Here is a 109,671-nt window from a genome sequence, read left to right as displayed (position 1 = left end):
TTGTTTGCTAAGATTTGACTTCATTAATTACCGGATTGGATAGGAGATTGCAAATGTACGTATAAGCACGTAATAATAATAATGGAAACTCATTAAACATTTTGGGGAGACATGCATTTATCTGATGCAAAAATGATACTCATACAACAATTCAAACACAATAATTTACATAATCTCTCACATACATGTGGGCTCCACACGTAGTAGTGTGTGTGGGCCCCACATGTATGTAAGGGATTGTGTAAATTATTGTGTTTGAATCGTTGTGTGAACAACATTCTTGTTATCTAATGTCTACTCCCAACCAAAAATAGAAAGAAAAGGAATCTCTAACGCAAAGCAAATGAAATGAGACGGAAGAAGTATTTTCTTAAGAAGAGTTGACTTGGAAAGAATAACAATTTTTTTTGATCGGCCAAGAATTTGAGAATCAGAGACCCAAATCCGATATTATCAAGAAGCTAACTAAGAAAACACTCTATCAAGAAGCTAACTAAAAAAACACTCATTGGGACAAACCCACACCTAAAGTGCTAAGTCCAGAACACCTATTTGGCCAAGCCCAGAACTTAAAAGAAAAAAAGAACTCTTAGAGCATCCGCAATGAGAATAATCAAATTCAATAACCAAAATGTGTCACGTCAGCATTTGATTATCCATTTAGTTCATAATTAAACTTAACAGATTTTACCTCCACATTGGTTATTTTTGCATCCCAATAAAAAAAAAATCCCACAATATCTAATGCACCTATGTCCGATTGCAAACGAGTTTTAATCACGCACCCGATTATACCAAATTATCGAGACGATTCTCATGTAGGGTGTTTTTTAGTTTTTTAGTTTTGAGTTTGATTATTGGGTTTGGTTATTGAGTTTTGGTTATTGGTAAAAGTTGTTAAGTTTGATTATGGAATTTGATTATTTGCTAAAAGACTTGTAACTTTGCTTATTACAATGTGAAGTGTTTTTTTAGCATTGTTGTTAAGTTTGCTTATCCATACCAATTTGGTTATTACAATGTGGATGCTCTTAGGTTATAGGTATGTTGTGAGAACCCATCCCAAGCCAAAGTCCACATCGGGAAATAGTTGAGAAATGAAATGGTTTATAAGGAAACACTCACCAGCTACTGTATAACTTGAAGTTACCTTTTGAGCCATGTGATTAGGCGAAGAGCTATAAGGGCCCGTTCCGAAACCGAAATAAGAACTTATTTTTTGTCTAATAAGAAGCCTTGTTCCGAAAAATAAGAAGGTTGGTACTTATTTTGGAAGAATTTATATAGATACCGACCAACCGAGGAGGGAAATCGTACCGACGGCCGCGCCGGGCCGTCTCCGGCCACCGAACGGCCGATCCGAGCCGTCCAAAAATTCTAAAAAAAAAATTCGGGGGGCTCTTAGCGGGAATCAAGGGCATCCGAGGTGTGTAGGGTGTTTGATCCGAGCACCCCTTTTTTGTGTGAAATCGTATACACGAAAAAGGGGTGCTCGGATCAAGCACCCTACACTCCTCGGATGCCGTTAATCTAGCGTTAACCCCCTCGGTTTTTTATTTTAGAATTTTGGACGGCTCGGATCGGCCGTCCGGTAGCCGGAGACGGCCTAGCGCGGCCGTCGGTATGATTTCCTTCCGCCGGCGCCAATTCTCATAGCAACAGTCTTATTTTTTGTATAAGGCAACTTCAAGCTCAAAAATCATGTGTTTACACAAATAATTTTCTTATCACTATGGATCTTGTTTGATAGATCTCATTGAGATATTTAATACGATGCAAAAAAATTTGAATTTTTTTTTTTCGATTTACATTATTTTTGAGTTTGAAAATGTAAAAGAAACTTTTTATTTGGGTTTTGTGGAATAGTCCTTCTTATTTTTGAATGAGAAGTTTCAAAATAAATACTTATTTTTTAAAAAAGTTTTTGGAACGGAGCCTAAAGAGGTCAGCTGAAACGGATCGTTACATACGTTGATGTGTTGGGTTTGGCGGTTCGTTCTGATTGGGACCCTCACTTCGTTCACTATGATGGAATCTGATTTAACTGATCCATTTGAAAGGATCTGCAAGGCAATGCTCCAAAACCTGAACATAGGAGTACTATCACAATTATTAGTGATGTAAAACCTTAGAATATAAAATATATCATACATACGCAGCTGATGTAGGTATTCGCATGTACTCCATTACAGACAGTTGTACAAAGGGCCAACCAAGTAGTAATTTGTTACATTATTTCATTATTCACCCACATGTTGATCAACTACGAACAAGAGCATGTAGATACCTTATTCTGGACTGTCCAGATTAGTTTACTTACGGTCTTTGATTCTCCAATGATGATCACGGTCAAGAACATTCCGAGGTTATTGGTGTGTTTGAGTTTTGAGCGTCCTAAACCTCATTCAAACATTTGTCGAGCCTTGTCCAAACCCTTCGAGCCAGAACCAAATGGCCCCAGCAAAACCCTACTTGCTTACGCCAGTATTGTGCTAGCGTCCGCTGGTAAACTGTCACGTGTCAGTTATCGACCGTTGACTCAGTTACCACCGGCGCACTCAAGTATAATGTTGGCGTACGCCAGTCAAAGTCAATCAAATGTTACTATTCAACCACGTGCTCGAGATTTTTGTGGCCACCCTAACGTAATCTACAGTCCACTGATGATTACAATTGTGCAGCCGGCTCCCCCTCTCTCCTACATCACATTTCAACCCAAGTCTCATGCATTTAATGCATGGAGACCTCTCTTCTTAACCCAACCAGCCATTAACCAGCTGGTTACTGCCCCTCTCTTAGTTATTCTTTGGCTATAAATACCCACTTGCATTTATATGTAAGGGGTTCACAAGGTTAAAACTCATAAAAGCACTCAAGCTCTCTTTTTCTCCTTGTTTTTGCTTTCCTACTTCTCCCATCAGTTGGAAGGGGAAACAAACACTTCTCCATACACTCACCACACCCCCCACACTCATCATCCATCCCTTAAGCTTCAAGTTCAAGCTCAAACTTTCCATCAAACTCCATCATAAAAGGTATACGACCTTTTATTCTGCAACCTGTTCTGACCCCTGAGGGGTGTTAGCAGGGTCAAGGCTGGTAATCAATACCAGTCCTGACCCTAAATCTGGCAGCATTTTAAGGATCGAGTATGATCATCAATGGCGCACGCCAGTAATAATAAACCGTACGCCAGTCATGGTGATACATGCAGTACTAGTATGGGGATCATTGATCATCCATCTTTTTGTCTTTTTTTCACTTTATCACCTTTCAGCATGATAAGAACCAGTTTACTACTTTTTGTATTTTAAAGCTGTGTAGTTATCATTTGTTATTGCTATTTTAGAAGGCCTCTGGGATCCTTATGATCGTGTATCAGAGCCCAGATCATGCAAAGCCAAGCACTGACCAAATAGTGTAACTGGCGTACGGGGTCTTTGGACTAGCGTACGATAGTTGCAATGGGTCCAGTGGCTGGCCCTTGCATGTCAGTTAATCCTGGCCTCTGTTTACTTCCCCACACTGTTTATGGGGTGTTTTATCTATTTTTGTTTCCTTAGGTTCAATTATGCTGTCTGTAGCAATACATATGCTGCTATACTAACTGTGTGGTCTATCCTGGGTGTGCACTGATCCTTCCAGAACCCAGAAAGTTGAGAAACAAGAGTTATGAGTTTAGATTTACCGGCTCACGCCGGTGGTCCTGTGACGTACGCAAGTCGTCTCTGTATGAAGTGGCTTGACCAGTATATACAGCTTCCTCTTGCGTGCCTCCTTCTGAATTGGTGTGTCCCCAGTTTGTCTAAAACGTTCACAGGTGCTTGTTCTCATTCTATATGCATTGCTTTAATCAATCATCCATCATACTCTGCCATAAATGCAACTTGTTACTATTTTAATCCTCTTTAACTGTTCCCCCTCCCTAACTGGCTAAAAAAAAAAAGGTTGGTGAGAGAAAAATGCAAACGTTTTATAAAAATGCCCGAGTAGAGACCGATCTCCGGATTGGGCGAGAGGGGTGCCATAAAACCCTTCCCCTCTCGTAACCTGGCTCCCGAACCTCAGATATCGAAGGTGACGACGGACCAGTCTATGCCTTTTCAAAATCAAACAACGCAGCGAACGTTTCAAGTTCGGTTCCCTGGGTACATACCGCAAAATCCGAGTGGCGACTCTGAATTGTAAGCATTTCACAGCGCTTTTCAAAAGGGCGCACCCGATTTGATGCACAAAAATGAAATTTTTGGAACGCGTGCCCACAGAGCAATGGAAAATTGATCTGTTAAATATCTAGTATAGAAATATGTTATTCAAACACATAAATATTTGTTCCACGAGTACAGTAGCTTCTTTTTTTTTTTAAAGTAGGGCACAGAAGCCATTGAAAGTAAGGAAATATTTGTCATAGCTAGTAATCCATGAATGTCAAAACTGAAGGGCGACGCAGCGAGAAGGTGATGCATGTGATGATCATATGGTGGCCGGTGGTGCTGAAAATTAGTAGTAAATAGTCAACCCGATGGAATATGATAATTAAACAAACAAACCCATTTGCAACATGCAGTACTAGTAAAGTAACTAAACTTCTATATATGCAATTTTCAAGAACCACACATGCACGCACTCTGCTGCTAGCTAGCTGCATGCATTAATCAAAGAAATTAATTGAAGAGACGTACGTCAGAATTAATTAATGGATCGATCGACTAGTTTAATTACTCCCGATCGAAGAAATTAGTAGTAGTAATGTTCTAGGGGAGAGAGACATATATATATATATATATATATATATATATATATATATATATATATATATATATATATATATATATAGTACTCCTACTAGTATATTATACGGTAGATATATGCTTAATTACTAATTTAGAAGAGTTGACTTGCAATAGAGAAACATTTCACTTCGTTTTCCTCTATGCCGATCGATATTTTAACCATTTCCAATTGCAGTCATAGAGGGTAGAAATTCTTGGTCATATTTTATTGAGGGCCGATTACGTACCACTCGTTTTCACACATTAAATGTGATCGATGCAAAAAAGAATGTGATCGATGCATAGGTTAATATTATGAGTAGCATATCACTCGTTTTCGTTCAATACTACAAGAGTTGACAACTGGTGATCAATTTGTACGTGACACGCATTTTCGGTCACATGTGTGATGCCCATAGCATTGTATATATTATTCTCGTCATGTAATAGACGATGGTAGTAACATGTTACAGTAGTTAAAACTCCTATTGATATCACACAAGTTAAAATGACTCCACCTTTACAACCCAGTACTCAATTAAAAGTAGAACCTAGCTAGCTAATAATCTCTTACTATAAAACCGTAAGGTAACAATTCAACCAGCTGATATCCAATTAGGGTGGGGAGGCGTGGCGTGGGGGGCGCCTAGCTTTTTTTTCCCAAGATTTAAGCAGCGTCCGTCAACCCCATCCAAGAGAGAGAGAGAGAGAGAGAGAGAGAGAGAGAGGAGCCTCATCATTCTACCAAAAAAATAAGAGGAGCCTCATCAATGTCTAAGCCAAGGTCTGTCTGAATCCATCTAATCTTTCTTTCTCATTCCTTTAATTAGGACCTGCCCGCACATCCATCATGCATCCCCATTAATTCTCCTTTACTATTTTGTTTCTTAGTAATTCATTCAATCTCAATTAATACTTCAGTTTTTTTCTTTTTCCAAAACACCAGCTGCAAGTTATTTTCGTTAATTTGCTCTCCATATGTATGTATGTATGAATAGATTGCTAAACATGATCGCTGTATGCCTGTAAATTTTGCCCTGCGTGTTTAGGTTGGAGGGTAAGGTGGCGCTTATCACTGGTGCAGCAAGCGGCATTGGCGAGGAGGCTGCTAGATTATTCGTCGAAAATGGAGCTTCTGTTGTCATCGCCGACATCCAAGACGAATCGGGCAGTCAAGTGGTTGCATCGATGGGTTCGGACAAAGTTTCTTATTACCACTGTGATATAAGAGACGAGAAGCAAGTTGAGGAAACAGTGAAACACACAATTGACAAGTACGGAGCTCTGGATATTTTATTCAGCAATGCTGGAGTGATGGGCCCATTAACTGGCATTCTAGACCTTGACATCCAAGGGCTTGACAACACCATGGCCACCAACGTCCGAGGAGTCGCTGCAACAGTCAAGCACTCGGCTCGTGCAATGGTGGATAAGAAGATCCGGGGATCGATCATCTGCACCACCAGTGTGGCAGCGTGCCTTGGAGGAGCCGGTCCACACGCCTACACAGCATCCAAACACGCCATTGTGGGGCTTGTTCGATCCGCATGCAGTGAGCTTGGGGCTTATGGAATTAGAGTCAATTGTCTATCTCCATTTGGTGTTGCCACTCCTCTTTCTTGTAAAGCCTACAATTTGGAACCAAGTGAAGTCGAGGCAAATAGTTGTGCCTTGGCGAATCTGAAGGGCATTGTATTGAAGGCTAGGCATATAGCCGAGGCTGCGCTTTTTCTTGCTTCGGATGAGGCGGCTTATATAAGTGGTCACAATTTGGTTGTTGATGGCGGTTTCACGGTGGTTAACCAGAGCAATTTCTCGGCCTTGTAAAAGGATGTATTACGGTCTTTATTAGCTCGGGCGCCAAGTATTATTATTTTTATTGGCGTACGTTGCTATTTAGGAGGGTTTTTTTTTTTGTTTTTTTGTTTTTTTTCTGCCTGTGTGCTGTAAAATTCTGCTGAATTAATTTGAAGTCAAACCCTGTTACCCAGCACATCCCATGTGCCTTTTCCTTGTTATCTGGAGTTAATGTTATGCTTTTCTACCTTACCCCACTGCGTAATGCCATTAATCTTGTCTGCCAATGTCTCAAAGCCTATCTATATTTCCACATATGTAACTGTTAATTAATTCCATTCCAGGTTACTACTGCAACTGTGTGAATGACTTAATTTGCATGCGTAAAACTATATAGCAGAGCAATTATTTTTAATCATTTGTATTGGAGTAGAATTTTGCACGGTCATCCATTTTTGATCGGCGAATTTTTTTTGTTAATCTCCGCAAGATTACAAAGATTAAAAGGACAAGGGCTAATGAAAATTAAAGTTACTTAATCTCAGCAACCCGAGACCCAAACGTTGGTCCGAGACCAAACTGCACCCAAAAAACTAAAACCCCCATGCCTAAAACACTACCTTGCAGGGAAGAAACATCCGAACCACCGCCGGAACCCAGGAACCAGCCCCTGTTGCTGCCCAACATGACACCGATGCTCCTCCTTGATGACCGCCAAGATGCTACCACTGGAACCCGGAGAACAAGCCCCTATTGCTGCCCTATATCAGCACCAGCTCCATCCGCTCCCGTCGTGCTGCAATCAGAACCATATTGCCACCCTAAACCGCCGCTGAATTAACCGAAACCCCTCCTCCATGAGAACACCCCTGCCTCCGAAATAGCTTGCCAGCAAAACCACAGAACCCCTCCTCCATGAAAACACCCCTGCCTCCAAAATAGCTGCCACCAAAACCACAAAACCTTTGCTCCAATCAACTCCATCATCCACTAATTAGAACCATTGCACGGTCATCCATTGAAGTTGTTTTGGCATCCTGAATTTTTAAGGGACCTTTTTTATTTTTTTGTGTGTAAGTAAAATGAAAATAAGGGACTTGTCCGTATATAAGAAAATAATAGGAAGATCAAAGATTCCTAGATAAAAAGGATGAAGCCTCTTCGGTCGTTTTCCTCCTTGTTTTTCTTCGCCTTTTTTTTTTTAATTTTTCCGTCCAGAAACCATTGACCGAACACAACCTCAGGTACGTTACAGAACTACATCATCGGCCCATTTTCCAATCTCCTGTTTCTTGCTTGCAGGTTGCAAAATACTTGTTGGGCATTAATGATCATGTGTTTCTATGGGGTGGTTTAATTGTGATCTTGAACGTGTTCATTATTTTGTCCCTTCCATTTTGCTTGCCTAGCTCTGGATCTACGTACTTAATATGAATTGGTGTAAATTCATTGGGCCTTGACGGAGTAGATATGTTGTATTCCATTAACTGTAAAAAGAAAGGCCCATCCTTTTGATCCATGATGATAGCAGAGCATGCGAATGATATATGATATATGTATGATAAATAAAAATACTCATTTTGCATTGCATTAATTACTTCCTTTCACCTCTAGCTCAGGGGTGTCTGAATAAAACTTTTACTCATTGTATTTTTAAGACACCTAAAATTCGTGTTGCAGTTCCATGAATTTTACATTTTTTTGTCGGATTGATTTTCCTGGTAAATATGGGATATCAGTATTTGGGGAACATGTTGATTTCATGATAAATTTGGAACAAATTGATTCATTAGTCTCTCTCTCTCTCTCTCTCTCTCTCTCTCTCTCTCTCTCTCTCTCTCACACACACACACACACACATATGGACAATTAATCCAGTTTGATAAGTCGTCTTAGACTGGGACTTCATTTAATTGAAGTATGCCCGCCCACTTCAATTACTCCTATTAGTATCTTTTTCAACTATAGTTTCACACTTTCACCCTTTTCAATCGCCTCTCCAAAGTCCAAATGATTTTGATATCCAAGAGCCCCTATAGTGCTATATTTTCTTACACCTCACTTGGGATCATGTTCAGGTAGGTCCGAAGGTGGGTAGTTTTTGTAACTGAGGGGTATATTATGGTATGAGAAAGAAAACCAAACAAAACAGAGAAGCATTAATAGCTAAAGCAGTTTTAGCTAAAAAATCAACAAAAAGAAGAGGAAGAAGGAGACCTGGAAGGGCTTGATCTGAGTAGTTTTTAACTTAGATTTAATGAACGGTTCAATTAAAAACTACTCAAAACAAGTATTTTCCGGTCATATTTTTTGCTAATTTTTCGCAAGTATTCTTAAAATCATATTCTGCACACAATAAATGGTTCGGATCATAAAATTTTGATCGGAAACCATGAGATTGAGATTTATGGTGTTTTTTTAGATGTTTAATTGGTTGTCCGCAGAATCAATTTTATATGTATATATATATATATATATATATTGATCGGCAAAAATAACAATTTATTAGAACAAGGGAGAAGGAGTCCAATCAAAAGTTAGAACCGTACAGTCATAGGGACTAAGCCCATTACAACTTGAGGGCCTAAAGTGACCAAATAACATATTGAAAATCAAATACAATCCAAAAGGCCTAACAAGCTCAGATACAACAATAAAATCCGACCAAAGAAACCCAAAACCTACTCAAACAAAGCGGTGAACATATTAGTAGCAAATTCAAAAACTATATATTTATCATAACGATAAATTTATTGGTGAACAAAAATTTTGCCAAGATATTGGGAAATGTTCTATCTTATGATAAGTTTGACATCAGATATGGCAATGCAAAAATACTCTCATCATTTATCAATAATTCTGCGGGAAAATAAAGCGAATGAATGTTGAGATTAACCTAAAAGTGAACCTCGATAATAAAGTAAAATTATCGCGATATTGGTGAAAATAGAAGCATGGAACAAGTAAAGAAATGGCAGCCTCGCGTTAATAACAATCATGAGTATGTATCCCCCCAAAACATGAAAATGTAGCACTAAGTTAAAAGAAAAACCAACAATGCTATAACCACACAAAAACATTTAAAGGTAGATCCCCACTCACATTGCACACCTACGGTGTGTGGAGGGTCCATACCTATTATGAGTATATGTGTAAATGTTTATGTATTTGCGTATGGTCTTAAACATTATTGAAGAAAGTAATACTTCCTCCGTCCATTTTTAAGTGTCCTGCTTCGTAACTCCAACTTATTAAAAAGACATCATCATTACACCTTTCACATCAACTTTTTCCTCCATTTTCCCTACTTACCCATCATCATTACACTTTTACTCACCAACTTTTCAAAATAAAATCTACTTTTAGGGACAAAATAGACAATACACCAACTTTTACCCTCCTAACTTTACAAAATGGACACTTATTAAGGGACAGCCCAAAATGGAATACTGAACACAAAAAAAGGGACGGAGGGAGTAGTTAGGAACAAAATAAGATGAGCGTTTAAGAGCTTACTTTTTGGCTTTTCATTTTCAGTTTTTTGCCATTTTGAATTATGGTCAAAATGTATTTTGAGTATGATAAGAGTGTTTGGGAGATATATAGTAGTACTGTTTGGTAGATGAATAATCAAAATGAATTACGGTTTTGTTTTTACCGGATTGCCCTTAGTTCTCTGTCTTTCCTCTAGCACTGCCGAACCCCTCCTCTCTCTGTCTTTCTCTCTCATCATTTTCCATCTCAAATGCTAGCCTTCCTATTTGAGATCATTGGTAAAAATCTTGTACATCTAAAATCCAAAAGCCACCCCATAAGAAAATTCAGTTTAAGAAAAATCAATTTGTTCAAAATCAGAAACCCCCAATTCATAAAACTGGGTCATTAGAGAATCCTAGTGAGAGGTTACAACAAAAGTTGAGTCATCATCAACATGCAATTGATAATTTTGGTCACTAGAATTTGGGTGGATCCTGATTTTCGATGGCAAGATTTGGGGTGGTTGATTGCCGATTGGTGGAGGCAATGCTAGGTGGAACGGTGGTCGTGGTGTATATCTGCTTCTCCTCTTCTCTCTCTGGTGTCGGTAGAGGCAGATCGGTGTGAGGAGAGAGTTAAGATGTGTGGTTAAAACTGGTAAATACAGGAGTAGTGTTAAGGTATTTTGGTAATTGACCATAAAATGGAAAAATGGCATAATGCAAAAAGGAACTCTTGGCCTCTTTTTGACTTCTGTCCTCCGAATCAGAAATTGGAGAATGTGTTCTCTGTTAGAGCCCGATTCAGAAGCCTTCTTAAAAAATAAGCAGTTTATTTCACATTTTCAAATTTAAAAATAATATAAATAAAAAATAATTTTTTAATTTTTTTGCATCGTATAAAAGATCTCGATGAGATCTTTCAAACAAAATCCATATTGCATATTTTTAAATTTTAATAAATTCATAATTTTTAGCTTGAAATTACCTTTTTAAAAAATAATGGCTTTTTTTTCATTCTGAAACGGGCCCTAATGAGTTATAAAAGGAAAGGAAGCCAGCTAAAACTCAAAAAAGAAAAGTTGAAAATGCAATAAATAAGCGCCCAAACAGGCACTAAAATTAGGACAAGTAAACTCTGAGCTGAACTTGTCAACCACCTCAAAGGAAAAGAAAGAAAGAAAGAAATTAAAGTATACTCCAAAACAGAACAGCAGTCTCTCTCTCTCTCTCTCTCGAGCTGTGTGGGTGAGTCAATTGGAATCTAAGTGAACCACCCCAAACTAACCCCCCCACCCCCTCCAACGACCAATCCATCTGCTAATAACAAAGACCAGGGCGGCCTGCCTCCGTGGGGTGTGGGGGACACACGGGAAGAAGACGAAGAAATGGAGGAGATGATGAATCAGAATCCACATCCACATCCACTGGAGGGGCCTGGGCCTGGGGGGAGTAGCAGTACTGATAGTAGTATTGGGTTAGAGTATTGGGTTCAGTGGCAAGTCCTAGTGTGCGCGCTCATCCTCATCCTTCCATCAGTTGTTGCTGTCAGAATCCTCAAAAGAGAGCTACACCGACACCCTCCTCTCATCACTTCCACTTCCAGTTCTGATCTGTGGCTTCCTTGCTGGACTAACCTCCATCCCCTTTGGCTTCTCTTCTTCAGAGCCTTTGCCTTCGCTTCCATGTCTTTCATTCTCTGTCGCGTCGTCATCGTCCTTGGGGGACCTTTCGCTTTCTACTTCTACACCCAGTAATATTACTAACCTAATAATCATACTCTTATATATGCTTATACTCGTTGATTATACTACTGCTGTCTGCTCTCCTCCCTTCAAATTAGTACTGAAAGTTACCCCCTTTCTCTTCTTTCATCAAATTCGATCGAGCATAAACTTGGTTAATTGCTTGTTTTGCCATTTTTTCATCAAAACTTTTGAATTTCATCAACTATTTCGATGAATGATGGATTGATTGGAGATGCCTCCTCACATGCTTTTATTTGGTGTTGTCATCTGAGTGCCTACTCTTGAAACCTGACCTATTTATATTTGGCTTGTGACTGATCATGTTGCAGGTGGACTTTTGCATTGGTCACGCTTTACTTTGCCGTATGTCAAATTAACTCCTTTTTCGAAGACATATATATACTACTATATAAATGCTCATTCATTTATAAATCAGATGCTCTTGTAATTATGTGACTCATATGCTTTATTACTTGGTAGCTTGCGACCGTTGTATCTGCTCGTGGATGCTGGAGGTACTCAAAGAACTCTTTTCTTGGAGATAAAGGAGAAAGCACCAAAGGTGCAACTAAGTTTCAAAGCCGTTACACCCAACAAGAAGTGACCGAGTGGAAAGCAGATTTCTTGGAGCAGCTCTTACAAGCTGTTTATCAGGTTAATTGCACGGTTTCTGCTTTCCAAATTTCCCTCTTTCCAAATCGTAAGAGGTACAATAACAAAATGAGAAATGACCGGCAGCAATCATAAAACATACTAATCGGAGCAAAATTCCATTTCCTGTGCTTTACAAAGTCCCTCTCTAATTATCTGCCCGAAGGTAATGAATCAGTAGTTTCCTGCACAGTGAACAAGATAAAAGGATCCGAGACCTTCAATTACGGTGTTTAGGTTTGCTTCTTTAACAATAGCAGAAAATAATTCGTACTTTTTTAAACAGACTTGTGCAGGTGCCTCTATGCTAGCGGATGTTGTTTTCTGGTGTCTTCTATTGCCATTTCTCCTAGGTGATAAATTTCAGCTCACCCTTGTGAGTCCTCTTTTGGAAACAATTTTAGTCTCTTAGCACTGTTACTTGCTTTCAATGGTTTCATCTGCTCTTATGTTCCTTCCCTAATTGCTATGAGTTTCTATTCTGCATTTTAGTTGTTGATATTCTGTCAATGATGTTTGGCAGTTGATTGGAAGCATACACAGTGTGAACGCTATTTTTCTCATGCTTGATTCTGCTCTCAATAGCCAAGTAAGTTTACAATATCGCCAAACAATATACCAGCATGTCATCAATGGAAGATTGTAACCTCATCATTCTAGCTGGTCAATGGATGGTTCCTTTGCTTGAACAAGTATCTTGACTATCTTTCAACCAATGTTTCAGCCATTTTCTTGGTATGGACTTGCATATTTTGTGCTGTGGAGCGTTTCCTATGTTGTCTTTCAATGGATTCTTCATGCCTGTGGTTTTACATGGTAATTACTCCTCAATTTCCTGATCTACCTATAGCCTATAGGTTATAAGCACAGTTTCTTTCTTCTTCTTCTTCTCCCCTAGGGCTAGTTAATTGATTTCCCAACTCTTGTAGGTGGCCATATCCTTTCCTTGAGCTTTCAACTCCATCGGCACCTCTATGGTAATTTCCTTGCTTCTTATGCAGCTCTCAAGTAGTATATGCCTACTTATGGTTATTTAACATGCATTGTTGTACACTTTTTTGACTTTCTAAACGGAGAGATTTACCCAGCGGAGGCTTTCTTCCTGTAGGTATTTAGCCTTGGGTTTGGTTCACCTCCCTTGTTATGGAATTTATGTGCTGCTTGTTAAAGCAAAAGGCTCAATCTTCTCCGGGATCTTTCCCTATGCATTTGCAAGGTCATGTTAGTTCTCCTTGCCTCAAAACTGCAGGGGTCAACCCCTCCTCCATTGACATTCTAACAGTGATCTCATATGGCAGGACTATAGATGGCACTAGGAAGAATTCATCGGAGAAGAAGCAAATCTAAAACCTATATATGTTAAAGTTGCCGTTGTGCTGATTGATTATGTATCCCATATCATGTCATGAACAATAAAAATTAAAGGTAGTAATCAATGTTGTTAAGATGTTAGTAGTGTAATTTCTTCATGGTTTACTGATTGAATAAACATTAAACTTTTGATAATCAATGTGTCTTTCTTCACACGCATTCTCTGGAGCTTTGACGTCCCTTCCCAACACCAGATGACGTCGGACCCTGGTCATCTTCCCTTCGGATGCAATAAGCATGTCAAACCACAAAAAAAATACAACACATCAGTATAGACTACAGTATTCATCACTCCAATTATTTCCACAAGTAAAATGAATAAAATCAAACAAGAGCCCCCACATGTGACTATTAAACAAAAACAAAAAGAATGGAGCTTTGAAAACACAAATTAGACCCTTGTTAAGTTTCATCGTTCCACTCATGGGCTCAATATTTTTATGCAAATCATGCCCGCCTTGTTCCTTTGAACGCAATGTGTACTCATGGTGCTTATGGGTTGGCAAGGTAGTCTTAATTAGGACGAGAGTTACTACTAAAGATTACATGAGCTTGCTTTCTGGACGTCAATATCTCACAATACAAATCGTGGGCAGGGTTCTGAAGGGGGATTGTTGGACGAAGGCCAGGCAAGCCAAGTCCAACGTATATACTTATTACTTACCATCTATACTACCTACAATGCATAGTATGTATGATGCTTATCAGACATTTATGACAAATGATTTAAGAGTTTTGATGATACTCAATAGTATATGACATCTTGAATAATGGCCATCGGCCACCCCGTATAAACTTATACTACGTAGGTTTGAGCTTGATTACTAAGTATGAGAGAAATAATGAGGAAAATGCTTTCTTTTCCTTCGTTTGGTTTTGTAAAAAAGAAACGAAAATCGAACTGAATGTGAAAGGAAAAAGAAAGAATAAGAAAGTTGGTTTTCAACTGTTTTCCTTTTCCAGTCTTCCTTAGTAGTAGGTAGTATTTTCCTTCATCTTTCTATGCTCAAAATAAAACAAGTGGGAAGAAATTTTTTTTTCTTTTCCTCTCTTCCCTCTTCTAAGTTACACACAAACTATAAGACTTCGGATGAAATTTGTGAGAAGAAATACTAGTAAGAAAGGGAAAATCTGAAAAAAAAATTACGTCCCTCCAATTTCTAGTGAAAGAGAAAAGAAATCTAAGAAACAATTGCAAATTTTCTTATAGTAATTTCTATCTAAAGTTTCCTCCAATTTCTTGGAATTATCTTTCCTTTTTTCCTTCGTTTCCTCAAATTCCAAATCCAAACCCAAATGGAGAGAGTTTAAGGTCTTAAAATTCCAAATCCAAATCCCGTCGGTACCAATATCATTTCTGAAAAATAGTCTTGCAAGGGTAAGTTGTCCTCCAAGTGTGCGAGGGAGGTGTTTTGAGTTTGGCACCACTGCGGCGACGAAGAAAGCGGCTTACAGGGCAGGGCAGGCATAGACAGAGAAAGAGAGAAGCCCCCGAAAGTAGAAAGAATGGAAAGCCGGTGCGAGTTCTGGCTCCCCAAGAAGAACAGATTCTGTGCAAACACCCCTCTCAACGGCAACTCTAAGTAACACCTCTCTCTCTCTCTCTCTCTCTCTCTCTCTCCTTTTGTTGGACATCTGACGATCATCTGCTTCCAAACTGACGGCATAGGTTCTGCGGGAACCACACCACAAGATCTGATGGCCAGTGGATTGCATGCCCAATCGACCCTTCTCAGTATTCTCTTCACCCTCTATATAGTCCTCTCTTTTTTCTTTAAATAAGACCTTGTATTTTCCCCCCCTTTTATTTCTTCCTTTTAACCTGAATGAATTATCGCCTTAATTACCAGCACTGTTCTTGAGGAAAATCTGGAGGGGCATCTTAGAAGATGCCCGTTACTCAAACATATTCAGTCCTTGTCGCTCCAACCTTTCTACCAAAAGGGCATCAATGCTGGCACAAATGAAGAAGAAGAAGAAGAAAATACAGTCTCCTTGAATAACCCCTCTTCTGGGCCATTGGGTAGCAATAGCATCACCTCCGAAATGAAGAGGAATGCTGTTTACAGTATGACTTCAACTCAACTATCCAAATTAATCAGTAAAATTCAGTCAGTTCATGCATCAATATGCAAAGATATTCAAGACTCATTCAAGATACCAGAGGCTTGTGGTGTGTGGATTAATAGGGAAGTAGATGGGTAAGCAAAGTCACCAAAATCCCCAATAAATATTGCTAACTGGTTGTATTGGGATTGTTGTTTTAACAGAAAAAAGGAGTTATTTGCGTGCAGAAAATTACCATATCAGGAGAAACATGTCCTGCAACAGGCGTCAATTCTTGGAAACTTGGAAGAATTTGGGGTGTTAAAGAATACCGATGGGCACATGTCAAGGGGAGATTTCCCATCTGATGGGCCAACTGTTGATGATGCTTGTGTCCCTGCAGTGGTTGAGTTTGGAGCTGGGAGGGGTTACTTAACACAAATGCTTGCAGACTGTTACGGAATCAAAAAGGTCTTTCTGGTCGAGAGAAAGTCATACAAGCTTAAGGTCAGTTGATTTCAAATTAAGATAATTATTTCTCCATCTATTTTCTGGACTCAATTGAACTTCCATTTGCTTTTAGTATGCTAGTACATTAGGCAGAGTGTTGGAGCACCTCATTGAGCGAATTCTTAGCCTCGCTAGCTATCTGAGGTTGGATTGATTGATACTTTATTTGTTTTTACTGGCATGAAAATTCTACTCCAAGGCTGATCGAAGCTTGCGACAGAAAGACAGCTTGATATTAGAACGCTTGAGAATTGACAGTAAGGCTCTTCAGAATCCTGCTGTTTGGAACATTGTTTTGCGCTTCTAAGTTGATCTCTTTCCTGCCTTTTTAGTTGTTTCAATAAGTACGAGTTGGGCTGGTTGATCAAGTAAAATGCATATTTTAATCCTCCAATATAGACTTATGTTGATAAGGTACTATACACCTGAGATACAGTGTGACATCCAAAGCATATGAATCTTTTGGTTTAAATGCTTCCCTGGCACGGAAACATATGTATGTTGCTCTATCTACTGTACTTGAGGATAGTAACTTTATGAAGGGAGGAGATGCATTGCTTCCTGATGCACGACTAGCTAAGGCACATTGCCTGTGTCTTGATTACCTTGTACTGCACACAAGTGTGCGTATTGAAAATTTGAAGTTAGTCGCTCACATCTAGCAATAACCCTGTGACTTTGATTGGGTAAGCGCTGGAGTGGGTCTGGTCTGTCTTTGCCATCTGCTTATATCCTAGTTAATGTGCTGAGGAGTTCGCTTCAAGGATGAAAATTAAGGCTGGTAGATGAACCAAATGCTTGTTCTAGTTCACTAACAACCTTAATTAGAACTTGAGATGTGAAACATAGAGAATAAGGAACTGATGTCATTGATGATAAAAGAAGCCCGCGACAATTATTCGACAATACTGTAGCAAGACAAGGCCTTTACTTTAATTCTAGAAATACCTATATAGAAATGAAAAATTCACTGATGGAAACTTATGCAAGCAATGAATATAGTTAAAACTTTCATTCATCTCAAAACTAATGGCGGCCACACAGCTCTTTCATCTCTAACTTTCATATCTGAGTGTGAAAGAAGGAAACAGTAGGCAAAGAGGGGAAAGCTTGGTAACTACCTCAAAACTCCTGAGGAAATCGCATTTGTCATCAGGGGCGACGCCAACGTGTAACCACTGGTGTCAGCTGCACCCGGTGGAACGAAATTTGGTAAAAACTACCGAGTATAATTTTTGTCTGAAAATGATTCAATACACAGGTGACACCACTGCAAAACCCCATTGAACCCATGTACTCATTTGGTTCCGCTAAACAACAAGCAATTTGACTGCCTATCTTTTTCCTTTCACATCAAGACAGCTATGGACATACCTATTGCATGACAATGGACAAGACTAAAAAACGCTCACCCTCTATGTTAATCTCGATGTTAATGTTAAAGTAGTACATTCTTGTGCAACAGTGGAATGATTTTTTAATAAATATCTTCAAAAGAACAGTTTTCACAATTTGTTTTTATTTCAAAAATGGCATATTACATGATAAAGGATTGGTTGGATACTCGTATTGAAACAAACATGATTTTTCATGAGGACAATTATAAAGTTCATGCTTTGATTACAATTTATTGGAACAATGGCATTGATATATGAAAATAGCTTCATTTTTTATGACTTAGCAAGTGTAAATTTATGTGTCCATTATAGTAGAAATATGCGACGAATATTATACTTATTGGTGGTGGCCAAGTCGCATCAGGACTGTCCACCTCACTTGTCTATGTTGAGGTTAGCTCTGTACTTTCATCTCTGCTTGGCCTTTCCTCCTCGTTTCTTTGTCTCCATAGGTTGTGATCATCTTAGCGCCTAAATATATATCTTCAGGAAGAAGCTTGGGCCCTTATCATAGATTATAGTAGTCCCTTCCAATGTGGTAAACTTATTTACCTTTCTAGATGCACCTCGCCCAACCGCCTTTTTTGTGTTTAAGTCTGTTTTTTATAGCAGCGGCTATACAAGGTAGCGGCTTGCATCCGGATTTTCAGCCATTTTTTGTGGCGGCCATACTTGGTTTTGAGGCGGTGGAGGCGGCATGGCGGTTGGGGGAAGCTGGTTTTCCTCTTTTGTGGATTTAGGGTGTACAGGTAATAACTTGGGGAAGAGGAGGGTATATTTGTGCTTTGAAGGGTGCAGGAGATGCACTCAACTCCCTCTTTTATAGCAGGTAGAAAATCGCCTTAGGGTAGTTTTGGTACCATCTCTTAGGGCAAACTAAGTTTTATGGACTCTGAAGCATAGAAGAAAGGCCAGCGACTTAGAAATTTAGCTTCCTAAACTGGTAGTGAATTTGGAGGCTAAACAAATCTAGGGCCTCAAGAAATACCGAGCATCCATGTTTGTATGTCACATAGTATAATCTGTGCTCAATTCAAATTGTGGTTCATCAATATTCTTGCTTGATGAAATGATCTTTTCCCAGGCATATGAAGCAAGTATGCTTCCAATTGTTCATACTTTCCTCTACTCCTTTACAGTATTAATGCTCAACTTTTGCAGTCGAGGATTTGAACTTGAATGCGGTAGAGTCTTTGCAAGGAATTCCTTATTTGGCAACTGGTAAACACCTCTGTGGGCCTGCAACAGGTACTTCAAAAGTTTGGTTCATTTAACTGCTTTCAAACCTAACTGTTTTTTTTTTTTTTGTGTGTGTGTGTGTGTGTGTGTGTGTTCTGAAAAAAGGGAAACACCTTTAAATTTTAAATTGAATTATCCTTGTTGATCTAAATTGACTGTCAGTTCTTTATGATTTTATGATTCATCAGTCACCTATGAAAGTTGCACCTTTGTTGCAGACATGACTCTAAGATGTTGCCTGGCGAAGAAATGTACGCAATGCAATGTTGCAGGGCACAGAGCAGGTTGTAACCTGAGAGGCCTAGCCATAGCAACATGCTGCCATCATCTTTGCCAGTGGAAGCATTACATAAGTAATCTTTCATTTAGTTTCCTTGTTTCTTAATTCTTACTTTTGTTTTATTATTTTCAAGTTCCATCTGGCTTCCTTGTTAGTAGCAAATACATAATAATGAAAGGTTCGTATTGACTTTGGTAATAGTTTCTGACTTGGCTGTTTCACTTTGTCTGTTCTGCAGATAAGAGATATTTATCAAATCTGGGAATAACTAGGCAAGATTTCCATGCGATTACATGGTTTACTAGCTGGGCTGTAGATGCAGATCATAGTTCAGGTCTTCCTGGCAGTGTTGATGTAGTGTCAGATCTCCAAATCATGTACTAATCGTTCGCTAATATTTTGCTGATGCCATCATCCTGTATTTCATATGATACTGCGCATCATTTTTCTGTATTAGCGTGTTCAAACATTGGATTTCCTGCTCAGAAAGGAAATGTTTGCAGACATTTTCGTTTTGTGTTTATTGAGCTTTTACGTTTAGAATTTTTTATTTTCTTTGACAGTGGGATGGAAGAGGGTGGCAAGGTTGGGCTCGCGGTTGAAGACGTTTTAAGGGAAATAAAGGCTGTGGAGAGGGCTGTGCTTGGCTTCATGTGCAAAGATGTTATTGATATGGGGAGGTTGATGTGGATCAAGGAACATGGCTTAGAAGCTCAACTTGTCAAGTATGTACCGTATAGCATCTCCCCCGAAAACCATTTGCTAATTGCCAAAGGGTGATGGTAACTTTTGGTGTTGTAGCTCGTTCTTATGTTTGTTGGGAATATATATACACATTGGTTTATGATGGATGTTAGTTCCGAGAATTTTATTTTGTCTTCGTTATGCAAAGTTTTTGGGATTAGGGGCAGACACATTCTCACGTCCGTTCTGGCAATCCCTCAAAAGAGGCAAGAGGTAAGACCTCTGGTTGAGAAAGTTGGCTCCAATTATAATACAGGGAGAAAATACCCAGAATTTAAGTACGGCTGATGCTGTACCAAGTTCATACTATTACTAAACATAATTCATTTTCTTGGTATAAAATTCTAGGCGAAGATTGGGATGCCTGAAGAAGTTGTATTTCTTTTTACTGTACATTCGTGTTTTTGCTGGTTGGGCTTCGTTACTGGAGAGCTTGACACCGTTTGGGCGTAGTTCTATGAAATTGGTTCGGTACAGGCAGGGGGATCTCTCTCGTTCGCCTCCATTGTCTTATCCAAAGCCTTTATCAATGATTGATCAATTTTTACTAATATTTATTTTCTGTATACCTAACGGAGCTAGTGGATTAAGAACCAAAAAGTAATTTTGTAGATTAGATCTCATACCTCCCCCTATGATCAAATTGGAGTGGTAAAAGTTAGGTGTCGTTTATGATAATTACGTAATGTGAGAGGTGTCCTATAAAACCAATACTCAAACAATTCGTGAGACGAGATTATAAAACCAACTCGTTGAGACTATCAAGTACGCCAAAAATAATACTCATTTGATGTTAATTAAACACACTTAATTTTGCAATAATGGGTCTTAATTTAATGTACCAAACTTTATTATTTTCATTTTATGCAAAATAGATGTAGTTCGTAAACATATCAATCGTTATTGAATGTATCAAACAATTCTAATAATTAGAGTAACGCATAGTGAGGAAGCATATTGGCACCATATGATGCTCCAAGAGCACTTTATAATTTTTGCAATTCAGATATGTTTGCCAAATAGTCTCTATTTATCTTTTGGTTGGTTGAGACCTAAATTACATAATGCAAGTGTGCATAAGTGAAAGCATGAGTGCTTAGCCTAAAAAAAAAAAGTGAATGCATGAGCATAAGCATAAAAAAGCGTCTTTCAATAAAATTCTAAACACCACCGAGGTGGTAGCCCAATTGGTGGGAGTCACCACCTCTCTTTAACAACTACGTAGATTCAAGTCCCAGGAGGTGCATGTGTGCATATACCCGGTGGTACCATTAATAGGCTTTGATTCGAACCCGTAGTTGGATTGAAAAGGGGATTTCTTGCCGCTGTGCACCAGGTGATGCCGTGGTGACGGCCCGTCCTCCTGGACGGTAGCTATGGCTCGAACCGAACATTTCACGGCGGGTCGGAAGCCCCTATGGTCACGTCCTCTCAGACGGTAGCTATGGCTCGAACCGAATATTTCATGGCAGGTCGGGGAGCCCCTATGATCCCGCCCAAGATGGAGTTGCTACGCTGGTCGCCTCCTCCTACCATTTTGATTGTCAAAAAAAAAAAAATTCTAAAGATAACTATGACTACGTAATGTCAAAAAGATTAATCTCATATCATACATTATACTAGTTGTTTCGATTTCGTTATAAAGTACATTGACTTTCAAAGTTTTGCCGATGTAGGACTGTTTCATGCCCTTATGGGCTTTCACAATAAGCTGCAAATTTCATCGGTTCGTTTTGATAATTAATGGGCTGAATTTTAAACAAATTTTTTTTGGTGAACTAGTATTTTTCTAGAAAAAGTTTTTTTTAGTAAAAAATGTTTCCTCCGGATAGATATGATCTTCAAATGAGTAGATGCCGAGTGGTGGAGGATATACGACCCAAGTGGAGTAGCTTTTTTTCCAGAATGCATCGTCACTCTTGATTCTCTCGTTCTCAAATCTCAATCTCAATCTCACACAGTAGTCACCGCCCTTATCATGGACCCGAAAGGAACAATCGTCTTCACCTCCGTCGGCAGACAACACTACGGTTTCGACGTCTTCTCCCTCAAAATCCCCTCTAATCCCATCGACATCACCCACTCCTCCGAACACCCCCTCACCGACGGAATTTCCATCAATTTCAACGGCCAATTCCTGGACGAAGACCAAACCCTCGTCTACGTCTCTGAGAGAACCGGATCTTCTCGCCTCTATCTGGCTCGCCCTGGATCCCCCAAACCGGAGCTACTCCCATCCCCTCCTCGTAGTCTGTTCCACGACCGCCCAGTCATTAAGGACGGACGCCTATACTTCATCTCAGCTCACGAACCCAACGACAAACCCTTCAAGAGCTGGTCTGCTCTCTATTCCACCGGACTCCACCACGACGGGGGCAAAATCGTCCGGCTAACGCCGTCTGGGTCCGTTGATTACAGCCCTGCTATCTCTCGCTCTGGGAAATTCATCGCCGTCGCATCTTACGGGGCCCGGCCTTGGGCTGGCGACTTCCACGATCTCCAGACGGATATTGTCGTGTTCAGAGAATCCGACCCGACTCAACGCACCGCTGTCTGTGAACACGGTGGTTGGCCCACTTGGTCCGGCGATTCCACTGTTTTCTTCCACCGTCAAGCCGATGATGGTTGGTGGAGCATTTTCAGAGTCGATTTGCCCCCCAACCATGATGATTTTGAAACATCTACCAACACTTGCATCAGAGTCACCCCACCGGGAGTCCATTCCTTCACTCCGGCGGCTCTCCAAGACGGCAAACGAATCGCCGTCGCCACTCGCCGGCGTGGAAATAATTACCGTCACATCGAGATTTTTGACTTGCTTTCACAAGAATTTTACCCTGTGACGGCGCTGCTAAGCCCAAACTTCCACCACTACAATCCGTTTGTCTCGCCGGATTCTGGTTTTCTGGGTTATCACAGATTCCGAGGCGAGTCAGCAGCAATAGGTGGTGACTCTGTAATTCCGCACTTGGATGTGGTGGCGTCTCCGGTAAATGGTATCCAAATGTTCAGGCTCAACGGTTCGTTCCCGTCTTTCTCTCCAGATGGTGATTTGATAGCATTTAATCACGATTTTGATTCGAATTCTGGTCTTAAGATCGTCAAATCAGACGGTTCAAAGAGATGGACCCTGTTGAAAGACCGAACAGTGTTTTACAATTCCTGGTGTCCCGCGGAGAAGAACGTGATTTTCTCATCGCTGGGACCCATCTTCGCATCCGTCAAAGCAACGGTCCAGATCGCTCGAATCTCATTCGATCTCGCAAACCTTGACGACCAAAGCGAAGAAGATATCGCAGTCCCGGTCGAGATTAAGCTCCTCACGAGAGAGGATACGGGTAATAACGCGTTCCCGTCGTGCTCGCCGGACGGGAAGTTTGTGGTCTTCAGATCTGGCCGTTCAGGGCATAAGAACCTGTACATAGTCGACGCCGTTAACGGGGAAGCAGACGGAGGCGTCCGTCAATTGACAGAAGGGCCGTGGATTGATACGATGCCGAGCTGGTCACCGGACGGGAAACTCATCGCGTTTTCGTCGAACATGCACAACCCAGACAACGTGGATGCATTCAGCATATACGTGGTACATCCAGACGGCAGTGGTCTAAGGAGGATTTACTTGGCGGGGGCGGAGGGATCGAGTGAGGTGGACAGAGAGAGGATTAACCACGTGTGTTTCAGTGCAGACGGGGAGTGGTTGTTGTTCACGGCGAACTTGGGTGGAATTACGGCGGAGCCGGTGTCGGTGCCAAACCAGTTCCAGCCGTATGGGGACTTGCACGTGGCGAGGTTAGACGGAAGTGGAGTGCGGAGGCTGACATGGAACGGGTACGAGAATGGCACCCCAACGTGGTACCAGGGGGCTGAGCCGGAAATGGAGCGTCTGGGCGTGGGGTGCTGCCAGTTTGGAGATAAGCTCAAGGGTCAATTTGACGAACCTCTTTGGATCCAATGCGACTTTTAATTTAGTACTAGTAATTAACTACTGCTACTGCTACTGCTGTGCTACTCCTCTAAAATGAAATGAGCAATGTATATCATCATATCAAATTATCAATCATGATGTGGTTTGTGAACCAACTGATAAAAAAAATTACTTACGATGGGGTTTTCAATAGGAATGGTACTCTAAATGCTTTGTGCTGTGCATGCAGAGACTTCGATTGACTACTACTACTACTCCTATTAACTACTCCAGTAGAGGCATCAGGGATATGTAATTTTGGGCTTGGATCAAGTTTCCCACGGGCTAAAATCTTCGGGTATGGATGTAATTTTTTTTCTTAAATATCAGTAAGAATGGGGATGAGTGGCTACCGTAGTAGGATGAGATTATGTTTCTGCGAAAGTATCTACTTGTTACGGAATCTTAGGTATCAAAATGTGAATTTCATATAATCAAAAAAGAAAGAAAGGGAAATGTGGTTTGAGATTATTTGTTCTCTCTTCTTTCCCGTTGCTCAAGGACTTTAGATGTTTACGAAATACTGTTTTGAGGAGTTAACATAACATCGTAGTGAACGAAGTTGAGTACCGTAACCGCGTAGTGATCTATCAGGTATTCTATAAGCTTGATCTAAGCCTTTTGTTTAGTTAGTGCTCATGGGCAAGTACACATCGGCGGGATCTTGATTCCTATTAAAGCCAAGGACGTGGACTAGGAAACTCATCCTAAATGGCTATAATAGGACTGCTGCAATCAGCCTTAGGCTCAAATTTGTGACGAATGGACTTCGAGATGTGGACGCAGCATAAACATCCAAAGGCGGGGTTCCCTACGGGACTAGTTCCGTCCGAAAAAGAAAGAAAAATAGGGCTATAAGTAGGCCGTTTGCTATTGCTATAAGAGATATAGGGATTGAGGATGCAGATCGGAATGCATTTTTTCTGTTTGTGGATCAATTGGGTCAGCTAGTCAACAAGGAGAAGGAAGAGATCAAGTACCGGACCATAAGGCTGAGATGGCAAATGGGGATTACTTGCAAGCTGTGTATATGGTTGGAAAAATTGTGGTGCCTAAACAAAGGAATGATTCTAGTTGGTCACCTCCCCCTCCTGGGGTTTTAAAAGTCAACGTAGATGGAGCTTTTTCTTCCTCTCAGCGGCATTGCCGCCTTTGGTGTAATTGCCAGAGATAGTAGTGGAACTGCTCAATTTTGGCGGTGTGGGAAAGTGAAGGTGTCTTCAGCTTGTGCAATAGAGGCCTGGGCGCTTCGGATAGCTTGCAATTCAGTAATTGAAGCAAATTATTCTCAAGTGATTTTCGAGTCTGATAGTTAAGTGGTGATTCAGAGCGTTCAAGGAAGAATTAATTGTCCATGGGAAATCTATTCTGTGGTGGAAGACATCAAAACTTGGGCTAAAGAAAGAAATTGGTCCTTCACCTGGGCTGGTAGAATGAAGAACAAGGCTGCTCATTGGTTGGCTTCTTATAGTATTAACAGTTGTTCTTCTATTCAGTTGGGTTGTATTCCGCCCGATTTTGATTCTATTTTGCGTAAAGATTGTATCTCGTGATCTGGTTGTCTTTTTTTTATCAATGTGACATGTTCAAAAAAAAAAAAAAAAAAGTACCGGATTGCCTGATCATCTTTTTTCTACATAATCATCAATCACTCTAAAATATAACTTGAAGTTGGTCCATATTCAATTTGTCATGGGAAAAGCTATGTTCAAATTATGACAATTTGTGATTTTCATTATGTCAATTTTTGATTTTCTAATGTATATTTATGATGTTAGTTACGACTTTGAATTTATCTATATTCAATTTCAATTTTTGGTTTTCTAATTTATATTTATGATAATAGTTACGACTTTGAATTTATTCTACTTTAAAATTAACTTATTTAACAGATCATTAGCAGATTATCCATAATTAATAAAAATAAGCCCAAAAGAAACAAGAAAATCACTTGAAGTGATCAATTATTGCATATACAGTTCTATTGACTATTCTTGTTACATTAGAATTGATCAAAACTTCTCTTTTCGACCATGCCACAATAACAATTGAATGAGTTACCTATGTTATTTAGGAGATTGCGGGAAGGATTGATTATGTAAGCGTTATAAACTACTTTTGTTGCTAAAAATACAAGAATAGTGATGTTTTAGTGATGGAGTACTTGTAATTTCTTGTTATTATCACTATTTTCGGGAATTTAATCTACTTTATTATAAGTAGTTTTTTTCAAACCTATCGATTGATTTTCTATTTATTCTTTTGTTCTACATAAGGGGTCCGATATTGAAATTAGCCTCAGGCCCCAAATTTTGGAGGGATGGTCCTGTTATAAAGCTATGGCTTGAAATTGTAATGTTAGAATAATTATTAAAAAAAACTCCGTAATGTTGGAGTAAGATTTGTGTACAAGTATGTCTTTATTATATAAAACCTTAAATTAAATTACTCATTTTTGGATGAAACATTTAAATTGAATTTTGAAAACGTAGGTTGATTTTCTCAAATCAACAAAGAATTTTCCTGATTTTCAATACTTCATCCGTTCCGATTTATTTGTCCGTTTTCACTATTTGGGACCTTTTACAAAAATGTCTATATGTTTTAATTTATAATATTTTTTATATGTAATATAGATCTTGTTTGATAGGTCTCAATTAGATCTAAAATATGAAGTTTTCAAAATTATGTAAAACATTATAGATTGTGAGATATAGTCAATTTTTTAAAATCCACGTATGTCGAAATTGGACAAACAAATTGAGACAGGGTGTATTTTTATCGTTACTGTTGAAAAGGGGAACTGGGTTCTTTTGCTTTTGCTTTTGCTTTTGTTTGGTTTGGTAGGGTAAGGTAGGGGTTGGGAAATTGTACTGTACTAATTTTGTTATGAAAAGACTAAAGTGCCCCCCAGAAATCTGTGGTTTCCGTGCTGACCACCCTTTCCAGGAGCTCCGGCCGCGATACGATCGTCATGTACGACCAGCGTTGAGTTTTTTGTCGATTTATGCCTTTTCACGTAATTATTTGTCAAAATATACGTTTTTTTAAATTATTTTTAAAAATAGTTCGAAACGCACATTCAATGTGCATCATGCACATTGGATGTGCATTATCCGCGCTGGCATATGTCAGCCGGCCAGCTGGATATTCAGCGTGTATCACGCATATTCAATGTGCATTATGCATATTCCATATGCGTGATGCATATCCAATATGCGTCATGCATATTGAATGTGAGTGATGCATTATATGTATGAATGGATCAACCGTCATTGAAGTATTGAAATGGATTGACGATTTCATTCAGAAAAAATAAAATAAAATGGAAAGAGTTTTCGTAGAGGTGTCAATGTTGATGAATGGGACATGCGTTTTTTTTGCTCCCAAAGAGGGGAGAGTTCTCACAGCAAACGGAGTTATTGAACGACCGATGGAATATAACAGGGATACGTTGCACTTGCACCCCCCTTAGTTGATGATATGGTTATTCGAGAATGCATATACAAAAGGCGTTAACCATGTAATTGTTTTTTTTTAGATTAATGTGACAACATGGCCAAGTGGCAGGTGTTAATTACAAATAATAACTATTTTGCATATGCCCGTTATGTATTTTTTGGAACAATTAGTATTATTTTTAATAAGCATTGAAAACAAATAATTGTTGGCAACAATGAGACAAGTAAACTGTAATGTGACCACAATCATAAATTACAAACATATTCGAAAGTTACAAACTACAAATTACGAATTTAAAAACAAAGATTTGAAATTTAAACAAGTACAAAGACAACATAGCTCCATACATATGTAAATATTTTACTACTACCGATTACAAATTTGTTCCTGAACTTGACGCTTCTGCCCTGCTTCCGGAACACTTTCTTCGATTATGTCCTTCTTGTCCACACAATGTGCATGACTGTCTCTTTGATGGTTGGTGCTCAATCCAATCCATCTCGTTCCTGAACCGTGTGATTTGGGGTCGCCCTCTCCCCCGGATACGTTCTCGATCTGGAATGATGGTTGGCCCAATGATTTCAAGCCAATACGCCTTGTCACGCGGGGGCCTAAATGGTTGAGAGGCATACATTTGTATAATTGATTTGAGTGACCAAACATCGCCGAAGTATTCGAAAGGGGAAGTTTTCATGAACATGCACGTCGTAAGCACATGCGAGCACTGCATCTTCCATTGTTGAAACTTGTTGCAACTGCACGTACGATTGATCACGCATATGGAATATGCATCATGCACATTGGATATGCGTGATACACGCTGGATATCCAGCTGGCCGGCTGGCATATGCCAGCGCGGATAGTGCACATTGAATGTGCATGATGCACATTGAATATGCGTTTTGAACTATTTTTAAAAATACTTTAAAAAAATGTATATTTTGACAAATAGTTATTTGGAAACGAATAAATCGATAAAAAACTCACCAGCGTTTTGACAGCCTCACCTTCACCGCCCTTTCCTATCCTATATATTCCACCGTATAAAAAGGACGGCGAATTGGGAGAGTAGTAGATTCCAATCCCCCACGATTATCTATCTGTTGATCCGATCCTCTGTTTCCCTCCCTCCCTCTCTCTCTATTACACCCAAAGCAAAAACCCTAGGCCGTCTCTCCCTCTTCCTTCAAGCTTCGGCTGGATCTTTCCATATTTATTACTCAGAACTAGATCTTAGAGAGAGCGAGAGGGGCGATGGACGATAGCTGTGCGGTGTGCGCGGAGACCCTAGAATGGGTAGCATACGGACCCTGTGGTCACCGGGAGGTGTGCTCCACCTGTGTCGCTCGCCTCCGCTTCATCTGCGACGATCGTCGTTGCTGTATTTGCAAGAGCGAGTCCGACTCCGTCTTCGTAACCAAGGTTTTCTATATTTCGCTATACTCTTTTCTTTCCGTAGGGTACTTTTTTTCTTCTCAACATCTTTTGTCTAGATGTTTAATTCCACGGCAGGATGACACTGAATTGTTCTATGTTTCCTCTTATTTGCTCTTGGAGCTTACTTCAATTTATCGACTGCATTGCTTTATCATGCTTGATTTAACCTGTTATTTCTACAGCTAAAAAGAAATACTAAATCCATGTGTAGGTAGCCTTAGCATTGGTACATACGTGTTGTAAAGATCAATTACAACTGCTTTTACCGTGATTGAGAGGAGCATGTCTTGAATTACTACTGGTTTTGCAGGCTTTAGGAGATTATACAACGATCATCAGCAATTTTTCAGTGTTACCTTCTGATTCAAAGGAAGGTCGAGTGGGATCGTATTGGTACCATGAGGACACACAGTCTTTCTTTGATGATTTGGACCACTACAAGATGATCAAAGCAATGTGCAGGCTTTCATGCAGTGTGTGCGACCAGATGGAAGAGGATGGGTCCAAGAGACGGGCAAGGTTTAGGAACATTGAGCAACTCAAGGGCCATTTGTTTCACCAACATAGGTTGCTTATGTGCAGCCTGTGTCTGGAAGGAAGGAAGGTGATCTCTCTATGTTTGGGGGAGCTTCTTCGACCCTCTTATTTCTCTTTTCTCTTATTTTTTTTTTTCCTGAAATTTTGTCTGAATAGTTATCTATGGAAGTATTACTCTTGTAAATTTAGAGCACTAACTTTTTTTCCAGGAAAATTCGGCTCTGAGTTTGCCACTTCGAACTTGCATGAAAAGAACATAATATTACATTGCTTTAGCGCCTGTTTCTCCTTCTGTCTCATACATGCACCTAATGGCCCAAGCCTTCTACATATGTTTTGGTATATGCATATATGAAGGTCAAGAATCAATTTTCACAGTATTAACTTGAAATAAGAATGGAAAAAAGGAATTACAAAATGCGATGATGCATTTATTTGGCCTAGGGTTAAATTGACGACGAGATTACATTAGCAATCAAGGGGTAGGATTAGAAAAGATAATGAGGCTTAGACACAGTTGTGAATTCAAAAGGAAGTTATGCGAGGTGGTTTGACCACATTTCAGAAAGGATGATTATGAGAGATATTGGTGCAATAAGGTGGAAATGTGAAGGCTAATGCTGACACCTCCAAAGGCAGAGTAAACTATTGGATACACTGAATGGAATTGGTTATCCTGTTGTAAATTTAAATGCTTTGGAGGCGTCTATGTTCGATTGATTTCATCTGAGAGAGTGTGCATAAATATTGTGGTAGCTGTTAGGCCGGGTCCAGGCTATGATAATCATGAAGCACAACTTGTCGAGTACTTTGTCATTCCACTGGTGATTGCTGTAGGGCTTATCCTACGTATTCACTATGGCAAGAGTACCTCAAATGTTGTTACTAGTGCTAGGGTACAAGAATTGTCCTTAAATCTACTTCATCGCTACAGTTTGTGTGAGTTACTCTACTTTCACGATGCCAAGTGCACTAAGACGAGGGGAATGCAATGGAGGGCAAAACATGCTGTGGTGAAACTAGTAACATACTTTTGGTCGAGTTAGGTTGTCATCCGATGTTATTAATGTTATTCGTTTGGCACAAAGTATTTGTTTGTTCTTGATGTGATAGGGCCTTGATAAACTTGGTCCCTATCTTGTGAACTTGCTTGCTGCTTGGATAAGTAATTGAGTTATAAGGTCGAAGGTTTACAAATGGTCTTAGTGGCTTTAAAATTTTTGGACTTGGAAATCTGTTTACTGATACTGTGGGGTGGATCGTAGTCGGAACTTAACAGACTAGTGTTCTTTGTTATTGTTTACAAATGGTTCTTGTTGGTTTTACTTGACACTTGACAGGGTTATCTTACTAGCTTCATTCCAAATGGGTCAGGTATTTATCTGTGAACAAAAGCTATACACTAGAGGACAATTGAATCGGCATATTAACACTGGTGACTCGGAGGTGGATGGAACCGAGAGTGAAAGAGGTGGCTTCACAGGTCATCCTTTATGTGAATTCTGCAGAACCCCATTTTATGGGGACAATGAACTGTACTCACATATGTCAACTGAACACTATACATGCCATATATGCCAAAGGTGAGATAACATCTTTTGAAAACTACATCACCTTTTCTCTTATTGAAAATAGGTGATAGGTGAGCTCACATCACCCTTCCACTGTTATTCGCAGACAGCATCCTGGACAGTACGAGTACTATAAGAACTATGATGATTTAGAGGTATGATCATTTGTAAATTTCCTGGATGAATTGACATTCAAGTTTGCCTCTCTGACTGAATTCCTTACTCGTAACAGATCCACTTCCGTCGAGAGCATTTCTTGTGTGAGGATGAGGCATGCCTTGCTAAAAAATTTGTTGTTTTTCTATCTGAAGCCGAAATGAAGGTAACTTCTGAGAACCTGGTAGTCAGTAGTGTCACTAGTGGGCATCAAATATGTTCTCGTATAAGTTAACTATTTTTGTCCTTTAAATTTCAGAGACATAATGCCATGGAACATGGAGGGAATATGTCACGTTCTAAGCGAAGTGCTGCCCTTCAGGTTTGTTTTTCATCTTGACTCTAATTGTCTAGCCTTTAACATAAAGAATTTTCATGCTGCCTTCTCTTTTGCCTCAAGCTCGCCTAGAGTTTAATTTTGGAGTGCAGTGGTCATTAATTTCCGTCCATGCAATTTTCTTTCTGGCTTGCATTTTTCCCTGACCGTTTTCTCTTCCATGATCAGATACCAACCAGCTTCAGATATCGACAAAGCAATGAACAAGATACCCGTCGTGGAAGGGGTCGAACATTTCGTCGCGAGTATTCTGATGATCAACTCTCTCTGGCCATCCAAGCCAGTTATGAGACATCTAATGGAGATGGACCCTTACATGGTCCATCATCGTCCAGCAGAGAAATCATTTCTGGTCATGGAATGACAAATGATATTGATCCAATTATTCAACCATTTGAATCGTTAGCTACTACAGATTCTGAGACGCCATCAAGATACCGTCAAGCCTTGTCACAGAAATCAAGTAGTGCACCACTCGAAGAGTCTTCCTTCCCACCCCTCCCAGTGGCACCTAATAGTAGCAGTCAGCAGAAATCCAAACACGAGACTTCACAAGCCTTGTCACGGAAATCAAGGGATGCCCAACTGGAAGAGTCTTCCTTTCCTCCCCTCCCAATGGCACCTAGTAGCAGTAAACAGAAATCCAAACACGAGCCTGAAAGTTTACCTAGGAATACAATGGCATCACATCTTCGTCACCAAAAGAACATAAATGATCTTCGCCACCAAAACCAAAGAAATGTGACTCCCCCAAATTCAGATCAGGCGTGGCCAGCTGCGAGCCGGACACCTGTTCTACCAGCAACTGGTTCAATCTTTACCAAGCCTGCAACAAATGGTACACCTGGATTATCGTATAGCTCTGGTCTGAACACGTCAGCAATGGACAATGGACCTGCATCTTCTAGTTATTCAAGTTTAGCTCGGATTCAACCTGCATCGGTTCATGAACCTTCACATGCTGGTTCTTCTAGTTCTCTAAGGAAAATGGGCAGCGCCAGTAGGATAAGCCACTCCACATCTGCCCCAAACCTTGCCCACAGTGCATCTTTTGAACCTTCAACTTCTGATTTCCCTCCAGTTTCAGCAACTCAGATCCGCAAGTTGCCCTCAAATGGCCAGGTTAGGCTGAAGGAGGAAGATGTTCGGACTGCGAACAAGTCTTTGGTAGAGCGAATGCAATCTGCTCTAGAATTCGATGAAGGGAAATTCACTGCATTTAAGGAGATATCTGGAGAATATCGGCAGGGCTTTATTGACGCTGGAACTTATCTTGCTTATGTGGAGCAGTTTGGCTTGTCACATCTTGTTATTGAGTTGGCTAGACTCTGTCCGGATCCTGGCAAGCAGATAGCGCTTGTTGAGGCCTATAATGCTACTTTGATCAACAGTGGCCCACGAGAAAATGGATCGAGTCAGGAAAGGGTTCATATGAATAACGGTAATGGTTCCAACAAAGGTAAAGGGAAATTTTTAGATTCTGGAGGCCATGGTTCAGAGGAGAACTTGGCAGATAGCATTTTAAATACTGTACGGAAATTGCAATCAAGCTACAAACCTTCAGAGGAAGAGGTGGAGGTATTGTCCAGGGATGGGTACCGATCTTCGAAGGGCAAAGTGAAGGTAATGGTCAATGAGCCACAAGCGGAAATGAGTTCACTTGGTCAACCTCCTGTAAAGATGAAGGGAGGAAATGATTCCCTGTCAGCTGGTGGTGGATCTGGTCAAAATTTGGAAGAGTCAGGTGGAAAAGGTAAGCAGCGGAAGAAAACCTCAAAGTTTCATAGGGTTCGCCTGGGGGATGGCTCAGTGGCAGCGTTTTTGGATCGCAAAAATGCTGATCCTGATCAAGATCCAGATGTAAAGGAGGCAACATCGGATGCAAACAAGAATCCCGTTGACGGGTTGCCTGTGCGTGGTGTTTGGCGACATGGCGGAGGACAAAAACTTTTGGCGAGGACTGCTGGAGATCCCAAAAAGTAATGCATTCTCAAATTGCACAAAGGTGTCTAGAATTTTTGGCAAAGCTGGTGTTGACATGGTAATTATATCTTCCACTCCAGAGATTTTGGCATATTACAAGTGGAGTTCGCTTATCCAATTTGAGTCCTTAGGCAGTGGTTTTATTATTTCAGGACACTGTTGCCTTCAATGGGCTTAGGGAAAATGATGAATTTTGGCTTTTTAGTAGGGAGAAGGGTGCAATTTTTTTAAGTCCAGGGTTTGATGGCTATCTTCCTGTTTCAGTTTATACATAGCACCAAGCATGGTGTCTACCCCATTAGATATATATAGTTTTGTTTGTGTTGCGACAGCACTGTGAATAGTGTCGTCGCTCATTGGTGAAATCTATTTTCCAATATGGACGCAGAATTTGGTTTCTATGAATATCATCATTTTCCATATGATTAAGCAATGCTCAATCCTATTTATGCACTGGGTACACTTCAATATTTAGCCCGAATGTCTTAATACAGTCTTACAATTTCTCTTGTTTGGTTAGATTGGTTTTTATTTGTGTTCTTTTTGGGCAGAGGGGAGTTTGATGATGATTTCCAACTTGCTTGTGGACCTAGACTGTTGGAAGTCTTAGAAATTTTATTTTGTGGGTAGATTGGAATTAATCTCTTTTGTTGTAATGGGCATGCTTAGAGTGCCATAGACAATCACTCAAAGGTTCATAGCCCATCGCAGGATTTAGAAAAGTTTAATCCCTGTGCAAGGAAATATAGTTAGTCAGTTACAGTAGTTTTCGACTCTGTGGATTGCAGCTTCGGCTGTTCCAACGCAGGTTCCTTGAAAACCTGTAAGCTTGCTTGATAAGGGCTAGTTGGCTACTTCAAGGTTAGTATTGGTCAAGCTCGAAGGTTAATACTCCAATAGTATTAGCTCTGTTTTTAAGGAACTGCTGCCATACCACAACTTTTATTCTGCGAGGAATAAGCCACATAAATGGCAGCATCCTTCGCTCTCTCTCTCTCTCATTTTTATTTCAATGACAAAAAGTCAAAATCTAACATCCTGATAAAATGGAAACAAGAGGTCATGAAGCTTTTCGTTGGAGGATTTGCATATGTCAACTAAGTTATACACAGCATTATAAGTTAAGAGAGTAAGGAGGTTGATGTGTATGCATGTACATCAAGAATTCAAGATCATTTCAAATCCCTGAAGAGTTTACAGAATAGATGACAATGTACGGCAGTTGATTCACACGCAGATACTGCATGATATTCTAAACAACAGGAATTCAAACTGGAAGCTGATTGTCAGAGTATTACGAAACGCGTCAACAGATCCTGAAATTACAGCCACCAAAGGTTTTTTCACTGCTGTAGCACATGTATAAGAACCCATCCTCATCCTTGAAAGATTCATAGACGGATTCCATTAGACTTGCTGCAGAGGACAATCAAAAGCAAAAAGAGAAAACAAACAATGGAAGGGGATATTAATATATGGTTTTATTGTTAAAAAAGAGGTCTCCTATTAGAAGACAATGGTGAATTTACATGTTTGAGGTAGAGTATTGTTCACAAACACAAAGAGAGCTTTCCCAGGATCCAGACGAAGCCTGACACTCAGGATGTGAATAAACTGCCCAATAGACATGTCTCCGGGTACCAGGTACCTGTTGTCAACAGATAATCAGAAACAAACAAACTCAAGGATTTAACACAAGCTTCTTAAAAAATGAGAAACAAGTATAATAGAAAGATGACTTTGAGCTCGAATAGGTTAATAACCATAGGTAATTCTTCTTTCTAGTTTCTCCAATGCCACCATAAAAAAATTAAAAAAATTAAAAAAAACCGCAGGAGCTCCACGAAGCCCAATGTGAGTTCAATTACAGGAAGAATCCAGAACTCCAAGAAGATGATAAATGTATTACAGCAAGTCAGCAACCTTCTATGCTAACCTGAATTCGTGGGCCATACCAAACCTAGATAGTTATGTATGGTCGATTATAGACCTATCAGTATTAAACATAGCTTAGCCATCAATGGATACACCTCCAGAGATGGATCATAGGGAAGATGTAAACGTAGACCATATGGTCGATTATAGACCTATCAGTATTAAACGTAGCTTAGCCATCAATGGATACACCTCCAGAGATGGATCATAGGGAAGATGTAAATGTAGACCATAGGATTCACCTTACCTAGTAGCCTGACATCCAATAATCCTCTATAACTGTGCTGATATTGCATATGGCATGGAGGACGTTAAATTCTGATAGGAATTTTCAAATCAAATGAATATTGCCTCTTCATCTGGTCGAAAGAGGAGAGCGCCTCTCTGCACTTGCTCCTTGGCTGCGCTGCATATATTGCCTCTTCATCTAGTCAAGCACAATTGAAAGAGGAGAGCGCCTCTCTGCGCTTGCTCTCTGGATGCGCTTCATTAAAGTCACCTCACCTTAAGCGCTTTAGGTGCGCCTTAGTGCAACTTTTACAACAAGTGCCATCAAATAGGCATTATAAACATAGTTACTAGTACCCAACCAAAGAGCAAACCTGTTAGCGGTTTGGTTATTGGTTCACCGATTCAACTAGTTTGAGTAATGCAAATACAAATAACCAACAGGTTCAAAGAATATTAGAACATGTGCAGATTATTTACTCAACCATCACAAGAATAACGATAAAAATCTATTTTCATCATTTAATTCACATGCAGAATGAACTTTATAGGGTTCTTCCACCGAAAATTGTATATAAAGCTAATTGGGACATCTTATTTGATTCTAGAGTGGATTTAGTTCCAGACAAACCTCTTTCAGCGGATTTGCTACCGGGCATACATTGATTCATCTAGTTTAGCCAACAGAGTTCAAATTTGACGTTACCAGTTTTTTTCCAAAAACCAAAAATATGTAAGAACCAAAACTTCTAAAGGAACTCTCATCTGATCTAACATCAGTAGAGTTATCAGTCAGGATAAGCATGTTTTTTGTCAAGAAAATTAGAGAAAGCAGGGCTTACTTTTTCTTTTCCATCACAGGGAGGTCAGTCTTTGAATACCTTTCAACCACCACCTGAACAGTAATAACATTGTTAAGCCGCTCCATATGACATAGCGATAACAAAATCAAACAAGATGTTTTATTTTTTTTTTTTAAGCCTTTATAATTCTCCTAAGAGAATCAAGTACAAGACCTCAAATGAATTTTCTGACATTTTCACCACAACTCTTATTTCTCCAAACCAATAAGCCAAACTCAATAATTTCTGTCACAAATAATCCTACCTAATCAAACAGAGAAAAAGACACAAATGTCCTACGCTATTGATTGAAAACAAAACAAAACAAAACAAAAAAAAAAATTCTGGTAAGAACTCAAATGTCACGATTGAAAACTACGAGTACATCCAATATAAAAGATATTGAATCGAAGATTTATACGAATGGGGTCCCAAACTACCCAATGTAATAAAGATAGGATGAAATGGATAATCGAGAAGGGATTAACGTCAATCAGGAAAAAGAAAATGTTGGGTTTGGGGGAACTTACGGGGAGTCGATCGGGATACTTGGCGAGCATATCTCGCGATTCCTGGAATCGTTCCACTGGTGTAGATAGATTTCAATATCAGAAAAGCAAGGAAAGAGAGTAAGTTATAATTGGAGAAACAAAACGAGAAGCAACGGATTATATTTGAGGCACGTACGACAGATAAAGAAGGAATAATTAACAAACAAACCGACCTTTTGAGAACTCTTGTTTGAAAGATCTCATTTTCCCCATCCTTGCGTCTCTCTGTAACAAACCCCTTTCGAATACCCAAATCCCCCAACTCAGAGCCGACAGGACTGAGAAGGGAGAGAGAGAGAGAGAGAGAGAGAGAGAGAGAGAGAGAGAGAAGAAGAAGAAGAAGAAGAAGAAGATTGTTGGGGCTGGGGAGGAAAGACGTGGAACAAGGGGGAAAAAGACGACCGTATAATATGGAAAGTTAAAAATTTGAGGGAAGCGAAAACGTACCAGAAGGATAAATAATAAAAAGAAAAAAAATAAAGAAAACGTACTAGACTGGGCCACGTCTCCTAATTGGTAGCCCAATTAAATAAATCAACTTTTACTACCGTTCCATTTTATATCGAGAGTCTACCGGAAAAAGTCGTGTTATTTTTTTTTTAAATTAATTATTTTCTTGTATAATTTTTTGAATTTTTTCGCACCAAATTAAAGTATTAATCGAGATTTTTAATACGGTGCGACAAAAATTAAAAAATTATATATAAAAGTAGTTGATTTTTTTATTTAAAAAATGACAAAAAATAGATAGTATGTGAGTCTCAGTATAAAACGGATGAAGTACTTCATATGTACTCCATTCATTAATGTGATTATACTATTGTTTTCATATTAATTTTAATGACATGTGTCACTGCAATAATAACATAAAAGTTTTAAATAAATTGAGCGTTCTTACAAATTTAGCTCTTGTGACAATGCATGAAAGTCAGTTAAAAAAAAAACGTAGGTAAGAGACCGAAGTAATTTGATCTCATTCCACATAAACCGACGAGGTTAGTGAAATCTCCAACTTATGCGTCTTCTTAATTTGTTGGGCTGTTGGCTATGTGTATTGAGTATTTGCTAGCCTTCATTAAGATATATATATATATATATATATATATATATATATATATATATAGGTTACAAAATTAAACAAAAATGGTAGGACGTAGGAGTATGATACAAGTACATAAGTCTTAAACAAAACAAATCCATAAGTCTTAAACAAAACAAATCTCAGTCTTCTATTCGTGCAATTAAAGGTTGAGATTCGTTTTCAATTATGATCAGTTACAATTAATTCTTTCCCAAAAAAGTTTCATTAATACCTTGACCGTTCAAAAGTGCATTCAAAACACTTTTGAACGGTCATAATTGAGTATTGTAAAAATTGAGTATTGTAAATACTTGTTTATAGCAACTTGTAAAGAAGATTTTCTCTTGTGTTGGTGCCACATCAAAGATTCGAAGCTTGAAAGCCCAAGATCAAGTGGACTTCTTTGTAAAGGTCCAAATCCAGGCAGCATCCAGCCCGTAATAAGCAGGAGTATACATATACTTATATATAGGGAAACAAAAGGCTTATTTGTACAGATAGTCTTCAAAGTATTTTTGAAATGTCAATTTGGTCCTCAATATACAAATCGTGTCTATTGCATCCCAACATTTGCAATGTGCATTTAAATAGTCCTCGGAGCTAACTTTGTCCAAATTAGCCGTTTAAAACAGGGGTATTTGTGGAACTTCCTCTTTAAACAACCATCACTCCCACAAAATTTCATCTTCATCCTCAAAACCCTAGGCCCTATCTCTTTCTCAGTTTCTCTACTGCGACTTTGTGAGCAGTGTTGGCTTTCTTAGGGTTGACGCCTAATTCCTTGTTATTCACCACCATAATGCGGCTATGGGAGATTAATTTAACAACACACCACTGTTTTTCCATCCAACTATTCTATCTTATTTTGTCTTTTCCTACAACCAGTTTCATTTTACCTTTCACAATTTTTATTTTATTTTGCTATTTGGTAATTACATTAAGCTGAACTTTTATTCTACTAGAAAGAAGAGGATGACTTCTATTTTTGTTTACACTTGCACGATTTGAATACCTTGATTGATACAGTAGGGATATACCAGTGGAGGAAATTCAAGTTCTTCGAGGAGAAATTTGCCGGAAAATACTCGATCCCCGACAACGTCACTTGCTGCTTTAGTGGCAAGGGGAAGATCGTCATCGACTGCGAAAACAACGCCGTAAGCTTGCTTGATTGAGGGTTGAAGTTCAACTACTGGTTCCAAGCCCACTCTTCCTCTAATAGCTCAAGGTCTGATCTTTGCTTATTCAGTCGATTCATTCGCTTTTGATTTGACGCCGTACGATGGTGGGGTTGATGGTTGTGGCCATGGGTTACTTGTGAGAGCAAACAGAGAGAATGATTTTGGATGCTTCTTCTCCGAGTTGAATCAGTGATTGGAGATGGGTTATAAATGTGGGTTTGGTCATTGGTGATTTGGGGGATATGGAGATGGGTTCGGAGTGAGGGTGGTGAGCTGGAGAGAGGAGGGGTGTGAATAGAATTGCTCATTTGTTTGCAGATAAAAAAATTGAAAATATTTTAGTGAAGTTCCTCAAATACCCTTATCTTTAACGGCTAATTTGGATGGAGTTAGTTCTAGGGATCATTTAAACACACATTGGAAACGTTGAGGATGTAATAGACACGATTTGTATATTGAGGACCAAATTGACATTTTGAAAATACTTTAGGGACCATCCGTACAAATAAGCCGGAAAGAAAACCCCAGGGCAGGCCCCAGGAGGGGTTTATGCAGACAACACAGTAGTAGTTGCAGTTCAGGGCGGCCGGGCGGGGAGACTTCTGCTTTTCAACAGCAGCAGCAGCAGCAGCTTGGCTAATGTCGGAACCAAGCGACTGTCGACTACGCAGCGGGCCCTACCTCGGCGAAATCTCTGCCCTCTGTTTTCTCCACCTCCCCCCTCCTCTCTCTTCTCTTCCTTACCTCCTCGCCGGTAACTTATTCTCTCTCTCCCTCACTATTTGCTGCTTTAACTGTGGACTAATAAAACATGGTTAACACTGAATCTTAGTTGCCACGATCCTTACCATATTACAAAATCCATCTTCATTCCACAGGGACCGGTTCGCAGCTTCTACTCTATGACTTGGAAACTGGGAAATTGCTTAAATCATTTCACGTCTTTCAAGGTATTCGAGTTCACGGAATTACTTGTACCTCTATTACCGCCAAAGACTTTGAGTTCAACATCGCTGTTTTTGGAGAAAGGCGGGTTAAACTATTTAAATTGTGCATCAATGTCGAGGTTCGATTCCAGGATCATCCTCAACAATCCATTCCTTTGATTTTACTGCACTCCTTACCCAAGTTTAGTCATTGGGTTTTGGATGTCTGCTTTTTGAAGGTGATTACACTATCTTGACTTTCCATACATTCTAGCTCTGTACGTTTTTGGCATCTAAACGCGTCCGATGATTCCAAGTTAAACCATCCAATGCTCTTTTATTTTCCCTGTGTATTGGTAGTAGGACTTTTCCAGTTCTACAAGCGACGGGAATCATTGTCTTGCTATTGGTTGTAGTGACAACTCTGTTGCTTTCTGGGATTTTTCGAAATCCAGTTTGTTGACTGAAGTCAGATTTCCAGGTAAGCCTTCAATAACTACCATTCAATTCAAGGATTCACTAATTATGGGTTGCAAATTGATCTACCACCCCTTTTTTGATTCTGGATTGGAAATTTCTTATATATGAAACTTAAAGATATTTCACCATCTCAAAATCAGGAATTCTATTTTGGATCCATTATCACTAGTACCTGACTTCAATGGTCATAGGCAACTTTGGTGTTCAATTATTGAGTTGTGTAGAATAGGCAAGTAGCCTAACATTTTCAAACTTACTCATCCTTTTAACTTCCATCTCTTTGATTTTGTAGATAGGTGTCTTCTGTATTCCATGCGGATTTGGGGTAACAGAGTTGAAGCTCTTCGCATCGCATCCGGTACTATTTACAATGAGGTGGCTAGTCTTTCTCTTGTCCATATTTTCTCAAACTAAATCACATGCCGTAACCGTCTTTAGACTTGTTTCCTTATTGTGCTTTCAATGTCATGGTTATTGGTCTGCTTAACAATTTTGTTTTTCTTCTTTACTGTTTTATGTACACGTCTGAGTTTATTGTGTCTCAAGTGATCTTACACAAGGATGGTCATGACATGTTAATTGGAACCCCCACCTTGTTCTGCCCCTATCACGACATGTCTTTTTCTGGCCCATATATTCTCCAAATGATTTCATGCCATCACCTTCTTTAGAATGGTTTCTTTATTGTGCTTTAGTGTCATGTTTATTGGTCTGCTTAAGAAGTTTGATTATTTTCCTTTGCTGTTTTTTGTACGGATTTGAGTTTCTGATGTCTCAAGTTATGCTGCAACAGGCTGGTCATGGCAGGTGAATTGAAATTACTTTGTTCTGCCCCTATTATCCTTGACAAGTATGACATTTCAATCATCCATGATGGATAGTCCACTTATTAATGACCTAGCGGGCTTCCCGCTTTAACTGAAAGAACATAAGTTTGGCAATAAGGGATATAGCAAAGGAAGTGTTGGATTTCTGGGAGGCATTGTGTTTTGTTGCTAGCAAAAGGTTATTAGGGGGCTGATTTGGATAAACAAGGTTTTATTTTGTCCATTGGCACACTTTTTTTAGTAAAACAAAATCACAACCACGTACTGACTTATCTTGCTCTGCCCAAGGTTTTTAAAGGGTTCCTCTGTCCTTAAAGCAGCCATCTTCTTCCTTTACAAGCAGAATGGCAATTCAACACTGTTCCACAGCCGGGGTAGTTTCAGACTTTTCTCTAAACGATTCTTGCCTACCTGACTCAAGGGGAGCCCACTCTCATGTATTATCTTCGGTTCTTACCATGAATCTGCCTTGCCATGTTTCCATTTTTATTCTTGGTCTGAGGGGATATTTTCCTCTGCTTTGTGTGGCTTTGGTCCCTCGCTCCTCAGGAACCTAAACCATTGTAATTCGAAATGGGAATTGCCTCTCCTTTTGCTCTAAAGATGTTTGGTTGCAGCTTGAGAGCATGCATTCTATGGTCACTCTTAGTGTCAAGAAATGGGATTATTAACTGGTCTAAATTACTCTTGGCCTTTGTAGTGTGTACTTGTTCAAGATCGTGCGCATAGTGATTTACGTGGTTCTGCAGTATAATCTTACCTTAGGCAGATTTTTTTTTGTCATCTGTTTCAACTCTTTCATTTTCTGTCTGTGGCCTGGCCATGACTTTATGCCGTTAATAGGATCGCAATGTGTCGTCACCAAACTTCTCTAACATTTTTCCGTGCATAGTTGTGTTGTTACTAGTTTTTACTTTTGCGAGCATTTTCATTTTGACCTACTTGTGACCTTTGCCCCGCTGTTTAAAAGTTGGAATCATTTGTTCAATGTATCTTTCAATCTCTTGAATTTTGAAACTAGTCGGTTTTGCAGATTATTGTTTGGAAAGTGGTTCCTCAAAACCATGCTTCATTAGAAAGTCCGGTGGAAGGCAAAGTTATTCTGATCAGTTCCTTGGAAGAAAAATTTCATCTTCCTGGGCAGCAGTACGAAGCTGTTTGTCTGTGTAGACTTGATGGACATGAAGGTTCAATATTTCGTATTGCGTGGTACTCAGATGGATCCAAATTGATATCTGTCTCCGATGATCGTAGGTGTGTAAGTTTCATGACTTGTAATATTCTAGTTGTTGTTTCATGGACTCAAAGACTTTAATGAAGAGGTTGATGAGTGATGATTCTAGTGTCTTTGTTAGCGCAGTGCTCGTATCTGGGCAATTCATGAAAGGAAAGAATTTGACGGTTCCCTGGAGATTGCTTGCTCTCACTCGGTTGGCCCCGTATTATTTGGACACAATGCTCGGGTTTGGGACTGCTGCATATTTGACGATGTGAGTTATAAAACAATTCATCTATTATTTACACATTTACTTTCTCGTAACATGATTATTAATTTGTTATGAAGAAAATTCCGGACACTTCTCTAACTCGGAATATGTTCTCATTATTAGTTGTCTTGCTCCTTCCTTCTGAAAGGGCACCATTTACCTATGGATATATAACATAATTTCCGGTGTTTACTTGGATAGTTTTCAATAGTTAGTTTTCTCCTCAAAGAAAAAGTATTCAAAGTTCTATGTATGTTTTATTAAGAATTACAAGGCCCAATGGACCTGTAATTATTAGATTTATAGCTTAAGTCCGCTTTCTTCTTCTTCCTGGAAAAGTAAAAAAATCATCTGTACTTGCATCTCAAGTTGAATAGTTCTCAAATTGCTCATATTGAAATCCTTAGGCCTTTCAGTTAGTGAGTAGTAGGAGGGACCTTGAACGAAGAAATAGACCCTAGAAGCTAAAAAAGGGTATCCTGAGCAAGTTCATCTGTCGGGTTCATTGATCTTCCTGCTAGGGTAACAATGTCACACATGCAATCCTACTCAATTCAATGGATTGCTTGATCTAAAAGGAAGGCATTTCAGTTAGTGAGTAGTAGGAGGGACCTTGAACTAAGAAATAGACCCTAGAAGCTAAAAAAGGGTATCCTGAGCAAGTTCATCTGTCGGGTTCATTGATCTTCCTGCTAGGGTAACAATGTCACACATGCAATCCTACTCAATTCAATGGATTGCTTGATCTAAAAGGAGATCTTCTATAGTTTTACATGCTATGAATTATTTCCTGTTTGTGCTGCTTTCTTGATGGACTTGCATAAATATCTTGCTAATAATATACTTTGATGATTTGCATGGTTGGTGCTTTTCGATGGCTAATGGTTGGGTCTGGTTTCTACCAAATATTGTTGAAATATTGACAATAATGGTATGTGACTGTCAGAAATGGGGAAGACGTTGGTTTGCAATACCGAGCTAGGCTTACCCCAACTGAAAATTTCCTCTGATTCTGTTAAAAGCTGAGTAATTTGTACCCATTCCTCATGGCTGATATTCTGATCTATCACTGGGTTATATGGTTCAAGAAATAACTTTGAGAAGTAATTATTGCCCGACATTCTGCCAGTCACTTTCAGCATTTTGGTGTGTATACTTTTGATGGTTATTGTTGTTTAACTTATGGAGTTCTCATATTTCTTGTGATTTTCCAATCGTGAAGCTGTTAATCATCTCATAATGTGGATGAAATTTGTGTATTTACTCCTTAAATTTAGGTGCATAGTTTTCAGTAGTTTAGGAACTAACTTTTTTCTTAATGGGACTTCACTCAGTTAATAGTCACCGCTGGCGAGGATTGTACCTGTCGTGTTTGGAGCTTGGATGGCAACCAGCTTGTGATGATAAGAGAGCACATGTAAGTTGTAGGCATGCAGTTGTGGATAAGTATCTTGGCGATCCATAACTTAAAACTGCTAGACCTCAAAGTTGAAAGTTGTTTACAGTAAGAAATATTGCAATTGAACTGCTAATACCATGGATCATGACCTTCGTAGCAGAAATGCTCCCACAGCTCAGTTAGACCATTTGTTGGTGGGCTGTAGTTCTATCATACTTTAACTTGTAGTGAGCCTGTGGTGTGCTCTAGATTTTTTATGTTTAACTTTCTTTTAGGGTAGTGATAATGCCAAAACCGTTTTTGTTGGTGCCAAAACTCCAGTGCATAAAAGTCTTGTACATTGCAAATGGTACAAGCCTTTTGTGCACTAGAGTTTTGGCACCAACAAATACGGTTTTGGCATTATCATTTCCCTTAATAGGTTTTACAAAGAAAGTTTTGCTAATGAAAAAAGTTAGGAGGGAGCTACCAGCACATGGCAACCTTGCATAGCCGTGACCAAAGGAGCCCACACGCATTGCGAAACCAGAAAAGGTCTAAATGGGCTGAAACCCCCAAAAATGGATTGTTGTCATTTGTGTTGCTACCTTAACTCAGAAAACTTTTTTTTTATAAGTAAATAATTATATTAAAAGAAGGCATTAAGGGAATGCCACCCGTATACAAATTGGCCACGAGTCAAAAAGGCCCTATACACTTCCAAGAGAAACGAAAAGCTCAAACCAATCTAAAAATTGGTCAAGAGAAGGATCACATTCTATGTTGTCCCAACTAAACAAACTATTCACCAGAAAACTTTTGATTCTAAATGAAGGCTTTTTGACCCCTTCAAAGCATCTCAAATTTCTTTCCTACCAAATGATCCGCATTAAACAAAGAGGGATCAAAAGCCAAACTTGCTTCTGCCTCTTACCAACTTTTGCACCTCTCCAAACGATTAAGAGTTCCATCACACTCCTCGACATGACCCATCGCATAGTAAACCAAGAAAGTACCATAGTCCAAAGCTCCAAGGCCACCGGACTATGAATGAGGAGATGATCAACCGACTCCGCATCCATTTTGCACATACAACACCAATTGACAATGATTCTCCACCTTCGGATCAAATTATCAATGGTAAGAATCTTGCCCTGAGCCGCACACCAAACAAAAAAACTCACCTTTAAAGGCGCCTGAGCCCACTTATGTGATTCCAACATAGTGCTGAACCAATTTAGGTTGGTATCTATTCACTCTTCTCATCATGGATACTTTCAAGTTTCAAGTCAGTTTGCACTCCCAAGAAGTCGAGCACTGTCAATTTAAAGTTAAAATTTCATGGTACAATCTCTTTACATTTTATTATATGGACTTTGGAGCATGAAGGATGAAATTTGATCTGCAGTTTTACTCTGCTGGAAGCTTCTATTCAGTTTAAGCATCACCTCTCTGAAATGTCTTTCTATTATATAGGGCCATGTTTGAATATTGCATCCTCCCCTTTAGAGTTATCGATTTGAGAAAGTGTTTTTGGTTCATGATCTGAGTATCTCTGATCAGTGATCAGCACTCATTTGAAATAATTCTTGTATTTTCTTCATTATGCTTTTATCTGGGTTTTGCTACATTAAGACTTTTCTATCAACTTCACGTACTATTAGGAAACAGTCGTCTACTTTGGTGTATATCCATCCCCTTAAGATATGTACCTTTTTCATGCGAAAGCGGGTCGGCAGACTGTGGAACGATCTGGGCTGACGTTGCACCCCTCCAATTTGCTGCCAAAATCGAAATGACAGAAACCACTGGCTGACAAAGAACGTGTCCCATTCAATTTCCTAGGTTCTGGCTACCCGCTCTCTGATGCTCAAAATGAGATTTTGGGACACAAGCAATAGGAGTATACGCAGAGTGTGCGAGTATTAGTTACTTCCAGAATGATTTTCTGTGTCCTTCCCAAGCCAACTACATCTTTTTCCATGTGCCCACAACTCCACAGAACTATTTTCCCAGCCTGTAAGCTGGAGCTTTGCACTTATCTTACACTAATTTCTCATTTAGATGATTAGCTTGCAAAGCCATGAAAACATCTATACTCTAGCCATGTGTCTCAATAGTGCTTGCCTTATCTAGTGATTCTGTTACAGCAACAGTCTTCCTTTCTTTGGACATCAATCAACAGTATTTGCAATGCCATTGCAAGTGTTAGAACCTTGTCCAGCAACTTTTTCTCCCCACAGATATTCCTTTACAGTACAGTACAGTACACTATCCTAGCTTTTCCAATGCATATTTTTATTGCAGATTTGTGTGCCTTGGCTTCTCATCCACTAATGCCAAAGTAACCCCTATTTTAGTGGTATGGGATCTGCTTTTTGCTAGAATATTTAGTTGCTAAGTTTATTGTCTAATTATCGTAACCATGCAGTGGGAGGGGAATATGGCGGTGCTTGTATGATCCAAACTCTTCAATTCTTGTCACTGCTGGGTTTGACTCTGCAATAAAAGCACAGCAGCTGCATGCTTCTATGTTCGGGTGCTCAAAGAGGTATGCTGAGGAAGTAGAACAGCTCACAGACAGAACAAAGATCTTCACTGTTCGTATCCCACGTTCATCAGAGCATATTGGTCTCATGGACAGGTATTTGTTCTTCCATCTGTAATTGTGGTCGCTTTCGTTAGTAACCCAAGTTGCACAAGTTACAAACAACATTCACAGATTAGTATTTACCCCCAAAAAAAAACATTCACAGATTAGCATGAGTGTATCTTGGTCATAGTCGAGAAAATAATATTGGTAGGTTAGGCACTAAACGTAATTGGCTTGATATTGTTCTGTTGAGAGGTTGCCCAATAACATTCCGGTGTATATATAAGTTATTGACCCTCCCCAAATTCGAGTCCAATAGTTTGTAGTCTATGGTCCCTCATATTGCATGCAACTTATACAAGGCTTAGTATTTCTTCAGGTTAGCTCGTCTTCTCCCTTTTTTCTGCATTGCTGTCATATAATTGAAGTCTTTATTGACTGGTATTTCTGGCCCCTTTGGCCGTCTTGCAGCAAAAGTGAGTATGTGAGGTGCTTGCATTTCGCACGTGAAGATACCATTTATGTCGCCACAAACAATGGATACCTCTACCATGCTAAACTATCCGACATTGGCGATGTGAAATGGACCGAACTTGTCAGGGTCAGTGAAGCTGTGCCAATTGTTTGTATGGACTTGTTGTCCAAAAGCTCGTCAAACCTTCCAAACCATAATGAAGATTGGGTTTCTATTGGAGATGGTAAAGGTCATGTGATGGTTGTCAGTGTTATTTGTGATGATGATCATACTCCTAATGTCGGTGTCACTTTTAGTTGGTCTGCTGGACTACAGAGACAGCTCTTGGGAACTTATTGGTGCAAGTCACTGGGTAGTAGGTAAACGTCCTTTCTTCGCCTTTAAGTGGTAATTGTGCTTAAGCAAATAATAAGCACGTCATTGTTGCTTGTAGGATGATGGGATATATCCTGATAATCCCCCTCGATTGCTGGTAAATAACTTAGGTTTACTTATTAACTGATCGAAGCATCAATTATTAAATAGTTCTGTGTGCTTGTTGTGATAAACACCCTATATTTCATTGGAAGTGAGGTTTTTTCATCATCAAACTGGTCTTCTTGGCCGAGGAGATGATGATGTCATTTAAATGGGAGCTCCGCTCGGGTGCATTTCTGATGTTGTACATTGTACTAGTGGTTGGTTAATGTTTGCTTATAAATACGAGCTCTCTGACTTTGGTGTTGATCTGTCAATGGTTGAAAGAGCTGAGAGTTTCTGATGTTCTTATGATCAGGTTCATCTTTACTTCTGACCCTAGAGGTTCATTGAGGTTTTGGAGGTTAGGTGATGCTCTACAATCGGTTTCACTCGAATCCATGAAAAGTTGTGACGTGTCTCTAGTAGCAGAGTTCGTATCATGCTTTGGAACACGAATAATGTGTTTAGATGCATCAATTGAGGAAGAGGTATTTCTTTCTTCCTTTTTCTCATGTCATTTTAGTGAAGATTGCTTGCTCTGTGTGTTTAAGATGCTTATTTAATTTAGGCTATTTAGCATAGTGGACCCCTTATGATGAGTTCGCAGACTGCAGTCACATTAAATCACAATATTAGCCTTAAATTAGTATTCCAATCTCATTGAGACTAGCCAGTCTTCGGTGGACATTTCTGCTATTCATTTACTACTTTTTTCAGTTAGTCTGATCATGCTATGTTCTGTCTACCTTTTGTTTCCTTGTTCTTCTCAGCCTATTGTGACTGCAAATTTGGTTATACGTCCAGTTTTAAGAGCAATTAGCAGGATTTCCCCCAAATTAGGAGAACAAGCGTACTTGCTGAAATCGATGTTCGAAGATCGAAAAAAGAGAGAGAAAGACTGATGCACATCGAAAGGGCTGGTATTCTGCTCCATAACACCAGGGAATTTACAAAGCAAAAGAACTTCAATTTGCTGAATAGCTTGCTAAAGTCTAAGGATAGAAATGATTAAAACATTTTATACGCTATGAACACTATAAACCTGAAATCCTACCACATCCTGGCCATCAAAACGATATCATGCAACTAGACATATTGTCTGAAATAAAAGTACAGAAAAGACAACAAACTCTCAATATTAGCAGTTTCACTTGCACAAACACTATTGTTGCCATAACAAGGATGGCCGACCCCAAGTGATTGGGACATAAGGCTCGGTTTGGTTTGGTTTGGTTAGCAAGGATAGTGGCAAGAAGGAGAGAAACAATATTTTATGAGGTTCTGAGGGATGAGGGCTTGCCTTTCCCGGAAAAAAAGGGGATGACAGTCTTTCGAATGAATTTTTGAGTTTGATGAGATTATTTTAAGCTTAAGCTCAAGAGTGGGACCTGAATACCTATCCAAAATCTATCTATTGCTTACTAAATCTCATAGTTATCTTACCAGGTGCTGGTTTGTGGAGATCTCCGAGGAAATTTGGTGTTATTCCCTTTGTTAAAGGACCTGTTGTTGGTTACATCTGTTGCATCAGACATGAAAATATCTACCTTAAATTATTTCAAAGGGGCACATGGGATATCAAGCGTGTGCAGCATTTCTGCAGCTAGCTGCAGTTCAAGGCGGGTTGAAATACACTCGGTATGGCCCAAGCCCAACATTTTCTCCAAATGAAGAGTCACAAATATTATTTTTCCGTGTTTCCCCTTTATTCTTCTTCATTTGTTGTCAGGGAGCAATTGGAAAAAGGCATTTTATACTCCCTCTGTACCATTTTCATCGTCCAATCTCGGAATACTACAAATTTAAGGGAACATCATGATTATCTTTTCAAAATTCCACATTTTCAATAATACCCTTGAGTAATTGTTTGGAGGTGATGGAAACAAATTCTGGCACCAGTATGGGAGTAAATTCTGACCTCAATTTGAATTTCCCACTCATGCACTTAAAATTGGAGTCAGAAACTTTGGGGGTATCAATCCTGAAAATTGTGGCAGCTACTACCAAGTCTGGGCAATTCTAGAAAGGCATACAGAACAAAATTTAAAATTCAAGACTTCCCTCTTCCAAATTTGAGAGAAGGGTAAAATGGGAAAACTAAAGAATTTTGTCCCTTTGTCTTTTCAAATGGACAATCTTTCTGGGACACAAAAAAGGGAAATTTTGGACAAAGAAATGGGACGGAGGGAGTAATTGATTGCTTAAACTCATTCACGCATTGCCTTCTTCTTGAAAAGCAACAGATAAGGCATTGCTAGTGATGAAGTGCTTGGACATATAAGATACTTTACAGATTAGATGGTGCCATCATGTGTTGTTGTGAGGACTTTATGCGGTGGTTCTGTTTTTCATTTTTCTTCAGACTGGAGGAGATGGGTGCATATGCTATTTGGAATATGACGGAGATCGACAAAATTTGGAATTTTTAGGGATGAAACAAGTGAAAGAATTGAGTTTGGTACGATGTGTCTCTGCTTCTACGTCTTCCATTGATTTGGCCAGTGGCAACTATGCCATTGGGTTTTCATCAACCAACTTCCTGATATGGAACTTGAGTACTGAGGCCAAGGTACTCTATTTCTGTCTCTATCAGTTTCTTCCAAGTTATTGACATCAATGACATGCTTGCATGATTGATTTCAAATTAAAACAGGTTGTTCAAGTTGCATGTGGTGGGTGGCGGCGTCCTTATTCTTATTATCTTGGTGATGTGCCAGAGATGAAGAACTGCTTTGCATTTGTTAAGGTTTTCTCTTCCACCATTCCATGTTTGCCCTGAGGATTTAGATATCAACCATATATTGGATTACTATGTTCAGTCCACTAAGCTTGACATATCATGCACGAACAGAGTCTGGGGCAGTTAGAAATGGTTATACTCAACTTGATAGCCTTCACGGAAATAACTTGTTAAAAATCTTCTTATAGTACTTGTAATTGGTTCGCTCCATTTCTCTGTAAGATCCATGATGTAGGCAGGAGATATTTTTATTTATTTATCTTGAAGTTTTACATATCTCAAAGAAAAAGAAAAGACTAGAGCTACATTTTGAACTATGTTACATATTTGTCAAAGAAGGCTTTCTCAGTACCAGTATGTTAAAACTCTAGCCACAGTGTCGTATTCTTTTAGCTACATGTCTCCTTAAGATGACTGACGCGCATCCATCAAATTTGTCAGGGAGATTTTTGGGGCTACTGATCACTTCCTTGCATTTTTCGTCGATCATGGATTCCATTATAAAGTACATCCTGGAAGATTCATTTCCCTTTTGTGTTGATGATGGCTTCTTTCTTTTTAGGATGATATTATCTATGTTCATAGCTGCTGGATTGTAGACAGTGAGAGGAAGAGATATCCGCAGAATCTGCATCTTCAATCCCATGGGAGAGAGATGCATTCGATATGCTTTATTTCTGATGATTTACCGTCTAATTCAAAGCAAGTTCTCTTTTCTAAATCCTGTTCGATTGCAACAGGGTGTGAGGATGGAACTGTAAGGTTGACTGGGTATGTATTTTGTAGTAATCAGACCCAAGAGATGGATGGACAATTTTGCTTCTTTTTTTTAGTTGATGTTCTATTTATCAATGAATTTTTTTAGCTGTCCAAAAATGGGAACTTAGACTATTTGCCCACTGCATGGGCATTTACTGCTATGCTTGACGAGTAACCTGAAACCTCCTTATTATAGCATTTCCCTTGTGCTCGGTTGTGAAAGTATACAACTAACAGAAACAGACTATGATTCTTTCTTTTACAACTTGATTGGGTGGAATATCGATCTCAATCAAGGCTAAATCAACTAATATGCTTTGTTGTCTCCCTTCGGATTTGAACTTAAAAGATTTGGCACGTAGAAAAAATAACTGTCTATATCTACTGTCACAATAAATACTACAACATAAGTTGAACCAGATAAAGAATAAGACCTCAAAACCGGAAAAAGTAGCACCATTCTTAAAACTCTTTATGGTTAATATTGGTGTTATATCTTCAATATAAATGACAGTAACAACGGCAGTGTCTAATAGAGTGACAATGATGCAGGTATGATCCAAGTATTGAGGAGTGGTCTGCATCAAAACTGCTTGGGGAACATGTTGGAGGATCAGCAGTGAGATCTTTATGTTTTGTGTCGAAGATTCATAGAATTGCAGCAGATGTGATAACCATTTCTAGTGGGACAAACAGACAAAATGATGCCTTGGAGGATGGAGAGAATCCTCGCTTACTAATTTCAGTGGGAGCTAAGCGAGTTCTAACTTGTTGGAAACAAAAGAAGAGAATCACAAAACTCAGTTATGAAGTTGCTAACACTGGCCCAGATAATGGAACTGGAAGTGACTTTAAGCTTTCATCGGGAAAGTTTTCGTCGTTATCATTCCAGTGGCTTTCCACTGACATGCCAATCAAGTTTTGTAGCACCCGTGAAAGAAGCGGCAACACTGAGAAAGATGTAGGAGCTACTGAAAGTGCTCTGGATTCTGATGTAAAAGCAGCTGAAAATGGTGTGGGTTCTGATGCAATATATTTATCACCTTTCCCACAAACTCAGAAGATTGAATCGAAAAGCTGCCTTGGGGATGAGTTTGAAAATGACTGGAGATATCTGGCCGTTACGGCTTTTCTTGTCAAGGTTGCTTATTCCAGGTCAGTTGTCCATCATGGTTGCTTAAAATTATATTCTGAAAATCCGAGTCCAACTTTGATGACATCATCTCACAATTGTTAACTTACAGGTTAACGGTTTGTTTCGTCGTTGTTGCTTGTTCAGATGCCACACTTACATTGCGAGCTCTCTTATTACCTCATAGGCTTTGGTATGCCTAGAGCCAAACTTCTATTTGGTTTTTTATTTGGTTTCTCTTCAACTATATGCAAGCGTTTGTAACATTTGCCCTTACCTGGTAAATTTTTAACGTTGCAACTCTTTTTGCCTTGTTGCAGGTTTGATGTTGCATCATTGGTTCCCCTATCATCTCCCATTTTGGCACTACAACATGTCATTGCTCCTATGGATTTGCCTTCTAATGGTTAGGTCTCTTCACTGGATCAACAACTTTGTCCAAGTATTGCACAAATCTGAAGTCATAAGTTCCTTTTGAATTTTCGGCTAGTTTGGATGTGATTATTGATTAATAGTTTGACAAACTCACCTCCCCCTACCAAAAGAACCTTAGCATGGAGTGGCAGGATGCATGTTTGAGGATTTTAATTTGACAATGACATTTGATTTGTAAGTGATAGCTATTTCATCTTCTAATTCTCGTCATATGCTAAGGCAGAACTAACTTTTCAGTCACAAACCAAGCCTTATGTCCTAGTCAATTGGGGTCGGCTACATGAATTCTGTTATTCCAATGAGCTCTGTCTAGGGCTACCTCTTCACTTAGATTTAGTAAGCCGAAGTCCTTCCTAACTTTTCAGTTACCATACATGCAATTTCCAGCTATATGGCAATGGCTGAAGATGCATTTTTTAAACTGCTGTTGTATTGCTTTTCTTTCTTGGGGTGAAGATGCATTTTTTTTTCCCTCTTTGGACATCATGTTTTCAACCCATGAGCACATGGTTTGCACTTCCTTGGAGAATTGGACTTGTTTTCTTTTGCCTGTTCAGTAGAAAATTTCCAACATACTAATTTGAGGAAATCCATATTGTTATCCTGATGTCATGTATCTTCTTGTTTTTCTCTTGCCTATTGATCACAGTTGCTCAAAAACATTTTTTTCAGATAATGTTCAGACTGGAAGCGTCTTTCTTGTAATTAGTGGATCTACTGATGGGAGCATTTCCTTTTGGGATCTAACAGAGAGTGTTGAAAATTTTATCCGGTCAGTGCCAGCTATGGAGTTAAAAAAGTTCATTGATTGCCAGAAAAGACCGCGCACTGGAAGAGGAAGCCAAGGTGGACGATGGTGGAAGGCAACAAGCAGTGGCGTCACAATTAAAAATCCAGCCGATAATTCAACAATAGCAAGAAAGACGGAGGGAACTGGCGAAGGTATGCTAAATACTGTTGCATGTGGAACCCCATCAAAGTCAACTGGTTCTTTGAGTGGTGCGCCTTGCACTCAGCCTTTATACGCTGCTTCCCTCAAAGAAGTCAAGTCAGCTGATTCCTCATTGGATTTGTGTAGAATATTGCCTGTACAAGTTTTGAACAATGTTCACCAATCTGGCGTCAATTGTCTCCACGTCTCGATTATCCAGGGTAGCAGAGATTCTTTTGGCTCTCTGTGCTATGTTTTGAGCGGAGGTGATGATCAAGCACTTCATTGTATTGGGTTTGATATCCAAATGCTATCTTTAAGCCAGTACTCTGAGAACAAGGACCAAGGCGTTCTACACAGCATCAGTGGATCTGAGAGTACGAATAGCTTCATGCACTGCATTGAGAACCGAAACTACAGTATCAGATTTTTGTGCCATGACAAAGTCCCCTCAGCTCATAGCTCTGCTGTAAAAGGTACAATATTGAATGCTTTACGACGTAATCACTACACTCTTGTTGTCTGGATCCATCAATCGTTTCGGAAAAATTAGGTCAACTGACGACATGAGTTGTGAATGCCATTTATGCCCTAGTTCTTGTTTTCCTGTATGTTTTTCATACAATGCGAAGCTTCAGTGTTATGCTCTTTACCAAGAGCCTTTCTTCTCTTCCATGTTTGGATTTTGTAAGATCATTGCAATGAAGATTTTCTAAATCTTTCACGAGGATCCAAAAAGGTTGAAATACAGTTATGTTCATAGAATATGCACAGGAATGATGAAATGAAAACTGGAATCGTTTTTTTTGAAGGAATTTGGACAGACGGGTGTTGTGTGTTCTCTACTGGTCTTGATCAGCGCGTAAGGTGTTGGCTCCTTGATGAGAATGGCAAATTGAGAGAGCGTGCTTGTTTAGTTATTAGTGTGCCAGAGCCAGAAGCATTGGATGCTAGAGCCTGTGGCAAGTAAGAAAAATCATTCATTGGTCTACTTGCAGTCCCTGGCATTCCTCCTCCCCTAGTTTTGCACGATGATCATTCTAAATTAAATTGTTTTTCTTCTTCTGGTGTTGTTCCGTTTTTTCAGAGACTGCTATCAGATTGTTGTAGCAGGAAGAGGGATGCAAATGGTGGAGTTCTCCACCTCCTGAGACTGAACCGGCTTGTGGTCATCCAAGTAGCTAGTCCTCTGACAAAAGGGGTTCGATCTGGGAAGATACCATCCTTGTTCTCCGTAAGCGGGGATAGATGCATGAGCTGGAATTTGTGATACTAGGTTTTTCCTACTACAGAACAGCAGTTGCCATGACTGTTCATTGTGGCCTATTTTATCGAAATGTCATTGTTGTGTCCTCTTTCCAAAATAATCTTCATACTGTGGTGAAGGTTGTTTCTCTGCATAATAAAGGTTTATATTGAATGTGGTGTGGAAAAATCAAATGAAGAGGAATAGTAAAACCCAGCAAAATGAGAGTAGTTGGTCAAATCAGGGCATCCTTGTTCTCCGCTTTCTTTTGCGGTATACTTGGGAGATTCACCAACCTTGATAACACACACACGTTGGATTTTGATTTAGACTTGGACTCTCTCTCTCTCTCTCTCTCTCTCTCTCTCTCACACACACACACACACACACGCGCGCACACACACCAACCCATTGGGAAACGATTACACCAACCCTTGGGAAAACGAGACACCTACGACTACGAGGGTACCACTTGTTTCTTTTTTCAATTTTTTAAATTACCACTTCTTTTTTTTTAGAATTACATCTTGTTAACTGATATGCTTTCCACTTGTTAACCGATACTACTTATATGCTTCAATATTGCACTTCTTGGAAACGAACCTAGTTTTTCTTTATAACCGGATGTCTAGGCTAGCTTGCGCGTACCTTGATTAATTCCAGAGCCTTGAAGGCAACGACCGGGTATAACTTTGGTGGCCCAAAAGTTTGGAATGTTTAGCCTCCGTGGCAATGAAATGCACCTAGTTTGGGCCCTCTCAATAGGGGGAAAAATCGGAAAAGAAAAACTCCCCTGATAGTGTTCTTTGTTGTTGTCGCATCGTTTTAGGGGGCTAAAATATATGCTTAGGCTCTGTTTCGGTTTCTTAAAAAATGAACTTTTAGAAAATGAAGATAATTTCAAGCTTAAAAATTATGTATTTACGTAAATAATTTTTCTATTAATATGGATCTTATTTGATAGATCTCATTGAAATATTTTAAACGGTGTAAAAGAAATTAAAGATTTTATTATTATTATTATATTTGATCTTGAAATTACCTTTTTTTTTTAAAAAGAAAGTTTAAAAAGAAAGCGGAACTACACCTCAGCTTGCTACTTGTTGGCTCGTGAACCTCGAGCCTGCTGCTAATGTCGGATTTTTCTGGGCTGAAGTTGGTGAGGAGTGGAGTTAGGTTTTGAATTTGGAGGGTCTCCAAGTTAATGGGGAGTAAAATTTCAACTACTACTGCTAATTTTTTGTATTCTTCAATCCAAATAAAATGAATTGATCATTATTAATAATTTAATACTACAGTACTTCTTTGTATTCGTTACTAGGAAAGCAAAGCATGCACACATTTTATTTAACTCTGTTTCGTTAAGAGAAAGAGGTATCTGGCAATCAGTCATCTTGCAAAATAGTAGTATTCATTATTCATGATGCAGTGATGTTGCATATAGTACATGACGCCAATCATTAAGTTACCACTCCACTTGCAAAGAGTCCACTTTTGCAAAAGTTTGCTCTTTAAGGACGGATTCGAATTCTTTTTGATGATCTAATCCTTCCATATTGTAAAGCTTCTCTAATGGGAATGTACATGCAATATATTTGAGTGATCAGAAAACCAAAGCTATTTGATCAAGAACATTTTTGTTTTCTAAAAAGTTGGTTAAATTGTCTTTTCTAAACAAAATTGTTTTGATGGAGGGATTAATGCTTTGTTTTTGTTTTACAACTCAAAAAGAATTTTTCAAAAAATTCTTCCTAGATCTCCCTACTTCCAACATTTCTCTCTTTATCTCTCTCCACTTATTATCCCTACTATTTTTCAAAAAAAATTTCAAAAACCAATCCAAATAAGGCATAAATTTGTCCAATAATTTGAATAGATTTGAGTGAAATTTGCAGCGAATACTAGTACTACTAGTAGAAAACAAACAAACAAAATACTCCTATACTAATATACTATACTACTGTACTGTATGTATGTATGTATGTATGTACGGAGGATTTTTCAGATCTGGCGCTGCCCGTCTTTCTGTGCCACCAACCCCAACCAATCCCTGCCTGCCTGTAATACTAACAATCCAACGGCTATAGCAAAATTCATCCATCAGATTTATTTATTTTATGTTTGAAATAAGTTCAGCCATCAGATTACTCTCTCTCTCTCTCTCTCTCTCTCTCTCTCCGTAGTAGGAGCAGTATATAAATCGGAACCGGATCCTGGTTTTGAGTCGTTGAGCTCTCGTCGGGGTCTCCTTCTCCCTCCCTTGCAATTTCGGATCTATCTCTTGCTCAAACAAAAGCATTTCCTTCTGCTACTGTATAAAGTAAGTTTTTTTTTTTGCACCTTTCTTTACCTAATCCATCTCTTTGCCAGCACTAGTATTTTCATGGTCCTTCTTTGTTCATACATTTGATGATATGATATGATATGATGTTGCCCATATCCATGTGTGATGTATTCTCTTAACTAATGTTAGTAACAAGATCTGGTTCTCTTCCAAGCTTTTCGGCCTTCGCTCTTACTACTTATTTGAAGATTCTTCTTCGAATTAATGTCACGCAAATGTATACCCATCTGATATTTATCGCTTTTCTTTCTGGCCTTTACTGGTGTTATTATTGTTGTTAGTATTAGGATAAGTATAACCATGGTTTCTGGGCAATCTGGTCTGTTCTTTTCAACCAAAAAAAAAAAAAAAAATTGCAAGAATCAATGCTTCTTTTCTTGTCTGTTGACTGTGTTTCTATTGGCTCATTGTCCTTCCTTCCTGCCACAAATTGCTAGATCTGTTGTATTATTCTCTATGTTTTTCATACTACTATCATTTTCGATGGAGTGTTTTCTTCTTCTTTTTAACATCAAAATGCAAAATCACACCCGCTCTACCGATTTGTACCCTGTTTATGTTCTTTCATGGTCTTTGATCTGTTCGTTATACTGATCTTCCCCAACTGGATTGCTTCCTAGGCAAATATTTTGGTTATTGAAACAGTTCTGTTTGTTGAGGCTATTTGACTGCATTAGAACTGAAATTGAAAATTGTATTTGAGGTCAATTTCCCCCTTAAAAAAAATTCAGTCTCCTACTATTTTGTTGGTAGAACCTTATGGGTTTTCTGTAGAATATTTTTAATATGGATTCTTCTGGATTGCATCCTGTCTGAATAAATGAAAAGGCACGTCAATGCATACTAATACTATAAGTATATATTCACCAATTTGTCAAGATGTCTGACTGTTGTGTTCTCGTGGCTTAGATATAATATATGGAGACCTTCCTATTTACCTCTGAGTCAGTGAACGAGGGTCACCCGGACAAGCTATGCGACCAGATCTCCGATGCCGTGCTTGATGCATGCCTTGCTCAGGACCCTGACAGCAAGGTTGCCTGCGAGACTTGCACCAAGACCAACATGGTCATGGTCTTTGGAGAAATTACGACCAAGGCCAATGTTGACTACGAAAAGATTGTCCGGGACACATGCCGTACCATCGGATTTGTATCTGATGATGTTGGTCTTGATGCTGATAACTGCAAGGTCCTGGTCAACATTGAGCAACAGAGCCCTGATATTGCCCAAGGTGTCCATGGCCACCTTACAAAGCGCCCAGAAGAGATTGGGGCTGGTGACCAGGGTCATATGTTTGGTTATGCCACTGATGAGACCCCTGAACTTATGCCTTTGAGCCATGTCCTTGCCACCAAGCTTGGAGCTCGTCTCACCGACGTTCGCAAGAACGGCACATGCCCGTGGCTACGGCCTGATGGTAAGACCCAAGTAACTGTCGAGTATTATAATGAAAATGGTGCCATGGTTCCTATTCGCGTTCACACTGTCCTCATCTCCACCCAGCACGATGAGACTGTCACCAATGACGAGATTGCTGCAGACCTCAAGGAGCATGTCATTAAGCCTGTCATCCCAGAGAAGTACCTTGATGAGAAGACCATCTTCCACCTTAACCCTTCTGGCCGCTTTGTCATTGGTGGTCCCCATGGCGATGCTGGTCTTACTGGACGTAAGATCATTATTGATACCTATGGAGGCTGGGGAGCACATGGTGGAGGAGCTTTCTCTGGTAAGGATCCTACCAAGGTGGACAGGAGCGGTGCCTATATTGTCAGGCAGGCCGCCAAGAGTATCGTGGCAAATGGGCTTGCTAGGAGGTGCATTGTGCAGGTCTCTTATGCCATTGGTGTTCCTGAGCCCTTGTCTGTTTTTGTGGACACTTATAAAACTGGAAAGATTCCTGACAAGGAGATCCTCCAGATTGTCAAGGAGACGTTTGATTTCAGGCCTGGTATGATCGCCATCAACCTGGATCTCAAGAGGGGTGGCAATGGCAGGTTCTTGAAGACTGCTGCCTACGGACACTTTGGTAGGGATGACCCAGACTTCACCTGGGAGGTTGTGAAGCCCCTCAAGTGGGAGAAGGCCTAGAGCTTAAATGAAGCTCAAAATTTATTAATTCTGGTTTTTCAATGCTTGTTCTATTGTGTATTTTATTGCTGGTGCTCCATAGTATTAAGAAATCACAATGTTTAAATCCTCTATGGTGGTGTTTTGATAGTATGTTTCTCTCTTTCTTCCAGCTTAATGTTACTTAATGAGTTGTATACGTGCTGCGGAAAATAATAGTAGGAATTTGCTTGTGATGGCGCACACAACTGTCCTGAAATAATATGTACTACTAATATGTTTCAGCATAAAATAATAAGTAATTTCGTTTTTAGTTTATCTCCATAATATTTATTTCTAACGAATGTCCTTCACTTGCGTTTGTGTGCCCCCCTTTGAATGAGCAATGTGATTGTGCAGAAAGTGGCTGGCCAATGGCCATACCCAAACTTGTTCAAAGGGATATACCAGTAATGTTACTTAATGAGTTGTATATTGTATGCTTGATGGTGAATAAAATTGGAAGAAGGTCCGGGAGAGAGTCCATGCCTCTGGCGGAGTAGAAGATTTGTGACCCAAGGCTAGGGGGATGGATGGGTCTGCAATTACTCCATTTAAGTTGTTACTTGTCCTCCGCATTGTTCTGTCCGTCCCAGAAATGCACCCATCATCATCACATCATGTTCCCCTTATAATTCAAGAGAGAAAAAGCCAAACCTTTTTATCGAAACTCCTTGTACTCCCTTGAATTATGAGAAGTGATATATTAATTCCAGGACTGTCACAACCGCGTTAGTTCTCTGGATAAAAAAACAGAAGAAGAAGAAGCAGTAGCTACCGAAGTTTGGTAAAAATTTGGCCTCTCCAGTTGGCACTAAACGGCATGCACTGTGATTCCAGCTATATAATCAGCCAAGTTGTTTTGAAGCTTCTATCACTCGACGAAGGCTTAAAGATACACCGACTTGACTAATGCTATCGTGATTTAAAAAAAAAACTGTTAGTGACGAAAAGAAGCCATGTGACACCTAATCAAAGGGCAAATCGATGGAAAGAACAGATTGATACTTGACTTCAAGTGTGACGGGTTGACCAAGACAAACGTGATTCAAAAATTTTAAAAAATACCATCAAAAAAGTTGAACGTATTTGTTTGGCCAAAAAAAAAAAAAAAGAGGTCAAAATGAGAGCAGGTGATAGTCCAAAGGGATTAAAATAGGCCACTTCATTAACAAAGAGGGCATATTTCCTGTGCCAATGCAAGAACATCACGATGGATGAAAGGAGTACACACAACATAAACAGGTAGATAACATTAGCTGAACGTGAAACCTCCCCAAGGCACTACTAGTACTACAGGATAGCTCAACTTCAAGGTTTAAAACTCACAACAATCAAACACCTTATCAGAATAGCAAGTTAAAAAGACTCAGCTAGATCCAAAGTCTACTAATTCCCACCTGAAGGGGTGGAACAGACAGTCAACTATAGGTGAGGTTTTTAAGATAAGAGCCACACAAACACATACAGCAGCAATGGCCACCATTGAAAGCATTGCAGGCCTGTACACATGATAACTTTTAGCATTTCCATAAGCTAGCTTCTTATCACAAAGTCTGCACGGCCGCTGAATGGATCTTATTCCAGAACCTCCAATCTCAAAGCTGGCAACCTCCTGCTTATTTTTCTTCTGGTTGACATTGCATTCCAACAGCGAACCAGGAAAATCAATCACCACATGTCCAATTACTGCTCCACGGTTGTTGATTTTTCTTTGGACTAAGTGGATGTAAGAGTAGTGTCCCCGCAATCGAGCATAATCTTCAGGTGTGAAACCCGAGCTGTCGCGAGCACTTGTCCATGCTTCAACTCCCACCTACATCAAACCATAATCAGCAAGTTTAGAGCGTAATGAATTTATGCAGTTAACCAAGCTTTCACTAAAAATTTTAAACTAGGTAAGAGAGGCATGTCAGTTCACAATATTAGAACCTCACTAGTGTGAGATGATACTTTTTGCGCAAGATTTGAACCATGTACAGTTTACAGCTTCTTAGCTGACCCATTGGCAGTTTCTGTACAGCTTAAATTTCCTGAAGGCAGGTTTCTATAAGACCCTTTAAAGGAGTACCATGATGCAACAAAAACATGCGTCCTGGATGATGTTTGTCAGAACAGAAAGTGATGGTCCAAACTAGAGAAATGGTGGTTAGTATTGAAGGGAAAGAACTACCTTTCCAGGATCATCAGTCAACGCATCCAGAATATCCTCAGAACCATCTGTACCAGCTGCAACATGGAGGGGAGTTAAACCAGCAGGGCCTACCACATCTGGCCGGAATAAAATGTATTCATCACCCACGGCCAGAGAACTGAATTCAGATCTTAATTCATCTGAAACATTATCAGGTACATATCTCAAAAGGCACTCGACCAGAGGCCTAGAATTTCTCCGTACAGCTCTGTGAAGCAGACCCATCTCACATAGTGCAGACTTCAGGAATGGGTGCTCTCCTGCACCCACAGTTCCATCCAGAAGAATGTCCAATAGATTCTTGACTACAGCACACCAATTATGGTCCATGGAAAATTCTATAAGCCACCTGAATCGTGTTAAAGTAAAGTGTCCTGAAGCAGGATCCAACTGACCCAATCTGGACTTCAAGTGACTTTTGTGGAGGAGCCAGCCCATTTCATGCACAAAATCCATGGCTTGATTTCTCACTTCCAGTTTTGCATTTTTCACTTGAATATCATCAGTCTCAGTCAAATCAATTGCACTCTCAAGTGTACAAATCTCAGAGCAAACATCCTTCTCTGCAACTATGAAAGGAAAGAAGCTGCTGCTGAGACCATGATCTTCAACCTGGATGATTTCACGATAACTTAGATAACTGAAAGGAAATATTTCAGTAAAAATACCGGCTCGGATAATAATCAAAAGGACATAAATATCAGTCAGATATCCCAGATGGACAAAAAAAATGCTCGACTCAAATAACAATTAAGTGAAGCAGGATTAGGAACGACGGATTTCTTTATGATATATGCATAATGGATCCATTATTTCTATTTGCAAGTAAGCTATATGGTTAGTTCCTTCAAAGGAATGGACTAACGCTTCTACAAGACCTGGAGGCTGGACTCTCATAGAAGATGCAAGTGTCTTGTGAAGCAGATGGATAACTAGAAACTTCCTAAATGTTGGCTAGTGGCTACAGATGGCAAGTCCACTGAACTTTGTTTTTTTAAGTTTTTTAGTTTTCGAACGGCAACAAAGAGAACTACTGTTTGCAAAATGCATGTTTTACTAGGATAGGAAAGGGAAATATGATAGGTAGTCTCCACAAAGGATCAGATTAATGACGCATCAGTACTTGGGTCCTGGACTCTCAATCTAGATGCGACTTGCGAGTGGCCTGTGAAGTAGATGAATAACTAGAAGCTTCCTTAACGTTGGCTAGTCGCTACTGATGGAAAGCTCACTGAAGGTTGTTTTTAAAATATTCTAGTTTTGGAACAACAACAAAGACAAGAACGTATTTGACGAAGGCATGTTTTACTAGGAGAGGAAAGGAAAATAATAGAAGTATAACAGACCAGTACCTCAAAAAATCCCCGTCCAGTAACTGCAGGAATAGAGCAAGAAAAGTTGATGCAGTGGAGCTCATCATTGCCTATGAGGCTAACAACACTCTCTACCAACTCATCAGTATCATCTTCAACTAGATAATTCCCGTCAAGTGCGCAGAGTAACCTGGGAAAGGGTAAAATTAATTATAAACATTTACTTTTTATTACTCGAAAGAACCGTTTTTCTATTAGAAAGGACATATTTATTACTTTTGGATCAAAAAATTGAGAATTGAGAGCTTTTTTATTATTTATTCTACTTTTAAATAGGGTGAATTTGTCAACTAAGACACTTTTGGCTAATTCTATCACGTGTTTGGTCGAATAGTTGTTGGTTGGGTCAGTGATTTAAATACACGAGGCGACAAAGCCCTCAGTGAAGCGAGGCGAGGCGAGCGTTTAAAAAAAAAAGTAACATAAACTACATAAATGACCAATATTCACTCCTACCATCAAAACAAGAATAAACATCACCATATTGCATAATAACCAACAATCCAACATACGAAATACTAGTAAAATACGCTCATAGGATCGGTTCTATTCGACATCTACAATATATACAAAAACAAAGGAGATAAAATATGATCAACAACACTAGTATTAATATATACAAACAACAAACTGATTAATCATAAAAATTTTGATTCATTACTGTTACTAGTTACTACTGTATACACTGTATAATATTAAATTATTAATCATTAACACTAAATTATTAATCAGTATATACTGTATAATATATATGGTATATACTGTATAATATATATGTACTGTGTGTATCAGTGTATGCGTGAAAAAAAAAAAATTACCCAGCAGGGCCAGCACTAGCAGCAGCTGCAGAGTGCAGCCGACTGACCCAGATTGGTCAAGAGAGGGTGCGCGCGCGCGAGAGAGAGAGAGAGAGAGAAGAAGAAGGGTGTGTGTGTGTGTGACTGCGTGTGTCGATCAGAGAGAAGAAGAAGGGTGCGTGTGTGTCGATCACAGAGAGAGAGAGAGATCGACATACCTGTTACGCCCAGAGGAGAGACGAGAGAGCCCAGAGGAGAGACGATAGATTTCTGATTGAGGAGAGGCAGATTTGTGTTTTAATTGAGCTGTTTTGCCCTAAAAACGCCTAGGCGCCACTTTCTCACTTTTTCATGCCTCATGCCTAGGCGACTCGAAGCGAGACTAGCCGCCCACCTCGCCCAACCTCGCCTCGCCTCACACCTGTAAGACGTCACAGGCTCGCCTCACACCTGTGAGACGTCACAGGCTCGCGTCACGCCTCATCTCGCCTAGGCGAGTGCCTAGGCGCGCTTTTTCAATCGCTAGTTGGGTGTCGGTGAAATAAACATTGAAACCACAGGGGGTTTATAGCCATTTCGCATATGTGAGGAGGTATTTGTCTTTAAGACAAACCTCAAGGGGTGTCAGCGAAATTTACCAAATTAGAAAATAAACTCGTGCAATCTTATGCCCACTTTTAGGTTAATAAAATTAAAAGACAAGAAGTAGCGTAAAGTAGAATAATAAGTACCTCATGGAGGACCGTTTCAAGTTAAAACCTTGGACCATGAATTGAGCTCTCTTTGATGAAGGTACTGCAATTGGTTTGATACTTAGAATGGAACTGTAAGCATCATTCTTTGAGGGCAAGGAAGTCTCCGCAACAACCTGACCTGTAACGCAAGAACATGACACAAGATATCAATCTTCAATTTCTGAAGAACCCAAGAAACTTTTGAAAAACTAAAGATGTTACTAAAACTCGTGCTGGCAAAAATAAATGGAAAGAGTATCAACACCATTGTACAGAAAGCCTATTTGATGCTGCATTCTTATGTATAACCATCCAATTCTCCAGAATATGTCGTTGTCAGAGGCATCCAGAAGCCTACTCAAACTGGAAGTCAGATCACACTGAAGCTGAATGAAGCAATTAAGACTTGGCAAATTAGTAACTCTGCTTAACCAAAAAGAAAAAAACAGTTTTCCACATGTACATGTCATAGAACAATACCTCCTCCCATGCAGAATCAGACAGGCGAAGATAAAGTGTCAAAACAACACAACCCGGCCTGATGTAGCTCTCAATGTCAGAAGGACTATGAGATAACCAATCCAGAATCTAGCAATACAAAACGTTTCACATGATTGTAACTTTTTCTGTATGTAATGCTATTATAAAAGGAGCAAACAAAAAACCAACAATTTGGAAAGTACCTGTGCACGTAGGACATAAGGAAAATCACTTGGTTCTTTCCCAAATAGTTTGAGAACAATTCGGTCCGTGCGGCTCTGTCGTTGGAAAAGAAATTAAGGAACACATTAAACTTCTATGTAAAACAAAACACAAATAAATGGAAAGTAATTTATTTGTCTGTCAAAGTGTTAAAGACATATGGCTCAAAGAGCTATCCTTGGACCGCAAATAAAACTATGAAACTAGCATGAGAGATATAATGTGGCAGATATGCACAGAACCTAGATCAGGCAATCTTATACCAATTGAATTGCTCGCACTCTAGTGAGCAGATAGGGTGGTGCACCGACTCAGACAATTTTTTTTCTGAACATCAACTATTTTACTCAATTATTTCACGTGACAAGTTTGGGACCTTTATGGCTACGCCTTCAATATCACGAACCTACCTTACTCTGCAGGGATCTTATCTTTGACACAAAAATTGGTGAATATGTGTTCACGAACATTATAATCTGCACAGATCTTACACCTTCATATATCACTAACCTATTGTAACTCTACAGGATCTTAACTTTGTGTTCACAAACATAGTTATTGAAATAAATGAATCTCTAAGTCTTCAAAATAAAATTAGAAAGTCCTCAAAATAAAATTAGAATCTCCTCCAGGGAGGGACTGGATGTTGATTTTGTTGTTATATATGACAGAAAATTGTATCATACGCAGTATTTGATAAATGACTACCCAAAATTGATAACAAAAAAATATTGTATAAGCTGTCTTACATCCCTTTTTTTTCAAATGGATTGAAAACTTTTCTTCAAGAAATTGTAAACTATCAACAACACAACATTTCTCTGAAATTCATCCATGGCAAGGGAAATTGAAATTGGGGATGAGCACATAATGTTCAACTATTTATAAAACTACATAATTACTTAACTCTTGCAACAACCAGTGTACACAATTCCCTAACTTTTTCAGCTCTGCACATATAATAGGTCGGAATGCAATGAAAAATTGCAACCTGCAGTCCAAATGTACCTTGACACCATATGTTTAAACGGACTAAATATACCAGGGTCAATCTACCTGAGTTTCTCCACTGGAACTAGAAGGCGAGTGAGTAGATGCTGAATCCGAATTCCCACTTGTCTGAGGTGGACTTGACTGATGAGAGCCTTGCACCCATGAAGGGCATTCAAGAGAATCAGTACCCACACCCAGCGGCACAGGTGTCCTCTCCAGACCTTCTGTACCGTCATCTGAATCAACATAAGCTTCATTCAAATCGAAATTATTCAACCTATGTCTCCCTGGAGAACTGTCTCTGGCTTCAGAAAAGGCTGGAGATTGAAGAGTTGTAGATTTTATATCTTGAATCCTTGCATCCTCAGCACACAATCCTCTTCGCGGCACCTCAGGCGCAGTTACTGGGTGAATTTGCTGAACAGGTGTTGAAGGACCTTGAGGACTATTAGAAAGCACAGCCGAAACCATTTCTATAGTTCCTCTAGAAGTTCCTCTATTCATCAAATTCTGAGATTCTTGCAGGAGCCCAGAGATGTTATTATTTTCAAGGCTACCACCGTGGCTTGCAAGGCTTCTTAAAAGATGAGATAATAGATCCTGATCACTGGTTTGGTTTGATCTATTGGCTGAAATACAAATCAAGAATCAGTAGAGAGAAGTACTAATATCAATCACACAAGGTTTAAAGATAGAGAGCAAATGATAAGATGACCTTAACCCAATAACACAGTCACAGACTCACAGAATAAAGCTACCCTTTCAATTTTTCACTCTCTGGAATTAGTCATGTGTGTGTGCGTGCGTGCGTGCGTGTGTGCGTGTGTGAGAGAGAGATTTTCAGCACAATAACTACCATAACCCTCAAGGACAAAGTTTTCAGTTGCGTCAGTAGAACTGCAAGGACACCCATTTCCCGTGGTACCATCTGACATATATTCTATCTTCTCATTCTTTTTTTGATGATTATTCTTTCGCATATTTTACATAGAAACCAAGTTGAATAACCTGGAGAGCGATACATGAACAAACAAAATAAAATGGCACAGCACGGAGTATACTACTAAGCAATTCGCCATAAATTCGTAAGAAACACCATAGCACAACACTATCCGCATAAAACATGACGCTGTTTCAAATACGAAGGATAATTTTGCAGAACAATTGCCAAATAAATCCAGGCTCATGGTTTTGAAGAGAAAATAGTTGTGTCACTCACAATGCATGTCGGAAAGTATTCTTAGTAGACTCATCAACAGATAACCACTAGCCTGGTCATCATTCAAAGAACTGTTATTAACACCAGCATCAGGTTGTGTCTTCCTCCTCCTCTTATTATGACCTGCTAAACGTCTCCGACAACTTCGCTTCCCTTCATCAAACTCTTCAAGTACATGAAACCTGCAGAAAATGTAAGAAAATTGCATTGAACTCTCTTTTCATTTATTTTATTGGCAAACTGTCAATTTACCGAAGGAGTCATCAGTGCTTGACGTATAATCCAAAGATTGAGGCAATTTCGGGAAAGCTGCAAGAACAACAAAAGAGTGAAGCATGTATAGGGATCCAGGTTACATGGACTCGCTGGTACAAGATGTCAGGTGCTTGTACATGTCTAAGTATCAGATTCATCTAATTTTTATTTCAGGGATAGGGGGACAGCCCGGAATCTTTAAAATCCTTTATATGTAGTACATATGTTCTATCTTAAATGGTGTTTACAAGTTGTCTTATACCTTTTCATTGATATTATAGCAGTTCTAGGCATAGCTCGTGAGAAATTTTAGTTAAATAATATGCTTGTTAGGTTATTGTTCAAGTAAACATGTCCAACACGGATCCCATAGGAGCGTCGAATGTCCGACAGAGGAACAATATATATCTTGAAGGATCCGAGTAACATCTATATAGGGGTAATTGATGCAACTCCCAGGGTGTTGCATAGTATGAGTCTATGACATGATAAATAAGATGATAGTAACAGAATTTGAAACCTTTGCAACTAAAACAAGTAATCAATCAATACTGACCTACTGCACTGCTGGCAGAAGCGCTGGAGAACATTCCCAACTAGCACCTTACTAGCCTTGGAATGAATTTCACAAACCTTGTGTCGTCTGTGATAATCCTTGGCATTCCTCAGGTCAGCCCCACAATCCTCTACCTGACAAACCGCACGGTTTGAAGTCGTCCCGAGAAACTTGGTCTTCTTTCCATTTGTCCCGTCCCAGTCAGCAACCTCCCTTCCAGTAATTGGATGGCCATCTCTGCCAAGGTTTAAAGACAGGTTCCCGGTTTCATCATTTAAACTTTCATTTTCGACAACAAATACCCTCCTCCGTTTCTCCAACTCCATTTTCCCTTTGTCATTGCCAGTATTCACATCATCAGAGCACGATGACGAACTGTTGGATGAACCACCAGTCACGGGAATTCCAGCCCCAAGTTGGGATAATTGTCTGTTCTGGTAATTTAATTGATTGGAATTCCGTGGAGTAGCAATGAAAAGATCCCCATCCCATCTCCAGTCATTAGGATCCCACTCCAGACTCCTCTTCCCAACTGCCCTCAAATTTGCGGAACCCGTACCATAAAAAAGAGGAGCCTCACCTCCAACACTCATCTCCATTGGATTGTCCAAAGTTCCAAATCCACACCTGGAAAACCCCCAAAAAAGGGCAAAGGGGCAGTACCGAGTTGACAAGTAGCAGATCTCAAATTTCCGAGAGTGAAAAACCCCTTCTTAGGAATTTAGTTAGAGCTAATCAGCCTCGCTTCTTCCCCAAAAGTCGAGAAACAGTACACCCACGCAACCATGATTCCAATTGAGAGCAACCCACATAACCACTGTAGGTAAGCTGGTGGAGTCTAGCTATCCTAAAATATTCCCAAATTCAAATAAGTATCCCAAGACCATCAATTGTCACATAACTATCCCAAAATCTCTCCAATTTAGGAGTTTGTTTGTTTTTTCTAAAAAAAATAAACTGCCTTAAAAAAAATCTAATAGAACGTCAGGTGGAGACGTAAAAGCACAAAAGAAAAGAAAAATTCAAACAGTGGTACCTGAGCGAGAGTAAGTGGATGGGAGGCGGCGGCGGCGAGAAATATACGTGCCGGGAAGAGATAAAAATCAAATAGGAGTGGACAAGTTGGGTTGGGTGGATGGAAGAAAAGGTGGATGGGGAAATGTTCTTTAGGATGGATGTGAATGTCAGAGAGAGAAAGAGAGAGAGAGGAAGAAGAAGTGGGTAAATTTTTTTTTTGTTCTCCGGTTGTCGTATTGGTCACAGTTGCGCCAAAAAAATGAATATAATCTCAATAATCTGGTAGTAGTAGGAGTAGTACATTATTACCGGTGGGTCCACCCATCACACCCCGTGTCTCTCTCTCTCTCTCTCTCTCTCTGAAAAGAAAGAGAGAGAAGAGATGCTCCTTCCTATCCTTCCTTGGCTTCAACTTTATGGCATTCATGTGTAGTGTATAGCCATGTGTACAATGTACCCGTCCACCTCTAGTCTTCTTCTACTTCGCGCTCCTTGCTTCCGCAATAGATATTCATGACCCGCCAATCCTAACTCCTCACCACTGACGCCCGCCGGCCCGCCCAATCAAATAGAACCTAAGTTGTCGGAGACGTTTTAGCAGCAGGTCGTAATTAAAGGAGGAAGACATAAATACATAATAGTAGTACTAATAAGTAGGGCCGTAAATGAACCGAGCCATTCGCAAACTGTTCGAGACTCGGTTAGGTAAAAGCTCGTTCGAGTTCGATTCGTTTGCTAAACGAACTGAACCTGAACCTCAATTCTAGGCTCGTTCCGTAAATGAGCCGAACTTGAGCCTAACGGTATTCGGCTCGGTTAGGTTCATGAACCTATACTTAAATTTAATTAATAATTCAATAGGGGTCTATTTGTAAATGTAAAAAATTTTAAGGTTGTATATATAATTCAATACTTATTTTTCTCCCGAATTCTATATGATCAATGAGAGAGTTTGGGTTCGCTTGAGTTTAATGAGCTAAGCCGAATCAAATCTGAGTCTTGACGAGCTCAATTCGAGCTTAGATTCGGCTCAGCTCGATTCATTTGAGTTTAACAAGCCAAACTCGAGCCAAGATGTTCAAGGTCGAATCGAACTCGAGCCGAATCCGAGCCGAACTCAAGTCAGACTAGTATCTTAACGAACCCAACCAAGCCAAACCCGAGCCTTGAAAAATTTTAACGAGCCGAACTCGAGCCAAGTTGTTCAGGCTCGAATCTAACTCGAGCCGAACCCGAGCCGAACTCATACCTTAACGAACCCGAGCCGAACTTAACAGGGTTTGGCTCGATTCGGTTCGTTTACAGCCCTACTAATAAGTGATTTCCTTGACAATTTCAAATTGTTGTCAAATTTCCCCCTCATTAATGATTAACCTTCGAATTTTGAAGACTAATAATAATCTTAGGCTCCGTTCTGGAAAGGTAAATAAGTACTTATTTTTTAAAAATGCAATTTCAAGCTCAAAAATTATGTACTTACACAAATAATTTTCCTAGCAATATGGATCTTATTTGATAGATCTCATTGAGATCTTTAATACGGTGCAAAAAAAATTGAAAAATTATTTTTCATTTACATTATTTTTGAGTTTGAAAATATGAAATAAGTACTTATTTTTTAAGAAGGTGTTCTGGAACGGGGCCTTAGAATAGACCGCGTTTCGCTAAGGAAAATAAGTAGTAATTATTTTTCAAATAAGCTTAATGTAACGTATTGTAAAAGAATGATTTATCTCGTAAAACGAAAAATAAGTATTTGACAAAATAAAAGCTTTAGCGGAATAGAGCCTACTAGTGTATAAATACTCAAAACTTTTACTCATTTCTCTTGAACATAAAATAGGACAGAGTATATATATATATTGAGAAAGAGGGATTGCGAGGTTTGAATCTCCACTCAAACTTTCATTCACATTCTCATTAACTTTAACAATTAAACATGATACATAATCTACTCACAAAAATTCAACATGAATAAAATCACAAACAACCTTAGTGTATTTGCGTCAAACCAACAAAATACGAGAAGAACATTTGAGGAAAACACTTATAGTAAAATAATTGAGATTTGGTAGGAAAATAAGCATCTATAGGAGCAAATTAATATATACGGAGACAGGAGACCTTCTTTTTCAAATAAAAAACTATAGAAGATCCATGTGACAGTGTTTTTAAACAAAATTTTATTATAAGTGGGATTTTAATTTGTTTCGACTTATTGCTGAATTTGTTGTATAGAAGGTACATATCTACTCCCTCCGTCTCATTTTCTTTAAACTTTTTCGATATTTGTGTCATTCTATAAAAGAAAAGTCTTCAGTACACACCCCTTTAAATTGTATAGCATATGCACCTATTGTATGGTTCATATTGTGTCACCTCATAAAAAATTAATTGTAAGACCGGTCATTCATAATATTTTATTTCGTATCGTAAGTTTTAGGAAAAATGACGGCCAATGACGCGTTTTGATAATTAATACCCACCAATGACATTTTCAACATTAACAAATGTTCTTAGCTTATCCTTGGCGGGTATTAATTATCAAAACACGTCCTAGACCGTCATTTTCCCTAACTTTTATACTAAAAAGTCGGAACTTTTCATCAATATGATTCGTAAATTTCTAGCAATAGATTCATAACATTTTTGTGTGCTTCAATGAGGGGTGCATATAATACACACCCAAATAAGGGGTGTGTATTATAGCACTTCCTTTTTATAAACTCTTATATCTTTCAATATAAATCTCAAAAAATATATAATATGAATCTTGTTTGATAGTTCTTGATTAGATTTATAATACAAATTTTTCAAAATTGTGAAAAATATTATAAATTAGGAGATATAAGAGTTTAAAAAACAACACGAATATCGAAAAAGACTAAAGAAAATGAGACAAAGGGAGTATATAACCTTCTGTTTTCTAACTATTATTTCCTTCATTCAGGTATGGGGAGGGAATTCGAAGGTCGAGCTCTAGAATTCAAATGAGAACGAGAGTGTGAGATCAAAGTGAGACATAGATAGTGTGTTATAATAGGTGATCAGGCCGAGGGACGCTGTCGGAATCGCCCGGTTAAGAGAGAGCTTACGCTTCTCCTCCTTGACTTATCAATAAGAGATTGTGCTCCTCCATTGGAAGTATTAGTTGTTTAAAATGCCTTATTGTCGGTAATCGCATTGATGATTGGCGAAAAGGAACATGCAATGCTCCTACAAAAATGTTCCCCTGTGTTGACAACCTTTTAGTTGTTTAATTAGGCCATGCTCCGCTAAGGGAGAGAGAAATGATTTATACACTTTCTTTTTTGATATTCATACTTCTTTTTTTGTATTTTAGCAAAAAAAAAAAAATACATACACTTTCAACACTAAAATCCAAAAAAAAGAAGTGTGGTTATCAAAAAAGAGAGTGTAAAAATCAATTTCCAAGAAAAATAAGTACTTATTTTTTGAATTAAATATTATGTATTGTGAAAAAATGACATTTCTCGTAAAACGGGAAATCAGTACTTCAAAAAGTAAGAACTTGTATTTTGTTGACTCTATGAGCAATTAGCAAATCAAAATGATGGAATTCACGATCTGCTTTTTGCGTGTATTTGGCTCTGCGATATTTTCTTCTCAATTTTTTTATTTTCAACGGCCAAAACTTTCCTTCAACTTTCATTCCTCGACAAATCAGCAGTACAAAGTCCATAAAGTTGGGGTGGCGAGCTGAAACCGAGTTAAAATGGGATATATAGCTCCTTTTAAAAGAGAGCTCGGCCAAAGCCATCTAATGAGCAACCCTATTACATGATCTAAGGATCCAAGATAAATTGATATTCCAAGTAATAGCACGAGCCCTAGCTGAGATCATCTATAATCGAAGCACTTCCCATGGAGGGACATATTCTCACTAGAGCACAAATGGATCACCATCTAATTATCACTTTCTACCACAGCATTAGTAATATGATTGACATTCACTCTCACTCTGGAGCTAGCACTGATGAAGCGAAATCCATGGCTGATCTCCCATCCAAAATTTTCCCTCAATAATCGGTTGGGGGATGCAAATATCTAATAAAGGACTGATAGGGCTGTGGCCACTGATCCAGTTTATTTATTGTTTCGGTCAAACGGAAATTCACTGATCCAGTTTATTGCTACATCACTTGCAATCCAGTTTTAGATGTAGTCCAGTTTTTTGCTGTTGCAGTCTTCCAGTTTCTAATGTAGTCAAGTTTCGATGGAGCTGCTCGGGGTTTCAGGGAAACAAACTTTTGTTTTGGGGGCTCTATGGCCTATGCGCGTCTTGGGTTGTATTATTAGTTTTAGTAGTAGACATAATTGTCTCCGCTCTTGTGTGTGTTTTTTTGGTTGACTCCTTGACGACCTTATTCCTCTAGGAGCTCGAGCCGTATATGATTGTGAATCGATTAGGTTACTTTATAATTGATCTCAAATACTTATTACATTATGCAAACGATGCATGATATTATCATTCGCAATATTATCAATTCTAGAAAAGAACTTTTATACATTTGAAGCTACTTAGGGCAATTTATAGTTTTTTTTTTTTTTTTTTGGGGGGGGGGGGGGGTCAAATACTGAAATTTAGCTATAAACTATTAAATGTATTGGTGAGAAATCAAAGTAAGGGGCGTCAAGTGACAATTCCAAAAAATAAATCTGCCTAATAAAACACAAATGTGTTGGGACTACACAAACAAAAGTTGAAAAGAAGAGCTGAGATTCATTTGATCCAAAGGTTAATAAGGAGCTTTGCAAATGTAATGTAAGTGCCCACATTCTCTGTAGTAATTGCACAAATGCCGCCGATCTTCCAATTCCAAAATCCTATGCGCAAATTGATACTATAGTTTTTTGTAGCTAGCTTAAAAGTTTAGTTGAGGGGTGCCGCAAACACGAGTAATTCTCTTTCGTGCAACTAAGGAGAGGATCACATACTACACATTAGCTAGCAAGTAGCAAGTGCCTTAAGCACGAGTAATTCCAACCGGGGTACGTAGTGCCGTAAGCACAAACAAACACTAGTCTACAGATATTTAGGAAAAACACAGTATTTTTTAAACAGGCATGAAAAGTTTAAGTAAATGTTTAACTTTATTTTTTACTATTTGAAATGTCATTCCAAAACTTTAGTAGGAGTATTTATTTGATACTACTACAACAAAGAAATTGTATAATTATGTACTACCAATTAGGAAAAAATGGGTAATTTAGTAGGTATACAAGTGTAATACAACCCCACCACATTCTTTTGGGTTCTTTTCTGGATTAGCCCCCGCCACATTTGTTAACGCGTTCATTTTTATAACCGAACGCTCTTGTGAACAGGGAATAGAGGTTGGGGTAGAGTAGAGAAGACCCCTTCCATTCCAAAAGAGAGAAAAGAGCAGGAAAATTCAACTTCTCCAGTCAACTCCGGCTGCGCGCGGCTTTAACCGGGACAGAGATGAGATGAGATGAACAGCAATATTCCTCTTATTATTATTATTACTATTGTTTTTGTTCGTTCTCCTCTCCTATAAGAATTAAGAATAGTATTACTGGGAATTACTACTACATAAAATTAAAGTATCATTTTATCCTTCCCACTTGGTGTATCCATTTCATCTGCATATTCTGCGCATCCGTCCACCGCCGGCTTCCTTCTCAATTCGGATCTTCACCACCAGGCACCAGTACCAGTACCAGTACCAGTACCAGTACGTATCTATCCTCTACATCCCCCTTCCACACCCCCAATCCCAATCTTTCTCTCTGCATCTCAGATTCTTCTAGGAGATTCTTTCAAGTTGAGAAGAAAAATACACGGACTAAAACACCACTGCCTATCAAGTACTCCTAGTTTTTATTGGATCTATTGCTATTTTCCGATTACGTCTTTGATCTAATTTCATCACCTACGACTTTCTCATTATTACATTTTTTGGCTTGACTTGTAATTTGATCGCTCGAGAAACAACTTCATGTTGATTTGTTTGTTTTTATTTTCTTTGCTCAATTTTTGTTGATGAGAATGCGATACCAGTATAAGTTCCCTGTCGATTTCTCTCTCTATCGGATCTCCCGCAACTGTTGCTTGTTTCCTCGAGAGTCATTGAGCTTATCAGCTTGGGCTTAACACTCTTTGACTCCCCACATCCTTTCAAAAACTTTATCATCTGGGATGACATGTTTGCATTTGAATTTTACTTGATCTAGATCCGTGACTGAGTCGAAGACACTATTTTTTCCATACATGGAAAAGTCCGAGACTAATACTGTGCAATGCAATCGGCCGAGTTGTCATAGCTGTTTAATGCGTTGTTATCATATTTAACTCATTGTTACTGCATAGGTGCTGTTTTTGAGTTTCCTAATATTTTATGGTTGGTTGCTTTGAAAGTTCCTCTCTTTGTTTTTTTGCCTTTCGTTATCAGTTCTATCGTTTATCGTATGGAATAACTCTTTTTATAACTATTGCTTTCTATGTTGATTGTTGTGGATATAGTGTGAGTTCGTGATGAGTAGAGACTGACCTTTGGTTGGGTAAGGTGGCTACTTAACACCCCCCCACCCCCCTTCATGTCATGTCTTAGCCCCCTGAACCTGACGTGGGGACCAGGCTTGTCCTTTCAAGTCACTGAGGTTATGGGTTCCGAGTTCTCGTGAGTTGTAACGTTGGACTAAATGTTAACTCTTAATGTATATGATATCTAGTTCTTGACAGTGGTCAAGTGGGATATCAGTTGCACAAAGTGGGACTGGGGAAGAAGGAGCCATATCCCCATTCCTGCGAATTCGCGATTGTCATGCCTTACTGAAAATCATGCTGCTCATAGGGGGCTCCAGGCACATCCAAGTATTCAACACTCCATCCCTTGGACTTAGCCGCACATGGCCAGGGTATTGTGATTTAGGACCATCTTTGGTTATTTTATACAACTTACCTATGTTGTAGGAAAGGGGATAGTGATGTGATGTCACGATAGAAGAGAGTAGTCCGCAAGTATGTCACTCTACCCAGTTAAGCACTAGGCTTATTACAGGCCCACCAAAAATTTCCTTCACGCAAAAGCCCCACATATATCTCATTTCGATGTTTGGCAGGAGACCTCAAAGGACCTGAGGCAACTGTTGTGTGCCTAGCCGAGACGGGGGGTAGAGAGGTAAAACAGTCCAAAAGTGAGCGAGGGAGTGGAGTATGAGCTCTTTAGGCTTCATTTCTAAACCTCTGAGAGGCAAAGGGTAGGGTGCACCTCAGGTGCATAACTCTCCCGAGTCCCGACTTGACCCATCCATATTCATCACTCCATACGAGCCCTCCCTTCCCACATAATTCACATGCTCAACCCTCTAGCCCCTTTCATTTCCATCTCCGACCAATTCCAAATCTTCGCCCACCTACCTCTACAAAACTTCAACTCTTTTAACTACCATCCCATCATCGTGTGCCTTAACTTCGGCTGGCCTCACCATCATTACCTTCTAGTGCACTAGCTATGGGCTCATGGCCTTTTCTCATGTGCTGCTTTATAGTCTTTAGGAGTAACATATGTTCGTCTAGTAAGTCTTTTGAGTTTTGATATGAAATTGGAGAAAGGGGATTCACGACAATCAATTCAAGTCTACCAATTTTTGTATTTCAAGTCTACCAATTTCAACTCCTTTCGACCGTCACTGTTATTTCTTTAACCAAGTTTTACAGAACACATGCAGTGGAGAACAAACTGCAAAAAATAGAAAGAAAAAGTGGATTTTTTCTTAAACATTTTCTTGACACATGTTGGGAACTTATATTATAATGGTTATGGTACCCGTGTACTGGTGCATTTTTAAATTTTTGCTAGTGCTCAATATCAACTTTCAAGGTAATAGCATCCCAAAAGAGTGATCGTTCTGCAAATGCCATGTGAAAAGATTGAGCTTCAGGAAACATTTTCTTCCTTCACTGACTCTTCACTTTGGCATCATGGAGAGTGGAACTAGTGTTTTCTTTGTCTAGGGGATTGTAGGTTCTAAAGTTGGGGCAGCGGTTTGATTTTGTACTGATTACCTCTTTTTTATGAGTAAATTTGTTGGTTTGAAGGCGCTATCTTTCTGGGAATCAAGTTTCTGCTGACATATTGAATGCTTGTATAATGAGAATCATGAGGGAATAAGCAAAAACATTGGAATGTATTGTACATTCTGAAAGATCTTGGTTTGAAAAACTTGCAGAGAGTGGAATCAACTTTTGTGAATCAAGGTGTTGATGATCGTTTCCTATTCTTGTGGAATTGTTAGTGTTGTCAACTTGATGTACTTATTTGATATAAAGAAAATAAAAAATTGATGTACTTATGTTTTGAAAGATCTTGTTCATGCTCCACTTCCTCCTCCACGGTCCTATTCATTCCCTTTTCGCATTATTTTCTCATATATAAGTGGAAGTGTGCGCTCGCCCGCTACCTACATATATGTCATGCATGTATGCTGAAGGTTTCTTCTTCTTACTGATGCCAACACGATTTTCAAACAGGAAGGAGCTACCTTGGGGGAAAGAATCATGGGTTGTTTTGGCTGCTGTGAAGATGATGATTTCAATAGACCTACTGATGGAGGAGGTGCATACACGGTGAAAAATTCAGCTGGTAATCGGACGTGGGTGGTTTCCATATATTTAGACTTGCATATGTGAATAACAAAGCACCTAAATGGCTCGATGTTTCTAGCCTCGAAATAGATTAGTTGTGAGGTTGCCTCACCAACTTGAATGGATTACTGTACTAGTTGAAGCTTGTGTTTTAAGGTACTTACAGTTTTTTGGACTGGTTTGTAGCAACGTTTGTTTCTGGAGGTAAAAATACATTGAAACTTGAAACCTTTTTTCAATTCATCAAAATTGTTATTTATTCCATGTTTGACTTTGCAAAAGTGAATGCTCTTCTTTCCTCTTTTTCTCCCCCTCTTCTTTGCTGGTATTCTTCTTCTTGCACTTTTTTTCCGTGCTTGTCTTTTTGTTGGCCATTACTTCTGTTTTTGTTTTGTTTTTTAGATGTTCTGTTTCCTTTTTCGATGCTTTCTGTTTCCGTCTACAAGTCCTGCAAATACATACTAAGTGGCAGTTCATGATCCAGGAAACAATGGAGGTTATCAGATGACTGAAGCAACATCTAAGGGTGCTCAAACTGTGAAAGTCCAACCCATTGATGTCCCAGCTATTTCAGTTGATGAAATAAAGGAAGTTACAGATAACTTTGGGACTAATTCCTTGATTGGAGAAGGCTCATATGGAAGAGTATACTATGGAGTTCTAACAAATGGGAGGCATGCTGCAATCAAAAAATTGGACTCCAGCAAGCAACCAGATGAGGAATTTTTAGCCCAGGTTCAGATGAAAAAATTCTTGTATTTGCCATGTGATTGATCATATGTTATGATTCTGAAACAATCATCATCTTTCTCTTCTCTTACAAGGTTTCTATGGTATCAAGGCTGAAACATGAAAATTTTGTTGAATTGCTCGGGTATTGTGTTGATGGTAATCAACGTGTGCTTGCTTACGAGTTTGCATCTAATGGATCTCTTCATGACATTCTTCATGGTACGTGTATTACATATCAGTTGTATATGATATTACCTTATGGTGCATTTGTTCCTCCTAGTTGAGTAACCTTGGTATTTATACCTTGGCAAAAAGTAAACCGCGCGAGCTACAATTTATCTTATATCGTTTTTGCCTATTTTCTTTTTTGAATGTTTTGATAGCATTGATAGATTATAGAGAGAAGCAAAATGTGATTTTATTGCAAAAAATGAAGATATATATTCTAACCCTAACAACATTAAAACAAACCCTAAGCCGAAAATACTAGACTACCCTTAACGTGAAAGATAAATGACGATAAAGTCTTGGTGAAGAAATCAGCCAACTATAGTGAGGATGGAACAAATGGCAAGTCAATAGTGCCTGATTGAAAATGGTGGCAAATGAGATGACAATTAATCTTGATATGCTTCATACGCTGATGGAACATTTGAGTGTGTACAATCAGAATGACATTTGTATTACCACAATAAAGAGGCGTGGAAGATACCACGCTGAGTTACCAATTGTCCAAAAAGCTTAATTTGTTAGGAAATGAACCCACCAATGTATATCAAGTTATAGCTTCACGTGCAACCCCGTCTTGCACGTGGAGTCGTGGAGGTGTAAACATCCCTACATACTTCGATAGGATGCAAAAGGGAGAAACATAATGCAAACAGAGAGACTTAAACCCAAGACCTCTCGCAATTTGGGCTCTGATACAAAGATAGATCATAGAGAGAGAAGCAAAAAGTAATTGAATTGCAAAAGATTTTCATACAAGGGAAAGAGATAGAGAGAAAATATATGTTAACCCTAACAACATTAAACAAACCCTAATAAAGCCGAAATACTAGACTACCCTTAACATGATAGATAAATGACGATAAAAGCTAAATACTAAATTCACAAGCACCTCATCTTAGGTCGAGGCTAAGTTTTTTCTTTCATTAGTCAGCAGCAAGCCCTGGTGTAGACTATCTCACAAGGCACTGATGGTTCAGACCACTGGTGCAGAAGTGCAAATGTTTGCTTTTATTTTCTTGATGTGGAAATTGTAGTTTTTATCATTTGTCAATGAGTAACCTTTCAGTTTTTACTTTTCCCCATCCAGAAGGAAAGGCGTATGGTACGTGTATCGCATATCAGTTGTATAACATTACTTCCCTTGTGGTGCATTTGTTCCTCCTAGTTTTTTTTTTTAAATGCTTTTGTTCCTCCTAGTTTTTTTTAAAATGCTTTTGTTCCTCCTCGTTGAGTAGCCTTAATGTGCACTTTGGCAAAAAGTAAACTGCGTAAGCTACGATTTACCATATATTGTTCCTAGCCTGTTTTCTTTTGTGTGGAATGGATCAAGAATAATCGAGTGGAATGCTTTGATAGCAGCTCATCTTAGGTTGAGGCTAAGTTTTTTTGTTCATTAGTCAGCAGCTCACTAGCTACTGATGGTTCAGAACCCTAATGCAGAAGTATAAATGTTTCATTAGTTTTCTTAATCGGGATAATATGGTCTTTATTGTTTTCCAATGAGTAACCTTTCAGGTTTTACTTTTCCCATCCAGGAAGGAAAGGAGTCAAAGGAGCACAACCTGGTCCTGTTCTGTCATGGTCACAACGTGTAAAAATTGCTGTAGGGGCTGCTAAAGGGCTTGAATATTTGCATGAGAAGGCAGAACCTCACATCATCCATCGGGACATCAAATCAAGCAATGTTCTACTCTTTGATGATGATGTCGCTAAGATTGCTGATTTTGATTTATCAAATCAAGCACCTGACATGGCAGCACGTCTTCATTCAACTCGTGTTCTTGGAACTTTTGGTTACCATGCTCCCGAGTAAGCTCGTTGTGCATACACATTCATATGATTTTTTTAGGGGTGTACACGGTCCGGTTCTCTAGAAAATCAGTAACCGGACCATTTTAAACGGTTCTAGAAAATTGGGAACCAAAACCTAACCAATATATGCATGAAACCTAACCAGAACCAAACCACAAGACCGGTTTGGTTTTGGTTCGGTTCCGGTTCTATCCAATAAGCATCCAAACACTTATTTACAAAATATGAACTCATAAAATTAAAAAAATAGGAAGATAATCTGCTGGAATAGGAAAGGAAGGAAGAAAATAAAAGCTTTCCTAATAAATGAAATTTCATCTCTAAATAAATTAAGTTTAGCAAAGAAAACATTAACCTACCAAATTCAAATACATATTTAATTATACACACATATGTATATATATATTTATCTTAGTTTTAAACGGTCCGATTCGGTTCTAACCACGGTTCATTAATTGAGAACCAGTAACCGAACCAAAATTAACGGTTCTTATTTTTTTGGAACCATAACTTGACCGTAGAACTGCAGAACCGGACCAAATAGGATGGTTCGGTCCAGATCGGAACCAGTTTTACGGTTCGGACGGTTTTCTTGAACACCCCTAATTTTTTTGCTTGAGGCTTGCCCTCACAATGCCAGACATATGCTAGAGTAACTATTTTCAAGCTGGCTATGTAAGGCTGTAAGAGAGAGTTTCTGCCATGAACTTAAAAATTTAAGACTAGTGATACTTAAAAACTTTTAACTTCACAACTAGGCCCTGATGGTGAGTATGGGCATTGTATTCAAGTTTTCGTTTTCTCTTCTCCTGTTACCTTGGCAATAAATGGAAACTACTAATTCTAAAGGCTATGTGTGTAAATATTTGATTTGTTAATGCATGCCTTGTTATTTTCAAGATATGCAATGACTGGACAGCTGAATGCAAAGAGTGATGTCTATAGCTTTGGCGTTGTCCTGCTTGAGCTCCTGACTGGGCGCAAACCAGTTGATCATACGTTACCACGTGGACAACAGAGTCTTGTGACATGGGTACTATACTTTGCTGCTTTTCTCCGTTTCTGTGATTATTTTCCTATTTCAAAAGAGATTTTCTTTGCCTTTATGCCAAAGATGATTATGTTGATTTTGAATTCATTATAGGCTACACCAAAACTTAGTGAAGACAAAGTCAGGCAGTGTGTTGATGCAAGACTGGGGGGAGATTACCCTCCCAAAGCAGTTGCAAAGGTAAAAATCATATTCTATGCATTGTTTGTCCGAGTGTGTGCATGCATTTGTTTCTGTTTGCTAGTTGAAAGGGGCATTGGGACATTGTTAAAGCACCTTTTCACTTGAATATATTTAGTGTTAAATGACAAGCAATAACAGGTGGAGTGCAATTACTCGTTCTGCCATCTGCTGTCATCATATTCTTTGTGTGTTTTATTATTTTTTCATCGTACATCACACATACAAAGCTGCAATACATTCAGAGGGCCTAAGACGAGTTTTTTTCTCTCTCCCCCTTTTCCCTTTAAATTGAATTTTTTTTTTTTGAAAGGCAAAGAAATTTTTATTAATCCTTGAATAAACATTACGAAGACTAAAAGGAACAAGGATTAACGGCATCACATCCCTAAACAAAGCCCAAGAACAATCCTATGGCAATCCAAGACCAAAAAGAGAGAGAACTGAGATTGGCAAGCTGCCAACCAAGGTAACACCAATTGGGCCAAGCCCACACACCTATTGGGTCTAGCCCAACCCTAAAAGACCTAAAACCCCAAACCCTAGCCACATTCCAGCCACCGCCGCCTCGTGCCCAAACCACCTGCCATCCGACGATCCACCGGACGCTGAGACCAAAGCTGCCATGCCTCCTCCACAGCCACCAACTAGCAAACATCACTACGTCCAGAACCAGCAGGAGAACCCTCCAAATACACTGGTCAGTTCCAGATAGGAACCGAAAAGGAAACAACAGCAGCCACCAGAGACACAGAGGACGGAATAATCACGGAGCCCGGCAAACCTCGAACCACAACACTCAGTGAGCCTCACCAGTCGCCTGGATCTCACTTCGCTGTTAAGCCCTGTGCCGGGAAACACCCAACAGTGTATACACCCTTTAAATTGTATTGCATGATGGTAAACACACAAGCGTGTTTGATCTAACAGAGTGATTTTTCCGGGGATTGGAAGATTTGTGACAAACATTTGCATATACCTTTGTAAAGGTATATCCGTATGTATCTCTGCTTATTTATGTCTTAATTTGGAGAGAGAGAGAGAGAGAGAGAGAGAGAGAGAGAGAGAGAGAGAGAGATAGATGTGGTTCCGGAATGACTGGCTTGGGAACAAGACAGTGACATTTGAAATTGACTGTTTCCTGATCTGCCGTTTGGTTGTGTTGGATACAGATGGCTGCTGTGGCTGCATTGTGCGTACAGTATGAAGCCGATTTCAGGCCAAACATGAGCATTGTGGTAAAAGCCCTCCAGCCTCTTTTACATACAAGGCCAGGACCTGCTGGTGAAACAGCTCATACGTGAGCCTTGTTTTGTCAAAGTCTCCCCTCATTCAATTGCTAGCCTGGAAGACTTTACCTGCTCCTATTATACTACCAAGCTCGATAATTTCTTCTCTCCTTCTCTCAAATTGTTTCAGAGATGGTGCTTTTGTAGATGGTGTGCTTTCATTATTCACGTATAATATTTGATTTGTTTATAATGTTTGAATCTTTCTTTCATCATATTTGCTCGGTGTTCATGACTCGACTTCATGTGGTCTCTTGTGTTTTTTATCAACCTGATTATCTCGGGGAGAGGAAAATAAATACTAGCATCCAACAGCTGATTTTAGTTCCGAATGCTGAAAAGTAGAATCCATTCGTTGATTTTAGTTATGAAATCAAAGTCAATGACTCAATAAACTCATCTGGCAATCTGCTGCTAGTGTTTTCTTTTCCTTTTTCGCCCCTTCATCAGAAACAGGTATATAACGGACATGATAAGAATGAAGAACCGTGAAACTACACCGGAAATTAGAAAAAGCCAACCAAATATGACGTATATTTGCTCGCAATAAGTTCACGAATACTTCTATCAACCACTTTCCGACCGCACCTCTTATGTATGTGTGGGGCTCATCACCAATTAAATGTGAGGCCCACACATATGTGAGAGAGGTATGGTTGGTAGGAGTGTACGTATCATTTTACATCTTTGTCATGCGCACGTCACCCAATTGTGCGTGGGCAGAACTTTTCCAGGAAGGCTCACTGATTGAGTAGATATTTTTTGTAGACTTAAATTAAGGCAAGTGATTTTGGCACACTACATTTAGTTATTGACACACCACTTTTTGTCTTTATTCTATTTGAAATCACCAAATTACCTTTTATTTTGTTAATGTTCATCCACTTCCTCACACATAGAAGGGTATTGTTGTAATTTCAAATAGGAAAAAAAAAGAAGACAAAGTGGAGTGTCAAAATCACTTCCCTAAATTAAAGTCCATTCACTTTAATTTTTTTAAACTTCTAGTATGAGTTTTTAGTTAATCTTTTTATCTTTTCAATTTGTCTTAACACAAATGTTGAAAAAAGAAACAATAGCCAAGAGTTCAAAGAAATTTACTAGAGACGAATATAAGTCAAAATAAATAAGACTTGATTTTTTGTCAGTACTTTATAATTTTCTTTGAGGCTCGAAGTCTTACTTTTATTTAATATGTGTTTTGGGTAATTACTTTCTTTAACATTTGCGTTGAGATGAACAGAAAAGTCAAATATTTTTCACAAAATCATTTCAGAAAAATTTACTAAAAGTAAAAGATTATTTTTCCCAAACTATTAGATAATTTCATATTTACTCTACCGGAGCTCAATTTCAATACTGTAGGAGTAACTTTTAATGCGCCGTGTGTTTGGTATCAAACATATGGTTTGTCAACAGACTGGAATCAAAGACATCAACATTCACCCAGTAACATGTTCTAATACTGAAGTTATGTCCAAAAATTTGAAGTTGTGTCCAAAAGTGATTTCCAATATTACTTCAATAGAAAACAAACTTTTACAACTACTTTTTCTACTATATAATATAATATATAATATAAATAATGAGTACCAGTTAAGACAGAGAGTAAAATGTGGATTATTCGGGTGTCGAAATATCTTCTACAGTACAATGTCGTAAAAAAAAAAAAAAAAACTCACTCCCCACTTGCACATGAATGTATTCACACATGCATTCATGGGCTGTGCCCAACATATGGTTGTTAGCAACAAGAAGAGAAATGAGAATTGCACTATTTCCAATTATTTAGGAGTAGTTTAATTTTCTACTCCTAGTTTTTTTTTTTTATCTGCTACTCCTAGTTTTTTTTATTTATCGGCTACTCCTAGTTAGACCTGGGTAACAGGTCGTGTCGGGTCGTGTTCGTGTCGTGTCAGTCGGGTTCGTGTCATAAATCACCCAACCCTAACCCAACCCATTTAGAATTCGTGTTTCTCGAGTCGTTTCATTTTCGTGTTTCGTGTCAGAAATGCTCAACCCTAACCCGTTAACTTCGTGTCTGGTTCGTGTCGTGTTATCGTGTCTGTTGCCTAACTCTATTTAGAATTGCAGATATACCATATATTATGTATATATGTTCGTGAAAATGGGTGACGCAGATTCATAACCGTGTTGGTCGTGTCAATTTCGTGTCTCGCGTATTCAACCCGACCCCGACCCATTTAGAATTCGTGTTCTCGAGTCGTGTCATTTTCGTATTTCGTGTCAAAAATGTTCAACCCTAACCCGCTAACTTCGTGTTCGGTTCGTGTCGTGTTATCGTGTCTCGTGTCTGTTGCCCAGCTCTGCTCCTAGTTCGGTAAACTCGGAAATTTGCCTAATTCTGAATATAGAAAAATCACGGCTTCCTCCGGCAATTCTCTCTCTCTCTCTCTCTCTTATCTGCGCGCCTGCGGCCAGTCTCGTCGAAGTCTCCGAAGGAAACCATACCTTCTTTGCACAGCACTTCTAATATTTTTGATTCTCGACAACTGCAAATCTAGGGTTCCACATCCACTGCCTCTATGTGCGCATGCTATTCAGTTCCATTAATTATAATTGGATTGGCTAAAAAGCCGTGATGCCCATGTGATTGTCGACCTTTTACTTCCCGTTCGAGACAAAATCTACGACTTCGCTAATCTCAACACCACTGCGATCTGTGTCTGCAAACTATAGGGATCTTTAGAGGAGTCTCGGATCAGGTTTTCCGCCCCCTCTCGAGGTAATAACTACTAGTATCAGTGTTCCATCATTCTGATTGTAGCTCAACTCCTCATGGTCTGTGCATTTGTTCCCCCTCTATCTTATTTACTGTAGTGGTATTTTTTTGTGGTACATCTTCGGTGTTATTGTGCAACCGTCTGCGCTATATATGCATTTTCAGATCCAGACTATCAGCGTGAGGCTTGATGTTTGAGATTTGATTGTTTCATCATTGGACTTTATTATCATAACCTAATTGATGTGCCATTGCATTCTACCATATCCTGTTGGACTTGATTATCATAAGCCAATTTTCATCTCTCTCTCTCTCTCCTCCCCATTTGAGTCGGCTGCCATTGGATTGGTCTCCTAGTAGTTATATGTAAAGACAAACAGAAACGTATACTAGTGATGTAACATGATGTATAAATGTACTTCTCAACTAGATCAAGTTCGGGGGGGGGGGGGGGGGGGGGGTGGGGGGGCGGTTGGGTGTGTGGGGAGGGAATGACTGCACTCCAAACTATGGAACAGATTCAATAGTAAGAGTTAAAGAACTGAAGCCTCTCAGTATACTGAACCTCGTATTTCTTTTATTTTTTCTGTTATAGCCTCCAAGACGCAAGAGGATAGATAATCAGTCACCCCTGTGCTTCCAAGTTCCAACTCCTAATGAGCCATAATTCTTTCACGAAGGTGGTAAAGTTTATGCCAGAAAATTGGGGTTTCATTGGAGTGAAGGAAGTAGAGGTGTGCGTTTCAGATATGAAGGTTGGGTTTAATTTGGAAAAAGAGATTTTTCGGGTATCCGTATCGTATCGATAGCTGGTAGGAACAAAAAGAAATATCGACTCCATTCAACCACTTAGAGAGGAAAGTTTCCCTGAATTTTGTAGTGACAATACCTACAATTGTATGGTCATCTGAATGGTTATCTTTTTCCTTTATCAAAAAATAAAGGGATTGAGAGACACTCTCTCAAATACTGTTTTGGTTTTTGACATCTAGGGGACATGTTGTGCAACGGGAAGTAGGTCCTGTTTGCTTGTACCTTTTATGGCACTGGAGGTGGAAACCCCATCCTATCTTGTCATTGCGTAACAGTTACTTGGAGATGGAGGCATCATCTGCTTGGTTAGTTGGCAACTTCTGATTTTGTACATCTAAGTAAGACCTTAGGGTGGTTTCAGATTTTGGAAGGATGAGAAGAAAGGTAAACACCAACTTTTGAGCTGGAGGTTGGAAAGTTTGCTGTGGAGGAGACAACGAGCTTCACATTGGTCCTCATTTGTTTCTATGTATGCGAGGCAGAGGCTCTCATGTGAAAACATTGTTAATGAGATGAGTGATTAGTTGGAATGGGGCAATGGCCCTTATTAAGAGGAGGTTTGCCAGGCTTAGGCAGATGGGTGGAGAGATACAGCCCTCTTGTGACAGATGGATTCACCAGTGCAAGGTCATGTTATAAGCTACTTGCCCCTTTTGAGGTCATTATATTCAAAAGCTTCCATGGTGAAAAGATAAAAGCAGCAGATATGTCCCTTCGGCTGTAGAATACACTACTTTATTAGCAGACAAAAATGCTATTTAGAATAAACCTTTGCTACGGTTTTTGGAGTTGAATTTGAAAGTGATACTTTTGTGACTGGCTAGGATGGGTTGTAAGCTACTACTAGATGGAAAGCAGTGCAGGAGTGATTGATTTCTAAAGATTTATTATGGTTCTTTTTGTTTTTTTTGTTTAGAGAAATTATCAGAAGATGGGTAGAGTTCTTGCCTTTAGGAATACGGAAATCCCAAAGAAACCTTTGATAGGGGCAGAAAATAGATTAATGACTCCCTTTTAATACATGACCTAGATTATCATGCAAAAAGGTACAAGGATTTTCTAATAGTTGATCGAATCCTCCACATATTTCGGCATACAAAAGGTGTTTTGAATCATTTCTAGACTTCTAAAATTTTGGACTTGGCATCTTCTGTCAAACTGAGAATTATCTTTGGACTCTCAACCATGAAGTTATGCTAGCACTTGAAAACTTGTTTATGCCACATGATACTTATTGCTCATTTAACTACTTTGCTGTAGGGTTTTTTATATTACTCTAGATGCTTTACAAATTGCTTGTTGTTTTGCTTTCCCTTGTATCTGCATGTTACGAAGTTGCTTCTTCTTCAACTATGACTAGGCAATTTGTTCTATATATTCAATCTTTTCCAGGTCGTAGCAACGTCAATGTTGCAATTACAGCAGCAATTTTTGTTCTGGTATTTGGCATATTGATGATAATAGCTTAAGCGGAAGAATGCATGCTCTTTATATCTGGGAAAACTTTTGCGGAGTTGTATGGTTTCTGGTTTCAAGTGAGGTGCTTGATTTTTAGTAAGCTTGAAAGGTGTTAATTGACAAGAAGAGAGGTGTCAAGAGGAATACAAAGCAGATAAGATGATCAACAGGCAGCTTTTGTTGACCTATCTCTACCTTCTAGTTTACATACTGCTTTCATCAGGAGTTATTTTGTACAACAAGGTAAGATCTCATGAGCAATTTTATATCATAATGTGATTTTACACTTCTTAGTTCTTCCTGTTTGAAAGTTCGTTAATCCTGTTAAATTTATGACTTTGCAATGGTAATCAGTCAACTCAAGTGGTCCTATTGACCTTCTCTGTCTCATATGGGTTTTAGTGTTACTTTGTTTACCAAATTTCCCCCTAAAGGATGATACAAATACATTAACAGGCGTCTCTTGCATCATTTGGAGAACCCGTTATCTGATATCTAATATTGGTATCATGTGGCTTTATAATCACATTTTCGAGTTTTGGTTTTGAAAGGTTACTTTCCTGAAGTTATGATACAAATGCAGCTACACAGGTGTGTCATATATCATTGGGAGAACTATTCTTGGATGGTATTTCTGTATACAGGTGTTTTATATGTTCATTTAAATTCAGTATATCGTGCGAACATATGGAATGGTGGACAACTGATATTACAGTACGAAAGACCAAACAATCGTGTTATGTAGGTTACAAATATGGATGGAGACAATATGAATGTGGGATTACTCAACTACTGACAGGTGGTTAGTAATTAGCAACTTGACGAGGGCATTGAGTGTAACATAAAGGTGGATCATCTCCCTTGTGAATAAAGTATAATTTGTCAGCCAAAATGAAACAATGAGAACATTGAGAAGTTGTGAGGCACTTGAGCCCAAAAATACATTTGGTTAGGGTGGATATTTAATCAAGCCTGAACCTTGCATTTTCGATAGGTAGTGCACTATCTTTCCAAGCTTGCTGTCATTGCCCTTAAATGCAAGCTAACGAGCTATTCTTACCCGGTCTGTGGTCACATTAGGGGTAAATATCTACTGGCTTTGGTTTCCTGTAGCTACTTCTGCCATTTCTCTCTCTTAAATAGCCTATTTATATTGATATCGTGCTGAGATACATATTTTAGAAGTTATCACTGCAACATTAACTGTCTGTCTAAGTAGATACATATTTTCTTTTTCCCTCATTTGCAGTGGGTCCTTTCTCCCAAGTACTTCAACTTTCCGTTTCCAATAACACTCACGATGATTCACATGGGATTTTCTGGCATGGTGGCATTCTTTCTTGTCCGGGTTTTGAAGGTATGACCTTATGGATGCTGAATCCTTTCTTATTTGAAATAACTTCCATTACAGCTTTCCCCCCTCTTTTCAGAGGATAAACATCTCTGAACATGAGCACATAATTTATCTCACTTAGAAATCTAATAAATTTTAGCCAAAAACTGATGAGCTAAGCTCCATTGCTGGTAAGTGTAGTATAAGGTGGAGAGAGGTATGTCAAGGATTTGATTCATTGTAGACCTAAAAATGCACCTAGTTAAAGAAAGAATCTAGAGAGCCAGACATACTGTCGTTGATCATAGCAATATGATATGAGTTCAAATGTTACCATTTCAAGATTGTGCATGATGTTCTTCTATGAAGTTTTGAAAGGTTTTTAGTCTGCGTGTGCAGGGGCGGAGGTGTGTAGGGGCCCCGGCTTCCCGAGCGTTCGAGTTTTAAATTTTTTATTTTATATATACTTGATTTAAAATATTATTGATAATTATTCGTGTATAGTTACTTATAATCTTAATAATTTTGCTTCGATTTGATAAAAAATTGGTTATTTTACCTTCTCATTTCTCAATTTTTTTCATAAATAAAAAATAAGCACGTGACAGTTGAAATAGCCTAAAGAATCAATTCAATGTACAAATGTAATGAACTGAACAGCAAAACCTTATGATATAATAATTATACGTTCCGATAAAAAATATGTCTATTAAGCCGCCCCCCCCCCCCCGGTAACAAAATCCTAGCTCTGCCACTATGCGTGTGCATAAGGAGCAAATTTCGTTCTTGATGTCATTTCTTTATGACCACCCCCGCACGCATTGTTAATTTTTGGCCTCATAAACAAACCTTCGTGTTGGACAGTTTTACGATACGATATATTTTTTACCCTCTTTGCTGTGTTGTCCTGCCTTGTGAAGTCTTTTGGTTATGTTTTTCATTTATATGCAAGTTGTCTTCTGCTTGGCCTTTGTGTTGACATAGTTCGAGTATCCATCTAATTGCAGGTTGTATCACCTGTCAAGATGACATTTGAAATGTAAGACTTCTGCAAGCACATCTGTTTCTATTTCATGCGAAGTTTCGTCTCCTTGAGGAGGGCTTTTCTTTTTTGTTTGCAGATATGCGACATGTGTGATCCCAATAAGTGCCTTCTTTGCATCAAGCCTGTGGTAAGCTGTTGATCTTATGGAAGTGAACTTCTAGTATTAATTCTGGATTTGTGTTTCATCTGTTATAAAGGTTTTGTCTGATAATATTATGCAATCAAATCTTTATTCTTTGGATCTTTTATTTGAGGAGTGTTGTAGAGGCTATGGATATTTTTCAATGTTCAATAAAAGTTAAATTTTGAAACTAGTAATGAGTTTTTTGCTTGCATTGCTCTTTCCTATCCTTTTTGGCTGAACAAACTGCCACCACCGGTTGCAACTGAGCAAGGTTGTTCGGTTCCAGCACCATGTGCCCAGGTGGGCTATTATCCAGTGGATCGGTACCCTGGGCAGACTCTCTAGTCTCTACAAAAGATAGATTACATAAACAGGTGGCTGACTCTGCTTTTGTCCTTTGGAGCACTGGTATAGAAAACCATGGCCATCTTATCTTTATTTTGAATGTTCATTCTCTTGTCAAGTTTTGGGGATACTTCTTGGGGAACAATGACATTCAAATATCTCAGTTGACTTTAGCTCAAGAGTATGATTGAGCCAGAATGCACAGGGGAGGAATGTGGTTTTCAAACTGTCTTTGGCAACCGTCTTGTATCGACTCTGGGGGAAGAGGAATGGGGAGATATTTCAATTCAAAAGTACTTCTGTTGATGGGGTTATTGCTATGACTGAGACTTATATACGATCCTGTAAATATGCTTGGAAGAAGGAACGTGAAGAAAACAGATTGACATGCTTGGATTGGCAGATACTGCCAAAACTTTTTGCTGCATCCTTACCCATCCTGTAGAGTGTTTCTTTTGTCCTTTTGTTTCTTGTCCAAAGGATGGCCTTGCTGTTTCTTTTGTGCTGTGCTTCTGGTGTGTTGTCTGGCCTTTTCAATTAAGGTATTTTTGGTTGTCTTTTTCTGCTGTATACCCCTTGAGGCTGTAGTTGGTTTGCTTTCCAAAAATTGACCTATTCAGAAAAAAGAAAAGAAGCCTGCCACACCTTGTTTCTTTATTCTTGTTCATTTTTATTTATACTTGCTACCGCTTAACATGAAGCAATAAAAAAATTACTGGTGTACATTAATCTTTCGCTAACTATATTGTTTAGTGGGACTTCATGTCGTTGAGAGACTACATGGCGTATTTTCTCTTCATTGTTATCTAGATTTTTTCCCTCTAAATAATGCGGGACACACAACTGTTTTAGTAACTTTGGCTTATAAAATGTTTCTTGGAGGATGGTGTTTATCTATGGTTTCATGGCAGGCATCTTAGATCCACGATTGTAAATTTGTGTTATTATGTCATCAGTATATCTCTTGCAAGTGTCAATGGTATGTTGTCTTCCAATGCAGGTTTGGCAACACTGCATACTTGTTCATTTCTGTGGCCTTCATCCAGATGCTTAAAGCTCTAAGTATGTTTAAATTGTTCATCACTACTTTTGATATATCTTTCGCGGTAGCACTTTGCTAATTGCTGCGTATACTGGGTTTCACAGTGCCAGTGGCAACATTTCTCATGGCTGTTATTTGTGGCACTGACAAATTAAGGTGTGATGTATTCTTGAACATGGTGGTGGTCAGTGTTGGTGTTGTAGTTTCGTCATATGGGGAAATTCACTTCAATGTAGTGGGCACAGTCTATCAAGTCACAGGAATATTTGCTGAAGCTCTCCGGCTTGTCTTAACTCAAGTGCTTCTTCAAAAGAAGGGCTTAACTCTTAATCCTATCACCAGCTTGTATTACATAGCACCATGCAGGTACTCACTCAGCCTCAACTTGTTGATTCCAAATTTATACTTGTCTTGGAATACATCATTTCTCTGTGCATGTGTAAACCACGCTTGTTAAAACACCTAGCATGAAGCAATTGTCTATCATTGAAGTTATAGTATCACTCAACTTAAAAGGTTTGTGAATAGTAATCCTGATCTTGTTTTCTCTATTCACTGTTTGGCATGCATTTGTAGTTTGCAATTTTTGAGAAATAGGCAAGAATACAACAATAGAAGCAAAAATAGGCAGAAAAAAACTTGAAGTCATGTATGGCCCTCACTATTTTTGAAGAAAGGGTGGCAAAAATGGTTAGGTTGCGAAATCGAACATGGGATTTTTGGCTGCAACCTGCATAATCTGTTGAACTTTAAGTACTCCTGAATTTGAAACAGAAACACCCGAATAAGATATATTGTTGTATAGTGGTTTATTCCCGTTGGGAAACATCTCGTGTGTTTTTTTACTCTAATAGTACCAACATAATGATGTTTTGCTATGGAAGAGTGGAATTATTTCTTTATCAGCCACAGAAGTTTGCGCTCATTGTTGGAATCTTGTCAAGCATGAGAGGATATTTTTCTTTTCCATGAACTGTTTATGTAGCAAAATTTCCGACCAAAAAGGATATTAGTTTAAAAGTTTGGGCAGACAACTTGTTAGAATACGCAAGTAAATGAAGATTTTGGACATAAAACATGGGAAATTTTGGGTTCACTGGCATTCTGTCCGTGCTAATTATGCTGGAGTTACTTTTCTAACCACTTTTCCTGCCCTAGCTGAATGCAACTATGCATTGCATAGATCAATCCTTTGTAGAAGGTTTTCGATATTTGGTTATGCTGGCTAGATGGGGCAAGAAGGGTGACAAAGTAAAACATTGAAGTGGTGATCACACACTGAATTGATATGCTTGAGCTAATGTGCGTGGATCTAGCATCTTAAAAGTTGAAAGCATCCTCTGTCTTATGTTGACATGGGGAGCAGTCCTGGCAGTAATTTGGAATTGTAGCCCTTGAACTACTCATTAACTGAAATGGAATATTGCGTACAAGAAAAGTGGCAATTGAATTATGGTGTCCCGTTGTTGACCACCAATTCATCTAGCTTTCACCGTTACATATTCAAACATGATGTTATAACTGTCTTTTCTGTCAGTTGTGACCTCATATTGCCTTTGACTTTCACATCCTTTTAGTCCTTTTCACTATTTGCCTTCCTTACTGTTCAATTGTTTGGTGCTCTTATAGTTGTAGAATGTAGAGTTTTAATTTCTCTCTTGCATAGATGCTTATTGTCATTGGTTTTTCACTTTCTTGTGCAGTTTTGTCTTTCTGTTTGTTCCTTGGTGTCTACTGGAGAAGCCCGGCATGGAAGTTTCACAAATCCAGTTCAATTTCTGGATATTTTTCTCAAATGCCCTTTGTGCTCTGGCATTGAATTTCTCCATTTTCTTAGCAATTGGTAGAACAGGAGCAGTGACAATAAGAGTTGCTGGTGTTTTGAAAGATTGGATTCTAATTGCTCTTTCAACCATCATTTTTCCGGAGTCAACGATTACGAGGCTTAATATTATAGGCTACGCAGTCGGTAAATTCTCTTTCCATATTAATTTGGCAGATTTAAACTAGTGCCTGAAGGAAAATTAAAACTGTCTAGTTCTTTCCACAGCTTTATGTGGAGTTGTCATGTACAACTACTTGAAGGTCAAGGATGTTCGTGCCTCCCAACTTCCTGTGGAAAGTCTCCCAGAACGAGCAGTTAAGGTCAAACCTATTAACAACTTTTTAAGTATTTACCTTTATTGTTCTCCTTTAATTAGTTGCTGGTATGGTACCTTTCATAATCTCGTTCCTTGTCGGCAAGAAGTTTGTGCCGTAACAATGCTATAGGCTGAAAAGCAAGGTGGTTTCCCTTTTGCTACTGCACTGATGCTTCTGCTATTAATATTACAGACTAATTTGTGATTTTTTTTGCAGAAACCTTATTTATCCTTGCTTGTGTGAAATAGTGATGTTATGAATATACAAGCAATGTCTGTGGTATTTTGGTTCAACATTCTTTGAGGGACTTTAAAGCATGGAAAATCAATTATTCGTATAACTATTTGGAGCAAACTACTCGCATGAGCTCTTTTATTCGCATCATCGATGTGAAAAGATATAATTAGAGTAAATTCATTCTTATAAGTGCATGTTATGATATATCAAAGCCCTACATTGAGGTCCTTGATTTTGGGAAAGGAGCACACCAATGAGGTTTCTCTACTCGTGATTTACTTTTGATCTCCGAAGTTTGAATTTGTCTATTGATACTTCATGGTCTAGAATGTAGTTTGACTGCTTTTGGCCTCAGCAAAAGTTTTGTATATAAATATATGTTGGCAACGCCGAAGAATAAAATGAAGTAATGTTCATGAGTGCGCCACAATAAAAAGAAGGTTTCCCTTCTTCTCCCCCTTTTCGTCACTTGGATGCTTCTTGTGCCTTTTGACCTCTTATTTCAAAACCTGTAAAGGAGGACGATGTTCCATATCGAGTGGTGGAGAAAACACGCAATATCTATGGATGTTATGAGGTTTCTGACTTCGGTCCTCTTTTCCCCTTTGTTGCATATAATGCAGGACCTGGGGATTGAGAAAAAGTCATCAGATCTGTATGTTCCCGATGACACTAATAGTAGTGCTAGTGGATGGAATAGTACTGCTTCTGATATTATGGTGGATGAAGAGGCACCTCTAATTCCTTCCTCAAGAGTGTCTCATCTTGGTAGAAGCCAACTTGGCAGTCACTCTGAATGATCGAAAGTGCTCAATTGAGTCAAGCAAGCAAAGGTTTGAAGTATATACCCTGTTATTTTTCTGAAGAATGATCATTCTTTGTAGGAGACTTGCTAGTTTTGGATTCGTGCTGTGATTCGCTTTGAATACTCTGGTTGGAGCATGCCATGAGGTATCAATTGCTTTCTGGTAGGCCTCTTTTGCTTGGAGGTCGTTTTATTGAGTCCATTTTGTTGATGCAATGAAACCAGAAAGAATGATGGATATAGTTTTCATCATTAACTTGTTTTAGCTCTCCGGTCAGGAGCTTCTTTTTTCTTTTTTTAATCTCTCCGGCCTTCTTACTGCGAAAATTTGGGTAATGGAATGGAAATTATTGCAATCCATTGTCGGCAGAAGGTTTCTCCCACTTTGTTTACAGGAAGAGAGGAACCTAAACAGTGAGAGAGTTTATATTGATATCATTGTTGTAGAGACTATTTGAGGGAGCGATTAGCGATTATTGTTTATTTTGTTTCAAATTCTATGAGCCTGCATTGAAGTCTGACGTTGCCGGGCATTTCCGTGGCTGTTATTCTCAAGTTTTCCTTTTTACTTCTTCTTCTGTTTCTTTTTGGTGGTTACAAGTGGAGGCAATGCTAATTAACTCAATGGTCAAATGTAGCGGGAATGATAGCCTTTTCTTTTTCTTTTTTTCTTCGAGAAAACACAACTTATATTGATAAAATTATATACAAATTGTTCGGTTCAGAAACAACAAAGAATAAAGGACCCAAAAGCTCCAAACAAAAAACAACAAACCAAATGAAAAACAACAAAATAAAAATATGGAAAATTTAACAATTGTAATGTTGGAGACTATTGATCTATTCGTGGATGTGACTAGAGGAAGTTGGAGGACTTGCATCATACGCTGGACTCACTGTCACATTGTCCCACTGCAGTTGTCACCGCTTGGCACCACCATCGCTGTCATTGGAGGATCCACAAATTCATCGCCAAAGTTGATTGGACTCACAAATTCGTTGCCAGAGCTGGTTCCTTAGATTGGGGCTTCTTGAGTCCAAAAATGAAGGGGAGAATGAAAAATCTTCTCCCTAAGGAAAAAGTCTTAACCATTTCACATCCGTGGAGGTAAGAGAGGAGAGGAGAGAGTCTAGAAAAATATTGTACATTGCACTAAAGAGATTTTGAAACATGTATTGCTGATAGAAAGAAAAAAAAAACAAACCAAAATAAAAAATGGTACTGTTACAAGGGCATAACGATAATGTTTAATGTGATTGATTATTAAACAAGTATTAGTACAGTAGTTCTTGTTTAATCCCAAAGTTGAGGGATTATAATGTTGTCAAGTAAATCCAACTGGAGTATATTACAGGGGCATAACGATAATGTTTAATGTGATCGATGGGGACTTTGGATTAATCTATAGGTATAGTATAGGGGTATTTTAATGGAAGAAAAAGTATCAAATCCCAATTAATGCAGCACACATATATGTCATGATGATATGATTGCAAAATGTAAAACCAAAAAAAGAAGACGACAATTTCATTTCATTACTACTGTAGCTCATACGGAGTATTTTATTATTGTCATCAGTATTATACCGCATGGAGGCAGACAGACAAGGGCCAGGACAGAAAACGAGAGAGGAGAAAAAAAAAAGAAGAGGAGGGAAAGATCATTAAGAGAGAGAGAGAGAGAGAGAGAGAGAGAGAGAGATAGGTATCGTGCGCCTGATTGATCGAAGGAGCCTACTGTCGTGAGCCAGCGATGAGCGGAGGAGATGGGACGGCGGCGGGGGGAGGGGTAGGAGCAGAGGCGGAATACGAGACAGTTACGACGTCGGTGTGGTGGGACATAGAGAACTGCCCAGTGCCAAAGAGTTGCGACCCTCACGCGATTGCAAAGAACATAACCTCATCCCTGGTGCAGATGAATTACAAGGGTCGCGTATCCATATCCGCCTACGGAGACACCAATCGCATCCCTTTCTACCTCCAGCACGCTCTCTCCAGCACTGGCATCGCCCTCAATCACGTTCCTGCCGGTAACTAACTAACTAACTAATTACCACTCCACTCCACTAATCTACTCAACCTCCTTCTTTCCCTCCTCTCTCTTTCTTTCTTTCTTTCGCTTTTCAATATTTTCTTCTTCACGACAAACCCTAACTTCTTCTTGCTGTTTTTTCCAAAAATAAAAATAAAAAATGATTTCGTTATAGTAGTAGTTTTCTGCTTTTTCATATGTTCGCATTTGTTCTTGGATTCCTGGCATGATAGCTGTTGCAAATTCACATTTAGTTGGCCGGCATTTTCTTCTCTGTATCGACTCTTGATGATTCTCTTGGATTATAGTCTTTTCCCTTCTGCATGTGTTCTGACACTAAAGAGGTACCTTTTCAATTAAGGGATGCATTTTAGTGTATAAGCCTCATTTTGTGGCTTGATCAGTCTTTCCTTAAGAGCTGTTAGTACCTAGTGCAAGCTTCTGACCCCAATCCATTCTACAGTAGGTATTGTTAGTTCGTCTTCATCTAATCAATTTCAAATATTCATCTCAATTTCTGTGAGAGTTCTTCTAGTCTTGAGAAAACCGTAGGTATTGTGAGTGATCTTGCAACTACATTGAATCAGGGCACAATGTTGTATTGCCACAAGGACAAATAGTCCGACAGGATTAGTTTGTGTACACATTAGAAAAATAACAAGAAGCATCAACTTAAGGTCTCATAGAAAGAGGTTCGTTCAACATCTGCTGTTTGATTAAATAATGGAACTTCAGCGATGTAACTGAAAGACGTTCAACTTCTGTTATTCTGGTGATTTTGACGGGAGTGACGTGAAGGTCCAATATTCATAGAGACAAGTTTGAAGTTTCTGCGGATGCTTCAACTTGTGCTACTCTTGAAAGTGAATCGTTGGAGTGTGTTCAGACCCGCCATGATTCACTTGCACCTTCTATGGCAGTTAGGTCCACTCGCAACTTACATGGCTAAGTTCCAACTTGATGGGGTGGTTGATTGATGAAAATCATGCATCTGGCATAGCGTCTCAAGTTCCTAGATTCCGACCCCACCACGAGCTTTGGAATCTGAATCAGGCTGGTTCATTAAACTCAGATTCTCTATCCAAAGCAAAGCAATCCTTATAGGAGTTAATTTTAGACGACAAAGGAGGCATACCTCCCATTACAGACAATTTCAGAGGACAAAGGAGGCATACCTCCCATTACAAGAGAAGAACAGAAAATAAAAAGCTGAACTCATGTAGATATAGAGATGATAATTATAGGAGTTAATTTCCAAAAGTGGCATAGCAACATTAAGGGAGTAGGCTTAGCAGAGGAGAACTGAGATCTCCTAATACTAACATCAGAAATAATCTTTTGTAGAACAAAGGATGAAGGTCTTTGGATTCCTGTAAACACTCTGAAGTTTCTTTACTGCCATATACAGTAGACCAAAGCTGCCCAAGCAATTTTCCTGATGATGCTATGAAAGGACTTCCCACTAAGCTTACCGATAAGCTAGAAGATCTCATCATCCCATGACTGAGGTCCTTTAGAAATTGCAATCTGGAACACACCTGCGGCCAAATATACCTTGAGAACGGGCAGTAAAAGAAAACATGGTTCATGTCTTCATTTTAGAGATTACATAAAGGGCAGAGAGGGGATACTTGCATTCCTAAAAGTCCTAAAAGTCAACTCGTGCCAAATTTACCCTTTTACACTAACAGTTGGATTTCTTTTGCAGATCTTTGCTCCTAAAATTTAGCTAATTAATCTCTTTCTCTAAGGAAACGAGAAAAGGAAATGAGACCAAGTGAATTGCGAAATTCTCAACCAAAAGAAAACAAGGAATTCTCAATCTCCGGGGAATCCTCAATCTCATGCAATAGCGAAGATTATGACTTCCAAAACTGTAGAATCCCAAAACATGTATATAAACATCTATGTAGATGTTTAATGTCATAAGCAGTATGCTGATAGTAGAGGAAAGGAACCAGAGTATGGTATTCATTTTGGCAAGATCAAGATGTTGTGGTCGAGCTCTAGACTCACAACAAGAGTTGGGTTGCGTAATCTAAAATGGAGGAGGCAGAGAGGTTTCCTATGGCAGAGAAAAAGGGATGGAGTCTCTAACAGAAGAATGGAAAGTGCCATCAGATTGAGAGTATCTGCTGCTTCCCAAAACCTATTCGAACAGTAGACTAACCCAGGGAAATGCATGTGAGTTGTGATCAAATCCTTGTAACACGATATAATATAAATCTCACTATTTTCTGTTTTAAAAGGCAAAGGGCATAGAAGTCGAATAATACCAACGATGTTAGAGAAAAGGACTTTATGGAGTGTTTTTCTTGTCTATTGTTTTCTCCTAGTGTTGGATTTTAAGATGTGATGTTTAGGTAATTATCTATTTAAACAAACTCATATACTCCTACGTTTTACTACGTCTTATGTCAAATTAGTCCTTTTTGTGTGAGTTTGTGTTTGTGTTTTTGTATTTGTTTTCGGATTCTCTTTAGCAACATGATTAATTTCTGAGCAGGCGTTAAAGATGCAAGTGACAAGAAAATTCTAGTTGATATGCTGTTTTGGGCAGTGGACAATCCTGCCCCAGCCAATTATTTGCTAATTTCTGGAGATAGGGATTTCTCTAATGCTCTCCATCAGTTACGGATGCGGAGATATAACGTCCTTCTGGCACAACCACTAAAAGCATCTAATGCACTTGTTGCAGCAGCAAAAAGTGTGTGGCTCTGGACAAACCTCGTTGCCGGAGGATCCCCGCTTCCATGTGGTGAATCAACACAACCTGCTAATGTTAACAATAACTTGAACTCTGAATTGCCTCGGAATCCCATTTCTGATCCTTTCCCATTGACCCAACCTCAATTTCCTAGCACTGGATGTTTTTCGTATGGAAATCGGAAGTTTAATTCAGACAAGGATGCTGAAAGTAAATTTAGAGGGAAATATGTTCATAAAAATCCAAATCAACCCATGATGACTCGAGCTTCAAGTGCCCCAGTTGAGACTCAAGAGATTAAGAATGATGACTATTCTTTGCCGCCAGAAAATGCACCTGCTAAGCAGTTTAAGAAAGCTCCCCACGAGTTTTTTGGTTCTAGTGAGCCTGTAATATCTTCAAGTAAGTCTTCCTCCAATATCCTACCTGGTGAACTCGACAATTCAGGGAACACTGCTCGTGTTATTGCCAAAAATGCCCCGAATCACTATCCTCGACCTCCTTTTGAACCGCCACATAACATGTTTTTGCCAAATCCTCGTAATAATTGGCCCCACCCAGTTCCCCTACAACCTGATGTTTCAAGATTTTCCTCTACCCCAGCCCCCAGTGTGGCCAATACTGAAAAGCTCAGTATCTCTCAAGACTCCAACTATTCTCAAAATTCTTCTAATTTTTGTGAACCCTTTAAGTTTGGAAACTTACCTATCCCAAATGGATACCCAAAGGGGCATAGTTTGCAGTCAAGTCAGCCTGTTTTCCCAGATGCCCCGAGCAATATGCATCCCTTCAGTTTCCAGTTTCCACCCTCGTCATCCACGACGGTGGTTGGTAATTCTATTTCTGGTAATGGCATGCGGAGAACTCAAGGATGCTTACAACCATCAGAATTTGTTCCAGGGGATATAGGTGTGGTCTTACTAGCTTTAAGTTCCTTAAAAGTTGAGAAGATTATGCCAACTGAAGCAAATATAAAAGATTGTATTCGTTTCGGTGACCCGAGGCACCGTAATATTGTTGTAAGGAAGGCCTTGGATAATGCAATTGAGCAAAATATGGTAGTGATGCTAAACTTAGGTGTCGTGCCATTGTACACTGGTAAAAATGAGAGGCTATGGAAGTGTGTGAATCCTCTTGATGGTGATCTTAACCAGTACCCCAAGCCCATGTGGGAAAGAATTCAGAAGTTTCTAGCTTCTGCAGCTGGACGTCGTCTGGTAATAATGACTTCTCAATGCAGGTAAAGTTTCTCATGATTTAATTGGATTTATGGCTTTGGTACTTTTAGTTGGTTGCAATTAGTCTATTTTGTCTTCTATACAGGTATGAGGCAGCATTGATTCTCAAAAGTATGTGTTTGAAAGATCTTGCTTTGGGTGAAGTACTCCAGATTTTAAACATGATAATCACTATGAAGAGATGGATCTTACCTCATCACACAGGATGGCAACCCATTACGATTAGTCTGACAGAAACGGATAATGACGCAGGTACCGTATTTGGTCCTAATGCAGTAAAAGGAAATTAAAGTACGACAGTGTGGCCTGAGATGGTTAAAGCTGCAAAATGTATTGTTAATTTTGGGATCAAAGGATGGTGGGCCACCTGTTGATAAAATATAATACGAGAGTTACTTATCAAAAAAAAATATACTCCTACAAGAGTTGGTTACAACTCACAACCACGACGGGAACTTTTAGAAGGAGAGTTTCAGGTTTTGTTTTCTGTGTTTTTCGTATTTTTGTTGGGTTATGTTTCTAGGCAACTAAGGGTAACAGAGTATACTTGCTACGAGATTGTCCCTTGTGCAAGATGGCAATTCCTCTAGGCTGCAGAGTTGCTGTTTGAGCTGTTTTTATCTGCAGAGTTGCTACAAGCTCTCTGCTCGAGTGGGACACATATTTTACAGCTTGCTGTTATTGAAAGAGCAACGGTTGGAGAAAATCATGAACATTTTCCTTCAGCATATACAAACACGATCGAGATAATATGTAACAAATGATACAAATTTTTCTTGGAGCGGGCCGGCATGTTGTCTATTGTTGACTTTGTTTACAGCTTGCTGGTGGTTCTAAGCGGACATAAAAAGACACATCTATTGATGCAATTTATATTTGTTAGTCAAGTTCTTACCGCTCCAAGGACACTGGGAATTGACAAAAAGCTGTTGGGGTTTTGTTCTGTGCTGGGTAGGTATATGGATTTTGTTACAGGCTGCTGGGGTATGGATTGTGAAGTGAGCAAAATGCCTTCTTTGTAACACAAGAAGTTGTCAGTGAAATGCATAAACCTCAATGTATTACGCATGACATGTTTTGAAGCAATGGCTGATGGTTTTTAAGCAGTTGTTTTGTAATATTAACTTGAAGGAGAGCTTTAAACCAGAAACAATATGCTTATGTAGTTTGTGTTCACAGAGGGCCATGGATCTAACAACTTCCTTGACATTTTCTGTCTAACAAGCTTCCCACCGTTTCAGTTCGTTAATCTGCAAAATGAAGAGTTATGAGTGATCCTTCTATTGTGAAAATTTATATGTAACCTCTAAACACTTGGGTCAATTCAAAAAGATAAATAAAACTAATGAAAATGCTATGTACTAAAGGCGTTGAATGGTATTTGATCATCATATCGAAATTAAGTTACTACTTAAAAGTTTGAAACCAAATATACATTTGGCGGCTTATCTATCAGTATCAGGGGTGGCCTTGAGCATAAGTCGAAAAAGCCCCGTAGGACCTCCAAATTTTGCTAAAGTTACGGGCTCAAAAACGCTAACTCACCTTTAAAAGAAAATGACTTTTTTGGGCCTGAATCCAGCGGAGACAACTGTCGCGTTTATTAGTGTCCGATCGACAAAAAGGATTAGTGTTTAAGAGGTGCTTTGGGAAGTTGGTTTAGTTGTTGATCTGAACCTACTCTTATCTTATTTGAACCCCAACCAACATCAGGAGAAATTAATGGGCAGCCTGTGGAACGAAACCGCCTTTATCTTGTCAGCTGTGTAATGTTTGCCAAATATAGTTTTCACTATAATTATGGCACAGCAATTCAACGTTTTTTCCTTGTTCGTAGTTTGAATCGTGTTTTTCAACCAAGCTTTGACTGTTTTTTGGCAAACTACTAGGAGTATTGTTTTGATTCATCAGTAAATAACCATTCATTCAATTTTTTTTTTGATCAGAAACCATTCATTCAATTCTATTCATCTATTTGTACCTGGAAGTTACCCCGCAAGCCTTACTTTCAGGAGGTAATGCATGCTTACCATTCATTATTATTATTTGTCTATAAAGACTCCTGCAATCTCCCCCAAAACCCACAGGGTCTCCTCATTCTCTCCCTCCCTACCCCCATTACAGAGAGACAGAGAGAGACAATGGAGAACTCCTTTAATATGATGATCGTCAATAGGGCACTCTCCATCTCTTGTTGTCTGATGATGATGATGATGATGATGTTCAACTTGGCAGTGGCTGTTCCTCAGCCAGCCATTAAGGCAATATGCGATGCAACCGACTATCCAGCGCTATGTCAATCCTCCATCATCCCATACCTAGATGGACACACCGACCCTGCATCGGTCCTCATCATGCACATACTTGCCGGGATTCATACCACCGAAGAAGCCATCCAGATTGCCAAGCATGCCTTGCCTTCCGCCACACATTACGATGCTCAGAGGTATGAAGTTTGCCTGGATACCTACGATTCGGCAATGGATTCCTGGAAGAGTGCAATCAGGTTCACTAAAGTAGGAAAAGGTTTCGAGGTCGCCAATGATCTTTCTGCGGTTGCCTCAATGATTTCCAGTTGCGATGATGCCTTTACTGATGACGACCCAACCGTCCCAAACAAATCTCCCCTCGGTCAAATTGATCAGTTGCTCATGCACATGGACAGCAACTGCCTTGCTATTCGCCTCAAGGCTTTCCCCGATTCTAATTAACTACCCTACTTTATTTACTCCGTATTCTCAAACAAAAACAAAAATATGTAATGACAAAGGGCTGGGGTGTGTTGTGACTTCAAATTGAAGAAATCACAGGTATTTGGCTATGGGCTCCTTCTTGCTTTTGACTAAGGCCAGAATGTCTCTGTTGGTTGCGTTTGTTTTTCACGGGTATGCCCCGTTGTTTCTGTATTGATTGGGTTTCTTTCAATGAAAGGTAATTTACCCAAAAACACAAAAAAGAAGAGAAGCTTCTGATCGGTATTTCGTGGGTAGTTTTCCATTTTATGCTTTTCTTGTTACTGAGTGAGTGGATCCATTCGATGCCGCAGAAGAACCCCACCATACAAATCCCTATTTTTAAGTGTTTACTCACGGAGAGGATAAACTATGATTTGTAATAATTTCCATGCAAATAGAAATTACACATAACATAAAACAGAACGACGCTATCACATTATTTACAAGAAGATCACCTACCAAAATTCTGGAAGAAATGACATTTTCCATTGTCAGTAAAAAGTTGCAGTTCTGAGATAACGAGAGAATACATTAAATCATGTCTGTTCTGTTCCAATTATGCAAATCACGTATCTTCAAATTGAAATTCTTTATTTGCTTTTGAGATTGTACATGAATTGGTTAAATGAGTACAGTGTATGCCTAACACAACAAACAGCAAAGAAGCTCTCCCTCCTGCCCTTTTGGGAGGGCTTAATTGCTTGGCTTCTCTTATATAGCAGAAACTCTTCTACATGGATGCAGCTAACTAGCATCTCCCTATTTCCAAAGAAAACTATGCTACCCACTCAAGCCGCATGACAAAATTAAATATTTTGTCAGAATTATGTGGGGGGCGTTAAAATAACGTCGAAATCACTCAGAGTCCATTCTGCCACTTCATCTATGTCACTAACAAAAATTTCGGTTCCCACATCAAGAGATGTCCATATTCTTCTTGCAGGAGTAGTTCCTGGATCCTGCAGTAGATCAAAAGCCTCAGTCAGATTTGAAAAAAACTCTTGCTGACATTGTTACGGATTTGATCTTCAGATCTGCACAAAAACTTTTCTAGAATTTTAGATGGCTTTTCCTAACTTGGTTTTGTCCTAATTTCTCTCGCTTGACTCAATCTTGGGCTTCCAAAATAGCTCTACCAACAATTAAGTATGTCTCAAAATAAAGTTTCGCCTAAACGGATGGTTGCCAATGACCTAGTCAGACTAATAGGCTAACCAGATTGATTCCAATACCTAGATACTTCTTGTACCTGATAGGATTTAAAAGTAGTGACTGACCTGATAGAAGTAGAGGCGACTTGAAAGACCACCAACGTCAAGCTCCCAAGTTCTAGCATCCCCAACCCAACCCTCTCCTTGTTTAGTTGGATATCCATACTCTGCCCAAATCGGATGAGGCAGCAACTGAACCAGCTCCTGTGCCTGAGGATTACTGTATGGATCGCAAGTGCTGTAAGGCTTTTCCAAGTATTGGGCATTCCCGGGACCACAATAGTAGTGATAAGCCGAGTAAGGGAAGTGTGCAGTGTCATTCCTGTAAATCTTTGTGTTGTTTGGAGTAATGTGGAATGGTGGACAGTTCCCCAGACCCGAAGAGCTGCACCAAGCTGGAGTTTCAGGGTTGATGATCATCTCACTGTACCTGGTAACATCAGTGAGCACATCTCCATCACAGGGTGCACCATTGTTCTTCCAGCAACTCCCCATATCTATTAGGTAAAACTGGCTCTTAGCTCCACCCCCATTCTTCACATCCAATCTCACTCTAACCTTAAAATTAGGTGACTCTGGAAGCTGATACACAAGAACTAAATTAATTGAATTCGTTAATGTCCTCTGTAAATAATCGACACAAAAGAAGACTTTCCCCCGACTGGATCAATCCTTTTTTACTGTAGTAGTTACACTTACAAGGTGGTTATCTCAAGCTTTTTATTCAATTTTACTCTTAGTCATGCTCAGAGGAAGAGTTTAATTTTATGGAAGAACAAAAACATATCTTCTCAATTTCTACCTAAAATTTTTGAGTTTTATACGGATTGAATAATGAGCCGTCCGGATCAAAAAAAAAATAATGAGCCGTCCCCGAAATATATATATATATATATATATATATATATATATATACATATGTGTGTGTGTCCTCTCTATTTGACATTTCAGCCTTTTTTTGTTTCTTCCAAAAAGATAAATAGAAATACATAGAGTCATATTCACTCATAGCCCCCCATTAGGTGCAGCATTGTCTGCTTTCTTAAGGGAAATCATACAGTTGGTGACCTACCCCGGGTCCATCTTTCCGAATTAGGTCAGTTCTAGTAACAGATTTGATTGGACGTCTAGTACCCCAAAATTACAAAGTCAACTAATTCGTTTCGTGTGAATTAAAGTATTGTTTTTTGGATTGACTGAAATTTGAACGGGTGACGCATTGAAATGGGCATAGATTAGAGGCAGCAAAAGACTCATTCTTTAGCCACCAAATTCCTGAAACTTAAATTTGACACGAGATTATTGAACTTACAGTTTTGAGCATTCCTCTGGTGTCATAGTGGTAACCTCCAGATAAACCTTTGGTAGCATCAGCTCTAAGGTACAACATCAGCCATGGGTATTTCTTCGTGGTCTTGAGTTTGTGACTAAAAACCCAACTCCCAACACCAACTTTCTTCTCCCAAATTACCTCAAAATAAGAGATCCCAGCACCCATATTCCCGCTAGTAATATGGGAACCCAAATCATAGGTACCATTGAATCCACCTCTCATTGTACCATTAGTCGATAAACTCGTGGGCTGATGATACAAGAGGGGTTGATTCATACACCCATCTCCGAAACACGGAAATCTCCCAGGAGTGAAAGGGGGTACCTTTTTCCCATTCTCAGGACACAAACCAGATTTAGTGTCATAATTGCCGTTTTTCAACATAATCATCCAAAATTGCCATGGGTTTTTTGGAGTAGTAGTGTCGGCAACTTCACATAAAGAACCCAGATATAACTCCTTCTCGGCCGCATAAAGGTCTGGATTGTTTAGAGCTTTTGGGCTCAATCCGGGGAAGTCCTTCCCAACCCCAAGATTGTTATCGGCCTCTGTTACTTTGTGATTCAGAGAGAGATTTGCCCCTTTACAACATAGAATCACAACATCTTAGGGGACAAAAAAGAAAAAAAAAAACACCACCACAAAAAGGAGAGTGTTAGGGGAAATTGAAGGGAGTATCTTGAAACAAAAGTGAGATTATGATGACTAATTCTTGTGATTTAAAGAAGAAAGTAAAGTTCAATAGCTTACAGAGGAAGACCTATCAATTAAAGAGAAAGCTTAAATCGCAGAGAGGATTCCATTCCGCCGCATGCGTTATAAAATTCGATCACTTCCAAAAAGAAATGCAAAAAGAAAGCGAAATAAATCTTGTAGCAAGGGATGTAAATCTCTCTCTCTCTCTCTCTCTCTCTCTCTCTCTCTCTCTCTCTCTCTCTCTCTCTCTATATATATATATATATATATATATATATAAAGAATTAATGGGCATATAAAAAACAGTAGTAGAAGAAAGAGTGTTGAATTTGAAGATCGAGGAGTAAAGTAATTATCGTGTTTGATGGTGGGGGTGGTGGGCTTACTTGGGGAGGAAAGATCAAAACAATCGGCAGCTCTGGGGCTACCCATGGAGGGGGCTTCTTCTTTGCCAACTTCATTGCAGAAATTCCAAGCTTCAAAGCCTACCCTCAACCCATCTCTTCCCATTCCAGGGTCTCCCACCGCCGAGATACTATTCCTTGCTGCTTTTGTAACTTTTGCAGAAGAAGTTGAAGAAGAAGATACACTAGAACAGCAGCAGCAGAAGAAGAAGACAACATATGCCATTGAAAAGAGCATAAGCAACTGAGTTCCCATTTGGCTACCGTGAAAGTTCCCGTGATATCGTCGTGAAGCTCAAGTGACAGTGCAGAGCAAAGACACGAGAAGAAGTCTGTTCCAAAAAAAAGACAAGAGAAGAAGATGAGTTTTATCTCGAACCTCTCTCTTTATGGACTACAGTATGAAAGTGGATTATAGTTCTAGAGAGAGAGAGAGAGAGAGAGAGAGATCCGTGGATCTGCGGAACCATGTATATGGGGTCATAATGTAATAGTACTCCGTACTAACAACAATGCCCTCATCTTAGGGGGTGGCAGGCAGCTGATGTACTAATTGCTAGTATTGTTTTTCGGAAAAGATATAGGTACCGACCGATTTCCCAACGAAATCGTACCGATGGTTTTGTCGGGCCGTGGTGAGGCCGTCTTCGGCCACCGGACGGCCGATCTGAACCGTCCAATAATTTTAAAAAAAAAAACCGAAAAGCCTTTCGCGAGAAACAACGGCATCCGATGTGTGTAGGGTGTTGATTCTTATCTTATTCCCTCCTCCTCTCCCGGAATGATTGTCTTAATTTTTTACACTCCCCTAATACATTTATATGTGAAGTCATTCACTTATAGTTTTCGGTTTTGCAATAATGTGTGATTGCATTGAAAATTAGAAGACCACGTGACAATGGGTTAAGAGCACCCAATATTTTTGCATATGTACACTTGTTTAGTTGTTTGTTTGCGTGCTCCAATTAAAATTATCATTACTAATCTGGTCTATTTTTATTTTCTTTTTTTGGCTTGTGAACAAAAAGATTACAGTAACAAGAATCAATATATTAAGTAGGACAAAATACAAAACCAACATTCTTCTAAATTTCTGAATTAAGTCTAAAATGTTGAGAACCCAGTCAGTCAAAATGACCAAAAACAAGTCTCCCTAGAGCATCCACATGTGCTTCAATAGATTTTGAGCTAAATTAGAATTTAAAAGCCTTGTTTTCTATTTTAGCTAGTCTATTTTTATTACCTCTTCCACTAGCCTCTCTATTTTTAGTTACTAAATTATGGATTTTAATTTTCTTTTGCCCATTTTCTTTCCTTTTCTTTTTTGGAGGGGATGATACCATTCGAGATCCAAACAAGCCAAATTACAGAGCAGTGGGAAAAGTTGCAAGGGGGAGGGAGGAAACCTTGGCTTGCCTTCAAAGCCAAATATTGGCATCACGACACGCCTGCTGCCTACACCAAGAAAAGGAAGGCTCAGACAAAGCTAGCCAAGAAAGAAACAGCGTCCACTACAAGTCTACAATGGTTGTCTCAATTTCCCAATCCGTAGCGGATCCAGATTTATGCATATTGAATTAAACGTTTACAATGGTCTCAATTTCTCAATTGAGAAACTACCAAAAACAGTGGGCTTTTTTAGTTCAATCATTTTACCTCCACACTCACTTACACATTTAATTACACATCCACACTCACAATAGAGGTGGAGCCCGCATACACTACACACCCAGTGTGTGTGGGACCCACCCCTATTGTGAGTATGAGTGTGTAAGTGGATGTGGAATTAGAATTTTCGTATAGAACGCAGTGGACACTTACTAATAAACACGGATCGGCCT

At 39.2% G+C, this 109,671-nt stretch overlaps 14 protein-coding genes across 32 annotated transcripts; 11 read left to right on the top strand and 3 right to left on the bottom strand.

Annotated features, from left to right (window-relative positions):
* Positions 1 to 5,410: 5,410 nt before the first annotated feature.
* On the top strand, positions 5,411 to 6,765 carry LOC131315008 (short-chain dehydrogenase reductase 3b-like). Its single transcript, XM_058344045.1, has 2 exons — positions 5,411 to 5,556; positions 5,822 to 6,765. Exons 1-2 carry the CDS (start codon positions 5,543 to 5,545, stop codon positions 6,597 to 6,599), a joined length of 792 nt encoding a protein of 263 aa, XP_058200028.1. The 5' UTR covers positions 5,411 to 5,542; the 3' UTR covers positions 6,600 to 6,765.
* A 4,406-nt stretch (positions 6,766 to 11,171) lies between these two features.
* Positions 11,172 to 13,950, top strand: LOC131313233 (uncharacterized). 2 transcript variants are annotated; one of them, XM_058341432.1, is made up of 9 exons: positions 11,172 to 11,798; positions 12,123 to 12,156; positions 12,274 to 12,447; positions 12,731 to 12,820; positions 12,968 to 13,033; positions 13,169 to 13,260; positions 13,374 to 13,421; positions 13,553 to 13,660; positions 13,743 to 13,950. In XM_058341432.1, exons 1-9 carry the CDS (start codon positions 11,434 to 11,436, stop codon positions 13,789 to 13,791), a joined length of 1,026 nt encoding a protein of 341 aa, XP_058197415.1. In that variant the 5' UTR covers positions 11,172 to 11,433; the 3' UTR covers positions 13,792 to 13,950. The 2 variants fall into 2 exon arrangements, with proteins under 2 accessions (XP_058197415.1, XP_058197416.1); XM_058341433.1 differs by having other exon boundaries at positions 11,241 to 11,798; positions 13,553 to 13,665.
* A 913-nt stretch (positions 13,951 to 14,863) lies between these two features.
* Positions 14,864 to 20,153, top strand: LOC131313232 (tRNA:m(4)X modification enzyme TRM13). 3 transcript variants are annotated; one of them, XM_058341429.1, is made up of 9 exons: positions 14,864 to 15,398; positions 15,485 to 15,550; positions 15,666 to 16,016; positions 16,110 to 16,368; positions 16,571 to 16,628; positions 18,930 to 19,016; positions 19,226 to 19,360; positions 19,526 to 19,664; positions 19,839 to 20,153. In XM_058341429.1, exons 1-9 carry the CDS (start codon positions 15,322 to 15,324, stop codon positions 20,065 to 20,067), a joined length of 1,401 nt encoding a protein of 466 aa, XP_058197412.1. In that variant the 5' UTR covers positions 14,864 to 15,321; the 3' UTR covers positions 20,068 to 20,153. The 3 variants fall into 3 exon arrangements, with proteins under 3 accessions (XP_058197412.1, XP_058197414.1, XP_058197413.1); XM_058341431.1 differs by having other exon boundaries at positions 14,867 to 15,398; positions 19,873 to 20,153; XM_058341430.1 differs by having other exon boundaries at positions 14,869 to 15,398; positions 19,851 to 20,153.
* Positions 20,154 to 21,847: 1,694 nt separating this feature from the next.
* Positions 21,848 to 24,164, top strand: LOC131313508 (uncharacterized). Its single transcript, XM_058341838.1, has one exon. It carries the CDS (start codon positions 22,010 to 22,012, stop codon positions 23,993 to 23,995), a length of 1,986 nt encoding a protein of 661 aa, XP_058197821.1. The 5' UTR covers positions 21,848 to 22,009; the 3' UTR covers positions 23,996 to 24,164.
* Positions 24,165 to 28,461: 4,297 nt separating this feature from the next.
* Positions 28,462 to 33,900, top strand: LOC131312601 (E3 ubiquitin-protein ligase hel2). 3 transcript variants are annotated; one of them, XR_009195924.1, is made up of 8 exons: positions 28,462 to 28,879; positions 29,205 to 29,498; positions 30,806 to 31,014; positions 31,109 to 31,157; positions 31,235 to 31,324; positions 31,418 to 31,480; positions 31,664 to 33,536; positions 33,687 to 33,900. XR_009195924.1 is itself a non-coding variant. In XM_058340479.1 (7 exons), exons 1-7 carry the CDS (start codon positions 28,712 to 28,714, stop codon positions 33,476 to 33,478), a joined length of 2,688 nt encoding a protein of 895 aa, XP_058196462.1. In that variant the 5' UTR covers positions 28,462 to 28,711; the 3' UTR covers positions 33,479 to 33,900. The 3 variants fall into 3 exon arrangements, 1 of the variants encoding a protein (XP_058196462.1); XR_009195923.1 differs by having other exon boundaries at positions 33,631 to 33,900; XM_058340479.1 differs by having other exon boundaries at positions 31,664 to 33,900.
* A 732-nt stretch (positions 33,901 to 34,632) lies between these two features.
* LOC131314388 (autophagy-related protein 8i-like) lies at positions 34,633 to 37,466 on the bottom strand. The gene is made up of 5 exons (XM_058342983.1): positions 37,208 to 37,466; positions 37,014 to 37,069; positions 36,484 to 36,536; positions 35,008 to 35,126; positions 34,633 to 34,894 (listed from the first exon to the last, which is right to left on the bottom strand). The coding sequence occupies exons 1-5, from the start codon at positions 37,245 to 37,247 to the stop codon at positions 34,785 to 34,787; spliced, it is 378 nt and encodes a 125-aa protein (XP_058198966.1). The 5' UTR covers positions 37,248 to 37,466; the 3' UTR covers positions 34,633 to 34,784.
* Positions 37,467 to 39,207: 1,741 nt separating this feature from the next.
* LOC131314898 (uncharacterized) lies at positions 39,208 to 55,338 on the top strand. Its single transcript, XM_058343817.1, has 20 exons — positions 39,208 to 40,050; positions 40,175 to 40,461; positions 40,586 to 40,703; positions 40,995 to 41,077; positions 42,563 to 42,783; positions 42,890 to 43,019; positions 44,351 to 44,433; positions 46,826 to 47,038; positions 47,459 to 47,821; positions 48,238 to 48,409; positions 49,368 to 49,559; positions 50,284 to 50,490; positions 50,575 to 50,667; positions 51,224 to 51,432; positions 51,973 to 52,575; positions 52,665 to 52,745; positions 52,873 to 52,958; positions 53,660 to 54,394; positions 54,731 to 54,884; positions 55,006 to 55,338. The coding sequence occupies exons 1-20, from the start codon at positions 39,936 to 39,938 to the stop codon at positions 55,067 to 55,069; spliced, it is 4,209 nt and encodes a 1,402-aa protein (XP_058199800.1). The 5' UTR covers positions 39,208 to 39,935; the 3' UTR covers positions 55,070 to 55,338.
* Positions 55,339 to 57,171: 1,833 nt separating this feature from the next.
* On the top strand, positions 57,172 to 59,899 carry LOC131314899 (S-adenosylmethionine synthase 5). The gene is made up of 2 exons (XM_058343818.1): positions 57,172 to 57,484; positions 58,418 to 59,899. Exon 2 carries the CDS (start codon positions 58,427 to 58,429, stop codon positions 59,600 to 59,602), a length of 1,176 nt encoding a protein of 391 aa, XP_058199801.1. The 5' UTR covers positions 57,172 to 57,484; positions 58,418 to 58,426; the 3' UTR covers positions 59,603 to 59,899.
* Positions 59,900 to 60,847: 948 nt separating this feature from the next.
* On the bottom strand, positions 60,848 to 69,839 carry LOC131312328 (squamosa promoter-binding-like protein 1). The gene is made up of 11 exons (XM_058340008.1): positions 69,480 to 69,839; positions 68,444 to 69,290; positions 67,633 to 67,814; positions 66,477 to 67,042; positions 65,402 to 65,476; positions 65,199 to 65,306; positions 64,984 to 65,104; positions 64,716 to 64,857; positions 63,167 to 63,317; positions 61,794 to 62,426; positions 60,848 to 61,436 (listed from the first exon to the last, which is right to left on the bottom strand). The coding sequence occupies exons 2-11, from the start codon at positions 69,040 to 69,042 to the stop codon at positions 60,990 to 60,992; spliced, it is 3,024 nt and encodes a 1,007-aa protein (XP_058195991.1). The 5' UTR covers positions 69,043 to 69,290; positions 69,480 to 69,839; the 3' UTR covers positions 60,848 to 60,989.
* Positions 69,840 to 74,801: 4,962 nt separating this feature from the next.
* LOC131312912 (pto-interacting protein 1-like) lies at positions 74,802 to 83,602 on the top strand. Of its 8 annotated transcripts, none has more exons than XM_058340933.1 (8): positions 74,802 to 75,156; positions 77,979 to 78,090; positions 78,577 to 78,827; positions 78,917 to 79,043; positions 80,591 to 80,864; positions 81,768 to 81,900; positions 82,012 to 82,098; positions 83,271 to 83,602. In XM_058340933.1, exons 2-8 carry the CDS (start codon positions 78,006 to 78,008, stop codon positions 83,400 to 83,402), a joined length of 1,089 nt encoding a protein of 362 aa, XP_058196916.1. In that variant the 5' UTR covers positions 74,802 to 75,156; positions 77,979 to 78,005; the 3' UTR covers positions 83,403 to 83,602. The 8 variants fall into 8 exon arrangements, with proteins under 8 accessions (XP_058196916.1, XP_058196913.1, XP_058196911.1 ...); XM_058340930.1 differs by having other exon boundaries at positions 74,802 to 75,162; XM_058340928.1 differs by having other exon boundaries at positions 74,802 to 75,168.
* Positions 83,603 to 85,733: 2,131 nt separating this feature from the next.
* LOC131312316 (probable sugar phosphate/phosphate translocator At3g17430) lies at positions 85,734 to 96,042 on the top strand. Of its 5 annotated transcripts, XM_058339987.1 has the most exons (11): positions 85,736 to 86,133; positions 87,123 to 87,248; positions 88,336 to 88,644; positions 89,651 to 89,758; positions 90,742 to 90,773; positions 90,856 to 90,906; positions 92,249 to 92,310; positions 92,395 to 92,656; positions 93,994 to 94,259; positions 94,341 to 94,435; positions 95,293 to 96,042. In XM_058339987.1, the coding sequence occupies exons 3-11, from the start codon at positions 88,561 to 88,563 to the stop codon at positions 95,467 to 95,469; spliced, it is 1,137 nt and encodes a 378-aa protein (XP_058195970.1). In that variant the 5' UTR covers positions 85,736 to 86,133; positions 87,123 to 87,248; positions 88,336 to 88,560; the 3' UTR covers positions 95,470 to 96,042. The 5 variants fall into 5 exon arrangements, with proteins under 5 accessions (XP_058195971.1, XP_058195970.1, XP_058195969.1 ...); XM_058339988.1 differs by lacking the exon at positions 87,123 to 87,248 and having other exon boundaries at positions 85,734 to 86,133; positions 94,341 to 94,429; XM_058339986.1 differs by lacking the exon at positions 87,123 to 87,248.
* A 1,050-nt stretch (positions 96,043 to 97,092) lies between these two features.
* On the top strand, positions 97,093 to 102,557 carry LOC131312315 (uncharacterized). Its single transcript, XM_058339985.1, has 4 exons — positions 97,093 to 97,504; positions 100,013 to 101,453; positions 101,537 to 101,703; positions 102,079 to 102,557. The coding sequence occupies exons 1-4, from the start codon at positions 97,228 to 97,230 to the stop codon at positions 102,213 to 102,215; spliced, it is 2,022 nt and encodes a 673-aa protein (XP_058195968.1). The 5' UTR covers positions 97,093 to 97,227; the 3' UTR covers positions 102,216 to 102,557.
* A 1,035-nt stretch (positions 102,558 to 103,592) lies between these two features.
* On the top strand, positions 103,593 to 104,162 carry LOC131312846 (uncharacterized). Its single transcript, XM_058340841.1, has one exon. It carries the CDS (start codon positions 103,593 to 103,595, stop codon positions 104,160 to 104,162), a length of 570 nt encoding a protein of 189 aa, XP_058196824.1.
* A 594-nt stretch (positions 104,163 to 104,756) lies between these two features.
* Positions 104,757 to 108,285, bottom strand: LOC131313662 (uncharacterized). 3 transcript variants are annotated; one of them, XM_058342100.1, is made up of 5 exons: positions 108,182 to 108,202; positions 107,813 to 108,151; positions 106,710 to 107,335; positions 105,464 to 105,979; positions 104,757 to 105,145 (listed from the first exon to the last, which is right to left on the bottom strand). In XM_058342100.1, the coding sequence occupies exons 2-5, from the start codon at positions 108,084 to 108,086 to the stop codon at positions 105,011 to 105,013; spliced, it is 1,551 nt and encodes a 516-aa protein (XP_058198083.1). In that variant the 5' UTR covers positions 108,087 to 108,151; positions 108,182 to 108,202; the 3' UTR covers positions 104,757 to 105,010. The 3 variants fall into 3 exon arrangements, with proteins under 3 accessions (XP_058198083.1, XP_058198084.1, XP_058198082.1); XM_058342101.1 differs by having other exon boundaries at positions 106,710 to 107,311; positions 107,813 to 108,285; XM_058342099.1 differs by having other exon boundaries at positions 107,813 to 108,284.
* Positions 108,286 to 109,671: the final 1,386 nt, after the last annotated feature.

The sequence above is a fragment of the Rhododendron vialii genome, chromosome 13a, assembly GCF_030253575.1.
Source record: "Rhododendron vialii isolate Sample 1 chromosome 13a, ASM3025357v1".
Taxonomy (NCBI): domain Eukaryota; kingdom Viridiplantae; phylum Streptophyta; class Magnoliopsida; order Ericales; family Ericaceae; genus Rhododendron; species Rhododendron vialii.
This window is presented reverse-complemented; position numbering and strand designations above follow the sequence as displayed.

What these genes read in the sequence shown, in the direction of transcription:
- LOC131313233 (XM_058341432.1), top strand. Translation starts at nt 11,434, where the DNA reads ATGGAGGAGATGATGAATCAGAATCCACATCCACATCCACTGGAGGGG. An exon ending in TCTTACAAGCTGTTTATCAG is followed by an intron (nt 12,448 to 12,730) that starts GTTAATTGCACG and finishes TTTTTTAAACAG; the next exon opens with ACTTGTGCAGGTGCCTCTAT. An exon ending in CATGCCTGTGGTTTTACATG is followed by an intron (nt 13,261 to 13,373) that starts GTAATTACTCCT and finishes CAACTCTTGTAG; the next exon opens with GTGGCCATATCCTTTCCTTG.
- LOC131313232 (XM_058341429.1), top strand. Translation starts at nt 15,322, where the DNA reads ATGGAAAGCCGGTGCGAGTTCTGGCTCCCCAAGAAGAACAGATTCTGT. An exon ending in TGCCCAATCGACCCTTCTCA is followed by an intron (nt 15,551 to 15,665) that starts GTATTCTCTTCA and finishes CTTAATTACCAG; the next exon opens with CACTGTTCTTGAGGAAAATC. An exon ending in ATTAATAGGGAAGTAGATGG is followed by an intron (nt 16,017 to 16,109) that starts GTAAGCAAAGTC and finishes ATTTGCGTGCAG; the next exon opens with AAAATTACCATATCAGGAGA.
- LOC131313508 (XM_058341838.1), top strand. Translation starts at nt 22,010, where the DNA reads ATGGACCCGAAAGGAACAATCGTCTTCACCTCCGTCGGCAGACAACAC.
- LOC131312601 (XM_058340479.1), top strand. Translation starts at nt 28,712, where the DNA reads ATGGACGATAGCTGTGCGGTGTGCGCGGAGACCCTAGAATGGGTAGCA. An exon ending in TATCTGAAGCCGAAATGAAG is followed by an intron (nt 31,325 to 31,417) that starts GTAACTTCTGAG and finishes TTTAAATTTCAG; the next exon opens with AGACATAATGCCATGGAACA. An exon ending in AGCGAAGTGCTGCCCTTCAG is followed by an intron (nt 31,481 to 31,663) that starts GTTTGTTTTTCA and finishes TTCCATGATCAG; the next exon opens with ATACCAACCAGCTTCAGATA.
- LOC131314388 (XM_058342983.1), bottom strand. Translation starts at nt 37,247, where the DNA reads ATGGGGAAAATGAGATCTTTCAAACAAGAGTTCTCAAAAG. An exon ending in CAAACAAGAGTTCTCAAAAG is followed by an intron (nt 37,070 to 37,207) that starts GTCGGTTTGTTT and finishes TATCTACACCAG; the next exon opens with TGGAACGATTCCAGGAATCG. An exon ending in CAATACTCTACCTCAAACAT is followed by an intron (nt 34,895 to 35,007) that starts GTAAATTCACCA and finishes TGTCCTCTGCAG; the next exon opens with CAAGTCTAATGGAATCCGTC.
- LOC131314898 (XM_058343817.1), top strand. Translation starts at nt 39,936, where the DNA reads ATGTCGGAACCAAGCGACTGTCGACTACGCAGCGGGCCCTACCTCGGC. An exon ending in TCTTCCTTACCTCCTCGCCG is followed by an intron (nt 40,051 to 40,174) that starts GTAACTTATTCT and finishes TTCATTCCACAG; the next exon opens with GGACCGGTTCGCAGCTTCTA. An exon ending in GGAACTGTAAGGTTGACTGG is followed by an intron (nt 51,433 to 51,972) that starts GTATGTATTTTG and finishes ACAATGATGCAG; the next exon opens with GTATGATCCAAGTATTGAGG.
- LOC131314899 (XM_058343818.1), top strand. Translation starts at nt 58,427, where the DNA reads ATGGAGACCTTCCTATTTACCTCTGAGTCAGTGAACGAGGGTCACCCG.
- LOC131312328 (XM_058340008.1), bottom strand. Translation starts at nt 69,042, where the DNA reads ATGGAGATGAGTGTTGGAGGTGAGGCTCCTCTTTTTTATGGTACGGGT. An exon ending in CTGATTCTGCATGGGAGGAG is followed by an intron (nt 65,105 to 65,198) that starts GTATTGTTCTAT and finishes TGCTTCATTCAG; the next exon opens with CTTCAGTGTGATCTGACTTC. An exon ending in CTGGACGGGGATTTTTTGAG is followed by an intron (nt 62,427 to 63,166) that starts GTACTGGTCTGT and finishes GAAATCATCCAG; the next exon opens with GTTGAAGATCATGGTCTCAG.
- LOC131312912 (XM_058340933.1), top strand. Translation starts at nt 78,006, where the DNA reads ATGGGTTGTTTTGGCTGCTGTGAAGATGATGATTTCAATAGACCTACT. An exon ending in CACGGTGAAAAATTCAGCTG is followed by an intron (nt 78,091 to 78,576) that starts GTAATCGGACGT and finishes TTCATGATCCAG; the next exon opens with GAAACAATGGAGGTTATCAG. An exon ending in ATGAGGAATTTTTAGCCCAG is followed by an intron (nt 78,828 to 78,916) that starts GTTCAGATGAAA and finishes TTCTCTTACAAG; the next exon opens with GTTTCTATGGTATCAAGGCT.
- LOC131312316 (XM_058339986.1), top strand. Translation starts at nt 88,561, where the DNA reads ATGATCAACAGGCAGCTTTTGTTGACCTATCTCTACCTTCTAGTTTAC. An exon ending in TTCTTGTCCGGGTTTTGAAG is followed by an intron (nt 89,759 to 90,741) that starts GTATGACCTTAT and finishes ATCTAATTGCAG; the next exon opens with GTTGTATCACCTGTCAAGAT. An exon ending in GTCAAGATGACATTTGAAAT is followed by an intron (nt 90,774 to 90,855) that starts GTAAGACTTCTG and finishes TTTTGTTTGCAG; the next exon opens with ATATGCGACATGTGTGATCC.
- LOC131312315 (XM_058339985.1), top strand. Translation starts at nt 97,228, where the DNA reads ATGAGCGGAGGAGATGGGACGGCGGCGGGGGGAGGGGTAGGAGCAGAG. An exon ending in ATAATGACTTCTCAATGCAG is followed by an intron (nt 101,454 to 101,536) that starts GTAAAGTTTCTC and finishes TCTTCTATACAG; the next exon opens with GTATGAGGCAGCATTGATTC. An exon ending in AGAAACGGATAATGACGCAG is followed by an intron (nt 101,704 to 102,078) that starts GTACCGTATTTG and finishes TTTTATCTGCAG; the next exon opens with AGTTGCTACAAGCTCTCTGC.
- LOC131312846 (XM_058340841.1), top strand. Translation starts at nt 103,593, where the DNA reads ATGGAGAACTCCTTTAATATGATGATCGTCAATAGGGCACTCTCCATC.
- LOC131313662 (XM_058342099.1), bottom strand. Translation starts at nt 108,086, where the DNA reads ATGGGAACTCAGTTGCTTATGCTCTTTTCAATGGCATATGTTGTCTTC. An exon ending in TTTTGATCTTTCCTCCCCAA is followed by an intron (nt 107,336 to 107,812) that starts GTAAGCCCACCA and finishes TTGTCCCCTAAG; the next exon opens with ATGTTGTGATTCTATGTTGT. An exon ending in GTCGCCTCTACTTCTATCAG is followed by an intron (nt 105,146 to 105,463) that starts GTCAGTCACTAC and finishes GATCTACTGCAG; the next exon opens with GATCCAGGAACTACTCCTGC.